At 39.7% G+C, this 144,179-nt stretch overlaps 2 protein-coding genes across 2 annotated transcripts; one reads left to right on the forward strand and one right to left on the reverse strand.

Annotated features, from left to right (window-relative positions):
* Window positions 1-40,206: 40,206 nt before the first annotated feature.
* On the reverse strand, window positions 40,207-102,512 carry LOC126481681 (lachesin-like). Its single transcript, XM_050105616.1, has 5 exons — window positions 102,393-102,512; window positions 99,545-99,686; window positions 91,260-91,358; window positions 43,816-44,001; window positions 40,207-40,269 (listed from the first exon to the last, which is right to left on the reverse strand). Exons 1-3 carry the CDS (start codon window positions 102,506-102,508, stop codon window positions 91,323-91,325), a joined length of 294 nt encoding a protein of 97 aa, XP_049961573.1. The 5' UTR covers window positions 102,509-102,512; the 3' UTR covers window positions 40,207-40,269; window positions 43,816-44,001; window positions 91,260-91,322.
* LOC126482237 (uncharacterized protein K02A2.6-like) lies at window positions 67,621-68,273 on the forward strand. Its single transcript, XM_050106215.1, has 2 exons — window positions 67,621-67,633; window positions 67,735-68,273. Exons 1-2 carry the CDS (start codon window positions 67,621-67,623, stop codon window positions 68,271-68,273), a joined length of 552 nt encoding a protein of 183 aa, XP_049962172.1.
* Window positions 102,513-144,179: the final 41,667 nt, after the last annotated feature.

Here is a 144,179-nt window from a genome sequence, read left to right on the forward strand (position 1 = left end):
CTTAAATTCAAAAAGTAAGGTCCCCCAGGAAAAAAATAAGAAAGTTTTGGAACACAGTAAAAGCAAGATAAGGAAAAGTTAATCAGGAAAAATAGTAAATATATGGAACAATCTGATAAAACACAGTCCCAAAATTGTAGATACTTCTATCTTTTTTCTGTCAGTAACAGATAATTAAAGCTTGAACAATTCTTCAGCTGATAGCCTACAGTTTGTAATAAATGCCTTCAAAAACAAGTTTGATACAATTCATCTTCATCTTCATCTTACATATCCAAAAGAAGTTCCCAGAGTTATAAACTTCCTTAAAGATAAATGTTCAGATGGTTCAGTAGAAAGATAATGATATGTTGTTCACCAAAACACTGTAATATACTGACTTATTCTGGCATTGAATCCTTTGAAAGTGGCACTTTCCCAGAGAGACTTTGACACAGTTGTCACTCTACTTCCAAAAAGAAGGCAAAATATCAGTAAAGAATTACCAACCTATTTCATAACTTATAACTTCCAAGCGATAAAACAAGGATCCCAACACACTTCCCTAGGGAAAGCCTGAAGTTACTTCTACTTCTGCCAATGATGGTCCATCTAAGATAACATGCTGTGTCTTCCTACAAATAAATCCTCAGTCCTGTAACAAATTTTGTTTGATACCCCATATAATTATTCTTTTGTTAATAACTGCTGTTATGGTACCAAGTAAAATGCTTTTTCAAAGTAAAAAAAAAGAAAAATACTGCAACACTCTGATGATCTTTTACAGAAAAGAATTATTTGACTTTTGCATTTCAATCAAGTCGTGGTAGGTGTCTGTGTAACTCTTGTTTGGGAGTCAAGCTGTGCAGAACAAACTTTGCACACATTTCTTTCATCTTCAAAACGTTCTTGAGAATGTCTTAATAATGGTTAGTGACATTACTCCATTGTGATTTGTGACACAACAACATACACACAATATAGTCACATGTCCACTCGTTAACACTGCCTGCTGACAACTGAGTGGTCGAAAGCATATCTGTTGTTTTCATCTGCTAGTTCAACCTGTCACTGTAGTTATTGTGCTGATATTACTTACATGCCAGGGATGAAATCATTCTCGCAGCTTTCTGGGCAACAACGTATATGTCTGGAGGTCCAGGTGGCAAGCAGTGACACACTATGAAACTGTTATTAATACAGGGTGTTCATAAATAAATTTCGGGGCTTTGACGCTTTATGCCTTGTGACAAATGGTGCTCACATTGAACATTTATAAGGCTCTTGGTAAAACTGTTTGAGTTGCTCTTTCATTTGACATATCATTTATAACTATAAGTTCAATGTAATAAATATTATAAAGTGTTAAAACCCCAACATTCATTTGTAAACACACTGTATATTCAAAGATAAATGGTGGCTCTTGTGGCTATGGAGACTTAATTTTTAAGCATAAGTGCAGGCCCTCTAGCAGATTTGTAATTTTTAGTGTGAGTATTCACAATGTAGTGGATGAAAGTACACATCTCAAAATTACATAACTGCACCAACGCTTTAATTATCTCACATCGTGCCCTAAAGTGATGAACATACTACCCAAGATACTTCCTATCCCTCTTAAAGTGGTGTTCCATTGCCCACGCACAACGTTCTAGTCTATCCCTATGCCACACTCACTCCCAACCCTTTGCCACAGGGATAGGTATAAAATCCCTGCAACAAACCAAGGTGAAAGATCAGCCCAATAACCCAGCACCTCCACTCCAGTCCTGTCACAGGCTTATCCTACCCCATCAGAGACCATATCACTGGTGAAAGCAGCCATCTCACATATCAACTTGGCTGCACCAACACTGCACAGTTTTTATGTTGGTACGAGAATAACCCAGCTGTCCACTATCATAATGAATACCCACTTCGAAACTGTTGCCACAAGCAATGTTGGCCACTGGGTCACACAACATGCAGCTGAGCACAACACACTCAACGTCAATGACTGTTTCACAGCCCCGGCCATTTGGATCCAGCCCTCCACAACCAGCTTCTCTGAACTAAGCAGATGGGAGTTAGCCTTTCAACAAATTTTTTGCTCCCATAATCTTCCTGGCCTCAACCACAGGTAATCCAATGTCCCCTCACCCTCCACACACCACCAGCTTTCCCTTCCTCCATCCTGTCACACCCTCCCAGTTCACTTCACCGTGTCACCTTCAGCATGTGCCACTACCGACTAGCTCCTAGAATCATGCATGATGTGCCTGGTCTATATACCTGCCATGCCTCCCTCCCACATTTCCAGCAAGCAAACCAGTTGCCTCCCTCTGAGTTGATAGCCACCCACCATCAACCTCTCTCCCTGCCTGCTGCTTTTCGCTCCCTTCACCCACCCAACCTGACACTACCCTCACTGCAACCAGTCTACCAGCTGAAATGCACCACTGGCACTGTGGAATGTTACTGCTGGTATTTGCCGCTGGAGTACTCATCCATGGTGTCAATTCTGTGAAAGTGAGAATGTGATCTGTCAGTTGTATGGTCATAAATGCCTTCACCTTTAAACCTTCCCTTTCCATACTTGCATCACTCCTTGAAGTTGTGGTTCTGTTATGCAGTGCCAGGCACTCTTATATTAAACTTCTTTATTGCCAGATGGAAAGTGCTGTGATAATGGAAGACTATGTTTGCTACCCATTAGCTACAAAATCACCTAGCCACTTCTTTTCAAAATTGTTCTGCATTTAACAGTTTCCAACATTTTCTACATGAAAATTAAATATTCACATTTAAGCCGTTAATAACCAAACTTGTCAACAGACAGATCATTAGTATCCCACAGTTAAGAAGTAATTAAGTAATTCCATACAATCTTCATTTGTTTTTTTTTCTGGAACAATAGCCATTGTTGTCCAGACCTCCTATTCTTGACATCCATAACACACATCAAGGTGTAAATGGTTCCTTTCCACCAGTAAAACACCTGCCCTCTGTTGGGCCTTGTGGCCCTAGTGTGCTCAGAATTGTGTTCCGTATCTGTGCATGAATAAAAAATGAACGTGCAGTAAGTGGTCTTTCCTCTGACAATAATACCATAAATTATGGTTTCTAAATGGCCATCTTTCATCGGAAGTGGGATGTGTTGCTACCTTGAATAGCAATATGTATCACCACATATTCCCCAACTAGGATGAAAGATGCCGTGTAGAATAATTTAAATAATTAATCACAATATTGTATAGCTTTGACTTCCCATAAATTACAATTAGTTTCACATCAAGAGTCTCTTGAGATAAAGTGTTATTCCCATTCTTCTCCCAACAAACGGTACACATTCAGATATTTTCAATTTAACACTTTTTCCATTTGTGATTCCTTGGTTCATCAGATAAAAGTGTTAATCTCTTTATATCAAAATATGATAATTATTATTTCATAATTAATGTTAATTCCTAATGAGATATTCCCTCCTTGGTATCTTTGTTCTTTCACAATATGTGACACTCTACTCGTCAGTGAACATTGTTTTAAACGGAATATTACCACAGATTAATGAACAACTTTCAAAGAAAATCCTTGAGACAGTTGATCACTTTGCTTCAAAATATGTTCCTAACTGCAAAAACCAATGTGGACCATTTTCCTGTTACATATCTATTGATTATGGGCACTCATATGTAACTGCTTTGTAGCGACATAGTTCCCTTAATTTGTTTGATACACAATGTTCCAACATTTTAGTTACGATAAGGAGTTACATTTTTGCATTATCATTTACTCTACTTCTTCTACCTTCAATTCTTAGATTTGCTTTCCTACATCATATACAGAAAAATGAAGATTCGAAAGGATGAACATTGACCAGGTAAATCCATATGCTTAAACTATTTTTGGAGAACACTGCTTTAAATTTCTTTACTCTTACGTTACAGTTTCCTACTTTCATAATCAATTTACTCTCATCTACTCTCATATGAGGGCTATCCACAAAGTACATTACGATTTGGAATTGAAAATAAAGTACTGGAATTTTTTTTATTATATACAGATGAAAGCCACACTTAAATACTACTTTTCTACATAGTTGCCATTTAAATTAAGGCACTTATCATAGCGATGGACGAGCTTGGAAATTCATTCGTCATAAAACTTGGCCACCTGCGCCTAATAGTTAGATCTTAACATTGCCATTACTAAAATTTTTCTTACCTCCTACCTAACTAAATCGCTGCATTTCTAGATTTTGGTTTCAACTCCTTAGGTAAGTTTGCTAAGGTTGTGTCAATTTGAGAAATTCTACTTACTGTAGTTTTAAGTGTTGTTTTATTATTAGATATGACTTTTATCCTATCAAGCTTATTTGCTTGAATTTTACTCTGTTTTGACTGTTGTCACATCATTTGACATTGTTGTTATATTGTGAGACAAATCGTCTATCCGATCGAGCTTATTTAAAACCTTACCTAACATTTTTGTAACCATGCCCCTAGTTACAGGTATACTAAAGTGTGAAGGGTGTACACTCAACAACACTCAATAATTTTGAATAAATGTTTTATCCCTTTGAAACCATTATATAGTACTGCTGATAAAATTAGTCTCAATCTCAAACACTACACACAAATGCTTACAGTCCACATTACAGCTCACCCAGTTTGTTATACAGGGAGAAAAGTATTTAAACCGACAAACTCTGGGAGGTTTTAGGGGACATCAAAACAAATATTTCTACCTAATGTCACTTTTTCCTATGAGGAGTATTTAAACCGATGGAGACCATATTACGCTCTTCAGTTGTTAGAGTCTGTATTACAATCTTCAGTTGTTAGAGGTCGTATTATGCTCTTTGGTTGTAAGCAACTGCTGTCCACCAGTGTAGTAGTGCATTGTTTCTGTTTACTAATGGAGCTGGAGTGAGTACACTGATATGGTTGGTGCATACTACGTATTGCACCACAATGAGCTGCACAGCGGGTTTATCAACAACAATATCCTAATCACTGTATCCTGCATCATACAACCTTCGCTGCTGTGTACCAACGTCTGCGTGAGACCAGGTCATTTTAGCAGATTACCTGGATTAGATTAGATTAGATTAGATTAGATTAATACTAGTTCCATGGATCATGAATACGATATTTCGTAATGATGTGGAACGAGTCGAATTTTCCAATACATGACATAATTAGGTTAATTTAACAACATACTTCAGTTAATATAACAACTTTATTTTTTGTGTTTTTTGTTTTTCTTTATTTTTTATTTTATTTTATTTTTATTTTTTTTAATATTTTTGTTTTTTTTTCTTTTTTTCTCAATTTGTATCTAAAAATTCCTCTATGGAGTAGAAGGAGTTGTCATTCAGAAATTCTTTTAATTTCTTCTTAAATACTTGTTGGTTATCTGTCAGACTTTTGATACTATTTGGTAAGTGACCAAAGACTTTAGTGCCAGTATAATTCACCCCTTTCTGTGCCAAAGTTAGATTTAATCTTGAATAGTGAAGATCGTCCTTTCTCCTAGTATTGTAGTTATGCACACTGCTATTACTTTTGAATTGGGTTTGGTTGTTAATAACAAATTTCATGAGAGAGTATATATACTGAGAAGCTACTGTGAATATCCCTAGATCCTTAAATAAATGTCTGCAGGATGATCTTGGATGGACTCCAGCTATTATTCTGATTACACGCTTTTGTGCAATAAATACTTTATTCCTCAGTGATGAATTACCCCAAAATATGATGCCATATGAAAGCAATGAGTGAAAATAGGCGTAGTAAGCTAATTTACTAAGATGTTTATCACCAAAATTTGCAATGACCCTTATTGCATAAGTAGCTGAACTCAAACGTTTCAGCAGATCATCAATGTGTTTCTTCCAATTTAATCTCTCATCAATGGACATACCTAAAAATTTGGAATATTCTACCTTAGCTATATGCTTCTGATTAAGGTCTATATTTATTAATGGCGTCATACCATTCACTGTACGGAACTGTATGTACTGTGTCTTATCAAAATTCAGTGAGAGTCCGTTTACAAGGAACCACTTAGTAATTTTCTGAAAGACAGTATTGACAATTTCATCAGTTAATTCTTGTTTCTCAGGTGTGATTACTATACTTGTATCATTGGCGAAGAGAACTAACTTTGCCTCTTCATGAATATAGAATGGCAAGTCATTAATATATAATAAGAACAACAAAGGACCCAAGACTGACCCTTGTGGAACCCCATTCTTGATAGTTCCCCAGTTTGAGGAATGTGCTGATCTTTGCATGTTACGAGAACTACTTATTTCAACAGGGACAGCATCACACAGTAAGAACACTGCAATTTGAGGACGCTGTCTTGCAGCGTGTGGAGTGGGATCCTTCAATGACGTGGAAAGCCCACATCAGGATCTTGTTAAAAGACTTAATCCTGCCACTTTTACTATTCGAATGGTATCTGAAGTGAGTGATCGTTTGACACAAAAATTTGTCTACTTTGCTTATTTTCATTTGCTTATGTCATATGGTATTATATTTTGGGGTAACTCTTCCCATTCTAAAAGGATAATTTTGGCTCAGAAATGGGCAATTTGGGCAATAAGTGGTGTAAGTTCAAGAACCTCTTGTTGACCCTTGTTCACGAGTCTGGGTATTTTGACATAGGCCTCTCAATATACCGGGTGATCAAAAAGTCAGTATAAATTTGAAAACTTAATAAACCACGGAATAATGTAGATGTTGTTGTTGTTGTTGTTGTCTTCACTCCTGAGACTGGTTTGATGCAGCTCTCCATGTTACTCTATCCTGTGCAAGCTTCTCCATCTTCCAGTACCTACTGCAGCCTACATCCTTCTGAATCTGCTTAGTGTACTCATCTCTTGATCTCACTCTACGATTTTTACCCTCCATGCTGCCTTCCAGTACTAAATTGGTGATCCCTTGATGCCTCAGAAAATGTCCTACCAACTGATCCCTTCTTCTAGTCAAGTTGTCCACAAACTCCTCCTCTCCACAATTCTATTCAGTACCTCCTCATTAGTTATGTGACCTACCCATCTAATCTTTAGCATTCTTCTGTAGCACCACATTTCGAAAGCTTCTATTCTCTTCTTGTCTAAACTATTTATCATCCACGTTTCACTTCCATACATGGCTACACTCCATACAAATAGTTTCAGAAACGACTTCCTAACACTTAAATCAATACTCGATGTTAACAAATTTCTCTTCTTCAGAAACACTTTCCTTGCCATTGCCAGTCTACATTTTATATCCTCTCTACTTCGACCATCATCAGTTATTTTGCTCCCCAAATGGCAAAGCTCCTTTACTACTTTAAGTGTCTTATTTCCTAATCTAATTCCCTCAGCATCACCCGACTTAATTCGACTACATTCCATTATTCTTGTTTTGCTTTTGTTGATGTTCATCTTATACCCTCCTTTGAAGACACTGTCCATTCCATTCAACTGCTCTTCCAAGTCATTTGCTGTTTCTGACAGAATTACAATGTCATCGGCAAACCTCAAAGTTTTTATTTCCTCTCCATGGATTTTAATACCCACTCCGAACTTTTCTTCTGTTTCCTTTACTGCTTGCTCAATATACAGATTCAATAGCATCAGGGAGAGGCTACAACCCTGTCTCATTCCCTTCCCAACCACTGCTTTCCTTTCATGACCCTCGACTCTTATGACTGTACAAATTGTAAATAGCCTTTCACTCCCTGTGTTTTACCTCTGCCACCTTCAGAATTTGAAAGAGAGTATTCCAGTCAACATTGTCAAAAGCTTTCTCTAAGTCCACAAATGCTAGAAATGTAGGTTTGCTTTTCCTTAATCTTTCTTCTAAGATAAGTCGTAGGGTCAGTATTGCCTCACGTGTTCCAACATTTCTACGGAATCCAAACTGATCTTCCTCGAGGTCAGCTTCTACCAGTTTTTCCATTCATCTGCAAGGAATTCGTGTTAGTATTTTGCAGCCGGGATTTATTAAGCTGATGGTTTGGTAATTTTCACATCTGTCAACACCTGCTTTCTTTGGGATTGGAATTATTATATTCTTCTTGAAGTCTGAGGGAATTTCGCCTGTCTCATACATCTTGCTCACCAGATGGTAGAGTTTTGTCAGGACTGGCTCTCCCAAGGCCATCAGTAGTTCTAACGGAATGTTGTCTACTCCCGGGGCCTTGTTTTGACTTAGATGTAGATAGAGAGGTAAAAATTGACACACATCCTTGGAATGACATGGGGTTTTATTAGAACAAAAAAAAAACACCCCATATTTCTAGATGCGTGAAAGATCTCTTGTGCGCGTCATTTGGTGATGATTGTGTGCTCAGCTGCCACTTTCGTCATGCTTGGCCTCCCAGGTCCCCAGACCTCAGTCCGTGTGATTATTGGATTTGGGGTTACCTGAAGTCGAAAGAGTATCGTGATCGAACGACATCTCTAGGGATGCAGAAAGACAACATCCGATGCCAATGCCTCACCATAACTCCGGACAACAGTGCTGTTCACAATATTATTCCTCGACTACAGCTATTGTTGAGGAATGATGGTGGACATATTGAGCATTTCCTGTGAAGAACATCACCTTTGTTTTGTCTTACTTTGTTATGCTAATTATTACTATTCTGATCAGATGAAGCACCATCTGTCGGACATTTTTTGAACATTTGCATTTTTTTGGTTCTAATAAAACCCCTTGTCATTCCAAGCATGTGTGTCAATTTGTACCTCTGTATCTACATTATTCCGTGAGTTATTCAGTTTTAAAATGTATACTGACTTTTTGATCACCCGGTGTATATTCCTTACTGTCATTTCTTGTCAACAGTATTAGATTATTCTCAAGAATAAGCAGGTTTCACTCAGTTAATACTCAGTAGAAATCAAACCTGCATTTGGATCGGACTTCCTAAACTCTTGCGCAGAAAGGTGTGCAGTATACTGGTGCAACCATTTTCAATAAGCAACCACTCAAATTCAAAAATCTTAGCAGTAATCCATGCGCTTTCAAATCAAAACTGAAGAGTTTCCTCATGGGTCACTCCTTCTATTCTGTCAAGGAGTTCCTCGAAAAATTAAGCTGATTCTTATTGTTTTGTTGATTGTGTTTAGTTCAACTTATGGATTGACTTTTTTGGGTCCATAAATATTTTATTTTTATCTATTATAATTTTTATGTTGTAATTTCATGTACTGACACATTCCATGACCTTGGAGATTTGCTCCTCAATTTGGTCCCACAGAATTTGACGTCTATGTATTAAAAAAAAAAAAAAAAAAAAAAAAAAAAAAAAAAAAAAAAAAAAAAAAAAAAAAAAAAAAATCTATAAAACATTCATATGTAAGCTCTTAATAACCAAAGTTGTTGACTAATAAAAGATTGTTGGTATCCCAAACTCAAGAAGTAAGTACGTAAACAAGTAATTCCATAGAATCTTGTTTCTGTGGCGCACATAGCACCCCAAAGTCACGATGTCAGGGCATAAATGCCTCCTTCCCACCAGTAACGCACTTGCCCTCTGTCATGTCTTGTGGCTGTACTGTGCTTATGTTTGCATTTCGTATCTGAATATAAATAAAAAATGTGTGTGTGTGTTTTCTGTGTGCAATTTACTCTAGCTCAGAAAGGATTATCCCAAAACCTAGCAAGTTTTCTTTCCTTTCCTTTCCTGTGTGCCTATCAACAACTCAATGCTTCTGCTTTTTGGTGAGTGATCTACTTTAACTCAAAGTATTTACTTTCATATTACATTAATAAATAATGAGGAAAATTAAAATGTAAAAGCAGTTTTGAAACAATTTATGTATACCACAGTCAAGAAATTACATTCCAAAATATTTAAAATGCAGTGAACTGGAATTAGTACGTTGGCATAGAATTATGTGACTAGTGAAATATATCATAAACGGAAGAAAGAACTAATAAAGAAAGGATGAAGGGGAAGGAGTATGAATAAGAGGAAGAGAAGAAATGTAAAATAAACTTTGTGTTTTTGAGGATATGAGAAAGTACACTGAAGGATTACAAAGATAAGGAAAGTCCAAAATGGTGACAATAATTGTGAAGATTCTTTAGTGTCAAGAGATATGCAAATTGTGTCCTAGGGATATGACACAAAAAGTGTAATGCAGCAAGTGAAACCTAAGTCTTGTCAGTCAGTTGGTGATAAGACAGAAAAAGAGGTACAACTGGCTAATAATATGAGAATTCTGAAACATCACATCACAAATAATTATAATAAACAAAGGTGACTTCCAGAAACAGAGAGATCAGCTAGAATGTTATTGGTTTAACTGGTTATACTTTGCATAATTAACTGAGTTTTAACTTGGAATGAAAAGCACTCTCATGGCCTTTAGGCTGTGCACTTAAACTGTAATGAATGTAATGACATGTGAAAATTTGTTCCAGACTGTAATCTGAGTCTAGTTGACCTTAAATTTGCTGAAATTGATAATTATATACGTTGAAATTACCGTCACATTTGTGTGAAGAGAAGATCTCCTGGCACTTCTTCAGATAAATCAAGAGTCCCAGAATAGCCACAACGAGTAGCGTAGTTCCAGCAACAATAAATGCTATTAGGGTCGTATCACGAAAAAACCGTTGACTTCCATAATTTGAATACACTATTAAGTCAGGAGCAATTGTAGCTGAAAATAAAATAGATATAGAGTCATTCTATTATAATTCTAAACCATATTATATGGTTAACAAAGAGTTGAGTTTTATAACACTGTGCAGGTCATTATTTGTATTAGATAAGATTAGAGGAACTCCTCATTCCATGGATCCATATTGTGGAGATCCTCATGTATTTGGTACATGTCATACATACTTACATCATGTGATATTAATAAAAAAAGTACAGGAATAATAATGATACACTTATACATACATCAGCTGAATCTGTTTTAGAAATTATTCAATGGAGTAGGAGGAGTTGGCCAAAAGGATGCCTTTCAGACTCCTCTTAAACTGAACTTTATTTGTAGCTATACTTTCTATAATTGCTGGCAAGTTGCTAAAAATGTGTGTCCCTGAAAAGTGGATCCTTCTTTGGACTATTGTTAAGTGCCTTCTCCTCCTATTGTTGATTTCAAAACTGAGTTGTTTGCTGGGAAAGGGATATTTTATTTACAACAAACTTCATTAAAATAATAAACATACTGAGAAGCAATAGTTGATATACATAGTGTCTTGAACAGGCTTCTGAAGGATGTTCACAAATTACTAATGTTAAGTGTAAAGCAGAAAGGTGAGATACAATATAGTGATGAGCTGGAAAAGTAATGGCCACCACAGAACTGTACACAGACACCTAATATTGTCTTCTTTTCTCAACACTGTACTTTTATGCACAACAGAAGAAGCAAAATTTACTCTTTGCATGGGCTTCCCTATAGTTCTGTCCATCAGTATTTTTCACCTGTGGTACGTTGTTTTATGGACAGCACTTCTGCTGCTAATAAAACAGTCATTTTTGTTCTAAATGTTGCACTTTGTTTGTAGCTCTTACATCTCATCTGTGTAGTATAAAATAAAACCATTTCCCTTTCTTCTTTTAAATTTTAAAGTGTAAATTTTAATTTACCTTTACACACAATATGATAATTATTGATGCTTTTCATTAAATTTTGTTTTTTTACTCATTCTAGATTAGTTTCTGTTGTACAGGATGGCCAGACAGTCTGGGAATATCTAGGATTTTTATGCAATTTTTTTTTCCCTCAATTCTTTCAAGCACTCACCCAGTGTATCTTCACAGAGACCTATGTACCGAGCCAGTCCATCTTTATGGACAGAAACAGTTCTTTCCGGTAAGGGTTGCTAGCTGTATGAACTAGCTACCCACACCACCATGTTAACCAACTGAAGGCATGAGAAAGGGGTCACATGGTTGATGCTCACCACAGGTTGAGGAGCAGAGCAAAGCTGCCTCTCTCTGTCTCTCTCTCTCTCTCTCTCTCTCTCTCTCTCTCTCTCTCTCTGTCTCTGGTAATCTAGCCTTCCAACAGAGTGAACAGTTCCCTACCCTACACCTCCAGCTCTGCAATCCACAACCAGCCACCAGCAGAACTTGAACTGATCCACCCTCTCTTCCTCTTCCTCGGCCTTCATTTCATGGTCACTTAGACTGGCAGTCACTCATTACTTCTGCCTCAAGGAGCCAAACTGCACCCCGAGTTCTGAGAATATAGCCACAGTTTACTTTATTAAACTGTTTTATTTAACTATATATCAAAACAAAGATGAGGTGACTTACCAAACGAAAGCGCTGGCAGGTCGATCGACACACAAACAAACACAAACATACACACAAAATTCGAGCTTTCGCAACAAACTGTTGCCTCATCAGGAAAGAGGGAAGGAGAGGGGAAGACGAAAGGAAGTGGGTTTCAGGGGAGAGGGTAAGGAGTCATTCCAATCCCGGGAGTGGAAAGACTTACCTTAGGGGGAAAAAAGGACAGGTATACACTCGCACTCACGCACATATCCATCCACACATACAGACACAAGCAGACATATTTCTGCTTGTGTCTGTATGTGTGGATGGATATGTGCATGAGTGCGAGTGTATACCCGTCCTTTTTTCCCCCTAAGGTAAGTCTTTCCGCTCCCGGGATTGGAATGACTCCTTACCCTCTCCCTTAAAACCCACTTCCTTTCGTCTTCCCCTCTCCTTCCCTCTTTCCTGATGAGGCAACAGTTTGTTGCGAAAGCTTGAATTTTGTGTGTATGTTTGTGTTTGTTTGTGTGTCTATCGACCTGCCAGCGCTTTCGTTCGGTAAGTCACCTCATCTTTGTTTTTATATATAATTTTTCCCACGTGGAATGTTTCCCTCTATTATATTGTTTTATTTAACTGTGTGACTTCTGATGCCCACCCACTCTGGATTTTTCTGTGCATGCTAACAGATTCTTTACTGTGGATTATGACAATTTAAGTTTATAATCACTGTGGAATTGAAAGGAAATGTATGAGCTGGAAGTTCTGTCACCTACAACCAACCAACATTAGGCCACCACTTGGATACTACAAACACACTGGTGTACCACTTAAGCTGTCATAAGGTCTGTGTAAGTCCCTGAAGTTGAGTTACCTTCTGATTTCATTATATCATTGCCAAGAAAAAGTAAGTGATGGTCATTTTCTAGGCTTCCATATGCACTGGACAGGGGTATCAGGCTCTGTCAATCCTAATATATCAACTAAATCACTTAAGTTTTCTTCTTGTGTTCATATTATGCACCTACACAGACATTTGAGAGAAGAGGTTTGTTACTAACAGCGATACTTCAGTAATATAAAAGTATTGCTGCCCTTGAGGAAAATATTGGCTAGAAACAAAGAAAAACAATGAAATTCCCCCTTAGCAGTAATCAACTGTTGTGTATTCTAAGATCAACTGAGGTCAGTAAAAGTGTTTTGTTCATAAAATGCTGCCAAGATAATGATTGACTGTTGCTTTGATTATACCGGACATGCTGTGGTTATTGCTTTAGTGCAGGTTGTTCCAATGCTGATCCCTGGGGAACAGGTGACCACACAGCTCACTTGCGGACAAGTGGTAGCAGTACAGGCTACTCGCCAGGCATTCCTACTGCACATATGATGACTTGGCCACCCTGACCACTGGTACCTGACCAGGGCAGTACAGTCATGTGGACTTGGCCCAGCTGCCTAGCTATGTGTCAGCTGCATGCCCATCCCTGCAGGACAGTAAGTCTCCCCTGACCTGGGGTTCTGGGTGACTTTTACGAACTCTACACCTTTTCCTAAACCTCGTCGGTCCTTTTCCTTCACCACTCTTCCCTCCCGTTCAACCCTTCTGCCAGAAGAAGGGGCCATTGGCTCTGAAAGTTTGCATACATAATGCCTTTTATATGTGTGTTCTCCTGACACCACTTGGTGAGTAGATTTTTTATCTATCTAATATATTATGTTTTCAAAAAATTATTGTTTTTGTTTTAGAGATATTTTCAGCCATAATGTTAATTCCACTGTGTTGTAGTTATTGCATCTAGGTAATCTACAATTACACTTAAGATTGTGCGATTTTCACTAATGACACTCATTTTGAAAAGAATCATCTATCTGGATCACAGTAACTGACAATTCAGGATGGTTAAACATGGGAAGAGCTAACTTTGTGAGTTTGACCTTTCCTGGGTATGTAACAGGGCTGCCACAGCAAAAGCGGTGTGATCTCTTATGGATACATTCACTTTCTCCTTGCTGATGTGCAGTACTTACTAAGTTCAACAGTATTGTAATTGCATTACTGCTTTTCCTCTGGTTTCAGAAAACTTGTTTTAGTAAATACACTATAATATAGAGTAATAAAGTGCAAAATAAATCCCCTGCTCCTGAGATTTCTGAGTGATATGGCAATGGATTACAGAAAAGGTGGTAAGACCTAGCAAATACTCAACTTGTTGCTGATATGGTAGCTGTCCCATATTCAACTTACATAGTTATTCTGAATCAGAATTAAAAGTTAACTCTCTCTCTCTCTCTCTCTCTCTCTCTCTCTCTCTGTGTGTGTGTGTGTGTGTGTGTGTGTGTGTGTGTGTGTGTGTGCGTGCGTGTGTGTGTGTGTGTGTGTGTGTGTGTGTGTGTGTGTGTGTGTGTGTTTGTGTGTGTACAGTCAGATTAGCAGGCAAATAATAACAATAAAATAAAATTCTACACAGAAAGTTAGAACAATAAAAAAAATGCATCAGTGTCTACTCATAGAAGAATAAACACAAAATTTACAGAAAATGAAAGGAAATATTCATGAATAAAAAATCTGTAATGATATTGAAATTTATGTGACTTAAATTTTTGTGACTTACCTCCTGTGTGTGTCAGAGTGACAAAATTATAGTTTGCAATAGTAGAGCCAGCACTGTTGCGAGCAGTGATGCGCAAAGCATACAAAGTTTCTGGTTCCAGATCCAATACCATGAATTCAGTTTGTTCTATTTTAATGTTATTTGACACAAGAGTCCACGAAAATCCTTTCTTCAGCTTGTAATCCACCACAACAGATGTTATTGGACATCCACCATCATTCCATGATGTTAAGTTCAGCAAAATGGAAGTAGAATTTACTTGTATTAAGTCAGTGTTTCTAGGTGAAACAGGAGCTGCATAAAAAAAAGAGGTTACTTTACTTCAACAAAAACTAATATACCATTAAGTTACAAGGGGTATGCATATCAAAACTTAAAACATTATAAGTAATTTGTCATTAATTTTATCTCTCAAAAACATTTACACACTGTCATATAGACTCACAGATTTGTTTATAAATAAACCAACAAGTTGGTAACTAAAATGTTGTTACACTGGGTACCTGAGTCTTACTGTTCCTCCTGAGATCTGCTTTCTAGGTGTGTGTGTGTGTGTGGTGGGGGGGGGAGGGGGGGGGCAGCACACACTGATATTCTGGAAACTAATAACATATCCCATGGTTTGAAATGAGCAAAAACCATAGCTATCTTAAAACCTGGTAGACCAAATAACAAATCACAAAGTTACCGATCCATTGCTTTACCTATAACAGCACATAAACTTTTGAGTAGAATACTGTATAACAGAATCAACCAAAAAATTTTCCAAAACCTGCCTGGGGAACAAGCATTGTTTAACCTGAAATTCAGCTACACCAGCATGATTCTCTCCTGTTAGCTTTCTTTGAAACAAGATTTCAAAACAAAAAACCTGAACTGGTTTAATGCCAAATACTTCCAGGGGATGCGGGATTCAGTATATTCATCAGTTGTATGTATGTGCCTGTGATCTCTGTGCTTTATAAATACTGTAAATTTAATAAACTTACAATTACACAAAAAGTAACGCAACCATTCACCTAGAGTGGATCGATACATGGAGCTAAGAAACACAAAACAGAAACTAGTATTTACAATAGCTTTCAAGCACAACATTTTTTCTACCATTTGTACACAAAGTCAGGGGCAGATAAAGAATTTTTTTCAGGGGGGAGGGGGGGGGGGCGGCACACAAGGATCAGAATGGTGAATATGTCCGATGGATATGCATTAGTGCCAGTCCATTGAAATGACCTTCTGGTCAACCTACTGCGAAGATATGTCTTTTAGCAGCAGAAAGTTGAGAGAGATCTCTCCACAGTGCTGCTTCTTACAGGAAATGCCACCTGCAAGCATTTACAGATGTGCCCCATCGATTAGTAATAGTGTCTAATTATTTATATATTGGACTAGCTTTGTTCAGATATCAGTAGTACTGTTATGATGAATAAGTATCAGAGAAGCACAGGTCATGATGTGCACTGTCCCCTCTGCTGCCGATCACACACAGTCAGGTGTTATCTGTTGAATATCTTTGTATGTATACGACATCACAGCTCTGACCACAAATGCATCAATTTTGCATGTTTGCTGAAAGTTTGTTCAGCCATTTAAAGACAATCTACTACATAAAGTAAAGAGTTTGACAGCAGCAACAGACTGTTTAATGATTATGTGGTACATAATTTGATGTCATACTAAAACACAATCGGAAAAATATCCAGAAAAAATGTTTTCAAAAGACTTACACTTATCTTTTATGGTTCATCCATGATCAACACTTTTGTCTTTTGGAATCCCTGCAGGAGGCACAATCAAAAGACAAAAATGGTTACTATGGGTGTGCTGCAAAAGATAAGCATATGCTTTTATCAACTTTTACGTAGATCTTTTTGAGATCTCCACTTTCCAATTTGACCTAGCATTGCAAACAAACTTTTTGTTGCTGCTTTGATTCCCTATTATCACTTCTGTCTCCTGATTCAATTTTTTTAAGTAGCCTATATTCCCGTCCAGGATTCAAGCTATCTCCATAACAAATTTTTATCAAATTCTGTTTGGTGGTTCAGCTGTGGAAATGTGATAGATAGACAAAATTACTTTCACATTTATAATATTAGTACATTACAGATTACTCACAGTGCCTTTCAGACAGAAATAAAGTGCTCTATGAAGTTTGAAATATGATGGTTCCAGATAAAAATGTTAAACAAGACACAAAATAGTATTTGTTAACGAGTGGACCTGGGTGAAATGTCAAGGCACATAGCACAACAGAGACTGTAAGAAGCCTGATGATGATGAAAAATAGAAATTTTAGCTTCAAATAAAGCTGGTGGCAGTGCTAAGTGGGAAAAGAATACACAGAGATCACTGAAAATATCTGAATTCAAAATTTTAACGTTTTTTGCAGTGTGATTCAAACCTACACAATGGCCCATTTACCAACTGTGCTGTCACAAAAGATAAACAAAGTTATGTTTTATCATACTTTTATCATAAATTCTGACAAAGAAGCAATGAAACTAAGGCTGAAATTTTTAAACTCACAATTATAAGCTACTTGTAAGTAAAAATTGTGATTATGCCAAGATTCACGCACTCTCTCCATGTGCCCCCCTCGCCCTGAATTCACCCTTGCATGCATTCACACAGACACCCAAATGCACATTCCTGTGGCCATGGCAAGACTAATTCTTGATACTCAGTTTCTGAAAGCAGTTTCCTGAGCTGATGGAGATGCAGAGGAATAGGAATTGTCACAAGGAGGGGTAGTGGGGAGCGAAAAAAGGGGGGTGGAACAGGGGGAAAAGAAAAGGAGAATTCCCACATTGGGTAGGTGGGGGATGGGGGGTTGGAGGGTGGACAAGTGTTTGCAGAATGCAGTGCATGATCTGGATGGAATAGGGTTGGTGTGAACAGGGGTGTAGGGAAAAGGCAAGGTGAGGCAGTGGGAACAGGTTAGAAGAGGTTTAGATCAGGGGATTGCGAGAGTGCAGGATGTGTTGGCGAGACAATTCCCATTTGCATAGTTCAGAGAAACTTGTGCTGGAAGTAAGTATCTAAATTGCTTGTGTGGTAAGGTAGCTGTTAAAGTCATTTGTGGTTTGCCACAGTTTGGCAGTGGCCATTCATATCAGAAGACAGCTGGTTACTTGTTATACCCACATAGAATGCTATACAGTAATTGAAACACAGCTGATATACAACGTGGCTGCTTTTGCATGTAGCCCTGCTTTTTATTGGATGGGAAAGGCCTGTGGCTCGACAGCAGTAGGAGGTGGTGGGTGGCTCTATTGGGCAGGTCTAGCAACTGGGATGACCACAAGAGAACAAACCATGGGGTTCAGGTTTGTGAATAGGATTGGAATAGGGATGGACAAGGATATTCTGTATGTTAGGTGCACAGAAGAACCCTATGTTGGGGACATAGGTAGGATACACCTCATGTCAGGGCATGATGAGAGGTAGTCGAAGACCTGGTTGAGGTTCCGGTAGAGCTTTTAAATGACCAGGGTTATACTGGGTGATCAGAGGAGAGCTCGTCAGTGGCTAGTTAACAGGCTTACTGGTATCAGAGGAGCTGCTGGCATGGGAGAATGGGAGACTTGTTTATGGGTGAGCTGGATAGGAAATTGTCTGGTACTAAAGACTCATCCAAGAGGCCCGGAACAAATTTCTCTGAACTATGCAGACCGGAAATGTCTCTCCAACACATCCTGTGCTCTCGCAATCCCCCTGCTCTAAACCTCTGCTAACCTGTTGCCACTGTCTCACTTTGCCTTTTCCGTGCTCCCTTCTGTCCACACCACTACTCCTCCGTCCAAATCCTGCACTACCTTCTCCCAACACAATTCAGGCATTCTTCTCTTCCTCTCCTTCTTTCCCCTTTTCAACCCCTCCCCTTTTCTTCAAGTTTGCCTCTCACTCCTTTCCTCCCGTCCGTTTCCTCCTCTCCCTCTTCCCACATTTCATTTTGTTGTACCCTCTGTACTTTTTTCAGGTTGTTGTGCTGCTATGAAGTCATCTGATATCTGACTGCTGCCGATGACTTTAAGCATACCAAGTCAGGTACCTGTGTGCCCTAGCAATGTTAAAATACACAGCTGAATCTCCTCACAATTCTTCCAGTAGCTGCTCCAGCTACATACTTAGAGGGTACATATGAATTTGCCATTGTGGTCACTCATTGCAGATTTTGATTTCACCACGCATGTTATCATCAGATTTAACATTATGTTCTTTTCTATTTCATGTCACCACAGTTGCATGGATACAAAGGTCTTCGAGATATCCGCAACTAGTGATGGTGAGTGTGGAATGTTTTATGAAGGTAGCAGTGATTAGTCTTCAATGGCAGCTTGAAGCAATAGTCCTCCGCCCTATACATCAGCTGGTATACCACACCAGTATGGTGTTTCTACAAGAGATGCTATCATCAATTATTCAGAATCTAAAGAATTAGAAAGTGATAGCAAAATGCTTCAGAAAAGTGTGAGTCTAAATAACACTTTTGATTGGAAAAAACTGATTTCCAGCCATTGAAACATGTGTTTGTGATTTGGCTACAGGACACAAACATCCACTGGTTAATACCTGTTGCAGTTTACAGAAGATAGAGCAAACTGATCTTATGTATACACCAGGGTGAATACTTCAGAAGGTGTGCATTCTTGACTATCTATGTGGGAAGATAATGCTCTTGAAGAAGTTCATTATTCTGCTGCTATTTGTTTTCTAATGGTACAAATTAACAAGGTGAAAGTAAGTGATTACTGGCCCTGAGATACACTTTTAAACTCATCAATTTTAAGTAACATTCTGTCCTGAGACCATTTTATTTATTTTTCACTTTAGTTATGACATTTTACAGTACATTTAATCCATATCAGAAGTTTGCACTGACGAAAGTCTCGTGTTGTGCAAAGACTGATTATCTTCTAAACAACACATCCAAACAAAATACATTTGGAATGAAAACATCCATGCTGCGTGACTATCAGACTGGGTTCACTTTGGCTTTCATGTATATAAAGGCACAATAACATAAATTAGATTTCACAGTTTACATGAAAGTTGCAGTGTAGTAGTAACATTTATGGGACCATGTTTGGGATAAGGACATACACTATATGTTAACAACTGGTATTCCAGACCAGAACTCTTCCTCTGGCTTCACAATCACAGAACGAATGCATGGAGCACTGTTTGTAAGAATAGGGACAACATGCCAAAACACAGAGGACACAAACAAGGAGAAACTAACAAGATCCTTGCTTTCAAGTGTCACGACAAAATAAATGTGAAGATGTTGCCCATATGCAACACAACAGAAGTAGTTGAAATGGGGAAGACTGACAGAAATACTGGCAAAAATCTCAAGACACCACAGTCTAATGAAAATTACAAAGCAATTGTAGGTGCAGTTGACTGTTGTGACATGTTGCTAAGCTCAGTGTCAGACTGGGAAATGTTTTAGGGAACTAACCCCAAATCCGGATTCATGCATTTTAAACACCCATGCTCCCCACAGGTTGGATACAGTGTGAAAAAAAGCTCTCACAGTGTTGAGCTATCTCTTGTTAGGGAAATTGTAGGAAAATATGCAACAGAATCTAGAAAAGCTGGCTGAGGAATGTGCTCCAAAGATGAGAATCCTCTATGATTTATTGAACCTTTTTCTGGATGTTATTGTGAGTAGGTACTCAAAAGAGCAGTATGTTAGTGTGCTTATGTGTGGTCTGTATAAAACAGAAAATGCACTGGGAAACCTGATACTAATGCAATGCAAAACTTGCAATGAACCATAACATGTTGTACCACGTTCCAAGACTTATCACAGAATGTATGATTGAATTAATTAATACTGAATTAAAAAACAGCCACAAATAATTAATAAAAGACAATATAATATAGATCTTTCTAACTTCGCTAATGCTGATTCCAGGCCAAGATCAAAATGAAGGATGGAAAGTACACTACTGGCCATTAAAATTGCTACACCATGAAGATGACGTGCTACAGACGTGAAATTTAACCGACAGGAAGAACATGCTGTGATATGCAAATTATTAGCTTTTCAGAGCATTCACGCCAGGCTGGCGCTGCTAGCAACACCTACAATGGTGTTGACATGAGGAAAGTTTCAAACCAATTTCTCATACACAAACAGAAGTTGGCCGGCGTTCCCTGGTGAAACGTTGTGATGCCTCATGTAAGGAGGAGAAATGAGTACCATCACGTTTCCGACTTTGATAAAGGTCGGATTGTAGCCTATAGCGATTGTGGTTTATTGTGACATTGCTGCTCGCGTTGGTCGAGATCCAATGACTGTTAGCAGAATATGGAATCGGTGGGTTCAGGAGGGTAATACGGAATGCTGTGCTGGATCCCAACAGCCTCATATCACTAGCAGTCGAGATGACAGGCATCTTATCCTCGTGGCTGTAACAGATCGTGCAGCCATGTCTCGATCCGTGAGTCAACAGATGGGGATGTTTGCAAGACAACAACCATCTGCACGAGCAGTTCAACGACGTCTGCAGCAGCGAGACTATCAGCTTGGTGACCATGGTTGCGGTTACCCTTGATGCTGCATCACAGACAGGAGCGCCTGTGATGGTGTACTCAATGATGAGCCTGGGTGCACTAATGGCAAAACGTCACTTTTTCGGATGGATCCAGGTTCTGTTTACAGCATCATGATGGTTGCATCCGTGTTTGGCGGCATCGTGGTGAACGCACATTGGAAGCGTGTAATCGTCATCGCCATACTGGCGTATCACCCGGTGTGATGGTATGGGGTGCCATTAGTTACATGTCTCGCTCACCTCTTGTTTGCATTGACAGCACTTTGAACAGTGCTCATTACATTTCAGATGTGTTGCGACCCGTGGCTCTACCTTTCATTTGATCCCTGCGAAACCCTACATTTCAGCAGGATAATGCACAACCGCATGTTGCAGGTCCTGTACGGGCCCTTCTGGACACAGAAAATGGTTGATTGCTGCCCTGGCCAGCACATTCTCCAGATCTCTCACCAACTGAAATTGTCTGGTCAATGGTGGCCGAGCAACTGGCTCGTCACAATACGCCAGTCACTACTCTTGATGAACTGTGGTATCATGTTGAAGCTGGATGGGCAGCTGTACATGTACACACCATCCAAACTCTGTTTGACTCAATGCCCAGGTGTATCAAGTCCATTATTATGGCCAGAGGTGGTTGTTCTTGGTACTGATTTATCACGATCTATGCGTCCAAATTTTGTGAAAATGTAATCACATGTTAATTCTAGAATAATTTGTCCAATGAATACCTGTTTATCATCTGTATTTCTTCTAGTTGTAGCAGTTTTAATGGCCAGTAGTGTAGTTACAATGAGTGTAAAAACTATTCACACAGTTCATATGAAGTAGTTAACTGGCAAAAGACTGGCTATGTGTTTCAGGTGTTACAATACCTATTCTGTGCATGATGTAAACACACAAGGTTAATTTTGAAAGTTAAACAAAAGCTATACATATTCATCACTTTACAATGTGTTTTTTTATTCCAAAATGTCAAGAGCAATTATATTCTAGTATCTTGATTTTTTTGCCATGAGAGTTGCCTAAGGATGTAAACAAAGACTGAAAATGGATACTGAGTTTTGTAAAAGTGTTTGGAGCAACTCTTCAAATGAAGAATTATGCCATCAAGAAAGAAATATGGTGTTTCAGATGATGCTACATGTCTTTTGTATAGCAATATTCTTCTTCTTCTTCGCAGATTTCTTGAAAAACATTGTAAAGTTTCCACCTTGGCTACATCTTACATGAATTTATTTTGCTGAAACTTGTACAATTAGGCAACTTTGGCCTTACGGGCCATTTTTAAGTGTTGCAGTTCCTAACATGCAATTATTATCTGATTATTTCACAACAGTCACAACAGTTCTGAAAGTGACAATATAATGAACAGGCATTAAACATAAAAACAGAATGTTTACTGAGAGCAGTTACAGCCATTCTTGAAACTATTGTCATGTAATAAGTCACAGTATGTGCTCACTTGTGTTGTTGTACACCAGCTACATTATGTAACTACATAGCACACATAAGACCAATAAAACAGAAATTATATATATTCACCTACTTAGAATACACTAAAATTATCCCACATAATGTAGACAATCACATTGTGTATCATAATTTTTGTTCATGAAAGTTGCCTAGGAGTTTAAAAAAGATTTAAAATACATATCACATATTGTAGAAATATTCAAATGCTTAAAGAATCAAAGTCTGAAGCATCTCTCCAGATGAATTAGGATGCTGGCATGAGACAGATTTGATTTTTCATCTGCAACAATATATGTTCCACGTATAAAGCAAACGGACTGCATACAAAACATCTGTTCATAAAAAATTACACAGATTCATCTCCATTAAGATTTGATAATATTATTTTGATGTAAGGGAAAGATTCTGTACTTGAAAACATTGATTTATTGCGTTGTAGTTTCCCTGAGGACAATTTATTTTATTTATTTATTCAAAACATGTCCGGGTGCATCAAAAGTGTCTTCCAGTGAGCACTTCATTTCCCTTGTACTCTTTTTGTGAATTAATTACTATTCAAACATGCACCAAGAGCAGAGACAAACTGGAGAGACTGGATGCAAGGATTGTACAGCGTGCAGCTGGCAAGATCAATTGAGATATTCAGAATAGTGCCAGGAGGCCTGTGCATGTGATTCAGCAGGCGGAAAGCCGTCCCCAGCAGAGAGTCCATACACAGGCTTACATGATAATGACACATCAAAGGGTACTGAATGAGGCAAACATATCTGTGGCAGTGAAATGGTTTATGAGCACTGCATGAGATTTGTATGTGGTTCTTAACCTCCTGTTCCACGTAACATGGAACAGTGGTTATTGAGGAATATTTAGTGCTGTCAACAGACACTTATAAAAAGTAAAACTGATGGCACGAAACTAGCTTTCAAAACTATTACTTCATTCCTCAGGAAGGAGAGATGTATGGGTTGGCGAAGGTTGCAAAGGAAGAGCATGTCACTCAGACACTTTTCAACCTGTACTGAGGATGAGGGTACAAGATAAACATTGTGTTCCTTGAAATTAAAGTTGTAAGTTGTGAGTATATTATATTTCTGTGTTTATTTCTACAATAGATGATCATGCAGATGAGGGCGGATACCATGGAAATAACTATGACAAGCTATACAATAATGTAAAGAACCTAACATTCTAGAAAATAAGAAAGTTTGGCACAAAGGTGCTGAAACGTGTGTTGGTTTATATGAAAAAGAACAGCTGTTTGCACAAGGGGCATATCTTCAAATGCAGTGAGGTCCAGTATCTCCACCTGCTACCACTACACTCCTCAAATAACATTTCTTTCTTTTCTGTTAACTATTATACATGTAATGCACATACTACGAGCATACGAAATCATTAAATTCTTATTTGTGTGGTATTTCACTAAACTTTATTATTCAATGTGTAGTTTTCTAACCACTACAAAATTGTTAAAGCTTTCATGGCCACTTGTTGAAAACTGCCTATTGGCTTCTATCTAGAGTTCTTTTTCTGACATTTTGCCAGCACGAGTGGCTGGCATTGTCATAGTTTCACCCTCCATTGCTGATGGTGGACTGGAGCCAAACTTACGGCCGCAGACTACATGATCCTGGTGTGCCAATGTCCAAGAGGTTCTCCACGGTCTTTTCTTGCATGGGTACGTATTTACTCGAATCTAAGCCGCAGTAGTTTGGTTCGTGTCGTAAGCATAGCAGTTAAGCTTTACCAGGTAGCCATTGCTATGCGTCAGGTGCTCCATTCGTATTTATACGGGTACCCTTCCTTTTTCACGTGCTTCGTCTGGTTTGAATTGTTTGCTTATTTTCCTTTGATCTGATAAGTATCGTTCCTTTTGTTATAGGTGTTTATGTCACACTAAGCTGAAAACGCATTACTGTACTGTGTCGTGCATTGTTTGTCGCATGACGATAATGAGTGTTTACGACCTGCCGCTGCTCCCGACACGGCTTGCTTTTGTACGCGCTACCGCTGCTTACAATTTTAAAAAAAATAAGAGAGGAATCGTCTCATTAGCGAAATTTTTCTCCATTTGAAAATCTTTGCAGGCGCCTGTTTAGTACATTACATTCTGCACAGAAATTAGAGTCAGCTTAGATTTAAAAATCTAGTCAATTGCCGTGCTTCATTTCTGACTGTTTCACTATTAGGCATAAGAATAATATGAATATAAACATGACATGATATGTATATTCTTCCGCGTTTGCTGTTGTCTCACTCAAGTTTTGTAGTTTATTAGGCAGACAGGAATTAAATGAGATAGCAGCAAACATGAAACAATACACGGCAAAATGTTTATATTCGTATTATTCTTATGGTGAAGAGAATACTGCATATGATTCACAATTCATAAAAGTTCCTATTAGCATATTAGCAACCATCTCTTCTCACAGGTAGGAAAAAATTCAGAACGTAGAGTTGGCCATATTGACAAACATCCCAAACAGTCTTGTCAGTCGGATTTTCATAGTACATTGAAATGCTGCTACATTCGAAGATTAACAATACGGAATTTGTATTTACTTCGTTGGATAATGTATGAAAATGCAGTGGTCAAAACTCAGGGCGGAGAAAAAAGCTCGTCTTCCACCCTTTTTTTTTAAAAATTTATTTACTGACGCAGAGGTTTTGGCGCCAGTATTTATCTTTGTGCCTACAAAGCATGCACCGAGCGAGGTGGCGCAGTGGTTAGACACTGGACTCGCATTCGGAAGGAGGACGGTTCAATCCCGCGTCCGGCCATCCTGATTTAGGTTTTCCATGTTTTCCCTAAATCACTCCAGGTAAATGCCGGGATGGTTCCTCAGAAAGGGCACGGCCGACTTCCTTCCCCATCCTTCCCTAATCAGATGAGACCGATGACCACGCTGTCTGGTCTCCTTCCCCAAAACCAACCAACCAACCAACAAAGCATGCCTGTGTAGCGCTACTTATATTCGACGGCAGAAGTTAGTTGTGGCGGCACCTACCAACATTTTGCAGAACTTCCACTTGCTTTGCACTCGATTCTAAGCCACAGGCGGTTTTTTGGATTACAAAAACCGGAAAAAAAGTGCGACTTAGATTCGAGTAAATACGGTAGTTGGAGAAATCAGCTGCAGCAGAGCAAGCACACTGCGAGACTGACCATGTAGTAAAATTTGACAACATGGAAGTACTGGCTGTACCGAAGAACTATCACACCCACTTGTTCACAGAAGCTATAGAAATACACAAACACAAGAATGGCTTCAACAAGAAAGAAAAAAGCTGCAAGGTAAACAGATCCTGGCTTCCCATGCTGCAGCAAATAACTGCTGCAGGTAGCAAGAGAACCACACCAGAAATGACCATGGAGAAGCCCTTGGACATTGGTGCATCAGGTACATACAGGCTGCTGTTGTGAGCTAGCTTCAGTCCACCACCAGCAATGGAGGGTGACACTTGGACAATGCCAGCAACTTGTTCTGGCGAAATGTCAAAAAAATCATTAGACAAATGTCAGCCGAAGAACCTGAGACAAGCCAAGAGGCACTTTTTCTAACCACTGATGACAACAACAGAATTAGTTTTTGAAGAAAAATTTTCTTTTATGAAATATTCTAAATTTATGCTCAACTAAAATTGTGTGCTCTTCAAAAATTGACCTTGCTAAGAACTAACTGTTTTAAGAGTGACATGTTAAATGAAAGCCCTCATTCTCTGCTTAGCAACGAACATTTTCCTCTTTCCAGAAACTGTAATTAAGGAGTGCTAGTATTCAAAATTATTGTATATTTCAATGTTCAAATCTTAAAATGTAATCTTGTCAAAATTTTGGGTCAAAGTTTTGTAGCTCTGATTTTTATGATTACAAATGTGTATAACTTTCCTAGAATAACATGTTAGCTTGTGAAACATTCAAATCAGAAAATTTAAGTTTCCAGAAAATTCTTGGTGGTCTCTGGAATTCCAAGAGCACATTAAAACTTCTCTCTCATAAAATAGTACCTATATCTTTCACCTTTTTTTTTAAATTACGGAGCTTATAATTAAAACAAAATTACTTCATTGTCTAATATGTGTATGTATTACCTACTTTTCCTGTCTTATTTATTATTAATGACAATGTAATTACTGTGCTTTTATGTTACACACAAATTCACAGTAAGCTGATGGTGAACATTCAGTCAGCACAGACATTTGTTATTACTATGTATGTGGCGAGCATTCAGTCACTACAAAACTATGTCATCCAGTTTGTTAGTCAGTTGGGCTTGAACACATGAAATGTTATTATCTGTGTTGCCACTTGTGAATTGTTGTTGACCACTAACACACTATGTGAGTTGCTGACCCCTGTTATAGCACCTGTCATAATGACTACTTAAAAAGCTGATACTCATGCAGAGTGCATACACGGGCAAGAAGGAAGGGTTCCTGGATTTTTCTCCAACATCCAAGTTAAAAATACACTTTACCCATGTTAAGTGACAAGGAACTTTCTGCTTAGAGCTGTAAACTGGTCAATCCTTCAAAGGGTAAAGGTTTTATGCACTGCTGTAGAACTTCCTGGCACTTTAGGAAACAAAACACAACAAAAAACAATGCATTTTGCAAAGATCTATGGTACACAGCACATTGAACACTGCTTGTTTTTGTATTATGAAAGTATAAATATGAATTCCACCAAATACAGCAAGGTAGCTTCTAAAGCACTGAAATTGACATTGCACCGCATGTTTCGCTTTTGTCAGCCAGTTGTAGCTCATGTAATGTGATCTCGCCAGACAATGATGGCAGATATTCAGAACATAGGACAAGTGATGCAGTCAGTCAATAGCAACACCAATGCTAAGTAATGTGAACACACAAACAGGGAAAATTAATGGTTTAAATTAATATAGATACAGTACAGCTTGAAAAAACCTACGCTTCCACATATGATATTGGACTTCAAAAAATTTTTGCTGTTTTTTCTGAGGGTGTGGTTCAGCAGGCTCCTAAGAGCACAGCTTAAATTGCAGTAGCTGAATATTTCTGACAAGCATGATTGTAAATTTCACTGCTGTGCTCAGAACATTTCAAGTGTTATCTGGCTGAATAAATATTGTGTCGAGAACTTTGGCTATTCCATAGAAAAGGCAGTTACACTAAAATTGCTAGAGAACCCAACTTGAACATTTCTTTTGTTTTGATGGATGATTATGCTTCCTGCCATTGTTATTGCATAATTTGTAATCTATGAATGAACTAAAATAAATACGAAAAATTAACCTTGAACCTTGGTCTTTTTTGGCGTGTGCTACCCTTTAAGACTCATCAAATGCAAATGTGCCAGTAAAATTCTAAATAACGACATAAGTGACTGGTCTTCTGGGCCTATGAAGTGGCTGAATTAAAGACAAACACATTGTGATTTAAGAAATTCATTGCACATTCTCACACATAATGTAATTCATCTTCTGTAAAAGGAAAGTTTCTTTGAAAGTATCACTATTCAAACCACCATTCACAATATTTTCCCACAACCTGTAAGGTAAGTAAACTGTTGTTATGTCACACTCATCAAAAGCAGTTTCTTGTTACAAAGGATTGCATAGTCTTTGTCCCAAAGCCTTTGAAACATGTTGCTGTCATCTCACACTTGGGTGTGCACTGTGTTTTGTTGTCTGTATGGTCAATTTTCTTTGCAATTGTAGTTTTATTTTGGTGTTATTCTCTTGTTTATGTTGTATTGTTGCAGTGTTATTTTGCAGTAGCAGGCTAAAGTAAAATTCTTTGTTAGGGTGTCACTTCTTACCAGTCAAAATTACATAACTTTAACTGAAAACTAAAACAATGAAAAATTCCCTCCTTTTTTCTCAGATTTCCCATTTCTCCTGGAGCGATACACCCTGTTATGTGTTTAACCCTTTCACAACCCTTGACTGCAAATGTGTATATTAAATTTTACTGTGCCTTAGCTGTAACAGAGGTATTTTTTGTCAATGGAAACCTAGGGTACACATTTGTAACTTTCTAACCTTTTCATCATGCACAAGAACTGCCAACTGTTGGGTGTCACTATGAAAATATCAGCAAATCAATGTTGGAGTGTGCACCAGCTATGAGCAGCAGAATACACAGATGTGATTGGTTCATTGTGTTCCACTATATAATGGAATATTGTTATTGTTAGTTTGTGTGGTAATTATTCAATGACCATTTTACTATTTATTGCAATAGAGAATATTTCATAATTAGTTGTTTTTAGACCATAAAACAAAGCAAAGTGTACAAAGAATGTTTTGAAAATGAGTACTTACTTTTGTATAAATCTTGCATCTAAAATTATTAAAAGATCATCTAAGAACATTACCACATACGGTAAAGGAAGATTTTCCTTCATCTAGAAAAAGTTCAGGTCTTAAACAGTTAAAGCAATAAACATAAATGAACTAGAAATTAAACATGTCAATGTTGTGATGAATCATAACTTACTGTTTAATTCATCCAATTATCATCAGAGGAAGATTCTTGAAAATTAACATCTATGAGACTGAAACAGACAACATCAAACATGTTAGTAACTTTACAATCTAAATCCCCCATAAACAAAAGCTAGGGTTGCAAGCCAGTGTAAAACAAGGCACCTGTAGTGGATGACACTTCTTAACAATTATTAAGTTCCTTACATGAATAAATCATTACAAAACAGCTCCACTCATATCCAACATAATGAGACAGGTGAAATACCTTCAGAAATCAAGAAGAATGCACAATTCCCTATGCCAAACAAGAGAGGTGTCAACAGGTATATTACTGAGCCTAACTCTAGGACTTTTTTAAGTGACTGTTTATATTCATTAACTCTTATTAAGCTTTTTTTCATAGCTACCTAACCTATGCTTTACCATGATGATGCAATTCCTCAGAGCAAAAAGTAATTGTATTACAAAAAATAGATGTAATGTGTCTCTCTAATAGTCAGAAATCAAGAAACTTGCAGGGGGAAACACACAAACACGCACACACACACACACACACACACACACACACACACACACACAGACAGAAAGAAAAACCTGCAGCAGTCATCACAGCAACAGTTTATATGCAACCATAATAAACATAATTGGCAATTGACTGACATCTCAGTTACATGACTTAGGAAGACTGAAATATACAGATACAGAGTATACAGATACAATTATTTAACATTCTAGTAATGCAAGCACATAGTTTGTCACTGAATGCCTTCCGAAGCAATACTATAAAGATAGCTTCTGCATAGGGACAGACCAGTGTTATTTTATGGCAAAAATCGGTGTTATTTTTGCAGTTGTTGGTATTATTTATCAGTGTTATTTTCTGGCAAGTTTTTTCTATTATCAGTTACCAATTTTTGTCATATTTAACCATTTTTCAATACTGTGTTGAAAATGGAACTATTCCTAAAACAGGGTTGATCAAACACAAGACAAACCTAGAGAAAAATTATTTTAACAAAAAATTTTGACACAAATAATTATTTAAAAACAAATACCAAAGGTAAAAATGAAAATAACAGTATGTTGCAGATATGTTATTGGTAATATGTTTTGCATTTCTTCATGTTGTTCTTGAGCTGTGGGGACCACAAAAGCCGGGGTCTCCTTGGCTCAAGAACGAGCTGAAGATGCGCTAGAAGCATGAAATGTGTCATCAATAAAATAACTGCAACAGAGACTATTATTTCAACTTTTAATATTTGTATACTGTTGTTGCACTTGGCCAGAATGTCGGGGAGTAATGCACATATTTTAAATACAGTGAAAAAAATTATTTATCAATGATGTATCCAGAAGATTAAAAAACTATACAGAACTCCCCCTTTTAGAGGTCCACAATCTATTTTTGACACTTGACAATTTTTCTCACCAACATAAATATTTATGTTAAATGGTTGAAATTTCTTATGGAATAGCAATAATGAAACTTAGAAGAAAATCTTTTAATGGGAAGAAAAATCTTTGCCTTTGCAGCGCTATTGTTAGTAAATTAAATGTCTTGGCTGCATCCCCAAGAGATTTTTCTGTATGAATATCACCAAGAAAGCTTGAAGGTTATTTTTTAAGTATTCCTAAGTAACAAAATATTTATAACATTTACAAAAACTTGGGTTAAAAGTAAGAAAAAATTTAACTTTTTTAATTTTTTTTTTTAATGTTCACTCGCATGTTGCTTGGAAACCAAGTTTATATTATGTTTCAGTACAAGTTTTAAGTTTTAAATTATATTTCCCATCAGTAACACAGTCTTTTAAAATAAAAATACTTTCTTTTAGTTTAGTCTACTATTATTATTTTTTACTAGTCTCTTACTATTATTATTGTTATTTTTTACACATAAATACAACTGGTAGTACTGATGTACTGCATTTTCTGCTGTTTTTACCAAGATCTGGACAAATGCGGTAGAAACAGATAAAGCAGAAATCCAACCTTAAACAAAAGAAGCATACTTCAGAGAAGTAAAGACTACTAAACATTTGAGAAAGTGAGATAACGCAAACTTTTTTAAGAAGAATAAGGCAACAAGCTAACAAAGATAGGGCTACAGTAGCACTAAAGGAAGTACACACTCTGTAGACAGTTTTTCGAATGACAGCATTGTGATTATTTCAATGTTGTCTTCAGACACATTGTGCATTCCTATCTGTCAATACTTTGTTATAGATTGAAAACAGCCTCTTGCTGTCATCATTGGAATATGGGAACCAAACAGATTTTAATGCTGCAGCAGCAAATTCCTGATTGTCAACTGCAGTTTCAACGATATTTGAAAACAATCATATCGGTATTAATTAAAATTTTCATAAGTTAATCATTTCACATAGAAAAATATGCACTCATCCTTGAATACCACAGTGCTATTGGTATTGTACACAATATTGTTTATTCACAGCGATTGGCAGTGAACATATGCAAAACAGTTGTCCTGTCAATGAAATGTCTCTGTAAACTTGACTAATGGCCGTGTTGTATAAAATATATACACATGTAATACAATTGAATTGTGTTTTCAGAAGTGTTCTGTGCTTGTACAGATTTTTAGGCTATCTGAATACTTTTCTTACATTCCAATTGTAGATGCAGGCAGTCGACTCCAAGTACATCAGTGCATGTCATAATTAAGAAAATCCTCCTTACTTGGCTTCACTTCATTTGAATAAAAAGTACTTAATACTGCTACCAGATTTTTTTTTCTTATTTCAAAACATGTATGATAAAAAACACTCATAGCCCGTAATCATCTGAACAGCACTTCTTAACGTAACTTCTACATACAAAAGAGTGAGAAACAAAATCATATACAAAAAAAATGAGTGCCGGTTTTTTCATGTGTCTCCACCTCACTGTGCATTCATAATTAACGTCTTTGCTAACACTTATGGTTGATCAGTGTTTCATTTTTTGTTTTTAATAAATTTTAACTTTGCAATATCCTGGGGGTCTCTCATCAAGTACATACACAACTGCCTCCACACTGTATGTTGACATGGTATGGAGATGTACAGTGTTTTTTTATTGTACATGTTTACATTTGCTGATAGGGATCAATGCCCTTTATTTGTCGGCTTCTCTTCTATTTAATGGAATGGGTATGTCAGCTTATCCTAAGTATGACAAAGTTCTATAAGAAATTAAAAGATTATATACATAATATGACAGTCCACTACATATTTGACTTTAGGATGCTGCCATGTTTTGCGCTTGTGCACTGGCAGATTTGGCAGCAAAGAACTAGTTGCCAATGATCAACCTGTCAGCTACTACCATCACTTGTGCAGGCACTTATTTTCTTAGTGTTGATTTCACATTGAGTGTCACACTCTCACCTGAGTGTCACATATTGAAAAATTGCCGTGGCATTTGTCTTCATTTTTGGTGCAGTGGGTGTGTGCTTATTGTTCAAATCTGACATTGTGGCAGAAGATCTCCATTTTTATGGTCCGGGCGTCATTATTACCCATCGTACTTGCATTTTCAACAGAGAGAACCCTGACTAATAGCATCCGTCGATGAGGTAAGTACTGGCTCGAACAACTACAGTTCACTTATTAATGTGTCAAGTGTTGTGATCCATGATACTTAGAAATTATTTTGTTGCACATGCATGTTCATGTCACCCCACCTGACCATCACCTGTTGAAAGACACATATAGCCATCCAAAAAAAAGAAGTATAAATTGCTTGCCTTTACGGTTCTTCTCCTCAAATGGAGTTAGGTTTCCAATGAAAATTCATACAAGTATTGAATTACGGCAATATACATAACATGACAGCTTATACCTATGGCTGACATTACATCCATCGTTTATACTATGAACATAAATTTCTTAACTTTTAAAATGTCATAAAATTTTCATTCACTGTTACTACAGTTTGTTTGTTACCTTCAACTTATCTTCATTCACTTCACATATACAAATTAATTACATAAAGATTATCATGATACAATACAAGCATATGATACGTTTATGCTTCGTTTTATAAATAGGCTTTTATCACTTATGGGCGGTCATTTCTTCCTTAGGTACAGGAGGAAGAAAAACATTGGAAATAGGACTAAAACATTACACATTGTTGGCCTAACTACACTTAGTGCCACCTCCTTCTGCTTGGAAGGGAAGAAAGGAAATACTCATCTACTGGTTCAAGGATTTATGAGGAAATGTTACTTGTACAGTCATGGACTAGTTGCCAAGGAACTTTTGTCTCATGGAAATAATGTATACTGACTAATCATTTATGTATTATCATGTTGTTTCTTCATGTGCTAGTGCTATTTACTTCAATTCATGTCTAGCTCAGTATGAAATATTCCCATCATAGACTTATCTTCCTCAAATACCTGGAAATGTCATTATTCAAGCTTTCACGTGGCATGATAAAAATTGACAGGCTTTTGTAAAATCTCATGCTGAGATGTTTATGTGTACTCTGCAGTGAATAAGTACTGATGATTGTCACGGAGATACACTGGGATGATGCATATTTCATTTTTCATTTGCTTTATGACCTTTGTATAAATATCCTTATAACTAAATTGTTTACTCGAGGTGCTGCCCGTTTCTTCATTTGGTATCTGCTACTCTCAACATAATTCTCTTCTTCTGTGCCATAACGATGCACTGGTCACTGAAAGAAAAAAACTTGAAACTAACTTAAAATTAATTGCATTATGTAGCTAGGTGGCCACTGTTACACTTGGTCATTGCATCTGTCGGCAGATATTTCCATACTTCGTTTCAATTCATAGACATTCCTTTACTGTTACCCATTATGATCATTTACTCTGCAACGAAAATTATTTGAAATTCCTTATGGGATTTTGTCGTTTGTCCTTAGCTTACATGTCTCATATAATTTTTTATGAAGCTTCCTTTTGCTTGTAAATATTTTGTATGTAGCTTAGTATTTAATTAAATCTCTGTGTACATATATCAATAGGTTCCTTAGTTCTTAGGCAGTAAATGTATTTGTGTAGTATTTCCGTTTACTTTGTATTTAAGTTAAGTACTTGCACATATTGCATTCCTATTTGGTTGCGCTTTCTGCCAGTCTGTTGTGCTTGTGCACAGGTCAATGCCTCCTCTCATTGCTGTTAATTTTATGCCTAAGTGTACAAATCAAAAGAATTACTTATGGCTATACACATTATTTTATCTTAATATACACTCCAGGAGGAAAATTACACTCTTGGTCGAAAGAAAAATTGCTACCTAGCTTCATCATTCTATAAGAGCTTTTATATCTTTGTGAGGGTGGAGACCCTTTTATCTCCCTGTTTACTCATTGACTAATCTGTACGTGCCAGGGTATGGTATTTCTGGAAATTACATATGGTCCTGAATAGAGAAATTGCCACTTCTTATTTTTGATTTAGGGTGTGTCTGTCAAGAGGACTCACTGCCCTTCAAAAAATTGTGTAACACATTTCAGTTTCTTATTATAAATATTCTTTCTATTCTTGGCCCTGTTTTCTAGTGTAACCATAGCTTGTTTGATTTTGTCTTGTAGCGTCATTTCTGTAAAGGTACCTTCGGTATGGGTGACTCCCACTCATTTGTTTGTTTTGTCTGGAACATCAATTAGTTAGGTGTGAAACCTGTTGAAGAATGTGGAAGGATATTGACAATTTGCACTAAAGGAATTACATATGCTACCCATCAGGTGTGTTTGTGAGGGGTGTATATCCTATTAAACTGGTTAAATTCTTGAAAGACTCGTTCTACTGGGCTTGCTTCTGGGTAAAAAAAGTTTACTAATACGTGCCTTATGTCCTGTGAGGTCATAAATTGTTTCCACCTTTGGTTTACCCACTCTTCTCAAATAGTTTCCCTCAATTCTTACTAGGATATTTGTGGCTGTTGCCTTTTCAATGCCATACATTTTGATATGTTTTGAGAAAATGTCATATAGTGCTACTGTGTATCTTACTCCTCCTTTACTTCTTGGCTATGGACCAGCTATGTCCAGGAGTAGTACATCTAGAGGATTTTTTGTGAGTATTGGGTGTAGCTCAGTACACTAGAACACATTGGACTGTTTTGATTTTCAACATATTTTCTTAATACCTGTAGGACTCACCTTCTCAAATTTGGAAAATAAAAAAATGCTGCAATTTTTCAGTACATCTGCCTACTCCAAATGACCCCACGCTCCATGTGTGCGCCTTATAAATTCGTCGATATAATCTTCGGGAATACACACACACCATTTATCAGATTTTTCATGTTTCCTATGAAACAAAACACCCTTGTACTCCTTATACCATTTACTTACCTTTCCACCTTCATTCTGCTTAAGATTTTTGCATGACTTTCCTCCATCTGTGATCTTGCTGTTGTATAATTTTCATTTGCTTATAAGACGTAGGGTAACCAGACGGTTGTGTTGTACCTTGCATTAATAATGTTCTGAGTTCTGCATCCTGCTCTGTTAATTCACCAAATTCCTCGAAACCTTGTGGTAACCTAGACAATGCATCTGCAATAACATTCTGACTTCCTTTAATATAAATTATCTTGAAATTGAATTCTTTTAATTATAGACACCATCTAACTAATCTATGGTGCAATAGTTTATATGTTAAAAGAAATGAAAGTGACTGATGGTCACAGTAAACTTTGGTATTCTTGCTCCACAAAAAAATATTCAAACTTTATAAATGCCCATATTACAGATAAGCTTTCCAATTCTCACACAGAGTAAGTTTTTTCCGATTTTGATAATGTGCAACTAGCAAAATTGATGACCTTGGGTACTTCCTTACCTCCTCCTTCTCTGGAACAAGCATGCCCCTAGCACCTGAGATGAGTCATCTGTGCAAAGACCAAAATCCTTGAACATATCAGAGTGGCTACAAACATTTGCATTGTTTAATGCCTGCTTAATGTTACTGAAGTTCTCTTGACACTTATCAACCCATAACCAAGGCCTATTTTTTTCGTAACAAGTTGAGCAATGCATCACTGTTCATCAGTTGCTGTGGTACGAATTTATGGAAGAGAGCGGGAAAAAAAATGCAAGTCCCAAAAAAGCTTTTAGTTGGTTTTTATTCCTTCGAGCTGGACAGTTGCATATAGTATCAATTTCTTTTGGGTCAGGTAATATACCTTGTTTGACACAACATGTCCTAAAAATTTGACTTGCTCCCTATCAAAACTAGACTTTTGTTAAATTGGCTGGAACTCCGTAATCTGCAAATCGTTGAAGCACCTGTTCAATGAGCCTGATATGTTCTAACAAAGTGGATGTGGCTTTAGCAGGTCGTTTACATGAACTGTAACTCCGGTTGGTAATTGGTCAGGCATTGTGGGTATTTTGACATTTAGCACTCTACAACTGACACTGGTACCTGTTTCATCTTGACTAATGATATCACTCAGATTTTCACTGATCTTCTCTCTCTCCTTCTTAGACATTCTGAGTCAACTTCTAATGTTGCTACTCTTCAAGTAAGCGCTTCTCCAGCTTGAGGTACACTTTCATAGTCTTTTTTTAGTTTATTAACTACAGTGGTTACCTTTTTTTACTGTCGAACACAGCTGCTTTTGTGTGGCTTCAATATTTATGTTTGTGTCTGTGATTTTCTTTATCTGTTGCTCTACTAGATCATGATGGTCGTTAAAATAATCTACCTTCTGTCTTAACTCTGTAATATTATCATTAATTTCAGAAAATACTTCATGCTTTACTTGTTTTTTATATCATTTAATTTTCTGCAATTTCAGTGAGAAAGTTTCTGGCTAAGTCATCAAACTTCTGTGAGACCGTGTCTTGCAAATCCTTAAATACTTGCTTTTCTTCTTGTTTCATTGTATTTAGATCTCGTGTAACGGCATTTTGTTGCTGTTTTACCATGTTCATATCTTATTTCATATGACTGAAATTTCTATTGATACTATCTAATTTTGTGCTTATGTTAGATAATAACTGCCATAGCAGTGCATCAGTTGTACTAATGTGGTTGCTATCAGCTGTACTTTCCAAATTAATGTTTGAGTTGTGACCAAGTGGTGTTTGTAAAGTGTTGTGAAAATTCATATTCGAATTGCTCTCCAGTGTTTTATTCATGAGCAGTATGTCGCTCTGGGAGATGCGTGATATTGTCTCCTCAGTTGCAAACAGTGTGTCGTCACAGTTATTCTGCTGTGGAGCATTGCTATCATTTGTCACACCTGCGACACTCATCTCTGACCTTACTTGATTTCACTTCTCTTGAATAATAAATACTTAATTCTGGTATAAAAATTTTTTCTTATTTCAAAACATGTACGATACAAAACTCTCAGAGCCCATAATCTTCTGAGTGCCACTTCTTAAGAGAGCTTCAACATACAAGAGAGTGAGAAACAAAATCATGTATAAAAAAAGAATGCTGTTTTTTTCATTTGAGTAGGCCTTACTGTGCATTCATACTTATGTTTGTTATGTGTTTTATTTTTTGTTTCTGTTAAATTTTAACTTTACAATATCATGGGTGTCCTTCATCATGAACCTACACAAGGCTAACAACACAAGCATGCACAATATTAACATGGCTTGTGTGCTATTACGAAGTACACCTTTTTCCTTGTTTGGATGATTTGAGAATGAGTTCTGATACATGAGAACGGTCTTCAATTAAACAAAAGTAACTGAATTTTGCAACTTTGGCTGTTTTCTGCACCAAACTGGTTGCTGTCCTGTTATTAATCCAGCTTGCTAGAAAACTAAGAAGATGAATTTTATAACTGCTTGTTTCCATTGCAGACATTAACGCTGTTCTGTAAGATACTTGCCTCACCAATCATTCAGAACTCTCATCACATATTCGGAAATAAACATACAAATATTTATTTCATTCTTTGATCTCTAATGAGACGGAAATGTTAACATCATTTATTGCAGAACATACTTGTGTTATGCTTTCCAATTTTTTCCTTCACTTTTACTGTAAAAAGTGGTAGAGTCATAAGTTCAACGATTGATGATGGAGTTGGAAGTTTTCGCACTCGCCTTCTTCCAAATACTTGCATTACATTCGTAACAAAAGAGCCAGACTGTGTTGACAACACTACGATGAAGAAAAATATATATTAGCATGCAGTGGGACACAAACCTACATCCATTCATATAGTAATCCATGAAACTATTTGATAAGTTATGGCTTACTCATTTGGCTACTGTCACAAGTCTCAATGATCAAATTTCTTCAAGCCGTTTATCATTACTTCATTATTAACTGCATTTAATGGGCAGGGTGATGTGTTAGTGATAGGTTTTAATTGCACCACTGCTTTTAAACAGCATACTACAGCACATACATTACAATAGAAGTAAATAATCGAATTTCACCCAATAGTTGTTTGTACATGCTCGTGAAAGTTTATAGTCTAAAGGCCACGAGTACCATGACAATTGCAAAAAGTAGTACAACAGCTGAACACAGAACATTTCAACATTAAATGTCACTGACATCATTAGATTTACAAATCTTCTTATGAGGACACAGAGAAATTTTGTTGAAAAATGCCAATTTTACATTACTTCATTAAAAACTGCCAAATTCGCATTACTTCTTTAAAAACTGCTGAATTCACATTGTTTCCTTAAAAACCACCAAATTCATCTTATTTGTCAAGTATTTTCCTTTCCGTAGTTATGCAAAAGTCATTCCACATTATAGCATAATTTAAAACACATGATACAAGTTATGTTTTCTATTAGAGCTGCTGTAAGCCCATTTCTTAATATTATCAATACATTTTCTTTCTGTTAATTTTATAGTGCTGTGCTATAAACCATAACTTTACTCTTAATGTGTGTGTTGTCTAGCACTGAACTGAGCCATGCAAATATGTTTCATGGTTATTGCATATGTTGCACACAGATCTTAAATTAATATGTTGTTGACATAGATAACTTATCAAGCAGATAAGCTTTGTACATTTGTGTATACATATAATGAAGGCTTCTTTTACTATGTGTAATCAATGTGAACATCAACAGAAGGTACAATGCTCAAAGATGGACAAATAAAAAAAAAATAGATCTTTGTACAATTAATCCTCAACCTGTTTACTATGAACAATTTGGAAGTTTATTCCATAATAACGCATCAGTGATGACTGAAGCTATCTGTTTATTTTCCATACAGTGTGTTAATAATTCAGTGAATAGGGATATAAGTTGCTAATAATACAACAGCAAGAAAATCATACAGATTGAGTCTACATAACTTTCTGTACAATATTCTACACAGCTAGAGGGAAACTGATTCTTAGTCATCTTGTACATGAAACACACATCTAAATATTTCTTCAATTGGTGAGGTGCGAATGTTTACACCACAATAAATGAAATTCTGGAGACAATGTGGGAAGGTTGTAAACTGTACAGCAAGTACACAGTGATTCTCAAGTCATGTAAACTTTAACTAAAATATCTTACATAATGGACAACCTCTGATTTGTGACTACAAGAGAGAAGCTATTCACTGATGATGTGCAGTGCTTCTCTCTGGACTTTGCAAATAAGCTACAAATGAAATAAAGTAATTCATCCTGCTGTTAACTATCTGACTAGATGGACGTGTATTGAATATTGTATGACACTGACGGGGAATTGATTTTTAAAAAAGTCAGCCATTTCATGTATTTTGGAAATTCTAAAAGTTTGTGAATGGAAAAAGTCAAAATAAGTTAAATACAAATGCTAATTACTGATGCATAAGAAGAGTATGGAAAATTACATAATTATTTAATTTGAAAAGGTTTTCCTGGGACTGGTAATTCTACCGAACTCCAATCTTGTGTTGTGTCATTGCATAGACAACTTCCGGACGTTCTGTTGCACAGCAAAAGAACAATTTCGCTGAGTTTCAGAGGGCAATTACTGGAAGGAAGTGCCATTTAATAAGTGCACTGATATATACACAGACATTACCTGAATACTTTGAACATAATCTTTGATGTTGCCAGAAAATTCCAGATAACATTAAACAAATAACTTCAATTAAATTCTAAAGAACAAATTAAACATAGCAATTTGTGTATAAGAAGTGTTGACTTCTTTGGACAGGACTTAGCAATACCTAATTGTGTGTGTGTGTGTGTGTGCGTAAATGTGTGTGTGTTTTCACCTACTACACCCCTGTGCCAGTTCAGTCAAGCAGACGTGTAATTTTAGCTGTAGAAAGTTGAATGTAGTTCAAACAATATGTGGGAAGGTTGTAAACTGTACAGCAAGTACACAGTGATTCTCAAGTCATGTAAACTTTAACTAAAATATCTTACATAATGGACAACCTCTGATTTGTGACTACAAGAGAGAAGCTATTCACTGATGATGTGCAGTGCTTCTCTCTGGACTTTGCAAATAAGCTACAAATGAAATAAAGTAATTCATCCTGCTGTTAACTATCTGACTAGATGGACGTGTATTGAATACTGTATGACACTGACGGGGAAGTGATATTCTACGTCTTATGTTAATTCATTTTAGGAATTTTTAATGTGTCAAATGTTAGATTAAGAGTGAATCTGTACTTGAGTGTCATTACTTGGTGGGATTAACAGTTCTAAACTTAATTTTTGATGTGTTATGGTTTAGAATTGGAGCAATGTTTAATATGCAGTATGAAAAGCAATTATGTTCCACCCATAACTGAACATTCAGAAGGAGAAGAGGCAACAGCATATACACAAGCGGACATGGATCTGCTTGCAGATATTTTGAATTAGTTAAAACTTGCAACAGATCAACAGAAGGAATTTTCTACAGAAGTAGAGTGTGTAACTACAACTGTAGCAATTGCCTGTTCAAAAAACCCAATTGTCTACAATAGTAGAATTTATATCTACAATTGCAGCAAATTTCTCAGCTGAACAAAATGAAATGTTTACAAAAGAAGAGAGTATGTCTACAAAGGTTTCTGAAATTCCAATTAAGCAGTCCAAGATCTCCAATGAGATACTTCAATTCTGACAAGCTCAGGAAAATTTTAATGAGGAGTCACAGGAAGTGACAAACAAAGTTAAAGATTTAAGAGCTCAGGAAGATGTTGAAACCCATGTTGACCAGATAACCGAGAATTAACATCATGTCTCCTGGTTAAGTAGAATTCATTGTAACTAAGTCTGAAGAACATCTAACCCGTTTTAATAGTAAATTAGAGGACTGGGCTCAAGTTAAGCAAAAACAAGTGCTGGGCTGATTCACCATGGATGAACTGCCCGCTTACGAGCTGTTCAACTGTCTCTGATGCAGAATTGTCTGCGATCTTGCGGGCACTGGAGCAGATGAGACATACTTCCTCTCCTAAATTTCTTGTCTGTTCCGATTCAATCAGTGCCCTTCACTCATTGCAACGTTTGTATCCAGCAGACAAAATGGTCCAGACCATCCAGGATGCCCTCCTCTGATAACAGCGGCTGGGGAAGGTTGTAGCTTTCTGCTGGGTTCCGGGGCATGTTGGCATTGCTGGGAATGAAAGGGCAGATCTCGCAGCCAAGGAGGCGTGTCTCGATCCACAACTATCTCAGTGTGCTATCCCCTTGCACGCACTCACCTCGCTGTTGAGCTCACGGGTCATGCGTCGGTGGGAGGGTGAGTGGCTGGAAGTGACTGACAATAAGCTCCCTATACTCAAGCCCACAATGCGTGTGTGGTTTACTTCCTTTCAGCCCCATCAATGGGATGAGGTTCTCCTCATTCGGCTTCGAATAGGCCACAGCCCTATAACACATGGCTTCCTGCTGCGGCGAGAGGACCCTCCAATTTGTGGTGCTTGCGGCGTCCAGGTCACTGTGCGAGACGTTTTATTGGATTGCGTTTTATTTTCTGACCAGCGGGCTGCGGCTGACTTGCCAGTGGACCTGCCATCTCTTTTAGGCAACACTCGGACTAATGTGGCTAAAGTTTTAAAGTTCTGTGCCATGTCAAATGTTTTTAAAAAGATTTTAGGGAGAGGATTTTAATTTGCTCACTGTGTGACAAGCTCGCCCATATTTTATGTAAGTGGCCAGCCAATCAAAATTTCCTGTGACATTCTTGTCGCTATGTTTCCCTTTTCCTTAGGTTTTACATTCTTATGTAACATTTTCCTTCTTTTCCTGCTTTCTTTGAATGTGTGCTTTAGTTTTATTAGGCCTGTCCACATTCGTTCCTTTTAATGTGTGTCAGGGCACTGATGACCTCGATTTTGAGCACCCATAAGCCCCAACATACACACATTCAACTTTGTTGCAGGCTACTTGTGCCAGCATTCCTGGGGAACACAAGTTCCACCTCAAGGATTGTATGCTATGAGCCCCTCTTGGGGTGTCCTTTACATCACTGTCCAATCCACCACTGACATTTCATCTCGATAAGTGACAACAGGGACACGCAAATTTCTGGGGTCAAGCCTAAGCACAGCTTCATGCGGCAAGAATGCTGTGGCTCTGACATGAGTCCACAGCCATGCCAAGTTGTAGGAACAGGGGAACTGCCTGCAGGTGGTGCCAGTGCCTGCACAGGCAGATTCCTCACTGAGCACTGTCATGCTACCCTGCACTTTCATGCAATATGGGCTCAACACAGCACTGGGAAGAAGACAAAGTGATTGTAAAACTTTGAAAATAAATGTCTGCTAATTGAATGCTGTTTCATTAGTGCACCAACACAGCACTTGGAATCCCCCCCCTACTGTACATTCGCTCAACTTCGACTATCCGACACTCACATGGGAGGCCACATCTGGCGGGCTCCTGCACAACTGTGCAGTTGTTGCTGGTGAGAATCCAGACGACACGGGCTCCAAAGCAATCACTGAAATCAAGCACATTGTGCTGCACTGTATGCTGAGCAGTTGGGTAACCCAGTTAAGCATCAAGTGCAACTAAGCTGTGTTTGACTCCAATGACTGCTTTACAGCCTGGGCCATCTATATTCTTCCTAGTAACACTAGCTTTTCAGAACTGCATGGGTGTTGACCTCTCCCTGAAACCTGCAGCACATCATCATGTCACTGGCACATTCTCGCACAACCTCACAGACAAGATTCCAGCGTCTTCTCACAATCTTAGCCTGTTACCCATCTCCCTTTCATCCCCATACCCCTTTTGCATCTCCGTCAATCATCCCAGCTAAGATCGCTTCTCACTTCAGTCAGGCCTCAGCATCCAGATACAACGTGGCCACAGCTGTGTGTGTGTGTGTGTGTGTGTGTGTGTGTGTGTGTGTGAGAGAGAGAGAGAGAGAGAGAGAGAGAGAGAGAGAGAGAGAGAGAGAGATAGAGAGAGAGGTGTGTGGGCGTATGGCTGTTTATGTGTTTCTGTAGTCCTCTGCTCAGTGTTTCCGCTACGTGGTGAGCAGCATTTTACCCTAATTCATATTTCTTTTGATTCACTATTTTCAAACTTATAGAATTTTAGTAATAATTTCTTGGTGGATTCTCACCTGAGCCTTGTGTGCGAGTTGTGACTGTTAATGTAGGTGTGCTCTGACCCAATTGATTGAAGGCCTGCATGTAAAAGTGGTACTTGGTGCCACACTGCAGATTGTTGAGAGTGTAACTTGAGTAGTTAGACAGAATCCTCACTTTCTCCCATTCACCGAATTCTCGCTTGAAATACAAGAAATAACCTGAAACATCAAAACTGTTTAGTTAAAATGATCTGCATTACACTCTTCAAGGTGAGTAGTTAACAATTTTATTTCAGAATTACTTCTAATTGTGGAAGATTAAACTGTAATAATTTACTGGCTTTTAGACTTTCAAGTATTTTCCACAGAAAGAAATCTATTTTTGTTAATCATGTGACTCTTTGAGACATGGTCTTTCATATGTTGCTCCATGTTGTATTAAGCAGAGTCATATTAGTTCAATAAGTTAAATTAACAGCAAATCATTACACCATTAAACACAAGAAATGGAAAGGAAAGAGATAGAAGACACAAACAGAAAACATATAAAGTCTTTTTTTCAGACGCTTGTGGAGCAAAATAAAATTTTATGGTACTACGAGTTTATCTGGTAACTAGTTTTAGTGTTATCTATTTGAAAGACTAAGTATAAAAGTGAAAGAATTCAGTGATCTTGGAAGCAAAATAATAAGTGACAGATGAAGCAAGGAGGACATAAGAAGTGGACTATCACAGGCAAAGATGGGATTTCTGATGGAATCTGTGTAATCAAAAGTCAGTTTTAGTTTAATTTTGTGTTATGCACTTTAAAAACTGGTTCTTACTGTGATTTAGCATCAATTTATTGACTACAAGTCATGACCTTATGCACTGAATCCCATTATCTGATACGATTCCAATGTTACACTTACCATCCTTCACTCTCAAGCTAGTGTCACAAGCAAACAGAAATTTTCTAGAATCATATTAGAAGGCATATTCATTGTAAAATTATAAATGTGAAAGTAACTCTCTCTCTTATACGTTCACGACTGACTGCTGAACCAGTTTTCATGAAATTTTTCATGCTGAAGAAGGTTACTTTAGAAAGTGAGTTATATAACACACTTATTGATTTGAAGAATATAACACAAAATATGGAACAATAATTACCCTTTGAAGAAGCTATTTACTCTTTGACGTTGATACGTTCTACATAATAGTATTCGACATGCTGAATACAAAGCTTGTACAATCCGCTATATGTTTAATCCATACTAATATCAGTAACAATGCTGTTGATTATAGCTGCTGAACGTCACACAACTCTTATAGCTTCTGAGATGCATACGATTCATATTAACAGCTCACAGTCATGTGGTTAGCACTGCAACTCTGGATTACGGGGTCTCGGGTTTGATTCCCAATGGGATCAGATTTTATTCCAGTTGTCACTGTGTGTGTGTGTGTGTGTGTGTGTGTGTGTGTGTGTGTGTTTGTGTGTGTGTGTGTTGCCCTCATCATCATTTTATCATTATCAACACACAAGTCTGCACTGTTCTGTCAAGTAAAAAAGACTTGTACCAAGTGGCTGAACATCCTGACTGGGGTCTCCTGACCAATAAAGCCATACCCGTGTTTCATTTAATTTTAGTGATATAGAAGTGCTGCCTTGGATAACAGCTAAAATACAATGCTTACACAATTCTCAATGTGTTTAATTCATACTCCGATACTAATACCAATATTATTAAATGTGAATGTAACTGTTATGTTTTCATGTCTCTACCACTGAACTGATTCCTATAAAATTTGCTATGGAGATAGCTTGAGCCCCAAGGAAGATCATAGGCTACTTTAGATAGACTAAGTTGAATGTTACTGACATTTTTAAATATGGTGTACATTAGTGGGGAGCAGACAATCTTGCTCGATTGTTGGCGAACTATGTTGTTAGCACACTCAAATTCAGAAAAAACAGAGTACCTTGAACAACTAGAGCTAGGGCTTTCATATCCACAGAACACACACCCCAGTATGTTCAGCAGAAATGAATAGCATTTGAACCACATTGGCCTGCAGTTCAAGGTCAATATTGATATTGGGGGGAGCAACACCACCTACCAGAAAAGTGAGCCTGGGGCTTTAGTTTGTACTATAAACAGAAAGTGAGTGTGATTTGAGCAGACACTTAGGATGCCTCGCGAGCTTGAAAGAGGAAGCATTAATGGCGAATGGAGAATGTGATGAATCCATTTGAGAAATTGCTGCTCGTGTGGGACGTTTCAGCAGTGCAACAGGTGTGTGCAGAATGGTTTATCGAAGTCCATGGAACATGAGAAAATGGGTCAAGTTGCAGCACCCAGACAACCCCACAAGAAGATCAACACCTCCTACAAATGGGATTGGGGACAGACCCATGTGCTCCTCAGTTCAGGCACAATGTAACACATCATACACTATCAGTGGTGACAGTGGGACGCTGTTTATTACGGCGTGAGTTACGTATGCGTTGTCCACTTCTCTGTCTGCCTTTGACAAATGTGCAGAAACATGCTAGATGGCAATGGTGTATGGAACAACATCACTGGGGACAGGAATGGCATCAGATAGTGTTGTTGGATGAATACAGGTTCTGTTAGTTTGAAAATGATGGCTGTATTTTTGTTCACCACAAATAGGGGGAATGGCATCACAGTACATGGACTTTTATGCATATCATATGAGAAAATGATTTTAATATGATATCACCATCCAAACAATGGGCTATTCATTTTAATGTTGATATATATGTTAAGGTGTACAATGAACGTCTGCAATTTCATATAGTTAAATTGAGCTAAGTTGAGAGTAGAGAAATATATTCATCTTAAAGGTACTTTTGAAAGTGATCCAAATGTAAATCTTATTAATATGGCAAGATGGCAACTCTACGCTCTTCATTTGTGAACAGTCCATGACACATGAAAGATTATACTCAAGATGCATTCACCTACATGCACATGTATGTTTGTCCCAATTTATTCATGACCTTCACATGTAACCCGGTCTGACAGGAAGTAGTCAATGAACTCTTACCAGAAGACACTGCTTTTGATAGACATGATATGATTGTAAGAGTTTTTAGGTTGAAAGTAAAGATGCTAACTTCATTTATAGCTAAGCAAAAAAGATATAGAGAAATGTTATATTTTATGTAATCCACTGGATGGCAAAAGTGCATGTTTTACTATGGTTACAAGACCAATTGAGACCCAATCAAACTGATAATATCATCAGTGCATAAATGCCTGGTTTAGCCACTGATAAGACACATTAATTCTGAGTGTGTTATAAAACATATCTGTAAATACATTAACAAAGACAGTGGTCAAGATATTTTCAACTTCAGAAACAAAGATGTCACAAATCGCGTAAGTGAAGTACACGTATAGCAGTCTGATCGTTACGTCAACAGGAACAAAGCTGTGTGGCTGCTTTTAGGCTTTCCACTGCACAGAAAGACAGTCCACCATAACACACCTCTGTGTTCTCTTAGGAAAGGGAAAAAGGGTGTATTTTAATCAAAATAATTTTTATGGTCGACTATCAAGCATGTCGAAAACAACACCCACTGAATTTTTTTTTTTCTTTTCGTGCAAGAAATGATTTCACAATAACTCTCCTATACATTGGTAAAACAAGATATTATACCCAGATTACATCAAGAGAAGAATGGAAACTTTGAGTTGAAGGAACCCCTGTTTACAACTGCCAGGGTATCAAACCTGGAGATGCTTTAGGTAAAGTCTGTAAGGTGCATGAAAGCAACATGGAATAGTTTTGCTTGAGAATAGTGCTACACCATGTACGAGGGTAACATGTTTCAAAGACCTTAAAAAACACAATGGTCAGGAATTATTAACATTCACACAGGTGTGTGAGACAAAAAGGTCACTAGAAAATGAATGTTATTGGGATCTACCCCTAGAGGAGGCTGTACATGCAGATGAACAGGCAAAGTGACACAGCTTTTTGTAATATTAATAGGAACCCATGGGCTTCCAAAACCACAACAAAAGTGGGGAAAAGAAAGAAAAGAAAGAAAGAAAGAAAGAGGAAAAGACACAACAGAAGATTTAGTGCAGAGACTTAACTCCTTACAATGATTTTATCTACAATTAAGCTCACATGAAGGTGGAAGACCACAAATAATGATAACTGGAAAAGATTTACCGGACTTTGGATCAGGTAGACCAACTACAACTGAGGATGTTAGTTGTAATTTATTACGACAAATGATATATGACACTATTTCACTGTAAAAATGGCTCAGCAAATATGTTTCCACAACTGAGGCCAGAACAGACATTAGTTTTCAAGAACATTATGCAACAAACTGACTAATGAAGCACATTCATTCGTTTTAGATGCTCAGGAAGCAACTGGTAAGACTTTTCTTTCAAATTTGCTCTTAGTCCAAATCTTGCATAGCTGCTGAGCTATTCAGTAATGGCTGAAGGTGCATTCAGTACTTATGCTGCTGCTGAAATTAGATCACAAAGAAACAACTACTTGTAACACCAATAAAAATAGTTATTATGGACAGATGTTGCAGCAGCTTATGCTGTTGGTCTGGGAAGAACGTACAATGTCCCACAAAAAAACCACTGAAACACTAAATCATACCATGCAAGATATTAGAAGCAACCAACCTATCTTAGGAGGGGTGGTCAATTTATTGGCTGGTGACTTTAGACAGAGTCTACCTGTAATAACTGAAGGCACACTATCAGATGAAGTAAATCCATGTTTAAAGGCATCAACCTTATGTCAGCACATTACAAAATTTAGTTTAACACCAAATATGCATGTACAACTGTACAATGACACAGACAATGTGTGGATGCTCTTTCGAAAATTGGTAAAGGTGGTATTGTTGCAAATATCAATGGCATGATTACATTAAATCGTGACTTCTATAATACTGTTCACAGTACAGAACAGTTGGTGAACAAAATTTATCCTGAACTGCAAGCAAATGATGTGTTGTGACTTGCCGATTTTTCAAAGAGCCCACGCACAGTTACGCTCGTCCTCTACACGCGGCGCTGTCTGCCAGCCGTGCAGCAGCAACACCACCTAAGCGGCCAGGCAGCGAGCGGCCGCTAGACTCGGACTCAGTTATGATTTGACTGTCAAAGTGACACACGTCTCACTCTGTTTACTTGATCTGTGACTTTCATGTATTCTGTCGTCCTTGAAATATATTTGAACAACTTGAAGTTATCACAATTGGTGATGAGGTAGTGAATTTTTCTTTTTCATCATTGTCCCACGTGTTTCCAAGGCTACTTCATAGCAACTATTGCAAGGTCTCATAGAACAGCAAACACTTCCCCACAAATGCGATTCGTGATTTCGTCACGGCACCAAATGCGGGGCATCTCTCGTTGTCGTCTCTACTCCCTTTTCCTCCTTACGACGAGACGACGGAAGACTGGTCTGACTGGTCTGACGAAAAACGTCTTCGACAACACTTCTAGGCATTTCATGTCGCGGATGACCAAACAAGTAAATCTCTGTTCTTTTTATGGATTTCACCTCAAATGTAACGGTTGTTGTCGCAATTGGCTCCTTTGAAAGATCCTGCGTCCTTCTCCTTTGCTGATATGTGCTCACTTCTGTCTGTTTATTTTCAAAAGCATACGCATGTGGAAGCCTCTCGTGTTGCCTTTTATCATTGTCAAAAACAACGGAATCAATCCCATCACGCTTGGGCTGCTGAACTTCACGGCCTCAGTAGAAAGTGGCAATTTGTTACTGAAGTTCACAAAGAATCCTACACCGATTTCATGGTGTGGGATGCTATTATCCAGTCGGTGCCCGACAAAGAAGTTAGGCAACGTGACCTCCAGTTGGCAAATCTTACTCTAGATGAAGTCCTATCCATCATTCAGTCTTTTGAAATTTCTCGCGCCGCTGGAGCACAAATAGAGGCATGGGGTGACGTCGGGGAAATACAACTTCTGTGCGATGTTGACGAAGCGTTTGGCATGTCCCCGCCGTCCGACGTGGCCGCAGTACACTCCCAAGTGCTGCCTTGGCCTAACTGTAAACAAACCTCTAAGAAACTGCAGCAAAACATACGGCAATTTCATTCATGTCTGTGGTGTTTTACGAAACATTCACAGAGAGGATTGTCCACAACGTTGGGCCGTGTGTCACAAATGCAAAAAGAAGGGGTCATGTGTCATCCGTTCGCAAATCCGGCTGCATACATGATGTTCATGAACTTGGCGCTGATTCTGATTCTGTGTTGTCTGTCAATTGTACTTCTTCCCTTTCAGGGAAGTTATTCCCCAGTGTCCAAATACTTGGTCGAGATCTTCGCATGCAGGTGGATACTGGGTCTGTTGCCACTATCATCAGTTCTCAGACGTATCTTCAGTTGGGTTCTCCAATCCTGTCACTTGTCACTAGGCAATTATGGACTTACAATAAACAGAAGATTTCTCTCTTGGGACAATTCGATGCTGAGGTATCTTACAAATCTGTCGTTCACACTGTTCCCATATTTGTGGTCGACCATAGTAACGCGGACAATCTTTTTGGTTTCGATGCCTTCCACGTTTTTGGGTTCTCCATAGATGACTCTGTCAATATCATCTCTGATGCTATTCCTTATGCTCAATTGGATTCCTTGTCGATGACATTTTCATCCCTTTTTTCTCATGGTTAGGCCGTGCAAACGACTTTGAAGCTCATATCTTGCTCAAACCCACTGCTCGGCCTAAGTTTTTTCGGGCTCGGCCCATTCCTATGGCCCTTCATGATCAGGTCAAAAAGGGGCTGGATCATCTCACTGCTTCAGGGTTCTTGCTTCCTGTCACTTCCAGTGAGTGGTCCTCTCCTGTCATTGTCGTTGCTAAGCCAAATGGTGCTATTCGTCTCTGTGGCAATTTCAAGTCCACTGTAAATGCTCAATGCCTTATCTTCACTTACCCTATGCCTCAACCTGAAGAATTGTTCACTAAACTTGCTGGAGGCCAGTATTTTTCTAAACTTGATATGTCAGAAGCTTATCAGCAATTTTCTCTTGATGCTGCTTCCTGGCAGTTTCTGGTCCTTAAGAAGCCTTTCGGCCTCTATCAGTACCAATGATTGCCATTCGGGGTTGCCAGGGCCCATGCTCTCTTTCAGCAAATTCTTGGAACAATTATTGCTCACTGTCCCTGTATATATAAATTACATGGACGACATTGTTGTCACTGGCTCCACCACTGAAGAACATCTTCAGAATCTCCGCACGCTTTTTGATATCTTACAGGCTGCCGGTCTTGAGTGTAATCTTCAGAAATCAAAATTTGTTCAGGCATCTATCACTTACTTGGGGTTTCAACTTCCTTGGGATGGTATTCGTCCACTTCAGCAAGCTGTTGCTGTGATCGATGCTCTTCCTCGCCCTACATCTGTTAAGGAACTGCAGGCCTACTTGGGGAAAATAGCTTACTATCACAAGTATGCAAGGGTGAGCAAAATGTAACAGTTGAGAAGAATGGGGGAAATAAATACAGTAAAAGAAGAATGGGTAGCTTTGAGGGATGAAGTAGTGAAGGCAGCAGAGAATCAAATCGGTAAAAAGACGAGGGCTAGTAGAAACCCTAGGGTAACAGAAGAAATATTGAATTTAATTGATGAAAGGAGAAAATATAAAAATGCAGTAAATGAAACAGGCAAAAAGGAATACAAACGTCTCAAAAGTGATATCTACAGGAAGTGCAAAATGGCTAAGCAGGGATGACTAGAGGACAAATGTACGGATGTAGAGGCTTATCTCACTAGCGGTAAGATAGATACTGCCTACAGGAAAATTAAGGAGATCTTTGGAGAAAGGAGAACCACTTGCATGACAAGAGCTTTGATGGAAACCCAGTTATAAGCAAATAAGGGAAAGCAGAATGGTGGAAGGAGTATATAGAGGGTCTATACAAGGGCGATGTACTTGACAACAATATTATGGAAATGGAAGAGGATGTAGTTGAAGATGAAATGGGAGATATGATATTGCGTGAAAGACCTGAGTTGAAACAAGGCCCCCAGAGTAGACAACATTCCATTAGAACTACTGATAGCCTTGGGAGAGCCAGGCCTAACAAAACTCTACCATCTGGTGAGCAACATGTATGAGATAGGCAAAATTCCCTCAGACTTCATGAAGAATATAGTAATTCCAATCCCAAAGAAAGCAGGTGTTGACAGATGTGAAAATTACCAAAGTATCAGTTTAATAAGTCACAGCTGCAAAATATTGATGCGAATTCTTTACAGCCAAATGGAAAAACTGGTAGAAGCTGACCTCGGTGATGATCAGTTTGGATTCCGTAGAAAGTTGGCATACGTGAGTCAATACTGACCCTACGACTTATCTTAGAAGAAAGATTAAGGAAAGGCAAACCTACTTTTCTAGCACTTGTAGACTTAGAGAAAGCTTTTGACAACGTTAACTGGAATGCTCTCTTTCAAATTCTGAAGGTGGCAGGGGGAAAATACAGAGAGCGAAAGGCTATTTACAATTTGTACAGAAAACAGATGGAAGCTATAAGAGTCGAGGGGTATGAAATGGAAGCATTGGTTGGGAAGGGAGTGAGCCCGGGTTGTAGCCTATCCCTGATGTTATTCAATCTGTATATTGAGCAAGCAATAACGGAAACAAAAGAGAAGTTAGGAGTAGGTATTAAAATCCATGGAGAAAAAATAAAAACTTTGAGGTTCACTGATGACATTGTAATTCTGTCAGAGACACTAAAGGACTTGGAAGAGCAGTTGAATGGAATGGACAGTGTCTTGAAAGGAGGGTATAAGATGAACATCAACAAAAGCAAAACAAGGATAATGGAATGTAGTCGAATTAAGTCGGGTGAAGCTGAGGGAATTAGATTAGGAAATGAGACTCTTAAAGTAGTGAAGGAGTTTTGCTATTTGGGGAGCAAAATAAATGATGATGGTCGAAATAGAGAGGATATAAAATGTAGACTGGCAATGGCAAGGAAAGCGTTTCTCTAGAAGAGAAATTTGTTAACATCGAGTATAGATTTAAATGTGAGGAAGTTGTTTCTGAAAGTATTTGTATGGAGTGTAGCCATGTATGGATGTGATACGTGGATGATAAATAGCCTAGACAAGAAGAAAATAGAAGCTTTCGAAATGTGGTGCTACAGAAGAATGCTGAAGATTAGATGGGTAGATTACATAACTAATGGGGAGGTATTGAATAGAATTGGGGAGAAAAGGAGCTTGTGGCACAACTTGACTAGAAGAAGGGAGTGGTTGGTAGGACATGTTCTGAGACATCAAGGGATCACCAGTTTAGTATTGGAGGCAGTGTGGAGGGTAAAAATCGTAGCGGGAGACCAAGAGATGAATACACTAAGGAGATTCAGAAGGATGTAGGCTGCAGTAGGTACTGGGAAATGATGAAGCTTGCACAGGATAGAGTAGCATAAAGAGCTGTATCAAACCAGTCTCAGGATTGAAGACCACAACAACAACAACAACATCACTGGTTTTTACCATCAGCTACTTCTGTGACTCAATCATTGTATTGCCTGTTGCATAAAAATGTGCCTTTTCACTGGTCTGTGTCATGCGATGTGGCTTTCCAGAAATTGGAGACTATGCTGAAACAGGCCCCTTGCTTGGCTACTTATTGACCTGGCCAACATCTTTTTCTTGCCACGGACGCCTCTCAATATGGGGTTGGTGCAGTTCTTGTGCACTGTTCTCACGGATGCCCAACAAAAGTATTCTCAAATTGAAAAAGAAGCTTTGGTCATTATCTATGCTCATCATAAGTTTGGTGTTTTCCTCTATGGATCCAAATTTCATCTTGTTACAGATCACAGACCACATGTGTCCTTGTTTTATCCATCAATGTCACTTCCTGACAAGGCTGCACACCACCTCCAGCGTTGGGCTCTTTTCTTGTCTCGTTTGAATTATGAGATTCATTTCTGGCTGACAGCTCAACATGTGAATGCTGATGCACTGTCTCACATTCCCATGGGTCCTGATCTGGCATTCGATAGGGACAAACTCTTGTGTTTCCAGCTGGATGTTGCTGAGCAGCGGGTTGTGGACGGGTTCCCCATCACCAGGGACCGGCTGGCGGCACTATGAGTTCTGATCCTACTCTCTCCCGGGTTTTACGCTGTACTCAGAAGGGTTGGCCAGATTGTCCATTCGCTAAGACTTCTGACCCGTTGCGGAACTATTACGCTTTGCATTACTGCCTCACGGCTAGGGATGGTGTTATCCTCCTTTCCACCGAAAATGCTTCACCATGTGTTGTGGTACCTGCATCTTTGCGTGCTTCGGTCTTACGCCACCTTCACCAAGGGCACTGGGGTGTCATTTGCACAAAATCTCTGGTGCGCCGTCATGTGTACTGGCCCGGCATCGACTCTGAAATCGCACATATGGTCCCTGCCTGCGGCCCTTGTGCATCGCAGGCCACCGCCCTGAAGTCATCTTTGTCACCGTGGCCTTCACCTGAGAATCCCTGGGAGTGTATTCGTGTTGACTATGGGGAATCTTTTTTAGGTACTTATTGGCTTCTCGTTATTGACACCTACTCTAACTTTCCTTTCATTGTCCGTTGCACGTCGCCTACCACCGCAGCAACCACCAATGCTCTAGCTCGCATTTTCTCATTGGAAGGCCTTCCCTCTACTCTTGTTACTGATAATGGTCCACAATTTGTCTCTTCCAATTTTGCGGATTTTTGTGCCCGTCATGGTGTCATGCATGTCATGGCCCCTCTGTTCCACCCACAGTCAAACGGTGAGGCTGAACGACTGGTCCGCACATTTAAGGCTCAGATGAGGAAACTCTTGACTTCTTCTGCGGCTGATGATGTGCTTCTCAAATTTCTGGCTTCTTACTGTTTCACCCCCATGGGCGACCACAGCCTAGCTGAGCTCTTGCATGGCTGACAGCTCCACACGCTACTTCATCTTCTGCGGCCTTCCATCTCACGGTCGCGGGTGTCTTTGCTTGGCCGGTTCACTGCCAGCGACCTTGTATGGGTACAGGGATATGGCAGGCTGCCCAAATGGAGCCCTGGCCGCACCTTACGGCAATGTGGCTGACGCCCGTATGAAATCCAGATGGACATGGGTGTTGTAGTGTGTCATTCGGACCAGCTTTGGCCTCGTGTGCCGGCAATGCCTGTTCAGGATGCTGCTACACCACCTTCCGCTCTACCTGACACTCAGGATTTGGAATCTCTCATTACTCACAATGCAGTCCTCTCACCATCATATCGGTGCCAGCACAAGAACTGACGCCACCAGGAGACATGCCCATGCAGGAACCAGATGGCCATCATCTGTTGGAGCAACTCTACTCGTCTCCTTCTCCTACGGACGCAGACACAACACCATGTCTCCTGTTATAACAACTGTACTTGCCGAAATGGGCAGATTGGTGCATGGGGCCCCAGCAGATTCGACCCCCATGTCTCCTGTCATCTTGACCCGTTATCATCGGGGACACTTCCATCCGTACGGGAAGCCTTCTCCTCAAGACTTTACGGCCAGTCATACAACACCTATGGATGTTAGCAATCTACAGGCCACCTCCATCAAGACCTGTGCAAAAACTTCAAAGGGAGAAAAGTGTTATGACTCATCGTTCTTTCAATGTGCTGCCGCGCAGTTACGCGCGTTCTCTACATGCGGTGCTGTCTGCCAGCCATGCAGTGGCAGCGCCACCTAAGCGGCCAGCCAGCGAGCGGCCGCTAGACTCGGACTCAGCTATGATTTGACTGTTAAAGTGTACACACGTCTTACTCTGTTTACTTGATCTGTGACTTTCATGTACTGTGTCGTCCTTGAAATATATTTGAACAGCTTGAAGTTATAACATGGGCGAAATAAAAAATGGTTGTGTGAAAGGGCAATTTTGGTGCCAGATAATGACTTTTTAGGGCAGGTAAATTAAATAATTATGTCACGAGTGGATGGAGATATTGGAGTAGCTCCTGTTAGTAACATTTTAAACACTGAACAAGTCATTTCTTATAGTGTTTCTCATCTCTTTGGAATTGTTAGGAATGTCTTCTTATAAACTGAGGTTAAGAGTTGATGTTCCAGTCCTCTTAATAAGAAACATTGGTGCAACTAGCTTGTGTAATAGTATGTGCTTCCAAATTACACATTTGGGCCAAAGAATGTTATTATTACTATAGTTATTCAGCTAAAGGAGAAAGTGTTCTGATTCCATTAAATCCAATTATATCAACAGATTTGCCTTTTCAATTTAAGACATTGAATTCACTCAAAACTTGTTTTTGGAATGAACATAAAGCTCACGTGCAAACATTCAAAACTACTGGTATGCACTTAGAAAAAATGTGTTTTTCCCACAAACAACTCTCTGTGTGGTGTGCTCACATGCATCAAACCCATAAAATCTGTTTATGTCCTTCCAAAAGAAAGCAAGGGCAAAAACATAGTTTATACAATTGTGTTAAGACCTTACGGTATATAACTGATCAGAACGAAAAAGAATATTAGTTTTTATTTTTAAATTAAGATTTGACATACAACAAAAAATAAATAAATAAAAACGCATTTATTATGCACTTATGTATGAGTCATTCTAATTACTGTGGAGAATGACCTTCTGCTGTCTGTCAAAGTATGAAAGGAACCAATCGTAACCTACTCCTTTTATTCCATAACTGTCCAACTTCTGCAGTAATAATTTGTAATCACATGCTTTAGTTAAATCAAAGAAGAATCCTTGTGTTCACATCTTTTTGTTCAATCTGTCCAGTGCCTCACAGAGAAATGACAATATTGCATTTTCAGTATTTAAGCCATATCTAAAATCAAACTTTACATTTGAAGCAAATTATATAAACTAAACAATCAATTACCTTTTCAATAACTTCAGGAACTACTGATTGCGCAGAAATACTTCTAAATTGTTTACATGATCTCTCTCTCCTTTACTATAAAGTGGTTTTGCTACTAAGTATTTTAATTGTTCAGGAAACAGACCCCTCCTAAACAAAAACAAAAAATGTGGCTAATTACTGGGAAAACATATGCAGCACATTGCATTAGTATTTTACACTGAAATTCATACTCTGGAAGCCACTATATGATGTATGGCAGAGGGAACCTTGTACCACTACTAGTCAGTCACCTTGTACCCTCCTACAGTCACTCAGTGATGACACCTTCCTGTACACCACAGCGTCATCAGCCACAGCTGCAGATTGCCACTCACCCTGCCCATCAGATCATTCATGTGTATACAGAATAAGAGTGGTTCTATCACACTTCGCTGAGGTACCCCTGATGATAACCTTCTCTCCGACGGACATTTGCCAGTGAGAACTACGTATGTCTTCAAGCATCTCAGATATCTGGGAACGTATTTCATATGCTCATACATTTGTTAGCAGTCTGTAGTGGGGCAGTGTGTCACAGAAATTTAGTAATATGGAATCTGTCCATTCTCTTCATCCATAGCTTGCAGGATATCATGTGAGAAAAGAGCAAACTGAGTTTCTTTCTAAACCTGTGCTGGGTTGTGAAAAGAAGCTGTTTCCCATCTCAAGGAAATTTATTAAATTTGAATGGAGTATATGTTCAAGAAATATGTAGCAAACCGATGTTAAGTACATTGGTCTGTAATATTGTGGTTCAGTTTGTTAACCCTTCTTATATAAAGGTGTCACTTGTGCTTTTTTCCATTTGCTTGGGACTTTGCATTGGGTGGGATATTAACAATAAATGCAAACTAAGTAAGAGACCATTGCTGCACAGTACTCTTTGTGAAACCAAACTGGGATTCCATCCAGACCTGGTGACTTCTTTCAGGGTGTATACGTGGACAAGGAAAAAAAATTCCTGGATTTTTCCCAGATTTCCCAGTTAAAAATACATTTTCTCCCAGGTGAAACTACACTTTTTCCGTGTTAAGAGTCAGTATACTCTTCTTCGGCACTATAAAACTCATCAAGCCTTTGAATATTTATGATTTTATACACCAACATAGAATTTCCCGGTACTTTAGAAAACGAAACTCAGGGGGGAAAAACACGTTTTGAAAGACCTTTTATGTGCAGCAACATGTACGAAGGTATAAATTTGAATTCCACCAAACACCACATCTCACTTTCCGAAGCACTGAAATCATGATTGCGATGCACTTTTGTAAGCCAGTCATAGCTCATGTCATGTAATCTCACCAGCTGATGACAGCATAAGTTCATTCTTAAGTAGCGTGAACACACAAATAAGGAAATTTAATGGTTTGGATTAATATACGTAGCATTCACATATAATCTTGGTCTCGAAGATTAATAAGCTGGAAGAGAAGTTAAGCTCCCACATATAATGTTGATCTTTTTTGCGTGTGCTACACTTTAAGATACATCACACAAATGTGCCAGTAAAATTTTTAATAATGACGTAAATGTCTGATCTTCTGTGCTCGAAATTCTTCTAAATGGTCATCTTCAAAGAGTTGATTTTTAAATGAGAGTCAAACGCTTTGTGATTTAAGAAATTTATCGTTCCATTCTTGCACATAGTTCATCTTGTGTAAAAGGAAATCTGATTTGAATGTAACGCTTTTCAAACCGCCATTCACAATAATTTCCTGCGACCTGTCAGAAATAGGTTCGTTTCCGCAGTTGCAAGAGAGCGCCAGATAACAGGTGTCACCGCACTTGCGCAGCTATGATTCGCATGTGTAAAACATTAAAAGATCTTTCATTATGTCATAAAAGAAACACGACAAAAGAGAATACCTCAAGAGCATCGGAATTTCATGAACCATACTAAAATGCATAATTCGTCTTAAAATGTTCATTCGTACATAAATTTTCTTGGAGTACCAGTAGGGTATCATCTCATGTATGGTTCCTTATTATGGCATAATGCCATAACACGCACTTTAAATGCAGCAAACTGTTGAAACTAGCCAATAGTGTGAAATTAAACACTTCGTTTCAAATACATTGAGTACATCAGCAGAAAAGATTAATAAAAGCCTAATCTCTTTAGCAAACCAATAAAAATAACTTCATTGTTCTGTAAGGTGATTAATACTTGACTGTCAGAAAGGTGGAAATAAAATCTCAAACTAATAACATATTTTAGCCCTCCGTAATTATGCGAATGTATTTTAATTCATTTGATAGCTACCAGCCACAATAATCCATTTTGTTATCATTTAACGTGAGAGCAATAAACAAAGAGGAAACAACAAAACCACTGAACGTAAACAGAGGTCATGTGGAGACGAACAACCTCCCCACCACAACTCAGACTGCTCTGTGCATCAGCCCCAGATTTACTATATTTCTGAACTGGGGCAATATTACGTAGTGGTGCCCAGCCACACTTCTGCAACCAGAAGCGGGAAAAGGTACTACCCATACTACGCGACTCAACTACGCATGTGCAAGAAGACAACCCCCCTCCCCCCCACCCACCCCAACTGCTCAAACAAATCTAATTTAAACAGTTGTCACGTCACACTCATCGGAGGCAATGCATAGTCTTCCTAAAGCCTTTGACACTTTGCTGTTGGCAGATGCTTGCATGAGCACTGTTTTGTTGTTGTATAAGGCACATTTCCTTATGCTCCTCCCGTGTGAACGATTTCTTAAATGCAAACTTCAAAGTTTGAGCTTTCCTTTCACTGCCTTCCATATCACATGAGACTGATCAATAAGTGACTGAAGAGAAACCCTCTGCCCACTTATTAATGTGACATAGTAGCTGACTTGTTTTTGGTTTTCTGCAAGACCTTTTGTTACAGTAACGATGGAGCTTATTGTATGTTACACACATTGACACTTTTACAGACACATGAATTTCTATGCATTTTTGCCTCTTACTATCTGCACATTCTTTTTTTAACTCTGCTTCTTCAGCATTTTCCATATTTAGTTATTAAACCATTTTGGGTCTTTTCTGGTCTTAATCCAATTACTTGGCACATACTTCTCCAGAGTCCATTAGGCAGTCCACTTAAACTTTGGCAATAGTTCTTCTTTGTTCATAATACTGGAACAAAATGATGTCTATTCATTGTCTAAGTGGGATGCTAACAGCTGCTTATTTATTCTTTCTAGCAAAAATACTCTTCTAATCTTCTTGGTGGATTTATTAACTTTAGTAACCATTGTTGCTATGACGACATCACGATCACTAATTCATATCTCTATACTGACACAGATGATAAGGCCTGTTTGTAACAACAAGGTCCACTTCCATTGACCATGGGCTGTCAAACCTGCTGCTCAAGACAACATTTGGTTTCAAAATATGTGTTGAAAAGTACCTTGCAAGACTGCCCATCCATACCACCTACAATGAATCTGTAGATGTCCCAAGATATACTTTGTAGATTTAGATTAAAGTCCCTTCCAAATATCAGTTGGTCTGGTATTTCCATGCTACTAAGTGTAAATATTCCTTAAATGATTCTAAAACTGGCATGGTGGGATCGAATGGCTGGTAAAATCTTCCAAGAAATTTAATTTCAGTTCACCTAACCCTGTTACACATGTCCAGATAAATTCACAGTCACACTCAATTATGACCTGGTAGATATCCCATCATATCCATGCGAGTCCTCACCTCCAGCAATTTCATTATTGACTCAACATCCCCTTTGTCAATATCACTGAGGTGGATTTCAGGCAGCTGTCCTGGAAAGCCATTTTCCAAGAGAGTTAAATGATTCCTTGTAGAATCTAAGATTTTATTTGATTTACCCACTCTTCATATTCATATTCATGCAACTGTTGCTCTTTTCTCGGAAGGCCTCTTTAATTTTCCTGCAGGTGGTATTTATTTTTCCCCTAGTAAAATAGGCTTCTAATTGCTTATATCTGCTCTCAAGCCATTCCTGCTTGGCCATATTGCACTTTGTGTCAGTCTCATTTCTTAGACATTTCTAAACCTTTTCGCCTGCTTCATTTTTATATTTTCTCCTTTCATCAGTTAAATTCAATATCGTCTGCATTGTACAAGGATTTCTATTTGCTTTGTACTTTTACCAATTTGATCCTCTGCTGCCTTCACTATTTTATCCCTGAAAACATCCCACCCATTCTCTACTGTATTCCTTTTTCCAGTTCAGGTCAACATCTGCGTACTGCTTCCTCTAAAACCCTCAGCAACCTCTGGTTCTTTCAATTTATCTAGTTCCCATCTCATTAATTTGCTACCTTTTTGCAATTTCTTCAGTTTTTATCTACAGTTCATGACCAATAAATTGTGGTCAAGTGTCCACATCTGCCCCTGGACATGTCTTATAATTTAATATCTATTTGTGAAATCTCTGTCTTATATAATCAATCTGAAACCTTCCAGTGTATCCATGTCCTGTCCATGTACACAACCTTCTTTTGTGATTTTTAAACCAAGTGTTAGCAATGATTAAATTACACTCTGCGCAAACTGTAGCAGGCGGCTTCCTTTCTCATACCTTTCCCCCCAGTCCATATTCACCAAGAAGATTTCTTTCTATATCTACAATTTGCAAACCACCGTGAAGTGGATCGTAGAGAGTACATCCCATTGTATCAGTTAGTAGGGTTTCTTCCTGCTCCAATCACATATAGAGTGCAGGAAGAATGATTGTCTGAATGCCTCTTTATGTGCATTAATTATTCTAATCTTATCCTCATGATCTCTATGTGAGCAATATATATGGGGTTGTAGTATATCCCTACAGTAACCATTTAAAGCAAGTTCTTGAAACTCTGTTAATAAAGTTTCTTGGGATAGTTTACATGTGTCTTCAAGGGTCTGCCAGTTCATTTCCTTCAGTATCTCTGTGACTCACTCCCATAGATTAAACAAAATTGTCACCAATCATTCTGCCCTTCTCTGCACATGTTCAGTGTCCCCCATTGCTCCTATCTGGTATGGATCCCACACACTTGAGAAATATTCTAGAATTGGTCACACGAGTCTTCCTTGTCCTATTATCGAATCCTATCCAGTCCCCCCTTATAATTAAATTTTCTTCTCCCTTAACTATCTGAATAATTTCTTTTATCTCATCATACATTTCTTCAGTCTCGTCATTATATGCAGCACTAGGTGGCATATAAACTTGTACTACTATGGTAGGTGTGAGCTTCATACCTGTTTTGGCCATGATAATGTGTTAAGTATACTACTCGTACATTACATCATTTGACTTTGTATTTAGAGTTCTACACTCATCTGATCAGAAGTCCTGCTTGTCCTGCCACCGAACTTCACTAATTCCCACTAGATATATCTTCAACATATCTGTTCCATTTTTAAATTTCCTAACCAACTTGGCCAATTAAGGGATCTAAAATTCCAAACTCCCATGCAATGCCACTTTTGTTTCTCCTGGTGATGGCATCCTCCTGAATAGTCTCCACCCGGATATCTGAATGGGGGACTATTTTACCTCCTACGATATTTTACCAAAGAGTGCCCCATCGTCATTTAACAATATAGTAGAGCTGCATGCCCTCAGAAAAAATTACAGCTCTAGTTTCCCCTTGCTTTCATCTGTTTGCAGTACCAGCACAGCAAAGCCATTTTTGTTGATGTTACAAGGCCAGATCAGTCAATCATCCAGACTGTTGCCCCTGTAACTACTGAAATGGCTACTGCCACTTTTCAAGATCCACATGTTTGTCTGGCCTCTGAACAGGTACCCCTCTATTGTGACTGCACCTATGGTGCAGCTATCTGCATCACTGAGGCATACAAGCCACCTCACCAATGACATGGTTTATGGTTCATGTAATATAGACAAATACTGATTAAAGGACAGCACCTGTTGTGGACATTGGGGGAATTGGCCATGGTCCGTAAACACTGGAAGTTGTATTGGCCATGATTGACAGGCTTCTAGAAGGCTGTCCTGGGCTGTAGTGTCACTGGAGCATCTACAATGAATGTTTTGAGAGCTGTGGAGCCTACAGCAATTTCTGGAATCACTGCGACTTCTATGCCTTCCAATTCACACATCCCACCTGGTTCACATTTACCTGACAGTGATTGGCAAACAGTGGAGTGGTTGCGAATCTCTGGGCAGGCACTGGCCACACAGCTGTGTCTAAAACAGGTCTAGGGTTTGTCCACTGCTGAAAGTACACCTGAGCCTACCCAGGATGCCTCTTCCATTGGAACAGTGGCTGATCTTCCTGAAAGGTCTGGACAAATCCAGAGGGTGAGACTGTTTGCCTGTGGAAGCTCCAATGTTAGGCAGCTGGTGGAGCTCCTCAGGGAAACAGAGTGGAAATTGGGAAAGAAATCTAGTGTGGAGGAGGGTCTGTCAGTAGCCACTGAGAGCACCCAGTTACAAATTGTGCCTAGTGTCAGTACGACAGATGCCTGCCCCCACAGTTCAGGGGCCATCCTCAGCTCCTATAACTGGCTAGCTAATTTTGTGAAAACAGCTAGCCTTGTTCATGGGTTGGAAGTAGAGACATGATTTGCTGCATCATTCCTGCAACTGATCATGGTCCTCTGGTTTGGAGTCGAGTAAAACACTTAAACTGGAGGCTAAGATGATTCTGTGGCTCTGGTGTTGGCACCTGACGCTTAACTTCCTGCTCCTAATTCCAACCATGCACTCCCATAGGATGCATAGCTGTTGTTATGGAGAACATGTCATGGGCAACAGCTGTAACGCAGACCAGTGTGTCTCCACAGCACATGCCAGCTCCTGCCAGCAGTGGTGCTTCAGGTGAGCCATGCTTCCACACACCAGTCAACACATGCCATTATATGCACTAGCTGATGTTAGAACTGAGAGCTCTTAAAGACACTTGCAGTCTTGTGTGTATCAGCATCAAGTGAGCACTAAGACGAACATGGGAAATGTTACTTGGTTCTCTCTCTAGCTCATGGACTGAATTGTCTGTGTTCAAGTGTTATATGTCTTGAACTGTCTATGGCTCATTATTTATATTTCTGTGTATGGTATAGTGTACTGGAACATACCAGGTTCACTGTGCCCTGCTCCTTAACTTCAGATGCTGGTTTAATTATTCGTCATGAAATCTTGATTGATGTATTTTACTGGCAATGACGAAAATAGGACAATGATTTACTGCTAATCAGCAGCTACCTACTGATTCAAGGTATTTGTAGTGCTACAATTTACAAGGTCTGACCAGCTAGAACGACTACTCACTTTGCAGACTCAGTTTGTGCAGCTGTTAACTTCTTAAAGACTGACTCGGTCCACCACGATGGACCCTCTGCTGCCTCCTTTCGTCCCATTTAATTCTGATTTGGAGGACAGGGACAAATGTATATCCAGGTTACACCAGCACTCCATGGCGTATGGAATTTGTGAGTCGCAATACCGCACCTGCCTCTTTATGTGGGCTGGTCCTGATACTTACAAATTAGCTTTGAAATTGTGCCCGCTTCAGATCCCTACTACATCTGGTTATGATGAATTGCTCCAGAACATTTCATGATTACTATGCACATTCATCACACATCAGCATGGTTCAAATGAGTCTGAGCACTATGGGACATAACTTCTGAGGTCATCAGTCCCCTAGAATTTAGAACTACTTAAACCTAACTAACCCAAGGACATCATACACAGCCATGCCCGAGGCAGGATTCAAACCTGTGACCATAGCGGTCACGCGGTTCCTGACTGTAGCACCTAGAACGGCTTGACCACCCCAGCCGGCCATCAGAATGGTGTGCTTTCAATTCTTCTGAGCTTCTGAGACCCCTGCGCAAATTTTTAGGCAGTGGTTCATGGAACTAGAAGGGTTATCACTGCAATGCAAATTTAAGTGTGTCCAGTCACAGTATCATGTTACATATGGATAAAATGAGTTGGTATTTGGTTGTTCAGCACTTTCCTGACCAGACGCTATGGAATCGGGTACTGGGCATCAGTAACACGTTTAATTAAACTTCATCATAGAGACTGCAAATTTCGGAATACTACAAGTGATTACTGGAACAAGCTCTACATCTACATCTATGTGGTTGCTCTGCAATTAACGCTTAAGTGCCTGGCAGAGGGTTCATTGAACCATTTTCATACTACTTCTCTACCATTCCACTCTCGAATGATGCGTGGGAAAAAGGAACAAATAAATCTTTGCGTTTGAGCTCTTATTTCTATTATTTTATTATGATGATCATTTCTCCCTATGTAGGTGGGTGTCAACAAAATATTTTTGCATTCGGAAGAGAAAGTTGGTGATTGAAATTTCGTAAATAGATCTCGCCGAAAAGAAAACCACCTTCATTGCAGTGACTGCCACCCCAACTCGCGTATCATATGAGTGACACTCTCACCCTATTGCACGATAACGTGAAATGAGCTGCCTTTCTTTGCACTTTTTCGATGTCCTCCGTCAATCCTACCTGGTAAGGATCCCATACCGTGCAGCAATTTTCCAGCAGAAGATGGACAATTGTAGTGTAAGCTGTCTCTTTAGTGGGTTTGTCACATCATCTAAGTGTTCTGCCGACAAAGCGCAGTCTTTGTTTCACCTTCCCCACAACATTATCTATGTGGTCTTTCCAATTTAAGTTGCTTCTAATTGTAATTCCTAGGTATTTAGTCGAATTGACAGCCCTTAGATTTGTGTGAATCATTGTATACCCAAGTCTGTGTGTTTGCAAGCTAAGAAGCATATATTGTTGTCTGAGGAAATTATAGATATTTATGTTTTCCTGGAGCAAGTGCTGGCAAATGACCCAATAAATTCGATTGCCAAGTGAACCAGGGTCACAATGGCAAGCTCAGCAATCACTCATGCAAAGCTCAGGTTACCTCATGCGATGCACAAAATGTGTAGCTTGTTCCAGCAGCCGTCGAATGACGGCATGTCACAAGGCTGTCAGTCCTGTCAATTCCATGCAGCCAAACCCATTACTGCAACAACAATCACAGAAAATCAGAAGAAATTGTTCATCATGCAAATTAACGACAAGGACATTGCCTTTCAGCTAAACATTGGAGCTGCAGCTAGCTCATAGACGCACAATTTTTGCAACCTAGGCAGGGTGATTTGGTTGAATATAACAATACAGTCATTCCCACAAAAGGATTCTGTACTGTTTCTTCTCCTTATAATTAGTTGCAGCAAGACCCACAAGTGACAGTGGTCAATCAATTTGCCTGTTTGTTACAGGTGTGGTGCACCTTGTGTCAACGGCCATTCCGAATGAAGACAGGTTTTCAAGCACACATCACGGTGAAAGGAAATGCTCAGTCTAAGTTCTGCAAAGCATGTAATGTGCCTTTCACTTTTCTGGACACTGTCAAAATTGTATTGATTATGAGCTTTAGGGTCATTGAAACAGTGACATAAAGTGAGTGGTCCCCCCTGCCCCCAGTGATTGGCTGCAAGAAAAATGATGACATTCGGTTGTGTGCAGACTCAAGTCACAATCAAGATGCAAGCTATTCTGGATATCTATCCGATACCAAAGTCCAAGGAATTAGCAGCCAGGCTGAGTAGGAGAAAATATTTTTTATCAATCGATCTGAAAGTTGAATACCTCCACTGGAGGTGGAAAATGAGATAAAGCAGAAGCTGGTGATTAACACATCATAGGTTTATACAGATATAATAGTTGCCTTCTGGAATTTCCCCTGCCCTAGCAAAATTTCAACAATATCTTGAATAAGTCAGCAAGAAGGCTCCCGATCTTGCAGAAACTTGGATGACAGTATTGTGTGTGGCAAGGACCAACAAAACCACATCACCAAACTTCAGAAACTGTTTCTGTTATTGCAGGACTTATGTTTTTGATCTAACTGCCTCAAGTGTCAGACTTTAACCATACACTGAATAATTGGGCCACATCATTGACATTTACAGCATGTGGGCACTCAACATGCATCTTTGAGCTATCACAGATCTACCAGTCCCAAAGAACTTACAATAACTTCAGGCTTTTTTGGGCAAAATCACTTATTATATGAGTTTATTCCTAATGCAGCGCAAATTGCTACACCTATTAACAAATTACAGAGACAAAGCAAAAGAACACAGCACACTAGACTGAAGGGAGTGCTTCTGCAACAATGTTGCTCAGTTCACTTTGATCCGACAAGTGCTAGCAACCTACACTTCCCAGTACAGCATTGGTGCCATCTAATCACACAAAGTTGACAGTCACAATAGGCTGATAACATTCATCCCTGAGATGTTGAACTGAGCCCAGATCAGATACAGTCAGGTGGATGAAAATGCCCAAGCCATCATGTGTGCAGTCCGTCATATTTCGAATATTTTAATGGCTGCAAGTTCACCCTCATTACAGACCATAAGCCATATTTCATTTTGTTTGGCCCTGACTGAATGATATCAGAAAGAATGGCACACAGATTGCAATGATTAGCCTTGATTTTAAATGAGTATAACTGTGACAACATGTATCACCCATCAACAAAGCATGCCAATGTAGATGCTCTCACATGGTTGTGAGTGGGATGTGATGATGAGTTTGACCACACTGAATACAAATGTCTTCAAATTGACGTCCATATCCATGGTCAGTTGGTTGATTTTCCACTGGATACTTCCCTGGCGGCTCAGGAGACATGTGCTGATGAGACACTTCTGCATGTCCATCACTATGTTTTCACAGAATGACCAGCCAGAAAAATCAATATTCCAGATGCCACTGCCGGAAGATACTTTGCTTTTCAGCATTCTTTATTGATTCAGAATTCTGCTGCACACCTCACAGGACAGGCCTTGCATACTCACCCCTGATTGGCTGCAACACCAAGTTTCAAAAGTCCTTCACTCATGCCATAGTGGGGTGGTACACACTAAGCTACAAGCTAGAAAACATGGGTCACAGATGTGCATGGACAGTCTGGCTAAAGCAATAACAATGAGCTGCAATGCTTATCAACAGACTCAGGCTATGCTGTAGCAGCAGTTGTTCCCATGGTCTGAGTCAGGTGCATCATGGCAGAGGATATATAATGATTATGCAAGACCCTTTCTACGTTCATGCTGGTTGGTACTTGTCAATGCATATACAGAATTCCCAATTGCTGTACCAATGCAGTTGACAACATCCTCTGCTACTGCCAGAATTGTAGCTCAAGTCTTGGCCGTTGAAGGACTGCCCACCACCGTCATATCAGACAATGGTCAACAATTTATGTTGAAGGAATTTTCATATTTTTACAATGGTCAACAATTTATGTTGAAGGAATTTTTAGATTTTTGCAACCACAACAGCATTTTTCATGTGTGTACCACACACTTCCATCCTCAGTCGAACAGCGAGGCAGAGCGATTCATTCACATGTTCAACCAGCGAAAGCTCAAGGTTAAGGAATGCCACACTAAAGAAGATGCTTTGTTGATTTTTCTAGGTTTCTACCATTACATTCCCATCAGACAGCATTCAGCAGCTGAATTACTGCACGGATGGAAACAATGGACATTGCTAATCTCTTGCACCATTTGTCTAGCAAAGAGCACCTGGTAACCAATATGAAGTTTACAGTTTCTCTCTCGAAAAGTGGGACCTTGGGGCTACAGTAGACATTTGATGTATGTCATATTAGGCCCTTCTAGCAGGATGCTGCGGCACCAGAGTCACATTCATAGGTCTTCCTTCTGCTCCAATACTGCTGCCAAATTGCCTTTGCCTATAGGATTATCTCAACAAGAACCACCTGCTGCAGCACTGTCAGACTTTGGGTCGGTAAACCTTAGGAGCTGGGACTACCACATAACCTAGGCAGCTGCCCACTTTACTCCCATTGCGGTAACAGTTGCCATCACCAACGCAGCTGCCACACCTGCAGCTTGGGGTCACGACTGCACGATGTCATGATGATGTCACCACCAGAGTCCTCCAGCATCGCAGCTTCAGTGACAGTCACATTTTGGAGGCATCATTGCACCTGATGTTTTTGGTATGACCATCTCCATCTCCACTAGCGGTGCACCTTCTGTCATTGCCATTGCTGTCACATGTGAGAACGAAGTTTTTCGCGGCGGCACTTATGTATAAAATATTCTCGGTATTCTTGCCGCGTCAGTTCTAGATAAAATCTCGAGCTTTCGACGATTACCTCCATCGTCATCGTCAGGAGCTAACTGTCTCTACTGCTGCTATGGTAGCCTCTATATAGCCCGAAGACGGCTTCTGATTGGTCGGATTCTGATTGGTCGGCGATTACGTGCTGCTGTCTCAGACGGTGTCACTGTGTGCGCCGGTGGCGCCACCGCTTCCGTTTAAACGTAAACCTTGGAAGGAACGTCTCTGCTGCTTCTCTGCATCAAGCGCTCGTTTCCACGCACAGCTCAGATGGTATCCGCTATCGCGGTTAAAGTTCTTTTGGCTCATTCTGATTTCAACAGCCTCCTTAATAACAGAATCCCAGTACGTGGAGGCATGGGACAGAATTTTAGTTTCATCGAACAATATTTTGTGTTTGTTCGTGAGGCTGTGCTCCGCAATTGCCGATTTCTCAAGCTCTCTATTTTTAATGTGGCGTTGGTGTTCTGCACAGCGGTCGGAAACGGTACGAATAGTCTGACCTACACCTTTTGAACACGTTGGTATATAGAGCCAAAACTGTTTCTGACGAGGACCACTTAAGGTTCGAGATTAATTACCTAAAGAATGTGTTCCGAAAGAACGGCTATAGTGCACGCGATATAAAGGCAGCGTTCTCCAAAAGAAGGAAACGTGATAATGCTGCAACCTCACAGGATGAAACACCGATTGCGGTTCTTCCTTTTTGTGGCGCAATTTCCAGCAAAATAGGAAGAGTCCTGCGTAGACGTGGTATTAGACCGATTTTTCGTCCTCCTAAGAAAATTAAGGAGATGATGCGCCCTGTTAAGGACAATCTCGACCTCTGGGTCCCTGGTGTTTATAATATACCCTGTGAGTGTGGAAGCAATTATATAGGTCAGACTATTCGTACCGTTTCCGACCGCTGTGCAGAACACCAACGCCACATTAAAAATAGAGAGCTTGAGAAATCGGCAATTGCGGAGCACAGCCTCACGAACAAACACAAAATATTGTTCGATGAAACTAAAATTCTGTCCCATGCCTCCACGTACTGGGATTCTGTTATTAAGGAGGCTGTTGAAATCAGAATGAGCCAAAAGAACTTTAACCGCGATAGCGGATACCATCTGAGCTGTGCGTGGAAACGAGCGCTTGATGCAGAGAAGCAGCAGAGACGTTCCTTCCAAGGTTTACGTTTAAACGGAAGCGGTGGCGCCACCGGCGCACACAGTGACACCGTCTGAGACAGCAGCACGTAATCGCCGACCAATCAGAATCCGACCAATCAGAAGCCGTCTTCGGGCTATATAGAGGCTACCATAGCAGCAGTAGAGACAGTCAGCTCCTGATGATGACGATGGAGGTAATCGTCGAAAGCTCGAGATTTTATCTAGAACTGACGCGGCAAGAATACCGAGAATATTTTATGCTGTCACATGTGTTATACACTCCTGATGTCTTCATGGGCTCCCCGCCCAAGGCTAGCACACTAGTTCAACACGAGCTGCCTGAGTCACTGCAGCCTGACAGTGCAGCTGCATCTCATGCCACTGCCACTGGCATCCCTGGATATGTCAGTTTTGGCAGCTTTCCCAGTGTACTGGGGTTTGACCTGTGCTGGATGATGACCCTCTTTCCTCCAAGTTGGCCTCATCATTCAAGCAACAGCAGCTTTCCAGCAGACAATCTATGCAACTAAGCTCTCTTCTCCACTCAGCTGCAGGGGTGGGATGTGGTGTCAGCTGCTGATGTATAATTTGCTGGCCCCTATTCTGGCTGCAGATTCACATAGCGTGCACAGCCCTTTTTGCTGGCCCCTATTCTGGCTGCAGATTCACATAGCATGCACAGCCCTTGCTGTGAATACAGCATGGGAAATGGCTGTAATGAAGAATAGTGAGCCTCCATGGCACACGCCAGCTCCCACAGGCAGTGGCATGATATCCGAGCCGTGCCTCCAGAAACCAGCCAACCACATGCCATCACATGTGCTAACCGACATTTGAACCAGGAGCTCTTCAAGACACCTGCATTCTTCTGTGTATCAGCATCAAGTGAACTGCTCCAGTGCTCTACACATCATCAAACACTAAGATGAACTGTGCAAACATTAATTGATGCTCTCTCTGGCTCACTGATTGGATTGTGTGTGTTCAAGTGTTATATGACCTGAACTGTTTATGGCTCAATATTGTTATTTATAATTCCATATGTGGTGTTGCATATTGAAATATATCTGGTTCACTGTGCCATTTCTTGACTGTAGATGATTCCTTGGGAAGTCTGGATTAATATCCTTTGTGACAATCTAGGGCACAGGCATAGGTCTGCCTAAACAGGCCAGCCATGCACTACATGCAGGAAGTGGCTACTAGTATAGTGGAGTACATATGGTGAGGACATGCGGTTTTTTTAGACTAGAGAAATATCTCCACAGGCTCCATAAGATGCGTTATGAGCTTGACAGTGTAGTAGTCTGCATAGCAGACTGCAACAAGAAAATGTTAATATAGTATTAGTTAACTGCAGGGATGTGGGAAGGCCCCAGTAAAAGCATTCCATCTTCAGGCCAAGTGACCCATCGGGACCATCCAACCGCTGTATCATCCTCAGCTGAGGATGCGGATAGGAGGGGCGTGTGGTCAGCACACCGCTCTCCCAGTCGTTATGATGGTTTTCCTTGACCGGAGCCGCTACTATTCGGTCGAGTAGCTCCCCAATTGGCATCACGAGGCTGAGTGCACACCGAAAAATGGCAGCAGCACATGACGGGCTAGATGGTCACTCATCCAAATGCCGGTCATGCCCGACAACACTTAACTTTGGTGATCTGACAGAAACCGGTATTTCCACTGCAGCAAGGCCGTTGCCAAGGTCCCAATAGTAGTTGTACTTGTATATGCAAACAACACCATTATAGTACTAGAGTCGCAAAGCTGACTGAAACTATATGTAAATAGTACTGAAACTCTAAACTCTAGCTGTGTTGTATATTGTTAAGATAGGTTGAATGTGAAATTGTTCTGAATGCCTTGTCCAACAATTACCTTGAGCAGCTAATCAGAGAATTAACTACAGCAAGTAACATCTTGGGCCTGCTGTGGCAAACAGACCCAAACTTTTTGACTCAGTGTCAAACAGGGAATCAGTGATGTAAGACCAATACAGCATCACTCAATACAGTTGTAAATACAAAAACACAGAAAGGCAAAAAGCTCTTTCTATTTTGCAAGAGCCATAAGAAAACGTTTTCAGATTACTGACAGGTCAACAAGAAGATCTAATCTCCAGCACTGACAAAGTTCAAGAGCACTATACATTATGCTTCAGACTGGCATGTGTCAAGCAAAGCTGTGAGGGACACAAATGATATGCTTTAAACTGGCATGTGTCTAGTAAAGTTGTGAAGGCCAGAAAAGACACACTGTGGTTTGACAACTATTTTAGAAAACTTATAATAATGCAAAGACAGCTTGACTCCAAATTTAAATGTAGCCAAAGCCACATAAACAAACAAAAATAAAATGGAGCTAAAATTGGCATCATGAGGCCCAGGCATGACACATTCAATGAATTTGCATGTAAAATTCTTTCTATCAACCTGATAGAAAATCCTAAAGAGTTTTGGTCTTATGTCAATTCAGTAAATAGATCGAAGCCATGTGTCCAGATATTCTGTGATCACAGAGCCTTTGAAATGGAAGACAATAAAGAAAAGGCCAAAATCTAAATGCCATTTAAAAAAAAAAAAAAAAAAAAAACTATTTCATTGCAGTTTCTCCCTTAAATCATCACAGAAATAATAAAATGACAGATACCAAACTGAGTGACTAAGGGATAAAAATGCAACTGAAGTCACTCAACAGATGAAAGGTCACTGGACCTGATGGAATACCAATTCAGTTCTCCATAGAATATGTGAAAGAAATTTCACCTCTTCTAGCAGTAGTGTAGGAATGCCAATTCTTGTCTGAGCTGCCAGAGGGGTTGGCAATGCGCATGCGAGGTGTGCTCACTTGTGTGTATGAATGCTTGTGCCTTTCTTTTACTGATAAAGACTGTGGTCGAAAAGTGATGTGTAACTGTCTTTTAGTTGTACCTGTCTACAACTTAAAGTGGCAAGTGTAATCTGTATAGTAAGTAGTAATCTATCTTTTCCCTAGATTGTTCATATTCCAACCTGGAGTTTCCCTTGTTTAATTCCACTTTGGGCAAACCCAATGCTTAGGTGCTACTTTTCCTTACATCTTCGTCTTGTTGCTCTCTGAAGAAATTCTTTTTCATTCACAGAGTTTGATTCTGATTGAATAGTGCTACAGCACTATATCTTATCTCTCTTACACTTTGACAGTTGAGAAATTAATCTCATGAAAATTATGAAAGCACTGTTTTGGCATTATGTCTGCTGAAAAGTCATTGAGTCAGATCTTGGATACTTGGGCCATTGCTGCATGGACTGCATTTCCAACCAGGCTGTGCCAGTGAAAGTTATCCACCCCTGACTCACACCTACTAAACTGTGAGAGAACATCATTTCATCCATGGGTACCTTGTTGAATCGCATGTTGCTTAAAATTATTTATCATATTTATGTTTTCCATGCCTAACATAGGATCGCTGCTGCAACCTCAGGGACAGCATTTCTGCCACTTTTCAAAGTTTTCACCATCAGAGGCCTTCCCAAACTTTTGGGTTGAGCACCATACATACACCAACGAATCACCACCATACTTTTTGTGATGGATAACTGTCTGCAATTTACCTCAGATATTCATCATATCTTTACAGAACAGGATGGGATCACCCAACTTTTCATGGCATTTTTACACCCCAAATCTAATTAGAGAGAGTGAGAACACGGAATGCACCTGTAAAACTTATAGTATCCACCTGGAACTATGCCTCTCCACATAACAAATATTCTGCTGTTACTGCTTCACTACTGAGCACAATAGCCACCACCTCTTTCATAATGGTAGGTCTGCATCTTACGATATCTTGTGGTCAACTGTGTGTTCAGATTCTTTTAATAACATTCATAACACAAAAAGGAAAAGTATTTCCCACCTGTTATGATCATAGTTTTTATTAAATGGTTTAACACACTTTGAGCCCTTCGTAACACAAGGTGGGCTGCTACCTCTCCTAGAGGATGCACATAAACGGTTCTCATGAATTTAATTCACCAGACTGTTTACAAGTCTAGCCTCACACAGCTTGGGCTGTTTACTTCGCAGCTTCACACAGTCTCCATGCGACCTTACCACACTGACTTCACCAATAGTCAGTGTGTCTGTCACAGCAGAGACCACTGTAGTCTAGGATCCACTTTACTGCACTGTGTTGTGTGTGCAAACAGCACCACAAGGATATCCTTATGGAACACCTATTTAGGTTGCCACTGGAGCATGTTGCGGGCAGTTCGGGCTTCACACCAACCACACCAGCAGCTCACCAAACACAGTCATCACCCTCACTGGAAGCACCTGTCACTGATGCTATGCCAGAGTATCATCCACCACTCCCTGGTGACATGTCACACCGCACATCGTCCCGCTGGCAGCCAGTGTCATCGAGCCACACCTCCGGCATGTGCCAACATCTGACATCTGAGAAGTACTGTTGTCCCATCAGCTGCTATTATCACTGTGCCAACACCTCTGCAAATTGCCGATGTGCAAGAGGTGCTGTCATCCTCAAGGACATATTCTTAGTTCCAGGTTGGCGGCTGCATCAACCACTCTCAACTCCTGGTTTGCTGCCTAGCACAACTTGTGGACTTCATATTGTAGGCACATTTCAGTCAATGTCTAAGAGAGACATTTCTGTTTGTATTTCAGTTGTGTGATATTCATCCAGAGACACTGTGTTTGAGTACTGTTCTTATGTCAAATGATTATTATTGTGAAATGTGTATCTCAGTCCTACCAGTCACACCATTTGGCTGAAGGGTACAGTAAAAATTTTATGCAGAAGGTTTTATGGTATTCTGTGACATTTCCTGAAGAAGGGCTCACCACAACTAAGATTTTACAGAGAACTATGCCTTTTGGACATGAACTTGACAGAAATGTTATATGGATGCTAAGTTTGCATAATGCTGTTCCAGCTGGTGTGTGTGTGTTCAAAAACTGCTGTTTCTGTCTTGGTTGGTTCCCACCTTCACCACAGCATCTCATGCTACTTCTTTTTCTAAGTCTTCTTTAAACTCATCTGGCCACCTCTTTCTTGGATGGTCTTTGTCCTGGCACATTCCTCTCCAAGTAGTAATGGGGATTTCAGGCTGCATCCATTTCACAGACCAAACCACTTCGGCCTCTCTGCACTTAGCCTTTCCTCCGTGGTCACTTCCACTTGCAGATCTCTTATTATGTGCTTGATTGTGATCTTGTCTCTTTTTGTCTTTTGTAGAGCATACCTAATGAATTTAATTTAACATGCCTCCAAGTGACTTACACATGTTTGGTTATGACACTCCTCAACAGACTTTAGATTGTAATGAGCAGAAAGATAACCTTGAACAAGGTCTGTTTTGTTCTTAGAGGAACTGCCTATCCCAGAGATGTCTTTGTGCTAGGGTGAAGAATTGGGATCCTTTGTTTAACATGTTAAGAACCTCAAGATTGGCTCTTCCATCGCTTGTCACAAAATTACAAGTACTGATATTCTTCACATTCTCTATATCTTCTCCTCTGCAAAAATAGGTTATATCGAGAGAATGTTCTACTTATTCACATTGCCACCATTTTCTTCCACTCCCACCCCTCCACATCACCATACAGTTAATCCAAATTCAACATGCTGTCCCACAGATCCAATTTTCTCTGTACCTTCATGTTGGTTTCATCCCAAATAGCAACATCATTTGCGAATACAAGATGATTTCTTTGATGTCCTTCACTATGGTATCCAGGAGTGTGACAATGAGTAATGGGGAGAATCTCTCTCTTTGCTCTAAAAAACTGTGACCTTCTATCTGTCACAGTTATTACACAGCACCTCAGTTTTTGCTTAGAGCCTATGGGGCACTTTATTTTTCTAAGCACTCCCAGCACACTGTCATATGTCTTCTGAAAATCAAGAACACTATTATCACATCCTTTCTTTTCTCCGAATATTTTTCCTTTACTGATCTGAGTGCAAACATAAAATCAGTTGCTCTTCTAGGAAACCAAAATACACATTGTTCTTCTTCAAATTCAGATCCAGGATACCTCTCATCATTTTTCCCAGGGAATTTACCAAGACCTTTAGACAGTGTGATAATAAAGTGATCCCTGCATATTTAGTACACTTAAGAAAAATTCCCTTGATCAAATTATAAAATCATGATACACAATTGCTTGCTCACCTTTGGGAGAGATCTGAGGGCAGATCCTCAACCTTGCAATGGAAGTGTTGTCTTAATACTGGGCCAGAGTGAGCTGCTCTTCCTTTTCGCCCTCCTAAATTCATCACTCTCTCCTCCATGAGAAAGGAGTTATTTGTTCCAAAATCTAGTACGGTGTATGTCTATCGACAGTACTGGTTATTGTTAGAGCAACAGCAGATGTACATTATCTGATCAAAAATATCAGAACACCTATTACTAGATGTTGATATGAGGCATGTCCACCCTTTGCCTTTAAGATGGCTTGAACTCTGCTGGGGACACTTTCAGTGAGATGTCTCAACATCTGCGGAGGAATCGTGCCCTATATTAGCTCCAGAGTAGATACCAGGGAAAGTAGTGATGATGTTAGACACTAGCATTTGGAGCCAAGTCAATGTTCTGACTCATCCCAAAGGTGTTCCAATTGGTTTAAGTTGAGGCATTGGGCAGGTTATTCCTTCCAGATATGAGGAGCATGTTTTGAAAACTTGATAAATGCAAAAAGGCAAATTTTTTGGAAAATGCATTTTTAAAACATCATACTGAAACATTAATTACGTAATTTGACATCTACAGAGCTTTTGCAGGCATAATTCCAACTGAGTGCTTGCCTTTTCCAAAATTTTCAATGTTTATTTCACAACAGATTCACAAAGTTCCCAATTTTTTTTCAGAAGTTGGTAAAAAATGTAAAGACGAAAGTTTTGCTATCATACACATTTGAATTGATTTTTTCCATTTCTTTTTTATCTGTTACATTTAATTAGAAAGCTACTTTGTTCTACATTTTGCATATAAATACATTATTGTACAACAATATAGTACTTTAGTATCCAACTCTTAAACACAAGTGCACAGTAGCAACAAACACTATTGAAATACAACACAATATATTGGCTACAACAATACTAAACTGACAATCTATATTTTACTTTTACCAGTGTCCTTATAAAACTCTTCTGTTCATTCTAGTATTTTAAAATTCCTCATACCATAAGTTTTATGGGACACTCTTTCTTTTCCTTTCTGAGCACATTCTTCCTTTCCAAGGTGGCAGCTATCATCACTTCCTGGCTGTATTTTTTTTATTTCTGTACATCAACCTCTCCAGGACTTCCATTTTAAGTGGCCGATACTGAATACAATACATCCGTATTAGACTTGCCACAGACCATCACTCACTGAGCAGTTACTTTGAAAGGTGTCTTAGATTGGACTGCTTTTGGTGCAATGGACTTGAGATCCTGTGCATGCCAATCTTTATTTTATTCTTCTGATGATGTCATATTGATCCAAAACTTTATAATATTCAATTGGTGAAAGACTATCTTCCTTTTTCTGGCAGTCTTTATCTACTCTACCATACACCCTGTAAGGATTATAACTGTAACCACAAATAGGGAATCAATGTACCAGCTCATTAAACTTTATGCTTTCTTCCATAAAGGTCATCAGTGTGCTCTTCAATACTGTAGTTTTATTTTGAGTCAGAAATAAACTAATTTCACTTAGACCATTTTGCGGCTGGAACACTTCCAGGTTTCTGAAAAAATCTAATAGGGCAGAGGCTATTCTGTTGCATCCTTTCGGTCCTTTTGTTTTAAGCCAAGTATAAAAAGCAATCCTTTTAATTTTTCTGTGGTCTGGAATAAAACATAATGCACACTTTGTGTAGCCAAACCTGCTCTGAACAGAATACTTCACCTACAGAGAGCTCTGGTACTGGCCAGTTCTGTTTTATATATAAAAAAGACATTTTAATCATATTTGGATTTTCCTCTGTTACTGCAAAAAGCTTTTTTTGCATAAAATTTGTGCAACATATGGTGTGTTCTTTAACTGGCTATTTTTCTCCAGATCTTGTTTCTTTTGAGAGTCTGCCTTTGAACATCCTTGATGTTGCTTTAAACATTGCTGCACAGACAGGTACTGTCTGGCCACCTTTTCTCCCTACACTGTACTTAAACAAAATAATATTCTCCCTGATAAAGCCAGCTCAAACTGAGAAATAATCTGGAGTTAATGTTGTTGTGTAAACCACTAATTTATTTCAATTGTTGGTTCTGGTGGCTAGTGCTTGGCTACAGTTCATGTTCTTCTTCTTAAACTTTTTTTTCCTTTTTTGCTGAAAAATCCTCTCACATTATCACTGACAATGCCATCCTGCATTGTTATTCTCCCTTCATGTCTCTAAGCAGGAAAGAAAATTTGTGTTCATTGACTTCTGCCTAACTGGCTGAGGGCAAATATCAAGTTTTGCAAGAACTTGTAGTTTACAACATCCAGTAACAACAGCAAATATCGGCTTCTAACAAAACTGTTTCAACAGGTCATGTGTGGCATGAAGCTTGATCTGTAACTGCAAAAATTTGAATGTTGAGCATTTATCAATTTTTCAAAAAATGCTCCTCACATGCTATTGTCCACAAATCACTGCCACACAGAATGACAAAGTGCATTGTCATACTGATATGAACAATTACTGTTTATAAACTGTTCATCTACTGCACACAGTATATAATGCTGTTAGAGTTTGGTCATGTCCTTCCACATTTAGTGTTTTCTTAAGTGCAATAGTGAGATCAAACCCTAACCACAAAACCATGCCCATACTGTAACACGATCCCCTTCATCAGAACTTCGCTGTTGGCACTATACATGATGGTGGGTAATGTTCTCGAAGCATTTGCCACACTTAACCCTTACATCAGATGCTACATGGTATACCACAGTTCCCACTCAAAATCACTCATTTCCAGTCATCCACGGCCCAGTGACATTGTTCTTTATGCCACCTCAAACGTCACTTAGCACTGAGTACAGAAATGTGCAGTTTACAGGGAGCTGCTTGACCGCTGTACCCCATTCTTTCTAACTCCCCATGCACAGTCATTGTGCCAATGAGACTATTCGTAACTAACTCAGAAGTGTTTGCTTTTGCTCATTTAATGTAATTTTTTACAACCACGTTCTGCATCTGACAGTCCCTGTTTGTCAGCATATGAAATCTACCTGGTCTTGGTTTAGCTGTGGTAGTTCCTTCACATTTTCACTTCACAATCACATAAACAACAGTTGAATTGGGAAGTTTTAGAAGAGTTCGAATGTCCAATTGATGTGTTACTCAGGTGACATTCAATGACTTGTCCACTTTCAAAATCACTGAGCTCTTCTGGACAACACATTCCGCTGTTACCGTTTCAATACCACCTTTTATACTGGTGGGTCTGATTCTCGTGATATCTATTTGTAAATTCTCCATTACATAAGTGCCTCCAGATTCTTTTGATGAGATTGTGTATATTCTTAACACATAAAAGAAAAAAAATTCTCTATTACATGAATAGAATTTAGTTTGATGTTGAAAACAATAGATTTACTGGTTCTGTTGTCAGTTGTACAACTGGTAACGGAACCAGTAAACTGATTATTTTCATCATCAAACTAAACTTTTTTTGTGCAATTGAGCAAGTAGGAACTGCCTTGTGCTGGTACAAGACTTAGTGGCAAGAAATTCATAATATTTATTATTAAAAGCAATGAAGGGAGGCATTTCTCTTTTATAGATTAGGATTTAATGTCTTACAGATGATGAGATCTTTCTGGATGGATCACATGCTTGGATTATAGAAATTAACTGTGTTCTTTTCAGTGGAACCATCCTGCCATCTGCCTCAATGATTTTTGGGAAGCTAGGAAAAATCTAAATTCGGATGGCTGGATAAAAATCTGAACTTCCCAATGCAAAAGCACTGTCTCATTACTGACCACTGCCATAGTCAATGCGTATGACTGGGACAAGTGGTGGGTTGAAGATATGCTGATAAACAAAGGGAGAGAACGCCTTCTCTGGACCTGTGGATACAATGGAGCGGCCAGCAGGGAGAACAGTGGGGTAGGGTTTGAAGAGTTTTTGGAGTAGTCCAGGATAGCAGACAGAGACAGTGGTCATGTGTGTCTGGGTCATGCTTGTATGAATGTATGTGTGTTTTCTACTTCAGAAGAATGCCTTTCGGCCAAAAGCTTAAATATATATCGGTCTTGTCATTGTGCCTGTCTGTAACTAAAAGTCTCATCTGAATGCTGAGTAGCAATCTATCCTTTTCACAATACTCTTGTTTTCCATCCTTGACTTTCCATTGGTTCACTGATAAATATATCATTTCTGCTTCATTAACAGCTTCTGCATGACTGCCATAAATTTCTTGGTCATTACACACAAGTGTGCTATAACCAAAATGTGGTTTATACAACATCTCAAAGAGCTGGACAAATAAAACTTGCTGTAATACAACTTGGGAATACCAGAATGACAACTGTCAATGCAAACATTACTATCCTACATAGCACATCATTTCCCTTCTTGGTATCACTTCTAACATCAGTGAAAACCAGACACTCCCACTCTTGTTTCGTTCATCTCTACCGCGATACATGATTTCTTTGCACATTACAACTCCTTTGATATAATTCAGTCTGTTGTATGACTCGGTAATCATCAGATATCTTCAATGAAGGTAGTGGATCAGTCCTGATAGTTTCTACAACTACCATCCCATTCTTAAGACCTAAGTTCAGTTCCATCAAAACCATGAAGTATCTTTAGTATGTACAAACATGATATCTTTCCCAAGCTTTCTAAACCCTTTCTCAGACTTGACATGTTGTACTGCTACAGGTTTTTGCCTTCTTAGATACTTCATCTTCAGGCTGACAGTTCATATGAATATGTTTAATCACTTTGGTTTTAGTGCTACCCAACAGCCTTTCCGAGCCGCTGGCATGGAGATTTCCTTGTAACTCATAACAGATATTTGGTTCACACAAGACTACATACATATATCTACATGATTACTCAGCAATTCATAATTAAGTGCCTAGCAGTGGGTTCAGCAAACCACCTTCATCATATTGTTTCTCTATTGCTCCACTCTCAAAGAGTGTGCATGAAAAACAAACATTTAAATCTTTCCGTGTAAGCTCTGATTTCTCTTATTTTATTCCGATGATCATTTCTCCCTATGTAGGTGGGCACCAACAAAATATTTTCATTGTCTCAGGAGAAAGTTGGTGACTAATATTTCATGAGAAGATACTGCCACAAAACAGCTTTGCTTTAACAACTGTCACCCCAGTTCCCTTATCACACCCATTGCACACTCTCCGCTAGTTTGCAATAGTACAAAGTAAGCTGCCCCAATGTCCTCCATCAATCCTATATGATGTGGATTCCACACAGCACAGCTATACTCCAGAAGAGGGTGGACAAGTGTAGGATATGCAGTCTCTTTAGTTGCCCTGCTGTATTTTCTGCGTGTTCTGCAAATAAAACACAGTCTTCAGTTTGCTTTCTCAAAACATTATTTATGTGATTGCTCTAGTTTAAGTTATTCGTAATTGTAATCTTTAAGTACTTAGTTGAAGTTACAGGCTTTAGATTTTTGTGATTTATTGTGTAAGCAAAATTTAGCAGGTTCGTTTTATTATTCATATGGATGACCTCACACTTATTGCCATTTTTTGCACCACAGAGATAACTTGTCTAAATAATTTTGCAACTGGTTTTGACCATATGATGACGTTACTAGATGGTATATGACAGCATTATCTGTAAAGACTCGGAGAGGGCTGCTCAGATTGTCACCTAAATCGTTTATGTAGAGCAGAAACAGCAGAGGGCCTATGACTCTTCCTTGGGGAATGCCATGTATTACTTCTGTTTTACAAGGTGACTTTCTGTCAGTTAACTACAAACTGTGACCTTTTTGACAGGAAATCACTAATATAGTCATGCAACTGAGTTAATAGTCCATATGCACACAATTTAGTTAGAAGTTCCTTGTGAGCAATGGTATCATAAACCTTCTGGAAATCCAAAAATATGGAATAAGATATGAATGCCTGTTGATAGCGCTCATTACTTCATGAGAATTAAGAGCTAGTATTGTTTCACAGGAACAATATTTCAAAATCCGTATTGGCTGTATGACAATACATCATTTTCTTCAAGGTAATTCATAGTGCTCAACACATTATATCTTCCAAAATCCTATTGCAAATCAAAGTGAGTGATATGGGTCTGTAATTCAGTGAATTGCTCATATTTATTTTTGTGGGATCGATAGCAATGATGTCATGTCAAGTTCATATGTTGGCACTATGACGACACCGATGACAGCGCCCTCTACTGCTGTGCTCTACGAGCAAGGCTGCAGATTCTGCCCATTTTGATCAAGAGCAGATGGCCGGGACACTTAGCTTCAGCTTGAGACTGTGCTCATTTGTACAAGTTATGTATGCCTCTGTATATATATTCAGGCTCCAGTAAACTAGTTTTACTTACGTGATGTAATGACGTATTTTTCCTGCACCTGTTCCTACCTACACGCCGCCTTCCAGGTGGGATACAAAAGTTGGCGACGAGGTTTTCCCTATCATTTCCTTTTTTGCTCGGTACTGCTTTCTTTTCGTGCTAGCCTTAGTATAAGACTTACATTTGTGTAAACCATGGCTTCGCCACAGGAACATGCTTCGCTGTCCGATCTTGTACATTTTCAGTCCCAGCAAATGACGCAGCTGCCATAAATGGACTGGTGACGCTAAAAACTGCAGCTACTTCGGCGCTGCCAACAGCGCCGCCACTTCGTGCCTTCAATCCTGACATTGAACACTGCCCAGAATACATTGCCCAGCTCAAGGCACACTTCACAGCATACAACATACCAGGTACAGAGCGGCTTGCCTTTTTCATTACCAATGCAGGTGTTGTGTTATACCATGTGCTCATCAAATTGTTTCCCACCACCCACCCAGACACTAAAACTTACGACTAAGTGATTGATGCTTTGAACACCCACTTCCGTGATAGTGTCAATGTGGTAGCTGCACACTACCAATTCTTTCCCCTCCGGCGTGGCCCTACTCAGTTGAATAAATCTTGGTTAGCAGACCTTCAGGGACTAACATCTGATTGTGACTTTAATTGCTCATGTGGACGCTCATATGTGGATATAATGATTAGAGACACTACTGCGTAATGTGGCGAATCACCGCATCTGTGAACAAATCCTCAAATTTAAAAACCCATCTTTGCAGGAAGTAGCAGACTTGCTAGACAGACAAGATACTTTAGACATGGCTACTTCTGCATTCGACGTGACCCCGGGTGTGTGTACTGTTAGTTCGGCACAATACGTGCCCTTGCGCCCAGCCCAGCCAGCCACACTACGCTGCTCGCGCGCAAATAAACACATTTCAAACCAGGCACCCACTAAGAAACTGAAATCATGCCCGGACTGCTTTCATGCCCACCCACGGGACAGTTGCACATCCCATCAAGCAAAGTGTTACTTTTGTAATAAGAAAGGAAATGCCCAAGCTGTATGCAGTAAGAGAGACAAGAATTACGAATTTGTCTCCCATTCGCGTGACTCGCATGGGCGTCACCGAAATGGCAACTGCCATGATCATGATTTGCATCAGTCTATGGACATTAATGCCATTTATTCAAAGCCTTCTGCTTCATATGCTTTGACAGTTCATTGTATGAACCAAGCTTTGCCAGACACTTTCTCTTGCATTCAGCGTGATGCTAGGAAACTTTTTGTGACTTTGAACATTTCTGGACATTCTGTTCACATGCATCTGGACACTGATGTGTCAGTTTCTTTACTGAACAAATCAACGTATGACTTGCTTGGTTCGCTCCTGCTTTGTAATTCGCATTCCACACTGACTGCATTTACTGGACAGGAAATCTCAGTGCTTGGCATGTGTAGTTTGCAAGCCACATATGTTGTGATGACCCGCACAGTATCTATCCATGTGCTCCGCTCTAGTGATGCTACGAACATTTTTAGCATGGACGCATTTAAATTTTTTGGCCTCACAATTCAGGACAATGTACTTTGCATCAATGCTAGTGACTATGCATCTTGGATTGTTCAAGTTTTGCCATGTTCCATTCGGTTGTGCTTTGGCTCCTGCTATTTTTCAGTCTTATTTGCAGCAGTTGTGTGCCACTGTCCCTGGTTGTTCCAATTATCTGGACGATATAGTTGTATCAGGTCAAACCCCTGACGAACATTTGTGCAATTTGCGTGCCTTATTTACTGTACTTTTGCAGGCAGGACTAAAGTGTAATAGAGACAAATGTAAATTTTTTCAAACTGAGATTCAGTATTTAGGACATATGATTAATGGACAGGATATCTACCCCTCACCGTCACATCTCAGTGCAATTAGAGAGTTGCCAGCACCCAGGAACTTGAAAGAACTTCAGTCTGTGTTGGACAAAATTACATATTATATTCGTTTTATACCAAATTCAGTGCAGATTTCAGCACCTTTGCATCACCTTCGGCATAAGAACATTCCCTTTGGTCTTCGGAATGTGACGCTGCTTTCCACAAGCTCAAATCTGCTATGTTGAGTGATTGCTGTTTGATTCCTTTCAATCCCTCCAAACCAGTTGTTTTGGCTGTCGATGCATCTTCTCTCGGCATCAGAGTGGTTCTCTCACACTGTATTAAATGCTGTCGATCGTCCGATCACTTTTGCGTCTGAGTTGCTCAATTCTGCCCAGCAAAACTATTCTCAAATCATGAAAGAAGCCTTAGCTATTGTCTATGGAGTGACGAAGTTTCACACTTTTTTGTACGGTCGCAAGATCTATTTGGTCACCGACCATAAGACTTTGTCATCGTTGTTTCACCCGTCAAAGCCAGTTCCGGCCTGTACTGCACAAAAATTGCAGCGATGGTCTTTGTTTTTGTCTAGCTACCATTACGAAATATTGTTTTAGCCTATGGCCCAGCATGGCAATGCTGGTGCTTTGTCTTGTCTGCTTATCAGTCCTGACGAAGTGTTTGATTCTTCCAAACTGTCCTGCATGTTTATTGATTCACAAGATAAGGAATTAGCGGATGGTTTTCCGGTGGATTTCGTTGCATTGCTGCTACGACAGCTGCTGATGCTTCTTTTCAGATTCTTTTGCAGTATATTCGTACTCAATTGCCTCCATCTGCTATGCAGATTCAGGATCCACTCGTTCGACTTTACTTTGCGCAACATCACAACTTGTCTGTACACCAAGTTGTTATCTTGTTACAAACTGAAAATGATCAGTCTCGTGTGGTTGTACCTTGTTCGTTGCAGTAGGAAATTCTCTGTTTACTGCACACTGGTCAGTGGGGTATAGTGCAGATGAAGCAATTAGCGCGTTGTTACTGCACTTAGGTCGGCATTGATAAAAATATTGAGAATTTGCTTGCAAACTGTCGCTCTTGCACGGAGCATCAATCTGCTCCCCACCTGCGCTTTTTTGTGTGGCCGACTCCTACTGCACCTTGGCAGCATGTTCATATTGATTTTGCGGGTCCTTTCTGGGATTCCCACTGGTTGATAGTTATCGATGTGTACAGGAACTTTCCTGTTGTTGTACCTATGTCTTCTACTGTCTGTCAGTACTATTCGGGCTTTGACGTCTATTTTTTGCTTTGAAGGCCTTCCTGAAGTTATTGTTAGTTAGTTAGTTAGGTTAGTGTTGTTTTAACGTCCCGTCGACAATGAGGTCATTAGAGACAGAGCGCAAGCTCATGTTAGGGAAGGACAGGGAAGGAAATCGGCCGTGCCCTTTCAAAGGAACCATCCCGGCATTTGCTGAAACGATTTAGGGAAATCACGGAAAACCTAAATCAGGATGGCTGGAGATGGGATTGAACCGTTGTCCTCCCGAATGCGAGTCCAGTGTGCTAACCACTGCGCCACCTCACTCGGTGAAGTTATTGTCTCCGACAATGGTCCCAATTCGTGTCCTCTGAGTTTGAAGCGTTCTGTGCTGCTAATGGCATTCACCATCTGACCTCAACCTCGTTGCACCGCCAGTCGAACAGCAAGGCTTAACACTTTGTGCGTACGTATAAATCACAGATGAGCAAGTTGCGCACCACGCACTCTTGTGAGTGTGTGCTCTGGACTTCCCTTGCTTCCTATTGCTCTCAGCCAGGCAGCACACATTCCACACCAGAATTGCTACATGGCCGTGCCCAGCATCGCTCCTGCAGCTATTGCACCCGCCCCCGCAAGCTCCCGCTGCTTTGCATTGTTCTGGCTTGGCGCCGCATGATTTGGTGTTGTTTCACATTTTCTCTGGAAGGCAGTGCTGGGAGCAGGGGTGCATTCTTCGCCAGCTTGGCTGCACCTTATTTCTCATTTCTTGTCCCTCCAGCACTGTCATACAACACTGGTACCAGATACATTTGTGCCATCCTCGGTTTTCTGCTGCTGGCTGCTTTCTGGCAGAATTGGAGGCTTCTCGGCTTCCGACGCCTCTGTCCATGACTCCGCCACTCACACCTCCGCACACGTGCCTGCCATCATTGCCGCCACCAGTCCGGTCACCTGCACCAGACTGGCGCCTCTTGCCACCATGACCCTACCTCTGAGAGCAGCGGCGGCTGCCGCCACTGTGTTGCTCTGCGGTGCCAGAAACAATGGACGCTGAGACTGCCGTCACGCCACTGCCGTCGTCCATAGACATCATTGCTCCACCTCCTCATTTGAGCATAACCAGTAGCGATGCGCGGCCTGGGCATGCTTTCCACATGGCGTTTTCCTCACCTCCTCACCCCCTTGCGAGCAATTCGGGGTTGTGGGTGGACAGCACACCCTGGCAGTTCTGCTGTCCACCCCCTCAGCTGCACTGCCCCAGGGTCCCCCACCCACCGTCGGAAGCCATACTCAATGATGGTGCATCATTTCAGGGGGGAGGGATGTGGTATCAACAGCAACGACGCCACGGCAAGTTCATAAGTTGGCACTACGATGAAACCGATGACAGTGCCCTCTACCTGGCGCTGTGCTCTATGAACACCGCCTTCCAGGTGGGATACAAAAACTTTCTTGAGTATTGGTGTGACTTGTGCAACTTTCCAATCCCTAGGTACAGATCTTTTGACGAGCACGAGGTTGTATTTGGTTGCTAAGTATGGCGCTATTGTCACAGTTTACTCTGAAAGGACAAGTGAACACGGTCGCAGCCTCACATACCTTAGTAAGCATAATACCGAGAAGATGTGACAGATATCCCTGAGGTGCCCTACTAATGACAATGTTTCAACTCAGTACCCATACAATCTGTTGTCACATAGTACATCTTGAAATTAAGACCATTATTTTAGAGGGTCAGTCCATCTTCATAATCTAGATTACAGAGCCAAGCTCTCTGCAATGTAGATGACTTGCTGATGCTGTCAATACGATAGGCAGAAAGGAAGGAAGGAAGGAATTCACCATTAGGGACATTGATTTGATTGTGCCCTCTATTGAGATATATTATGCTGGTTACCTGTTTTGTACATGATTTATCCGATTTATCACTGAGGGGCAAGACAATACTTTTCAGTTCTGAAATTTTCAATTAAACTCAGAACTTTAAATAAAGCTGAAGAATTCAGACTTAAAAAAGAAATTCAGAGCTAGTGGCCTCTCCCCAGTCTATCTGAAGATGATATACAGAGAAAGCAGCAACTGAAAGCGAGGCAGTGTTCCCCTTTTTAATTCTATTTGCAGTACTACACATTTTGCATCCTGTAGGTAGGTGCTTGTCAACAATTCTGACAATTTATTTGTTTTCTTAATTGAATTTTCCTTCAACACAATAAAAATTACTGATGTATGTTACTAACAATATTTTGTAAAGGCTGGATTGCTACTTGTTTTAAGGATGATACGTCGAGTTGCAGGTAGATATGACGGAAGGACTGTTACACATTCTTTCGGCAAAAAAAACCCACACATACTCACACAATTCATACAAACAAGCACACCTCATGCATACTTCTCTGACCAGAATGCAACTGTGTCACATCAAATGGAAACAGAAATTTAGATAGGAACAGAGAAGAAAGAGGAACAGCAGGGTTTGGGTGGGAGCAGAGAGGTCAGCTGCCTGGCAGAGCGTGCAGGTATTAGATGGTGGCAGGAAAAGGCTTCCTCATGCAACATCAGGGGGCTGTGGGAGAGGTAAGAGGGATAGGAGGAATGTAGAGCGGAGAAGCAGAGGTGCAGAGAAGGGGAAAAGTTCACTCGATTCACTGGCGGAGGGACACCATTCTTCCTTTTAGCGACACTGTGAGGTTCCTGGGCCTCACTTTTGATTCCAAGTTGTCGTGGTTGTCACACCTTAGAGACCTCAAGGTGTGGGCCCTGAAGGCACTGAATATTTTGAAGTGTCTGAACCATTGGTCCTGGGGACCAGATCGGGCGTGTCTGCTGCAGTTTTATAGGGCTTTCGTCCAGTCACGTCTTGACTATGGATGCACTGTGTATGGGTCAGTGCGGCCCTCATATCTGAAGATTCTTGACGCAGTACACCATGAGGGGATCAGGCTGGCCACTGGTACCTTCCGTACCAGTCCCATCCCCAGCTTGTGTGCTGAGGCAGGGGAACCGCCGCTCGCCATCCGGCGGAAACTCCTCATAGTGCGACGGGTGTGTCAATTCCTTGCCTGTCCTACCTCCCTGCGTACCCTACCGTTGCCTGACCGCCTATGGAACGTTTCTTTTCCAGTCATGCCAAATATTTGCTAGAGTCCCTTGGTGTGGAGCGTGTGGCACCCGAACTCCAGGGCTCTACCCGCCTGCCTCCCTGGTTGCTCCAGAGGCCCAGCGTCCTTTTAGACTTGTCAGAGTACTGGTGGAGCTGCATTCCTGCGTTTGTTTTTACCTCCTTATTTTACGATACTTTAAACCAGCATCCCGACCATGTACCAGTATTTACAGATGGCTCTAAACAGTGGGACTCTGTTGGTTGTGCTGTTGTTTTCCCTGATCGAGTCGTCAAGTTACGGCTTCCTGCGGCGTTTACCATCTTTGATGCTGAATTGTTTGCGATCTTGCGGGCACTGGAGCAGATGAGATGTGTTCCCAGTCTTAAGTTTCTCATCTGTTCTGACTCCCTGAGTGCCCTTCAGACCATGCACCACTTGTACCCAGTGGATACGGTCGTCCAGAACATCCACGATGCCCTGCTCCACTTCTAACAGCAAGAAGGTTTCTTTCTGCTGGGTGCTGGGGCAGGTGGGCATTAGGGGAAATAAACTGGCAGATGTGGCTGCCAAAGATGCATGTTCCCTCCCTCACGTTGTTCAATGTGCCGTCCCCCTCCATGCTGTTACCTCCTTTTTGTGTTTTCGTGTTATACGTCAATGGGAAGAGGAGAGGCTGGCAGTCAGTGAAAATAAGCTGCGTCTGGTCAAGGCCACCACACGGCCATGGTGTATGTCCTACCAGTCATGCAGGTGGGATGAGGTTCTCCTCACTTGCCTCCGCATCGGGCACAGTCCCTTAATGCATGGTTTTTTTACTCCGGCGGGAGGACCCACCAATCTGCAGTGCTTGTGGTGTCCAGATTACTGTCCACCACATTTTACTTGACTGTCTTTTATTCTCTGACCAGAGGGCGGTGGTTTCCTTGCCACCGGATTTGCCCTCTATTTTGCAAGATGACGCAATGACTGTGGTTAAGGTCTTACAGTTTTGTGTCCTGTCCAATTTGTTGCCTCGGATTTTAGGGAGAGGATTTTAATGTGCTGCTAGGTGACTGGCTCACCCAGGTTTTACGTAAGAGGTCTGCCAGTCACAATTATTTACTTGTTTCACTTCGATTTCTGTTCTCTTTTACTTGTGTTTCCTTTTCTTTTTGAGTGCATTTCTTCTCCTCTTGTTTTGCCTCTGTGTGTAAGGATTTGGAACCGCATCAGGTCTGTGTCTTTTAGCCGCTGTCCTTGTTCGCTGTCCATCTTCATCCCTTTTTCTATGCGTTTGGGCACTGATGACTATGCTGTTTAGCACCCGAAAACCTCAAACCATGCACACACACACACACACACACACACACACACACACACACACACACACACACACAGTAGTGCTGTCTTCTCTCCTCCCCAACCATACCCTGCCATCCCTCCACCCCACTCTTGTCTGCAGATTCCGTTTGATGAAACACAGTTGCATTCAGTTGGAGGTAGCAGTAATTAGTGCATAACGAGTGCTTGCTTGTGCATGAGTGCATGTGTGTATTTGTTTGTTTGTTTTCCCTATGAAGAAGACTTCGGCTGCAAACTCAAATATGTGACAGTCCTTTCGTCATACCTGTCTGCAACTCAGTGTGCCATCTTTACAGTAAGTTGCAATTTATCCTTTCCACAATACTGTTGATATTCCATCCTGGACATTCGACTGTTTGATGTATTTTATTGTATTACCTAAGCAGAACTGTAGCTAATGGCAGTGCGCAATGCTTCATACAAAAAGAGCTCTGATATTTGTTTTACTAAGCCACAATTTTTTGTTGTGTTAATTGGAATTGCTTATGGCTTTCCTCTGTACTGGAACCTTCAGGTAAGTGTGCAAGCAACTGGATGGTACATTTGAACTCCACAGCTGATTCTTGTTTATATTAATGAGAACCATTGCAGTAGTATTAATGTATATTTATTATCTCACGGCTTGTTTTGTTCAATGAACATCACCAGGTTGCTCACACTGCCAACAGTCTTCATAACAAATCCTCACAGAGTCAGGCCAATATCAAGAATCAAGAAGTCTAGCTATCTGCCGAGGGTAAATTCTGGAATGTGATGAGCACACAAACACTCCACTGACAATCTGACAGAGGCACAGTATGTAGTAAGTGCATGCAAAATAGTTTTCTGTTGGACAAATTATTCTTACTTCCCTTGCTTAACTACTGGTTGGCACCTCCTTCCCCCACACCCACATCCCCACCCATAACTAAATAAATCCTCTTTAAATAAAAGTTTCATAATAATCATGTCTTTCTACAATCTTGTTGTCATTAACTCCCAAATGGGTGGGCTCTTTACAATATAACAAATAGTAAGACACAATGCCTTTCACTGCCATTTCATGTCAGTTCATATTACAGGTCAAGTTTTGACAGATGTAGGTGTCTTAATGTTCCTATTGTGTTCAGCTTGTATAGATTTGAATGATTCTGAACTGATGTGGCTTACACACAATTTCAGCTACAGCAAGATACGTACCTTGGATAAGGTTCACATGTGCAGAAGGTGACTGCCACCGCAGTGTTATACTCGAAACAGTTGTCAATGAAACATGTAATGCCACTGGTGATGAAGGAACTGAAACAGAGATTATATGTTATCCTTCCATTGTTAATGCACAATAATACATAAAGTGCCTCGATTAGTTGTAGAGGTAAACTTTATATTATAAAATCTAAAATGAATGATGAAATACTTTTATTATGGACACCAATAAGGCTAAAGTACAAACCCTAAATAAACGTACAACGTCATGCAAGGGGAAAAATTTTGCACCATATGACTTTCAGATTCAATAATAAAAAAGAGAAAAGAAAAATAGATATAGACAAAGAAAGATAGTAATCAAATAACATATTATTCAAAATCCAACACCATGAAATAAATAAACAAATAGTGAAAAACAGCAATCTCATAAAGGATTTTATGATTGTTAGATAAAGAGAATATCCAATCTAATGTACAATTTTCAAGTTATTTATAATTAATGATAACAACAATTTCCTCACAAATTGCTGTCAGGTTATAATAAATTGTAATATTAAAAATGAGTGGAAGAAAGAGAGCACAGACTAAATTGATATGTCTTCTAAAAATGTACAGGACATAAATGCTGGGAAGTACTTACTTTAAAGAGGTGGAACATATAGTAATGCTGACAGACGCATACAAAAGTGCACACAATCTTCAACTTTTCGGATCTATTGTTTCTTCCTTTCAGAAGGAGATAGGAATAGGTTGGTGAAGGTGAAAAAGGAAGTGCAGTCACTCACGCCCACCTCTCATCCTCACAACAGATAGGATATAGTGTGTAATACTTTTTTGTGTATGTCATTTGATAGTATTATACCTTTCACCTGCAGTCGGCATGTGTTGAGTCAATTTTCCTTTTAATAGCTTTTCCTGACCAGTGACCTAGTAAACACAACCAAGGCAGCAGTGCACTCAAACATATCACCTAGGACAAATGGTTAACTAAAAAGTGCTATGCAAAGTCATATATAAACTGTTTGATTCATGTCTACAAACATGGATACAAACAATGTGTATGACTAGCATGGGATGGAGTATTTCCATCTCTCAGCAAAGGCATCTCTTTTCCTCATGAAAAACGCAACTGTCTTCCAACACCAACTGCATAATTTCCAATGTTGGAAGTGCTTGGGAATCAGTATCTGATGCCAAGTGCAGTAAGAGGACAAAAAAATACACATAGAAAATGTGTGCAGCCTACTATGAACAGGCTGGCACTGTAGTCTATGTGCAGTGCCAGACCAAAGTAGCTGGCTGTAACAATGTAGGTGTGCAGGTGTTTTCTGTTAGCTCCTTAGAAGGATTAACTATCAACCACTTGGTCAGCCTTATTTACATGATTGCCTCAGCTATACTCCTGTTTTTTGAATCTACATTTAAATATCACCATGAATGTTTTAAGTTAGGCCAAAATCATAGCAACTGAACTTTACATGTCTTCTCAAGTAATGGAAGGTGTTGCGACTCGCTGATCTTTTGAAGTGCCACCGCGCAGTTACGTGCATCCTCTACATGCGGCGCTGTCTACCAACCATGAAGTAGCAGCGCCACCTAAGCAGCCAGCCAGCCAGCGGCCGCTAGACTTGGACTCAGTTATGATTTGACTGATAAAGTGTACACACGTCTTACTCTGTTTACTTGATCTGTGATTTTCATGTATTGCATCATCCTTGAATTATATTTGTTCAACTTGATGTTATTACAATTGGCAACGAGGTAGTGATTTTTCTTTTCCATCATTGACCCACATGTTTCCATGGCGACTTTAGAGCAACTATTGCAAGGTCTCATAGAACAGCTAATGCTTCTCACAAATGCGATTCGTGATTTCGTCACGGCATCAAATGCGGTGTGTCTCTTGTTTTCGTCTCTACCTACTTTTGCTCATAACGATGAGATGGCGGAAGACTGATCTGAATAAGAAAAACGTCTTCGACAGCACTTCTTGGCATTTCATGTCACGGATGAACAAACATGTAAGTCTCTATTTGTTTCATGGATTTCACCTCAAATGTATCGGTTGTTGTCACAATTGGCTCCTTTGAAATATCCTGTGCCTTTGTCCTTTGCTGATATGTGCTCACTTCTGTCCGTCTATTTTCAAAAGCAAACGCATGTGGTAGCCTCTCGTGTTGCCTTTTATCGTTGTCAAAAACAACCAAATCAATCCTATCGCACTTGGGCTGCTGAACTTCACGGCCTCAGTAGAAATTGCTAATTTGTTACTGAAGTTCACAAAGAATCCTACGCCGATTCCATGGTACGGGATGCTATTATCTGATCGACGCCCGACAAAGAAGTTAGGCAACGTGCCCTTCAGTTGGCAAATCTGACTCTAGATGAAGTCCTATCCATCGCTCAGTCTTTTGAAATTTCTCACGCTGCTGGAGTGCAAATAGAGGCATGGGGCAACGTCGGGGAAATAAAACCTCTGTGGGATGTCGTCTCCGCTGGCCGCCGTGGCGGCAGTATGCTAACAAGCACAGCCTTGGCCTAACCGAATGCAAACCTCTAAGAAACTGCAGCAAAACCCAAAGCAACTTCCTTCATGTCCACTGTGTTTTACGAAACATTCACGAGAAGACTGTCCACAATGTTGGGCCGTGTGTCACAAATGCAAAAAAAAAAAAAAAGGGTCATGTGTCATCCGTTTGTAAATCCGGCTGCATACATGATGTTCATGAACATGACGCTGATTCTGATTCTGTATTGTCTGTCAATTGTACTTCTTCCCTTTCAGGGAAGTTATTCATCACTGTCTAAATACTTGGTCGAGATATTCGCATGCAGGTGGATGCTGGGTCTGTTGCCACTATCATCAATTCTCAGACGTATCTTCAGTTCGGTTCACCAATCCTGTCACCTGTGATTAGGCAATTACGGACTTACAAAAACAGAAGATTTCTCTCTTGGGACAATTTGATGCTGAGGTATCTTACAAATCGGTCATTCGCACTGTTACAATATTTGTGGTTGACCGTAGTAATGCGGACAATCTTTTTGGATTCGATGCCTTTCGCGTTTTTGGTTTCTCCACAGATGACTCTGTCAATATCGTCTCTGATGCTATTCCTTATGCTAAATTGGATCACTTGTCGACAACATTTTCGTCCATTTTTTCTCCTGGGTTAGGCCGTGCAACTGACTTTGAAGCTCATATCACGCTAAAACCCACTGCTCAGCCTAAGTTTTTTTGGGATTGGCCCATTCCTGTGGCCCTTCATGATCAGGTCAAACGAGAGCTGGATCATCTCACTGCTTCAGGGTCTTGCTTCCTGTCACTTACAGTGAGTGGTCCTCTCCTGTCGTTGCTAAGCCAAATGGTGATATTCATGTCTGTGGCGATTTCAAAGCCACTGTAAATGCTCAATGCCTTATCAACACTTACCCTATGCGTGGACCTGAAGAACTGTTCACTAAACCTGCTGGAGGCCAGTATTTTTCTAAACTTGACCTGTCAGAAGTTTATCATCAACTTCCTCTTGATGCTACTTCCTGGCAATTTATGGTCCTCGACATACCTTTCAGCCTCTATCAATACCAACGATTGCCATTCGGGGTTGCCAGGGGCCCTGCTCTCTTTCAGCGATTCTTGGAACAATTATTGCTCACTGTCCTTGGCTGTACAAATTACCAGGATGACATTGTTGTCACTGGCTCCACCACTGACGAACATCTTCAAAATGTCCACACAGTTTTACATGTCTTACAGACTGCTGGTCTTAAGTGTAATCTTCAGAAATCAAAATTTTTTCAGGCATCTATCACGTACTTGGGGTTTCAACTCTCTTGGGATGCTATTCGTCTGCTTCAGCAAACTTTCGCTGTGATCGATGCCCTTCCTCGCCCTACATCTGTTAAGGAACTGCAGGCCTACTTGGGGAAAATAGCATACTATCACAAGTTTCTACCGTCTGCTGCTTCGATGGCTCAGCCGTTGCATCGCCTGTTGCATAAAAACGTGCCTTTTTACTGGTCCACATAATGCGATGTGGCTTTCCAGAAATTGAAGACTATGCTGAAACAGGCCTCGTGCCTGGCTACTTATCCACCTGGCCAACATCTTGTTCTTGCCACGGATGCCTCTCAATATGGGGTCGGTGCAGTCCTTGCGCATCGTTTTTTTGATGGTACTGTACAACCCATTGCTTATGCCTCCAAAATGCTCACAGATGCCCAACAAAAGTATTCTCAAATTGAAAAAGAACCTGTGGCCATTATTTATGCTCATCATAAGTTTGGTGTTTTTCTCTATGGATCCAAATTTCATATTGTTATGGTTCACAAACCACTTGTTTCCTTGTTTCATCCATCAACGTCACTTCCCGACAAGGCTGCACACCGCCCCCAGCATTGGGCTCTTTACTTGTCTCGTTTCAATTATGAGATCCATTTCCGGCCAACGGCTCAACATGCAAATGCTGATGCACTGCCTCACCTTCCCACGGTTCCTGATCTGGCATTTGATAGGGACGAACTTTTGTGTTTCCAACTGGATGTTGCTGAGCAGTGGGTTGTGGACGGGTTCCCCATCACTGGGGACCAGCTGGCAGCTGCTACGGGTTTTTACCGTACCCTCTCCTGGGTTTTATGCTTTATTCAGAAGGGTTGGCCAGATTGTCCGTCTGCTAAGACTTCTGATCCGTTGCAGAGCTACTATGCTTTGTGGTACCACCTCACGGCTAGGGATGGTGTTATCCTCCTTTCCACCAAAAATGCTTCGCCATGTGTTGTGGTACCTGCATCTTTGCATACCTGGGCCTGCCTGCAGCCCTTGTGCATCACAGGCCGCTGCCCCGAAGTCACCTTTGGCACCGTGGCCTTCGCCTGAGAAGCCCTGGAGCGTATTCATGCTGACTTCGAGGGACCTTTTTTAGGTATTTACTGGCTTCTCCTTATTGATGCCTACTCTAACTTTCCTTTCATTGTCCGCTGCACGTTGCCTACCACCGTGGCAACCACCAATACTCTCGCTCGCATTTTCTCTTTGGAAGGCCTTCCCCCTACTCTTGTTACTGGTAATGGTCCACAATTTTCCTCTTCCGATTTTGTTGATTTTTGTGCCCGTCACGGCGTCATGCATGTCATGGCCCCTCTGATCCATCCACAGTCAAACGGTGGTTGTTCCTGTAATATGATGCCACGCAGGATTAGCCGAGCGGTCTAAGGCACTGCAGTCATGGACTGCGCGGCTGGTCCCGGCGAGGTTTGAGTCCTCCCTCGGGCATGTGTGTGTGTTTGTCCTTAGGATAATTTAGGTTAAGTAGTGTGTAAGCTTAGGGACTGATGACATTAGCAGTTAAGTCCTATAAGATTTCACACATATTTGAACATTTTTTTGTAATATTATTTCTTTCATACACCTTCTATATGTTACACCAGACTGATTATAAAAATCTGCAGTTTTCTTCCTATCCTACATGCTGCTTGTTGTGGTATCAGAAATGAGCCAATCTTAATAAAACAGTAAAGATGCCATAAGATAAAAATTAGCCAACAATTTTCTAGATTGTTTCAATCTTTGCCAGATTTTAATATAGTCTGTGTTTGGCTATCCTCCACAGTGTTGGTATCTTGATGAATTAGGCACAGTTTTCTGGTGATTTTAAACCAGATGTAAAGTTTTTCAGGGCGGACAGACACCCATGCATAGGCACTCTCTCTCTCTCTATGATTAATGAGGAATGTTTGGCTATATAATTTATCAAAATTTTGTGGAAATTCGCTGAACAGTGACAAAAAAAAGAGGCACTGTCGATGTGAGAACAGTGACACTACCATCCAGTGCAACAAATGTCACAGCAACTCCAGAGAGCAGGCATGCTTGACCAGAATCAGGGTCAGGCCCAGTGGTCTAGCGGTAAAGCACATCCCTAAAAACCAAAAGGTCACAGGATCGAATTTTTCTCAGACCATAGATTTTTTCACTCTTGTCTTTTTACGAAGCATTTACCTCTCCACAGTTGGACATTCATCAGAAGTGAAGTTGGCTTAGATTCCATGTTAAAATTTTTTGTCTCCTTTCTTGAAGCAGCATCAGTGCCAGGCTTGGTGGTCTAGCTGTAAGGCACGTGTCCAGTAACTGGAAGATCACGGAATCAAATCCTGGCTGGAACACGTACCTTTATCTTTATCAGCTCTCAATGGTGTGGAGATTCACTGGAAATGAAACATATTCCGCATTCCATGTTAAATTGTGGATCACCTTTTACTGGTTGGATAACTGGCAAAGGAGACGCAACTCACTGAAGCGACATCCAACTGAATGGCTTGCACCTGAACACTGAGCCATGTGAAATTATTATTACCAGGACTTATATAAATAGATTCTTCTTCTATACATATTTCAAATTAAATTTCCCCGCCGCCTTCTTCCACTTATATTTGAAGGCTGTTCTTAGGAACCACTGCATGGATTTTGATAAGGTCCTCACTAATAGACACACTGTTCCACAAGGAAGGTTTCTGTACATAATTTATAAATATTTGGTCGAACTGGTTGAGCTAAGATATGTCACAGTCCCCCACGTGTTTTTCTGTCTGTATGTAAAGGCTATTGTCAGGAATTGCTGCAAGGGTTTTGATACTCGCAGCTGAAGACACTTAGAGATCTGGGCCAGGCACATGTCTAGTGGGCAGGACATTTGTAAGTGGTCATTTGCCTGGGAATTTGATTAAAGCATTTTAAAATGCCCAAATTCTGGGCATTTATAAAAAAAGTACTTTTTAAAGTTTTTGCTGCTAGAATGTATAATTTATGAATTACAGTAAGGGATGGGATGATACACCTGATATTAACAGTTAGTAGATGTTTTCACTTGCTTTCCAACTTTCTGTACCAAAGAAAGGCACATGTTGCTGACAAATGTTTATGGTATATAATGCCCATTTTCTTTTTACCAGTTCTACTCTTCACTCTCTCTCTCTCTCTTGTATCTCACAGTCCACAACCCCCCCCCCCCCCCCACACACACACACTAAACAAATATTATTGAAGATTGATTATTGATGACACAATAATCGGCATTCAAAGGCTGGCATGCGTTGTTTGATGATAAATCATTCTTAAATGTTAAACTGTTTTCAGTGGAAAATAAATGTTTTATTGTCAGACATAGTGACATTTGAGACAGACTGTAGTTTTCCACTCTGCTCCTTTCTTTACCTACTTTTGTATGATTACACTACTGTGAAGATAAAATAAGAACACTAACACAAAAAATATTTAATAACTAAAAATAAAGTCACAAAATACCTTTTTGAACACAAAATATCAGCTTAATATAATTTTATGAGCACTGTTTATCAGTTAATCTTTAAAATGTATAAATGCCCGATAATTTATGAATTTTGGGTATTTCCCCAGGCATTTATCCTGGGCATTTTCCCCAACTTATAGACGCCCAGGAATTTCACATCACTACAAGCACTAAAGTCATTAAGTTCCAGGAGTTACGAATGTTATCTGTTCTGTATTTAATTGGTGTTCAGAGTGACATTTCATGGCAATGATGGAAGCCGTAAGCAGTGGCAGGAGGAGGCCAGGTGGTGATTGCCAGCTAATAGCTGGTGGTCATAGCCAGTGCTGACCATGAAGCAGCAGTAATGCCATCAGTGCATGGCTCACATGGTTAGCAGGTTGTAGTTGGGCAGTTCAGTGATGCCTTCAGGCACAGCAGTACACTGGCAAGTGCTGCGTGCTGCTCAAATTGGTTAAATTACACATAAGTGATGAGATTCAGTTACCTAAAATTGTTCTCTAATTTTTTATCATAGTTCTATGCAGTACCCATAAACAAAATAACTGCTACATCAGACAAATCGTCCATCCATAGATTCTTAGAGCTCCCCTTGCAAAGTCAGGTTGGGTTACTAGTACTGACTATTGCTGAGCTCATTTTGATAATCATTTTATCAACTACCAACAAAATAAAAATTTGACAATTCATCTACACAAAAAGCAACAAAGCTCTGAAAACTGTATAACTATAACAAAAGAGTACTTAACTTACCATACACAAGGATCTATTATACTTACTTCCTCTGTTTCTTTTGTCTGTTGAGCATGTAAGAAACAGAAAAGTAAGGACTGTAATGAATATCATAAATATATAAAAATTATGATTTATAATAATACTCTTCTGAGTTAAAACTTAAACCATTACTGTCAACTTAAATGTTTTTGTTGCTTAACAACAGATCAAAACATGATAGCTACCCTGAACTTTTACCGAGTATGTTATTTCATCCTTCCCAAACATGTTTTCGGCTGAGCATGTGTAGTTCCCAGAGTCCATTCTTTGTACTGAACTAACAAACAGTGAATACTCATCATTAATTTTTATGTGGGACTCCTCTGTTACAGCTTTCCCACTGGAAAAACAAAATTGTATAAAGAACAAAATACAATAAGAGTGAACATCATTTAGTTGGTAGTACATCAAAATTGTAAAATTTGAAAGATATGAGATATCTGTTTCAAATCAAATGAGATTTCTTAAAAGTCATGTTTGTAAGAACAAAAATTAAAAGAAAGATGTATAGGTTGTTGAATGATAAAACATTATTTATCAGATGTCAAATATCAAATAGTTACAGTGAAAAAATACATGTGAAGTCGCAGACAGGGGTAATGAAAAGACATTAGAGATTTAGATTTCGACAAAAGACTACTCCTTCACAAAAGAAAACACACACATGTTCACACAAGCAAGCACACCTCAAGGACACATGGCTAACATCTTCTGCAGCTTGGATTGGTCCAGTCCGAGCTGCCAAAGGTGGCGTTCACCTGTGCTTGAGGTGTGCTTGCTTATGTGAACATGTGTGTGTGTGTGTGTGTGTGTGTGTGTGTGTGTGTGTGTGTGTGTGTGTGTGTGTGTGTGTGTGGGTTTTCTTTCCTGAAGAAGGCTACACTAAATCTGTAACAGTATTTTCGTTGTGCCTGTCTGCAACTTGATTTGCACCTTTACCATGAGTAGCAGTCTATCCTTTTCATTCCATTGCTGACGTTCCAACCAGGAGTTTCCACTGTTTGATTTTACTGTGAAATATCATGACCAGTTATGTTTGGTTAGTAAAGGGATGATACTGTATATAATAATTATAATGTGATTAACAATCACTTGATGGATTGTGGTACAACTCTTGCTGCCAGTTAACATTACTTCCACTTCCCGTGATGGACTGTTGACAGTGGATGTGAAAAATTGAGGTGTTTACCATGGTTCTCATTCCCATTACAGTATATGTACGCTTGCGGCAGAGAAGTGCAATATATTTGTCAGCTTCTCTATTAATCCTGAGTCTTGGTAAGTATACTTTCTACTTATAGTTTTATTTTCAAAACTAATTATTTTCTGCTGCTGACACTTTCTTGCCTGCCTACATGCTTCTCTGTTGTTATGCTCAGCTGTCCTCTCCTTACATATTTCTCAAGTATGGTTATGTTGTTACTCACTCAAAACTTGTATTGCCTCAACCTAGGATACTAGAATGTCAAAAATCTGAGAAATATTTATGAAATTCACAGCAAAGCTGCAAGTTAACAACCAGAATACAGCTCACAGTTGGTGAGTTCTGAGAGTGCTGATGTTATTTCCACCTTCTCATAATTCTGAGATGTTCTCAAGTTACAGACATAAAACATCACTCATGCCCTCACGAGATGGTGCGGAACCATACAACATAGTGATGATAAAATGTGGTTTTTTAATCTAACAAGCTGAACATAACGTCTAAGTAAATTTCTTATCAGTTAATAAGGTCTCAGTTTACAGTTAATGCCCATTGGGATTCTACCTACTAAGTGCCTTGTTCTCTCACAAATTATGGTTTAACATTATAGGTAATTTCCCAGTACATAACATAAAGACAGCCAATGCCAGGCACCCTTTACTTTCTGCACACACATCTGTGTGATCCGCCATCTTGTTCGGTACATATCCACATGCCAAAGTCTGTTCCAATGTACCATCCATGGCTAACCAACTGCTTTCCACAAAGTGGGGTGGCCGGGGCTATTCCTCAGCTAAATAATGTAGCTTGACATGCAACTTCAGCTTTTTATGTTTGACCATGCCTTATTATGGCATGTCTTAGTTTATTTTATGCTTCTGTAGAAGACTAGATTACTCTAGCTGAAACCTGGGTAAAGACCAGTAATGTTTCAATTTTAGTTTGTGCACAGTTCAGTGACACGTTAGTCTGAAATGCCAAACAGTGCAGAGATTTTCTTGCACTTCTTTCCAAGGCCACACCTACCTCTTCTAATTTGTTTTTGGTTAAAACATTAGGTTCTCTACTCCTTTGATTGTGTAACACAGAGCCAGCCTCTTGAAATTTTGTCACTTAACTTAGGAACATGCATACTGGGAAATTTCCGTATGAATTCAAGCCGACATTCCGCATATGGTTCTGTTTTTGCGTAGTTCAACACAAGAAAGTTCATTGATCCCTTGTGGTATACCATACCAAATGGAAACTCGACATGAAAGTCAAAAACAAAACACCTAAACACTCGATAGCACAGTATAGAAGTCATGTGCATGGTGTTTTTGTCTGAGGCCCGGGCCGAGCCACATAGTGGCGGGGAAAGCACTGGATTAGGCAGAGCTGCAATAATAGCATCTAGCAACAATATCTGAAGTGATTAAACTGGCACACGCAGTGGCAACTGCTGGCAAATGCACTGCGTGATCCATGAACCCCTCCTGGATGTCTTTCATGAGACACCCTGTTTATCGACTTACAGGGTTACTAGATTAGAAATAAGTAGCTTCATGAATCAAAAAATACACTTTTTACTGCCAGGCTGAAAAATTTTTGCCTTTCTCTTGTATGGTAGGCATATTTTGACCCATTCCAAATCCCTGGGTATTTTTTCCTTCTTGGTGAGACATGAAACACTGTATGTCAGTGAATTAATTAACTAAAACTCAAATGTTTTTGGCATCTGAGATCCTTGTTTTCTAACAATCATAAAATACCACAGGTAAAATTTTATTTTAGAATATCTTGATGTTCTACTCAGGAAAACACTAATATGCCTTGATATCTGAGCTACAGAGTAAAACTTACTTCTTTGTCCATATTCTTTTTGGACTTGGCTGTCCGACAACAATGCAGTGCAACTGTAAATCTTCTTGCAGTGCTAGTGATATGGTTACCGAAGGAGGCCGCACGAGCAGGTACATGGCTCGCTGGCACTTGTACGACACGTCTAGAAGCTGCTCCCTCACCAACCAATGTGGATACTGTTACCCAAAATTCGTATCAATGATGCAGCTCCAGGAGAGATATTGTGTAATATGTTTGCTCCGCAGGAATGTCAAATTGATCCTTGTCCTGTACACAGAAATAAATAATTGTTGAAGATGGTAAACCAAACCTGTGGAAGCATAAGGTGTTTTGACAAAATGCGTTACAGATACCTTACCAAATGTAAATCAGTTCCATCATCCATAACAAGATGGCATAGGAGACAAAGTACAGAGAAAAAAGCATAAAATGTATAATGTTGAACAGTGCGACTTTCACCAAATCGTAACTGCACAATGGTTTCTTTATAAATTACATACATATTTTTTTAATTTGAAGAACTAATAGTTAAATTAAAATTTAACTGGTGTAACTTCTACCCATATTTTACATATGAACTATGGCACATCTGTCTGCTGTCTATTTAAGATAATAGTGTGGTTCACATAGTGATCTCCCTGCTCTTGACTTTCAAGACTTCATACTGGTAAATGTATAAATAAAAGTCACTTAATAATACTGAGGCTGAGAGAATGGTTACCAAAATAATAATAATTATTATTTATTAATAAAACCAACACATTCTACAGTTGATACTAAAAACCAACTACATAACTCTGCCCGAAAGAGGCCTCAAAGGCCCAACGGTACTGACTAGGGCCCTGTGATCCTCAGTTCACAGGCATCACAGGATGTGGATATGGGGGGACATGTGGTCAGCACATCACTCTCGCAGCCATAAGTAAGTTTTTAAATACCAAATAAGACATTACACGTTATTGATGATTATGATGTCTTACTCTGGTCTTGCAATTTCTAATTCTTCCACTGCAGTGTTTGGAGTGCCTTTATCTTCTTACAGCACAAATTTTATTTGTAACCTCCCAAACCAGCAGTCTGCTTTTTTCTTGATAAAGAAACTTCATAAAACATTTTTCTTCACACATTCCCAGTCTATGGCCCTGTTTTAATTTCTGTCAAGCTTACTTCACCTTTTCTCTTAAAGCTGTTGGCAATGAGATTGTCTTGCATTTGGACTTCCTTGTTCAGAATCTGTGAACAAATTTCTTTTTCACAGATGCTAAGAATTTTTTTGAAGATTAAAACCATGGTCCTTGCCATAGGCAAATATGTCTGTGAAGACCAACTTCTGTAACAAGCTATAAGGAACAAAGGTTTCTGACAATCTGTGTGTGTCTTTCTTTAGGCTTGCTTGGCTAGTGTTTCTTGATATCTTAGATCATTATTAGAACTGCTCTACACAGACCAATTGCTCAATACATTTTGTGCTACATTCATGGAGAGTAACTTAATATTACTAGTAAATGCTTTGCTCATCCCTGCTGTTTCACTGCATTACTTTCTATAGCAAATTTTACATTATGTAGAAGTTTATCATTGACCCCCTGCAAGAGATGGTATAAAAGTTTCAGCTTATGTGTACTACTGAGAAGGAGAAGAGAAACATTTTGTGACCAGTTCCCAAACATTTAAATGTAAGGGTTATTCGTAAAGTAACTTCAGTTTTTCATACAGCATGTATAACTATTGAGATAGTGACACAACTCTTGCGACAGAAAGTACCTTGAACCTTTACATTGTGAGCACCAGAGAATCAAGGTCACATCTTTGTTCCTGCCCAAGCCATGTGCTTTCAAAATGTGTGTTGCAATCACACAAGCCCCTTGAACTGTATGGTACATTCTGTAATACACACATGGAAAAAAGTCTCAAAACCAAGACATAATTAATGTAGCATAATGAAATTTTGGAAATACATTTGTCTAGGTAACATGTCATAAGATGGTGTGACTTACCAAACGAAAGTGCTGGCAGGTCGATAGACACACAAACAAACACAAACATACACACAAAATTCTAGCTTTCACAACCAACGGTTGCTTCGTCAGGAAAGAGTGAAGGAGAGGGAAAGACGAAAGGATGTGGGTTTTAAGGGAGAGGGTAAGGAGTCATTCCAATCCCGAGAATACCTTAGGGGGAAAAAAGGATGGGTATACACTCGCACACACACACACACACACACACACACATATCCACCCACACATTTTTTTACAGACACAAGCAGACATATTCAAAGACAAAGAGCTTGGACAGAGATGTCAGTCGAGGTGGAAGGTCAGGGGCCAAGATGTTGTTGAATGACAGGTGAGGTATGAGTGGCGGCAACTTGAAATTAGTGGAGATTGAGGCCTGGTGGGTAACTGGAAGAGAGGATATATTTAAGAGCAAGTTCCCATCTCCGGAGTTCGGATAGGTTGGTGTTAGTGGGAAGTATCCAGATAACCCGGACAGTGTAACACTGTGCCAAGATGTGCTGGCCGTGCACCAAGGCATGTTTAGCCACAGGGTGATCCTCATTACCAACAAACACTGTCTGCTTGTATCCATTCATGTCAATGGACAGTTTGTTGCTGGTCATTCCCACATAGAATGCGTCGCAGTGTAGGCAGGTCAGTTGGTAAATCACATGGGTGCTTTCACACGTGGCTCTGCCTTTGATCGTGTACGCCTTCCGGGTTACAGGACTGGAGTAGGTGGAGGTGGGAGGGTGCATGGGACAGGTTTTACACTGGGGGTGGTTACAAGGGTAGATTTTAGATATATTTTTCCCACGTGGAATGTTTCCCTCTATTATATTCATAACATGTCATAAGTTAATGTAAGCATGAGAAAAACCATTGAACATGTGGAATGTTGGTACACTAAGAGGTGTATTAGCCACAATGTTGAATGCAAGCATGCAAACGAGCCTGCATTGTGTTGTACAGGTGCCAGATGCCAGTTTGTTGGATGGAGTTCCATGCCTGTTGCACTTGGTCAGTCAACACAAGGATGGATAATGCTGGTTGTGGATGATGCTTCACTTCTTGTCCAATGACATCCTGTATATGATCAATAGCAGACAGATCTGGCGATTGAGAGGCCCAGACAACATGTCGACACATTGTAGATCATATTGGCTTACAACAGTGGTATGTGGGCAAGTGTTACCCTGTTGGAAAACACCCCCTGGAATACGGTTCATGAATGTCAGCCCAAATGGCTGAATCATCAGACTCCTGTACATATTAGTGGTCATGGTGCACGGGATAACCATGAGAGTGCTCCTGCTGTCACACAAAATCAGACCCCAGACTGTGATTCCACGTGTAGGTCCAGTGTGTTTAGGCTGTAGGCAGGTTGGTTGAAAGCTGTCACTTAGTCACCTCCTAACCAAGACACAGCCATCACTGGCACTGAGGCAAAACTGCCTTCTGTCAGAAAACACAACAAACTTCCATTCTGCCCTTCAATAATCTCTCGTTGTACACCATTGAAGTTGCAAACAGTGATGGTTTGTGGTCAGTGGAGTGCATACTACAGAGAGCCTGTTTCAGAGCTGTCCTTAAATTAACCAATTTGTAACAGTTCATGATGCCGCTGCGCTTCTGCACGTGCAGTAAGATGTGCCACAGCCATATACTGAAAATTACTGTCTTCTGTCTTGGTTGTACCACAAGGCCATCAGGAGCCTGGTCTTCTTGCAACCACACCTTCCCATAATAACCACTGCCAGCAATCATGTACAGCGGGTACGTTTCTGGCAAGTATTTCTGCAATATTGCCAAAGGAGCATCCAGCTTCTGATAGCCCTATTACACTAGATTGTTAAAACTAAGTGATCTGTTCATAACAATACCTTTGTAGTTTTAAAGGCATTCTTGACTAACATCAATTGACTACATCCAATCTCAAAGGTAACTAATGCTCATGAGCATTGCAACATGTATTTGAAGCATACCTGATCTGTGTCCTCATAGTGGTGCCACTAGTACCACTCTTATGCAACTGGAATGATATGTGGAAAAATGCCTACCCATGTTCGTTTGTCTTGCACATCTCCTTCTTGGTGAATGGATTTCTTTTTGTGTCAGCATAAGATCTCTTGTGGCAAAAAACTGTAAAATTAGTGACATCCATCACAATCTCCATGAAGTTTATGAAACAAAAGTGAAGGTGGTATACTACACCAGTGCCCTACGTTCCAAAATGAACAATGGCTGACCGAGTATTGTGAATGCAAATCCGATACATTTGATTAACAAAAGGTTTAGAGAAAACTGTAGATTCACCATGTCAGAGCTTTGTATTTGTTTTCCACAGATTAGCTGTACTCCTCTGTACAAAGGATTATCAAAGACTTGGGCTACCAGAATTTAATTCACAATGTGTGCCTAATTGTTTTCTGAAGTACAAAAGGCTCAGCAGCACTGTCCTTTGTGGTGTATTACAAAAGGGAAGGTGAAGCTTTTCTTGACCAGAATGTGACAGGAGATGCTATGTGAGTGCAGTACATGAATGTAGAAATGAAACTTCAATCAATGCAATGGGGCCATACTGGATCACTGAAAAAGCCACAAAGTGTTATCAAACATTTTCCTGCAGGAAACTCGTGGCAACTGTAATCTGGGACAGAATAGGATTTCTTGGAGAGAATTGCCACAATTAATACTGAAAGTTACTGCAACACATTAACAAACTTGAGAAGTGCCATTCAACAAATGTCGCAGTGCGTTGAGCTCTGGCTTCATTTTCCCACACGTCAACATCCGCCAGTACTTCGCACTGTGACTAAATTGTGAAAGTTCCAATGGGAAATATTGGATAATCTCCCTCTAAGCCCTAACTTGGCGTCTAGGGATTAAGATAATGCACATGAAGGAGTGGCTCAGTTTAAAGCACTCTGGCGATGACAAAGAGTTGAAAACTGGCATCGTGGGCTCGCTTCAGTCACAGGTGAAATCATACAACGAGTATTTCTCTGTAGCTGTAAACTGTGTGGAAAAATAAATTAAGAGTGTGTACTTTCACAGTATTGTAAAACACATTCTGTAACTTCATTCAGTCCCCCCCCTCCCCACAAATTAGCCCTTGTAACATGACAATGTATCAGAACTTAAGTAATCCATTACATAAAAATTTTGCCAATTTCTTCTTATATGCAAATTTAAATCTATGATGTAGTGTACAGGCTAACAGGAACAAACAGTGATCTGTGTAATGTGATCTGCTATTTATGGGACAGAAAGATAACACAATTAGACAACTAAACCTACATCCACATGGATACTCTGCAAATCACATCAAAGTGTCTGGCAGAGGGTTCATTGGACCATCTTCACAGTAATTCTCTATTACTCCTCTTGAAATGTGTACAAGAAAAAGAAACACCTATATCTTTTCGTGTGAGCTCTATTTCCATTATTTTATTATGATGATCATTTCTCTGACATAGGTGAGCATTAACAGAATATTTTTGCTTTCAGAGGAGAAAGTTGGCAACTGAAATTTCATCAGAAGATCTTGCTGCAATGAGAAACCCCTTTGTTTTAATGATGTCCACCTCAAATCCTGTATCACATCTGTGATGCCCTCTTCCCTATTACTTGATAATACAAAACATACTGCCATTCTTTGAACTTTCTCAGTGCACTCCATTAACCCTATATGGTAAAGATCCCACACCATGATGCCCTTCTTTGAACTTTCTCAACACACTCCATTTACCCTATATGGTAAAGATCCCACACCATGAAGCAGTACTCCCAAACAGGATGGACAAGCATAGTGTAGGTAAAACTACTACACTATGCATGTCCATCCTCTTTGGAACAAGCATAGTGTAGGTAGTTTTACCTAAACTATGGTTGTCCATCCTCTTTTGGAGTACTGAGGAGCCTTACCAGATCTGTTGCATCCTCTTGGTGTTCTGCCAATAAAAACACAGTCTTTGTTTCACCTTCCCCACATCACTTTCTACATGTTCTTTTCATTTTAAGTTGCTTGTAAATATAACTCCCAGGTATTTAGTTGAATTTAAGGCCTTTACATTTGAAACACTAAATTAAGTTTAATTTATTAGTATCACCCAGATAGAGGAATTAGCACTTTAAGCACGTTTCCTTCTTGAGTAACAGCATTTCTGCACGAAGAAAAAAAGCAGCATTAACATCTTACTGTGGGAATTTCTTTCTCTTAATTTGCAATGTATTTCCATGTTCACATACTGTGGTATTTGTGGACAGCATTTTAATCTGTGATATGAAACATGAAATTTTCTCCCTTTTTGGCATGGTACACACTTTGAAACCAGTTTGCTCAACACAAATAAATGAATAAACATTTCATACATATAAACTGAAGAAATAGTTTGTTAATGGAAGACTGTTAAAAGCTATCAGACAAAATCCTTCTTCAGACATAGAAAAGCACTCACATCTACATCTACATCTACATCCATACTCTGCAATCCATTATATGGTGCGTGGCAGAGAGTATTTCGTACCACAACTAGCATCTTCTCTCCCTGTTCCCTTCCCAAACAGAACAAGGGAAAAATGACTGCCTATATGACTCTGTAGGAGCCCTAATCTCTCTTATCTTATCTTTGTGGTCTTTCCGTGAAATATAAGTTGGCGACAGTAAAATTGTACTGCAGTCAGCCTCAAATGCTGGTTCTCTAAATTTCCTCAGTAGCGATTCATAAAAAGAATGCCTTGTTTCCTCCAGAGACTCCCACCCGAGTTCCTGAGGCATTTCCGTAACACTCATGTGATGATCGAACCTACCAGTAACAAATCTAGCAGCCTGCCTCTGAATTGCTTCTATGTCCTCTCTCAATCCAACCTGACAGCAATCCCAAATGCTCAAGCAGTACTCAAGAATAGGTCATATTAGTGTTTTATAAGCGGTCTCCTTTACAGATGAACCACGTCCTCCCAAAATTCTACCAATGAACTGAAGACGGCTATCCACCTTCCCCACAACTGCCATCACATGCTTTTCCCACTTCATATTGCTCACCAATGTTACGCCCAAATATTTAATCGACGTGACTGTGTCGAGAGCTACACTACTAATGGAGTATTCAAACATTATGGGGTTCTTTTTCCTATTCATCTGCATTAATTTACATTTATCTATATGTAGAGTTAGCTGCCATTCTTTACAGCAATTACAAATCCTGTCCAAGTCATCTTGTATCCTCCTACAGTCCCTCAACAACGACACCTTCCCATACACCACAGCATCATCAGCAAAAAGCCACACATTACTATCTACCCTATCCAAAAGGTCATTTCTGAATTTACTCGAACCTAAGCCAAACTTTTTTCTGGTTTTTGAAATCCAAAAAACTGCTTGCGGCTTAGAATTGAGTGCAAAGTAAGCAGATGTTCTGAAAAATTTTGGAAGGTGCCGCCACAACTAACTTCTGCCATCGAATATATGTAGCGCTACACAGGCATACTTTGGAGGCACAACGATGAATAATGGCGCCAAAAACTCTGCGTCAATAAATTAATTAAAAGAAAAGGTAGAAGAATGTGAACATTATGCCATGTATTCTTTCGTGTTTGCTGCTATCTCATTTAAATGCTGTCTGCCCAATAAACTACAAAACTAGAGTGAGACAACAGAAAACATGGAAGAAAATAAATATGATGTTTATATTAGCATTATTCTTATGCTGAATAGTGATACAGTCAAGAATGAAGCAAGGCAACTGACTAGATTTTAAAATCTAAGATGACTCTAATTTCTGTGCAGAACGTAATGTACTAAAGAGGTGTCTGCAAAGATTTTAAACAGAGGAAAATTTTCACTAAACTCTTGTTCAGAGCATCATACACAGTATATTATTTGGTTCTTGTTGATCATTATCAAAGAAAGCAGCAGTGTAAGTAACAACAAATGGCCGTCACTTGCCATTGTTTCACTTATGAGACAATTCCTCTCTCTCTCTCTCTCTCTCTCTCTCTCTCTCTCTCTCTCTCTCTCTCTCTCTCTCTCTCTCTCACGGTTATACGCACAAAAGCCAGCCATGCCGTGAGTGGCGACAGGTCGCAAATACTCATTACCATAATGCGACAAACAATGCATGACACAGTACAATAATGCAGAGTGACGTAAACACCTATAACAAAGAGAATGGCACTTATCAGATCAAAGTAAAATAAGCAATCGATTCAAACCAGACAAAGCACATGGAAAAGGAAGGGTACTCATACAAATATGGACGGAGTGCCTGACACAGCTCATATGATTTCATAATGGTTTGAAACACTGTGCTCTTACATTTAAACAACTCGACTGTGTCAAGCAGGATATTAATAATGTTGTACATGAACATAATGGTTTTTTTCTCATACTCATCCACATTAACCTACATTTTTCTGTACTTAGAACTAGCTGCCATTCATCAAAACAAACTAGAAAATTTGGCTAAGTCATCTTGTATCTGCCTACAGTTGCTCAAGTCTGACACCTTCCCATACACCACAGCATTATCAGCAAACAGCTTCAGATTGCTGCTCACCCTGCTCACCACATCGTTTATGTATGTAGAAGTTAATAGTGTCCCTATCTCACTTCTCTGGGCCATTCTTGATGATACTCTTGCCTCTGATGAAAACTCACCAGCAATAATACACTGGATTCTATTACTTAAGAAGTCTTCAAGCCCCACACATGCACTATGTCATCGAAAGTATCCAGACCCCCCTAAAAACTTATGTTTTTCATATTAGAGAGCATTGTGCTGCCACCCACTGCCAGGTATTCCATAGCAGTGACCTCAGTAGTCATTAGACATTGTGAGAGAGCAAAATGGGGCACTCCACGGAACTCACAGACTTCAAATGTGGTCAGGTGATAGGGTGTCACTTGAGTCATACATCTGTACACAAGATTTCCACACTCCTAAACATCCCTAGGTCCACCATTTCCAGTGTGATAGTTAAGGGGAAACATGAAGGGGCACATACAGCACAAAAGCGTACAGGCTGATTTCGTCTGTTGACTGACAGAGTCTACAGACAGTTGAAGAGGGTCATTATGTGTAATAGGCAGACATCTATCCAGACCATCAAACAGGAATTCCATACTGTATCTGGATCCTCTGTAAGTACTATGACAGTTAGGCGGAAGATGAGAAAACTTGAATTTCATGGTCGAGCGGCTGCTCATAAGCCACACATCATGCCGGTGATTGCCAAACAACACCTCGCTTGGTGAAAGGAGCATAAACATTGGATGATTGAACAGTGGAAAAACATTTTGTGAGTGATGAATTGTGGTACATGATGTGGCAATCCGATGGCAGGATGTGGGTATGGCGAATGCCCATTGGATTTCATCTGCCAGTGTGTGTAGTGCTAACAGTAAACCTCAGAGGCGGTGGTGTTATGGTGTGGTTGTATTTTTCAGGGAGGGGCCATGCACCCCCTGTTGTTTTTCATGGCACTATCACAGCACAGGCGTACATTGATGTTTTAAGCAGCTTCTTGCTTCCCACTGTTGAAAAGCAATTTGAGGATGGCAATTGCATCTTTCAAAATGATCAAGCACCTGTTCATAATGCATGACCTGTGATGGAGTGGTTACACAACAATAACATCCCTGTAATGGACTGACCTGCGCAGAGTCCTGACAAGAATTCTATAGAACACCTTTGGGATGTTTGGGAATGCAGACTAGCTGTCAGGCCTCACCGACCGACATCGATACCTCACCTCAGTGCAGCACTCTGTGAAGAATGGGATACTTTTGATTGCATAGTGTATCTGCAAACCTATTCAACATGTTTGGACCTTAGTTAACAACCTGCAGTGGGGCAATGTGTCAAATGCTTTGTGGAAATCTAGAAATATGCAATCTGCCTGTTACCCATTCATCCATAGTTTGCAGTATGTCATGAGATAAGGGCAAGTTTTTGTTTTGCATGAGTGATGCTTTCTAAAACCATGCTAATTCATGGACATAGGCTTTTCAGTTTCTAGGATATTCATTACATTCAAGCTCCGAACATGTTCTAGAATTTCGCAGCACACTGATATTAAGGATATTGATTTGTAACTGTGTTGATCTGTTCCTTTACCATTCTGATAAACAGGAGCAGGAGTCACCTGCATTTTTTTCGAGTCACTTACTTGGATCATTGCTAAGCTAAGTAAGGAACCAGTGCTGTAGAGTATTCTTTGCAAAACCAAATTGAGATTCCATCCGGAAGTTGTGACTTGTTTGTTATCAACTCTTTCAGATGCTTCTCTATGCCAGGGATGTTTATTGCAATTTTATCCATACATGACTGTGTGTGATGGTCAAATGATGGTACATTGGTATAGTTCTGCTGCATGAATGATTTCTTGAACACAAAATTTAAAACATCAGCTTTCATTTTGCTATGTTCTTGTGCCACACCAGACTGGTCAACAAGTGACTGAATGGAAGCCTTAGATCCACTTGGTGGCTTTACAGAGGACCATAATTTTCTCTGGTTCTCAGACAGATCTTCTGCTAAAGTCTGACTGGTAGTTGTCGTATACTTTGTGCAAAGGTATTTTCACAGACACACAAATCTCTACTAATCTATGCCTGTCATCATTTGCATGTTCTCTTTAGGACAGAGAGTGCAACAGCCTTTGCTTCCTCAGAATTTTCCAAATTTCATTGTTAAACCACTGTTATTGACAAATGTGGAAGATTTGTCCCATATATCCTCCCACTGCCACTTACCCCAGTCTTTACATGGGCATGACCACTGACAAGCTGTATGTCTGCACAAATGTCCACCATCTAACTGTAGGAAAGATACAGCTAAGCCACCCAGTTGACAAGCATGACATCCAATACAGTGTGCTCATGTGTGACAGCTCTACAGCCTCTGCCATCAGGATTATTCCCAGGAACAACAGCTTTTGTGAATTGTGTAGGTGAGAATCGCCCAACAATATCATTTCTTCCAGCAACTCCCCAGTGCTCAAATATCGCTAGTCAGTGCCCCCTGTCTCTGTCCCCTTCCCTGCCCTCTCTTGAGCCTCAAATACATCTTGTGTCTCCTGAGCACACCTTTGTAATCCCCCCCCCCCCCCCCTTCCTGCTCCTCTCGTCTCGCTTTCTCACTTCCGGCTCAGGCTTCCAGTGCTGCATCTAGCAGCCAACTATACTGTCCCCACCATGCCCCTGCACACTCACACAGGCAGCACTACAGCATCATCCTCCACCTGTAACCTTGCTCTCCCTCACACTCTTCTCATCACACCTCTTGTGTTCCCCCACTATTCACCCCAGCTGAGACTGCTTGGAACCACCGTTGGCCTTAGAGCCCATACACAACAGCAGCCTTGTATCAGTGTGTGAACTGTGCTTGTGTTCATGTATAAGGCGATCCTCAGTTCGTACAGGCGGCTGGCAGATTTGGTGAAGACTGCTGGCCTCACATGTGGGGTGCAAGCAGAGCTCTCTATTTGCAGCATCGTTTCCAGAGTGGATCGGTGTCCTTTGGTTCGGAGCCGAGTGGAGGGTGTCAACCAGAACCTTCGTCGACTTTGTGATGGTCTTGGCTGCAGATTTCTAGACTTGCGCTATTGGGTGGGGAATTGTAGGATGCCCCTAGATAGGTCAGGGGTGCACTACATAAAGGAAGTGGCTACTCGGGTAGCAGAGTACTTGTGGCATGCACATGGGGGTTTTTAGGCTAGGCAGTAGTGTGAGGTGTCCTGATGAACACTCACCAGTCAACGTGCAGGCACGGAAAATGAGGACGCGCTCAGTGTAAAGACACTTCAGCTATCAAGATACTAGCAGTAAATTTTCAGAGTATTCGGAATAAAGTTCCTGAATTTACTGCCCTCCAAGAAGTGTGTGGCGCTCAAATTATTCTCGGGACTGAGACCTGGCTGAAGTTCTGAAATATTTAGTGAGGGTTTGAACGTGTATCAGAAAGACAGATTAGACACCGTAGGAGGTGGTGTCTTCATTGCAGTTGACAAAAATATTGTGTCTACTGAGGTCGAAGTAGAGTGTGATTGTGAAGTAATCTGGACACGTTTAACAGGGGTAGGAGAAATAAAATTAATTGTTGGGTGTTATTACTGGCCACCAGGTTCCACTGTGACAGTTCTAGAATCATTCAAAGGGAGTCTAACTCTGTATCGCAGAAGTACCCGGATCATGCTATATTAGTCGGAGGCGACTTCAACCTACCTGGTATAGACTGGGATGTCTATGGATTCATTACAGGTGGTACAGACAAGCCATCATGTGAATTACTTTTGAACACATTATCCAAAAACTGTCTTGAGCATCTAAACCGACAGCCAACCCATAATGGAAGTATTTTAGATCTGGTAGCAATGTACAGACCAGACCTCATTGACGGTGTCAGTGTTGAGACAGGGATTAGTGATCATGATGTTGGCATTACGACTATGGTTACGAAAGTTAAAAAGGCGGTCAAGAAGGCTAGGGGAGTATTCTTACTAGAAAGAGCAGATAAGCAGTTGTTAGCATCCCACTTAGTAAATGAATCAACTTCATTTACTTCCGGTACAGTGGATGTGGAAGAATTATGGGCAAATTTTAAACACATTGTAAATCACGCATTGGAGAAGTATGTGCTGAAAAAGTGGGTTATGGATGGAAAAGACCCACCATGGTTTAACAGCGCAATTTGGAGAATGCTTAGGAAGCATAGACAGTTGCACTTGCGGTGCAAGAAAGACTAGGAAAATGAGGACAGTCAAAAGTTTGTAGAGATTCATGCTGCTGTAAAAAGAGCGATGCACGAAGCATACAACCACTACCACCGTCATACCTTAACAAAAGATCTTGCTGAAAACCCAAGGAAATTCTGGTCTTACGTAAAATCGATAAGCGGGTTGAAGGGTTTCATCCAGTCACTCACTGGTCAGTCTGGCCTTGCAACAGAAGACAGCAAAACGAAAGCTGATATTTTAAATTTAGCATTTGAGATATCTTTCATGCAGAAGGATCATACAAACATACCACCGTTTGAGTCTCGTACAGATTCCCATTTCGAGGACATAGTGATAGACATCCCTGGGGTTGTGAAGCAGCTGAATGTGTTGAAAATAAATAAATCGCCAGGTTCTGATGGGATTCCAATTCAGTTTTACAGGGAGTACTCTACTGCATTGGCTCCTTACTTAGCTTGCATTTATCGTGTTTCTCTTGTCCAACGTAATGTCCTGAGTGACTGGAAAAATGCGCAGGTGACGCCTGTATATAAGAAGGGTAGAAGGATGGATCCTCAAAATTACAGACCAATATCCTTAACATCGGTTTGTTGAAGGATTCTCAAACATATTCTCAGTTTGAATATAATGAATTTCCTTGAGACAGAGAAGTTGCTGTCCATGCATCAGAACGGTTTTAGAAAGCATCGCTCCTGTGAAATGCAACTCGCCCTTTTTTCACATGATATCTTGGGAACCATGGATGAAAGGTATCAGACGGATGCCATATTCTTTGACTTCCACAAAGCGTTTCACTCGGTGCCCCACTTCAGATGCCTAACTAAGGTACGAGCGTATGGAATTGGTTCCCAAATATGTGAGTGGCTCGAAAACTTCTTAAGTAGTAGAACCCAGTACATTGTTCTCAATGGTGAGTGATCATCGGATGCAACAAATTACAAATGTGCACACAATGTACACTCCTGGAAATGGAAAAAAGAACACATTGACACCGGTGTGTCAGACCCACCATACTTGCTCCGGACACTGCGAGAGGGCTGTACATGCAATGATCACACGCACGGCACAGCGGACACACCAGGAACCGTGCTGTTGGCCGTCCAATGGCGCTAGCTGTGCAGCATTTGTGCACCGCCGCCGTCAGTGTCAGCCAGTTTGCCGTGGCATACGGAGCTCCATCGCAGTCTTTAACACTGGTAGCATGCTGCGACAGCGTGGACGTGAACCGTATGTGCAGTTGACGGCCTTTGAGCGAGGGCATATGGAGGGCATGCGGGAGGCCGGGTGGACGTACCACCGAAATGCTCAACACGTGGGGCGTGAGGTCTCCACAGTACATCGATGTTGTCGCCAGTGGTCGGCGGAAGGTGCACGTGCCCGTCGACCTGGGACCGGACCGCAGCGACGCACGATTGCACGCCAAGACCGTAGGATCCTACGCAGGCGTGAATGGAGGGACGAATGGAGACGTGTCGTCTTCAGCGATGAGAGTCGCTTCTGCCTTGGTGCCAATGATGGTCGTATGCGTGTTTGGCGCCGTGCAGGTGAGCGCCACAATCAGGACTGCATACGACCGAGGCACACAGGGCCAACACCCGGCATCATGGTGTGGGGAGCGATCTCCTACACTGGCCGTACACCACTGGTGATCGTCGAGGGGACACTGAATAGTGCACGGTACATCCAAACCGTCATCGAACCCATCATTCTACCATTCCTAGACCGGCGAGGGAACTTGCTGTTACAACAGGACAATGCACGTCCGCATGTATCCCGTGCCACCCAACGTGCTCTAGAAGGTGTAAGTCAACTACCCTGGCCAGCAAGATCTCCGGATCTGTCCCCCATTGAGCATGTTTGGGACTGGATGAAGCGTCGTCTCACGCGGTCTGCATGTCCAGCACGAACGCTGGTCCAACTGAGGCGCCAGGTGGAAATTGCATGGCATGCCGTTCCACAGGACAACATCCAGCATCTCTACGATCGTCTCCATGGGAGGATAGCAGCCTGCATTGCTGCGAAAGGTGGATATACACTGTACTAGTGCCGACATTGTGCATGCTCTGTTGCCTGTGTCTATGTGCCTGTGGTTCTGTCAGTGTGATCATGTGATGTATCTGACCCCAGGAATGTGTCAATAAAGTTTCCCCTTCCTGGGACAATGAATTCACGGTGTTCTTATTTCAATTTCCAGGAGTATAGTACATGGTTTGGTATGCAAATGATTATAATTATAGTGCAGCTGCAGAAAGCAGGTAGGAGCAACATATGTATGTAAGGCAAGATGAAGATGATACAGCAGGATTTTCACTTGCGCATCAGCTGTTCATGAGAACAGCCTTTTCTGTCTTGTGTAGGAAGGAGGAATATCTAATAGGAGATGTCAGAAATTGCCAGCAATAAGACAATAGCATATGAAGAATGCAGTTTATAGGTCTTCAATACTGCTGCATGTGTTGAATGGAATCCCATGATCACTACATGAATAAGGAATGATGGGTTCCATGCTGTATCTTGGCAGCCCTGTATCACTAGCACCCTAGGGTACAGATGTACAGTACAGTTGGCCACATCTCATACCTAGGGTCATGAAATAAAAACCTTCATATGGAAAAAGAATAACAAAAATAATGAAGAGTGTACCTACCCCCATAAACCATGGACCTTGCCGTTGGTGGGGATACTTGCGTGCCTCAGCAATACAGATAGCCGTACTGTAGGTGCAACCACAACGTGGGGGGGGGGGGGGGGGGGGGGGTGTATCTGTTGAGAGGCCAGACAAACGTGTGGTTCCTGAAGAGGGGCAGCAGCCTTTCAGTAGTTGCAGGGGCAACAGTCTGGATGATTGACTGATCTGGCCTTGCAACACTAACCAAAATGGCCTTGCTGTGCTGGTACTGCGAACGGCTGAAAGCAAGGGGAAACTACAGCCGTAATTTTTCCCGAGGGCTTGCAGCTTTACTGTATGGTTAAATGATGATGGCATCCTCTTGGGTAAAATATTCCGGAGGTAAAATAGTCCCCCATTCGGATCTCCGGGTGGGGACTACTCAAGAGGACGTCATTATCAAGAGAAAGAAAACTAGCATTCTACAAATCGGAGCTTGGAATGTCAGATCCCTTAATTGGGCAGGTAGGTTAGAAAATTTAAAAAGGGAAATGGATAGATTAAAGTTAGATATAGTGGGAATTAGCAAAGTTTGGTGGCAGGAGGAACAAGACTTTTGGCCAGGTGAATACAGGGTTATAAATACGAAATCAAATAGGGGTAATGCAGGAGTAGGTTTAATAACGAATAAAAAAATTGGAGTGGGGGTAAGCTACTACCAACAGCATAGTGAACGCATTATTGTGGCCAAGATAGACACGAAGCCCATGCCTACTACAGTAGTACAAGTTTATATGCCAACTACCTCTGCAGATGATGAAGAAATTCATGAAATGTATGATGACATAAAAGAAATTATTCAACTAGTGAAGGGAGACGAAAATTTAATAGTCATGGGGGACTGGAATTCGTCAGTAGGAAAAGGGAGAGAAGGGAACATAGTAGGTGAATGCAGATTGAAGGAGAGAAATGAAAGAGGAAGACGTCTGGTAGAATTTTGCACAGAGCATAACTTAATCATAGCTAACACTTGGTTCAAGAATCATAAAAGAAGGTTGTATGTCTGGAAGAAGCCTGGAGATACTAGAAGGTATCAGATAGATTATATAATGGTGAGACAGAGATTTAGGAACCAGGTTTTAAATTGTAAGACATTTCCAGGGGCAGATGTGGACTCTGACCACAATCTATTGGTTATGAACTGTGGATTGAAACTGAAGAAACTGCAAAAAGGTGGGAATTTAAGGAGATGGGACCTGAATAAACTGACTAAACCAGAGGTTGTACAGAGTTTCAGGGAGAGCATAAGGGAATAATTGACAGGAATGGGGGAAAGAAACACAGTAGAAGAAAAATGGGTAGCTCTGAGGGATGAAGTAGTGAAGGCAGCAGAGAATCAAGTAGGTAAAAAGACGAGGGCTAGTAGAAATCCTTGGGTAATAGAAGAAATATTGAATTTAATTGATGAAAGGAGAAAATATAAAAATGCAGTAAATGAAGCAGGCAAAAGGGAATACAAACGTCTCAAAAATGAGATCGACCGATAGTGCAAAATGGCTAAGCAGGGATGGCTAGAGGACAAATGTAAGGATGTAGAGGCTTATCTCACTAGGGGTAAGATAGATACTGCCTACAGGAAAAGTAAAGAGACCTTTGGAGAAAAGGGAGCCACTTGTACGAATATCAAGAGCTCAGATGGAAACCCAGTTCTAAGCAGAGAAGGGAAGGCAGAATGGTGCAAGGAGTATATAGAGGGTCTATGCAAGGGCGATGTGCTTGAGGACAATATTATGGAAATGGAAGAGGATGTAGATGAAGATGAAATGGGAGATACGATACTGTATGACAAGTTTGACAGAGCACTGAAAGACCTGAGTTGAAACAAGGCCCCGGGACTAGACAACCTTCCATTGGCACTACTGACTGCCTTGGAAGAGCCAGTCCTGACAAAACTCTACCATCTGGTGAGCAATATGTATGAGACAGGGGAAATACCCTCAGACTTCAAGAAGAACATAATAATTCCAATCCCAAAGAAAGCAGACATTGACAGATGTAAAAATTACCGAACTATCAGTTTAATAAGTCACAGCTGCAAAATACTACCGCGAATTCTTTACAGACGAATGGAAAAACTGGTAGAAGCTGACCTCGGCGAACATCAGTTTGGATTCCGCAGAAATGTTGGAACACGTGAGGCAATACTGACCCTACGACTCATCTTAGAAAATAGTTGAAGTAAAGGCAAACCTACATTTCTAGCATTTGTAGACTTAGAGAAAGCTTTTGACAATGTTGACTGGAATACTCTCTTTCAAATTCTAAAGGTGGCAGGTGTAAAATACATGGAGCAAAAGGCTATTTACAATTTGTACACAAACCAGATGGGAGTTATAAGAGTCAAGGAGCATGAAAGGGAAGCAGTGGTTTGGAAGGGAGTGAGACAGGGTTGTAGCCTGTCCCTGATGTTATTAAATCTGTATATTGAGCAAGCAGTAAAGGAAACAAAAGAAAAATTTGGAGTAGGTATTAAAGTCCACGGAGAAGAAATAAAAACGTTGAGGTTCACCGATGACATTGTAATTCTGTCAGAGACAGCAAAGGACTTGGAAGAGCAGTTGAACGGAATGGACAGTGTCTTGAAAGATGGATATATGATGAACATCAAGAAAAGCAAAATGAGGATAATGGAATGTAGTCAAATTAAGTCGGGTGATGCTGAGGGAATTAGATTAGGAATTGAGACACTTAAAGTAGTAAATGAGTTTTGCTATTTGGGGAGCAAAATAACTGATGATGGTCGAAGTAGAGAGGATATAAAATGTAGACTGGCAATGGCAAAGAAAGTGTTTCTGAAGAAGAGAAATTTGTTAACATTGAGTATAGATTTAAGTGTCAGGAAGTCGTTTCCGAAAGTATTTGTATGGAGTGTAGCCATGTATGGAAGTGAAACGGGGATGATAAATAGTTTGGACAAGAAGAGAATAGAAGCTTTTGAAATGTGGTGCTACAGAAGAATGGTGAAGCTTAGATGGGTGGATCACGTAACTAATGAGGAGGTATTGAATGGAATTGGGGAGAAGAGGAGTTTGTGGCACAACTTGACAAGAAGAAGGGACCGGTTGGTAGGAAATGTTCTGAGGCATCAAGGGATCACAAATTTAGCATTGGAGGGCAGCGTGGAGGACAAAAATCGTCAAGGGAGACCAAGAGATGAATACTCTAAGCAGATTCAAAAGGATGTTGGTTGCAGTAAGTACTGGGACATGAAGAAGCTTGCACAGGATAGAGTTAGCATGGAGAGCTGCACCAAACCAGTCTCAGGACTGAAGACAGCAACAACAACAACCAATATGATCTACCACCAAGCCCATTTCCAAAGAGCTTAATACACACATCAAAAACGTTTTGCGTCACCTAGGATCCAAGAGTTTCGGAATCCGTACAGAAAATTGGAATAGAGATCAAGATAAACATAATTTTCACCCTCTTTATTGCTCATGAAAACCACACACTTCATGTTGTACCACCATACAGCGAGACCTTCAGAGGTGGTGTTCCAGATTGCCGAACACACCGGTACCTCTGATACCCAGCAGCACATTGTCTTGCACTGACGCATGCATGTATTTGTTGTGGCATACTATCCACAAGTTCCTCAAGGCACTGTTGGTCCAGACTGTCCCACTCCTCAATGGCAATTTGGCATAGATCCCTCAGAGTGCTTGGTGGGACACATCATCCATAAACAGCCCTATTCAATCTACCCCAGGCTTGTTCAATAGGGTTCAGGTCTGGAGAAAATGCTGCCCACCCTAGTTGAGCGATGTCGTTATCCTTAAGGAAGTCATTCATAAGATGTGCACGAAGGGTGTGTGAATTGTCATCCATGAAGCCAAATGTCTTGCCTAAATACTGTCGCTATGGTTGCACTATTAGCCAGAGGATGGCATTCACGTGTAGTACAGCCATTATGGCGCCTTCTACCACCACCAGTGGCATATGTAGACCCCACATAATGCCACCTCAAAACAGCAGGGAACCTCTACCTTGCTGCACTCGCTGGATAGTGTGTCTACGACATTCAACAAGGGAAGTGTCAAGGCATCTCGAAGTGAACCAAAGCGATGTTGTTCGGACATGGAGGAGATACAGAGTGATAGGAACTTTCGATGACATGCCTCGCTCAGGCCACCAAGGGCTACTTATAACTGCAATGGTTGGGCACTACCTATGGATTACGGCTCAGAGGAAACCTGACAGCAATGCCACCATATTGAATAATGTTTCTCGTGCACCCACAGGATGTCATGTTATGACTTAAATTGTTGCAATAGGCTATATGATGCGCAACTTCATTCCAAATATCCATCTTTGCAACCACAACACCATGCAGCACTGTACAGATGGGCTCAACAACAAGCCAAATGGACGGCTCAGCATTGGCATCATGTTCTCTTCACCAATGAGTGTCGCATATACCTTCTACCAGACAATCGTTGGGGGGCAACCCGGTCAGGCTGAATGCCTTAGACACACTGTCAAGTGAGGGCAGTAAGGTGGAGGTTCCCTGCTGTTTTGGGGTGGCATTATGTGGGACCGACGTATCCGGCCAGGGTTGCCTCCAAACACGTCTCTGACGATTGTCTGGTTGAAGAGACACTCTTTGGTGAAGAGAACATGATGCCAATCCTGAGCGGTCCGTTTGGAATGTTGCTGGGCCCTTCTGTACCATGCTGCACGGTGTCATGGTTGCAAAGATGGATCTCGCCATGGATGTTAGAAGTGAAGTTTCGCTACATACAGCCTATTGCGCACAGTTTGAGTCATAACACGATGACCTGTAGCTGCACCAAAAGCATTATTCAACATGCTGGCTTTGCTGTCAGGGTTTTTCTGAGCCATAATCTGTAGGTAGCGGTCATCCACTGCAGTAGTAGCCCTTAGGCGGCCTGAGCAAGGCATGTCATTGACAGTTCCTGTCTCTCTGTATCTCCTCCATGTCCGAACAACATCGCTTTGGTTCACTCAAAGATGGCTGGACACTTCCCTTGTTGAGAGCCCTTCCTGGCACAATGTGGACATGTAGCCACAGTACTGATCGTCTAGGCATGTTTGAACTACAGACAACACAAGTCATGTACCTCCTGCCTGGTGGAATGATTGGAACTGATCGGCTATAGGGCACCCTCCATCTAATAGGCACTGCTCATGGTGGGTTGTTTACATCCTTGAGAGGATTTAGTGACATCTATGAACAGTCAAAGGGACTGTGTCTGTGATACAATATCCGCAGTCAATGTCTACCTTCAGGAGTTCCGGGAACTGGGATGCTGCAAAACTTTTTTTGATGTGTATATACTGCCAATCCCCTGAATTTACATTCTAGAGACAGTTTGTTTTGTCAAAAAATATTGATTTGTTAAAAACAAATGGAGAAATCCACAGCCTTGACACAAGAACAGAAACAAACAAGCATCTGGTAGTGAAAAATATGGGCAGCCAACTACCCAACAAACTACCCCTACCAATTAAAAACAAAAGAATACCTTCAGGAAGAAAGTTAAGGATTTATTAATGAAGCATACTTTTTATTCTGTTGATGAGAACCTGAAGGCAAACATGCATAAACTATTTGATCTTGATCTCTCCCTCACAGTGCTCAACAGTAAAATTTCTATTTCTCACTGTTTCATAGAGTTATATAGAAATAATATGCTTCCATTCACATGTAACAAGATCTATTAAGATGTTACCAAGTATTTTCTATATTTTAGTATGATAAAATGGACATTGATCGTTTGGCACTCAAGCTATTCTAACCATTATTGTGTTTTTTACTAATCTAATTTGCCCGTTCGGTTATTGCTGATATAACTTATGATGTGCTGTTGTTTGCAAATATAATGTGTAAAAATGTACTAAACATTAGCCCCACATCTTTGTGATTATACAGTATAGGATGTCTAGGACTGATATAAACAAAAAATTTCTGCCATAAGAGCCTGCAATATCGGTTACTGCATGACAAAAAAGGTAGGAGAGCAACTCCAGCATACTTTTTGGGTACTGATGCTTCTCCACACAAATAGCATTCCATTCATGATCTACAGAATCCAATGATATGATTACAGGTGTCCTTGTGTAAACTAAACATGCTCCATTCTGTTGCCTTCCCTGCCAACAGTTTGGCAAATAACACACTGTATATTTATGAAGACAGTAACTGTTCTCGAAAGAACAGATACCACTGATGACTGTGCAGCTTCTCTAGAACAAATGATAATTAGTTGAAACCCTGAGCTGCCGGCCGCTATTGTTGATATACCTTGATGGGGACAGCTGAAAATGTGTGTCCCGACTGGGGCAACCCGACACGTTGCCTGAACTCTTACGAGAATTCTCACCTTAGTGTGCATGAGCTATGAGTGGATGGGTAAATACCTATTAGCTACATTACATACGTAGATTGTGAACAGTTGGGAATATGGGTCTCACGGGAAGTATGCAAGGAATTAAGTCCCTGCAGTTGCACTATTCGTCTGTGTCCTCGGTGGCTCAGATGGATAGAGCGTCTGCCATGTAAGCAGGAGATCCCAGGTTTGAGTCCCGGTTGGGGCACACATTTTCAGGTATATCATCGAGGTATATCAATAGCCCCTGTCAGCAGCTGAGGGTTTCAATTAATTATCATTTGCACTTTATATTTACTGAAATGTGTCTGTGTTTCTAGAATGTATACATGACAGAAGAACATGATTGTCTCCCTTGTACTGTTGTTGTGGTCTTCAGTCTGGAGACTGCTTTGATGCAGCTCTCCATGCTACTCTATCCTGTGCAAGTTTCTTCATCTCCAAGTAACTACTCCACCCTACAATTTTCTGAATCTGCTTAGTGTATTCATCTTGTCATCTCCCTCTATGAATTTTACCCTCCATGCTGCTCTCCAATACTAACTTGGTGACACTTTGATCCCTAAGAACATGTCCTACCAACATATCCCTTCTTCTAGTCAAGTTGTGCCACAAACTTCTCTTCTCCCCCATTCTGTTCAGTACCTCCTCATTAGTTATGTGATCTACCCATCTAATCTTTAGCATTCTTCTGTAGCACCACACCCCAAAAGCTTCTATTCTCTTCCTGTCTAAATTTTTACTGTCCATGATTCACATCCATACATGACAACACTCCACGCAAATACTTTTGGAAAAGACTTCCTGACACTTAAATCTATACTCAATGTTAACAAATTTCTCTTCTCCAGAAACGCTTTCCTTGTCATTGCCAGTCTACATTTTATATCCTCCCTACTTCGACCATTATCAGTTATTTTGCTCCCCAAATAGCAAAACTCATTTACTACTTTAAGTGTCTCATTTCCTAATCTAATTCCCTCAGCATCACCTGGTTTAATTAGACTACATTTCATTATCCTCGTTTTGCTTTTGTTCATTTTCATCTTATGTCTTCCTTTGAAAATGCTGTCCATTCCATTCAACTGCTCTTGCATGTCCTTTGCTGTCTCTGACAGAATTACAACGTCATTGGCAAACCTCAAAGTTTTTACTTCTTCTCCATGGACTCTAATTCCTACTCCAATTTTTTTCTTTTGTTTCCTTCACTGCTTGCTCAATATATAGATTGAGTAACATTGGAGATAGGCTACAAACCTATCTCACACCCTTCCACTCACTGCTTCCCTTTCATACCCCTCAACTCTTGTTTTCTGTACAAAATGAAAATAGCTTTTTGCTCACTAGATTTGACCCCTGCCACCTTAAGAATTTGAAAGAGAGTATTCCAGTATTCCAGTCAACAATGTCAAAAGCTTTCTCTAGGTCTACAAATGTTTGCCTTTCCTTAATGTATTTTATAAAATAAATCATAGGCTCAGTACTGCCTCACGTGTTCCAACACGTTTATGGAAACCAAACTGATCTTCCTGAAGGTCAACTTCTGCCAGTTTTTCCATTCATCTGTAAAGAATTCATGTCAGTATTTTGAAACTGTGACATACAAAACTGATAATTCGATAATTTACACACCTGTCATTGCCTGCTTTCTTTGAGATTGGAATTATTATATTTTTCTTGAAGTCTGAGGGTATTTCACCTGTTTCATACATCTTGTTCACCAGATGGTAGAGATTTCTCAGGGTTGGCCCTCCCAAGTTTATCAGTGGTTCTAATGGAATGTTGTCTACTCTCAGGGCCTTGTTTCAACTTAGGTCTTTCAATGCTCTGTCAAATTCTCCATGCAGTATTGTATCTCTGATTTCATCTTCCCCAATGTCCTCTTCCATTTCCATAATATTGCCCTCAAGAACATCGCCCTTGTACAGACCCTCTACATGCTCCTTCCACCTTTCTGCTTTCCCTTCTTTGCTTAGAACTGCTTTATCATCTGAGCTCTTGATATTCATAAAGTGGCTATCTTTTCTCCAAAGGTCTCTTTAATTTACCCGTAGGCAGTATCTATCTTTCCCCTGGTTATACATGCCTCTACATCCTTACATTTGTCCTCTAGCCATCTCTGCTTAGCCATTTTGCACTTCCTGTTGATCTGTTTTTGAGAAGTTTGTATTCCTTTTTGCCAGCTTACTGCATTTTTATATTTTCTCCTTTCATCAATTATTTCAATGTCTCCTCTGTTACCCAAGGGTTTCTTCTAGCCCTCGTCTTTTTACCTATTTGATCCCGTGCTGCCTTCACTATTTCATCTCTCAAAGCTACCCATCCTTCTTCTACTGTATTTCTTTCCCTTGTTTTTGTCAATCACTCCCTAATGCTCTCTCTGAAACTCTATACAACCTGCAGTTCTTTCAGTTTATCCACATCGCATCACCTTAAATTCCCACCTTTTTGCAGTTTATTCAGTTTTAGTCTACAGTTCGTAACCAATGAATTGTGGTCAGAGTCCACATCTGCCCCTGTAAATGACTTACAATTTAAAACCTGGCTGTCTTACCATTATATAATCTATCTGATACCTTCCAGTGCCTCCAGGCCTCTTCCATATATGCAGCCTTTCTTCATGGTTCTTAAGCCAAGTGTTAGCTGTGATTAAGTTATGCTGTGATTAAAATTCTACCATGCAGTTCCCTCTTTCATTCCTTATCCCCATTCTATATTCACCTTCTACTTTTCCTTCTCTTTCTTTTTCTACTAGCGAATTCCAGTCCTCCATGACTATTAAATTTTTGTCTCCTTCACTATCTAAATAATTTCTTTTATCTCGTCATACTTTTCTTCAATCTCTTCTTCATCTGTGGAGCTAGTTGGCAGGTGTGGTAGGTGTGGGCTTTGTGTCTACCTTGGCTTCAATAATGTGTTCATTATGCTGTTCATAGTAACTTATCCACATTCCTACTTTTTTTTTCATTGATAAGCGTACTCCTGCATTACCCCTAATTGATTTTGTATTTGTAACCCTATCTTTGCCTGACCAGAAGTCTTATTCCTCCTGCCACCAAACGTCACTAATTCCCAATATATCTAACTTCAAACCTACCCATTTCGCTTTCTAAATTTTCTAACCTACCTGCCTGATTAAGGGATCTTACACTCCGCACCCTGATCCGTAGAATGCCAGTTTTGTTTCTCCTCATAACGACGTCCTCCTGAATAATCTCTGCCTGGAGATCACAATGGGGGACTATTTTACCCATGGAATATTTTACCCAAGAGGACACAATCATAATTTAACCATACAGTAAAGCTGCACAGCCTCAAGAAGAATTATGGCTGTAGTTTTCCCATTACTTTCAGCTGTTTGCAGTACCATCACAGCAAAACTTTTTCTTAATGTTACAAGACCAGATCAGTCAATTATCCAGACTGTTGCTCCTGCAGCTACTGAAAAGGCTGCTGTCCCTCTTCATAAACTGCACTTTTCTCTGGCCTCTTAATAGATATTCCTCCATTGTGGTTGCACCTACAGTAGGGCTATCTGTAATGCTGAGACATGCAAGCTTTCCCACTAACAGCAAGGTCCATGTGGGTGGGGGGGGGGGCTTCCCTTTCACTATCAGACAATATTTGCTCTAACATTGAATGCAATAAATTGAGTTCTCAGGGTGTGTATGGAACAAGGAAAAAAAAATTTCCTGATTTTTCGCGGATTTCTTGTTTAAAAATACACTTTTTTTTTGTGGGTGAAGATGCACATTTTCCTTTGTGAAAATACACTGGTTCCTTGGTGCAAATACAATTATTCCTGCGTGAAACCATACTTTTTCCATGTTAAGTGGCAGTATACTTTCCCTCAGAACTGTAAAACTTACCAAATCCTTTGAATGGTATGGGTTTTCATACACTGGCATAGAACTTCCTGGCACTTAAGGAATTCCCAGCAACAAAACAATGCATTTTGGCATGTGATGTCAGCCAACAGCAACATCACTGTTAAGTAGGGTGAACCCAAAAACAGGAAAAGTTAATGGTTTGAATTAATATACATATAGTATAGCTACAACAAAACCTAAGCTTCTACATATAATATTCATCTTTTTTACCTGTCTTACTCTTTAAGATACATCAAACACAAATGACCAGTAAAATTTTAGATATAACATAAATGTCTGGTCTTCTTGGTCAGAAAGTTTTTAAGTGACTGGTTCTCAAATTGTCAACTTTAGAATGAGAGTAAAAAACTCTGTGCTTCAAGAAATTCATTGCACAACATAATTCATCTTCTGTAAATGGAGCTTCTCAAATCATCATTCACAATATTTTACCACGACCTGTTAGAAATAGATTCATTTAAACAGTTTCCAGTGAGTGTCGGAAAACAGGTGTTACTGAGCATATGCTGCTATGTTTTATGCTTGGCCAAATATCTGTTTAGAATTTCATATGTAGTGGGGCATCACACGACGATGAGTATAACTGTGGCATGTTGTGCAACAGGTTGTTCGGGGGGCATATACAGAGTTATTATAGTTGGGGAAATTGTTCTATCATATCCTGTCCAGATAAGGAATTTAATATTAGACTCGACAACTCAAAGTAGCCTAATATTTTGCTAGGTGGTGATTTGATCCTTTATTCATACTCTGCAGTACTGTTATGTTGCATTTCCAATCAAATTTAGACCCACACAGCACTGCTAAAAGCTAGTAAGGAAGAATTTTGCTGCAAAAATAAAAAAATAAAGAACCAGTTCCTTGTATACACTAGAACTAAGAACAATAAATTTTGTATGACATTTTCAAACTGTATAAAAAATTAACAAGGTTATTTGCGTATACTTGGCAGTTTACATTCTACTCCAGGAGTAAATGTAAAGCCCTGTGGGGAATCACAAAGATAAAACACAGTGCACTGCCAGATTATAATTTAACATAGAATGTTCTGTAAATTTAAGTTGTAAACAACACAAATTAAGAAATAACACCTTGCCTGGAAGACATATGAGATAAGTGTTGGAAACATGTGTTACCATTGAAAATCATTGTTTTTCATGGAAGGCATGTGTAAAAATTCTGCTAAAGCTGTCAATATATTTGAAACAAAACATTTTATTCAATACTACTGACGAAATTTGCCTGCTGATTCATCTCTAAAGACCATTAATGTATGGTTGTACACATATAATATTAAGAGAACTTACATTGTGTTAAAAGAAACAAGACATCAAAAATACTTCAAGAGCATCGGAATTTTGTAAACCATGCTAAGATTAATATTAGTCTTAAACTGAACATTCCTACATCCAAATTCACAATGAAGTAGGCCTCTACCTTATATTAAGCTTTCCAGTGTGGTTTTCAGTATGCTAATTTTCTTGGAGTACCAGTATTGTATTGTCTTATGTTTAGTTCTTTTTTACAGCATAATGCCATACATGCCTGAAGAGTAAACTGCGCATTTGAAATTCAGTGACCAATTAAAACTAGCCAACAGTGTGAAATGAAAGACTTCATTTCAAATAAATTTATTGCCTCTGTGGAAAACAATAATAAAAGCCAAATTTCTTTAGCAAACTGACAAAAATAACTTCACTGTTCTGCTCAGTAATTAATGCTTGATTACAAATAAAGTGGAAATAAAATAAAATCAGAAAACTGAAACTGATAAAATATTTTAGTCTTCCCTGAGCACTGATTGCAGAAGAGCTGGTACACAACATGGCTGCTTTCACAAGGGGACCGGCCTCTGATGGGTTAGGATAGCCTGTGACAGGACGGAAACAAGAAGAGCTGTGTTGGTGGACATCCACTCTGGGGTCTTGTATCTGGGACTTCCACAGGAATATGATCCCTGTGACAAGAAGTTGGAATTGGGAATAGCATATGGATGGACTAAGATGTTGTGGAGGTTGGGTGTGTGACAGAGCACCTCTTCAGAGGTGTCGGAAGGATCTTGGGTAGGATGTCCCTCATATTAGGACATGATGATGGGTACTGAAAGCCATGAAGGAGGGTGTGATTCAGTTCTTCCAGTCCAGTGTGGTATTGGGCGATGAGCTCTTTTGCAGCTTGTTCTTGGAGGTGTAGTGGAAGCATTTGGGGTGTGTGGGGATATAGCAAGGAAATCTGCTTTCAGACTAGAAACAGAAACTACAAGTATTAATTTGTTGACACCAGTCTGTAACAGCATTTACTGCACAGTATCTAATATTCATTCTGTGGCCATTATTTACCTCTAAATCTCAATTAGACACACAAACAAACACAAACATACACACAAAATTCAAGCTTTCGCAACAAACTGTTGCCTCATCAGGAAAGAGGGAAGGAGAGGGGAAGACGAAAGGAAGTGGGTTTTAAGGGAGAGGGTAAGGAGTCATTCCAATCCCGGGAGCGGAAAGATTTACCTTGGGGGGAAAAAAGGACAGGTATACACTCGCACACACGCACATATCCATCCACACATACAGACACAAGCAGACATATTTAAATATGTTGAATTTTGTGTGTATGTTTGTGTTTGTTTGTGTGTCTATCGACCTGCCAGCGCTTTCGTTCGGTAAGTCACCTCATCTTTGTTTTTTATATATATATATCATTTTGATCAAATTGTATGAGCAGTTGCCATGCCTTGGGTTAGCAAGAAATACAAGCCCACTAAAAAATAAAAAATAAAATACTTTGGCTATCACTATGTTTTTAATAATACTGTAACATTGAGGAGAATATACTCACCAGACTAAAACCATCAAATGATCGAACGTAAACCTTATATTTTCTTATTCTTCCATTCGGATGCAGTGGTGGCTTCCAAGAAATCAACACAGTCTTTGAATCCATTACAAGAGCTTTTATGTCAGCTGGTGCTCCTGGAACTATATTTGTATTACGAGTAAATTAGAAAAAGATAATCGACAACTGGTGCATCATTTCAAAACTTCCACCAGTGACAAGCAAAAGCAAAAGTATCCAAGGCAGACAGAGTAGACAGAGCAGAAACTACTTAAAATATGGTCTCAAAATGATTCATAAGTTATTAGCTGAATACACCATTCCAGGTAGATGGTTGCATAAATGTTTCTGTGACATACACTTGGAACCAAAATACAACCAAACATAGTATAGACACCTCTTCAACAATATTAACACAAACACTAGTCTTTGACATCAGAACAGCCTAAAAATTAAAGGAACATAAAACATGAACTGTAATTGGATATTAATACTTTTAGTACCTGTCTCAAATTCAGAAAATAGTTTGATATTCTGAGAGTAAAATCTCTAACAAGCTTCCAGCATATATGTAGGAGAAAATTAGAAACCTATGATCAAATGTAAATAAATTTGCTTAGTTTTCTACTCTACACATCAAGGTCTCTACAAACCATCATGGAGGCATCATTCAAGGATATGTGATTTGTCACAAAGTATGATTGTTGGAGATACAGCAATTATAATAGGCATGGCCATGGAACAGACCATTTTGAAACCTCCACCCGTGATACAAATTTATTCACAGTGATATAAAATCAAACAACATGAATTTACAATGTTTGCAATTTGAAATGCCAATCACTTGAAAATGACCTCATGTAGCTAGCCACCATTTTCCTTCAAACCCATTTCAAGTCTTTTACAGAAGTTAGACATTACATCTTGCAGGATTGGCAGTGGAATTGAATCAGCTTCCTCCTAAATTTGATCCTTTGGTTGCTGGATGTTGTGTGATTGGTCACACTAAAAGATGTGGGATCTGAAATGACCCCAAAGAAAAAAAAAAATCACATGCTGAAATGTCAGGGGATTGGAGGCCAGGAAATGTCCCCTCTCTTGGAGATGACATGACCAAGAAAAACGTTTTCTAGCACATTAATGGAATGCTGTAAGATATGGCATGTGGTGCCCTCTTGTTGGGAGGTGTGTTTTCAGTTGCAGGAAGATCAAAAAGCTTTTGCACTACAAAACAGATCAACCTGTGAAGATAACATTCTGTATTCACAGTTACAGAACTGCTGTAATAATCTTAAAAAAGTAAAGCCCTATTATTACAAACAATATGCCATACCACACTACCAGTGTCTGACTGAGAAGTGGTGTTTTATGAAGCATTTCAGGATTTTCACATGATCGGTACCTAAGTTTTGCTTGTTAACAAAGTCTGACGCGTAAAAAATAGCCTCATCGCTCATGATCAGATTGTTGCACAGGCCTCGGTTGCCATTGACAAGTTCCTGAAATTCTCAGAAACAGAAGTCATCCCCATTCAGGTTTTGCACTACCTGAAAGTTTTAAGTGTGGTACTGCAGTTCCTTGTGCAATTATTACCATTAACTGTGATCTGATATGTCAAGTTGCAGTGCATGTCTGCATGCAGAACACCTGGGACTTCGGATGAAGATTTCTTCAAGGGAAGATTTCTTCCACTATTGCAATATTATATTGTGTGCAGCCATGTTTTGTACTAGAGAACCATCTCACTTATTTGTCAAAGATCTGTTCTAACACTTTGAGAGCATGTGCCAGTAGGAATGGGGCATGATGTGCAAGACTGTAATGAGCATGAAATACAAGACTGCAGTCTGACTTCGGCAGCCAGAGGCAGCGGTCATGTGTGTGAGTTGTGTTTGTGTCATTATGTGCATGTATAAGCTGTTTAATTCAGAAGAATGCATTTTGGCTGGACACTTACTTGTTCAAAGTCTTTTTGTTGTGCCTGTCTGCAACTCAACATCTCCACTATTTGGTGAGTAGCAATCTTTCCTTTTCATAATAATGTTGTAAATATTTGACATTAAGCATGTAAGCAATAAGCAAGGGTTGATATTGCATGTAAGGTTGGTTGCAAGTCACAAAGTGCTCTCACTCTCAAATACTGGATGAATACAATATGGGCAGTATGTGCGTCATAAGTTATTCTACGTTCAAACACATACACCTATAACACTTTATACCTGTAATACTTTTACTTTTTGTAATAAATGTTTTCAAGGTGATTTTTCCTGGATTTACTGGTTAAAAATACATTTTTTTTCCAGTGAAAATACACCATACCCTACGTGAATATACATTTTTTCCATGTTAAGCGACGATATATTTTCCCTCAGAGCTGTAAAACTCATCAATCCATTGAAGGTATTATGCACCAGCATAGACCTTCTGGGAATTTTAGGAGATGAAACCCAACAAAAAAAGAATATGTTTCGGAAAGATCTTTAATTTGTGGCACCATGTACGTTGCATAGTTTGATATTATGAAAGTGTAAACATGAATTTCACCACAGACAGCATGGTAGCTTGTGAACTACTGAAATGAAGATTGCGAAGTGCTTTTGGCAGCCAATCATAGCTCATGTCAAATGTCAAATGCTCTCACCAGCCAATGATAGCAGATATTCAGAGCATAGGATATATGATGTAGTCAGCCAATAGCAACATCCCTGATAAGTAGTGCAAACACACAAATAGCAAAAATTAATAGTTTAGATTAATATACATACAGTATAGCCTCAACAAAAACTAAGCTTTAACAAATAATAATGGTTGTCAATTTTTTTTCCCCAAGTGTGCAGTTAGGCAGGATTGTAAGAGCACAGCTTAACCCTAGGATGCATATAGAGAGCCTCCGAGGCCCTTGTATGTTTCCATTTTTAAAAACTTCTTTAATTTTTTGTTTGTATTCAAACTGCTTTCCAGTACTCCTTCACTAACACTGTGACATTCCTCCTATCAAGTCTGAACGAGATACCTTTGTAAGTTTTTTGTATAATTCAATATGTTTACCCATACACTGTGAATGTATAAGCAGGGCTTCAGAAGCCCTCAACATTTATAAATGTTCTTTAACCTATATTGTCTTCAACATTTGTTTGGGAGCAGTTATTAATTAAACAATAACTGTAGTGGTATTTCCAGCAACAGGAGTGCCCACAGCAGCAGGAGCTGTAGTAGTAGAAATAGTATAAGTAAAAAATAATACACACTACTTTCACATATTGGCGATGTCGGTGTATTATTGATCTTTTTGCTATCAGATGTTTTATTGTTGCCTAGTATCGTTATCCTGTGTTGCTCTTGTCAGCCTCATTGTTACTGTAGTTTGTTTGTTGCTGCAAGGCCCATATTGTTATGAGTATTACTCGTTTAGTGCTGCACAAGCTGCTGTTCGAGAGACGTGCCTTTTGCTATGGCTTCGACACACAAAGCAAGAGAGTCAGTACGTGCAAATGCAGCTAATTTTGAAAGTGTTGTGGCTCAGTGGTTTGAAGTAGATGATTCTTGCGATGAAGGAAATATTTTTGAAGATGCAAGTAGTGAAGAATCAGCCAATGAACCTGCAGATATGAATATTGAGGGAGATGACAGTCCTTCCAATAATATAACTTCACCAGAGTCTGAAAATGAAGAACCACCACAAAAAGGTGTAGAGGACCACACATACATTAGTTGGAATGGAACAATTTGGAAATTAGATCCTCCTGCAACTTTTCGTACGCCTGTCCATAATATCGTAAAGAAGGCACCTGATCCAGCCCGTGGTTTGAAAACCTGTAAACCTAAGGATTCCTGTGACTATTTCATCTCAAAGGAAATACTAAAGGAAATCATAAACTACAGAAATATTGAAGGCAGAAGAGTGGCTGCTTTACGTGGTAAAACGTGCAAAAACGTTTTGCTTGCTGAAATGGAGGTTTTTTTTTGTCTTTTACTGCTTTCTGGTGTTGAGAACAGTTGGGATGTCCCTATTAGAGAATTATTCTTGGATGAAAAGGCAAATCCTTCATATAAGGCCACCATGTTAGTACATAGATTCGGGGATATAAGGGAGCATGATTAGATTTGATGACAGGCGTACCCGTGAAGCTCGATCTGCAGATGACAAACTTGAAGCTGTTCACTGTGTATGGGAACTATTTCTTGACAAGTGTAGAAATAGAATGATTCCCAATGATTCGCTCACAGTTGACGAACAGCTAGTCCCATTCCACGGAAGATGCAGCTTCACCCAGTATGTGCCCTCTAAACCAGCCAAGTATGGCATAAAAATATTTTGGTTATGTGATGCTACAGCTGTATAAGCTGTAGATGGAATTGTTTACACGGGAAAGAAGCCCCATGAACCTATTCAGAAAAATCTTGGATTGAATGTGGCGAAAGATCTTGCTAAAAGCATTGAAGGATCATCAAAAAATATTACTGTTGGCAACTTCTTTACTAGTGTGCATCTGGCAGAAGAGATGCTTCAGAAGCAAATTACAGTGGTGGGAACAATCAAACAAAATAAACCAGAAATTCCTAATGAGATGAAACCATCTGCCTCAAGAGTGATTCATTCCTCTTTGTTTGCATTTAGAGGTGACATTACAATGGTGAGTTATGTTCCCAAAAAGAAAAAGTCTGTAGTTCTCACTAGCACAGTGCATCATGACAGAAACATTGATGGAACTCATGCAAAATAGAACCAGATTTAATAAAGTTCTATAACTCTACGAAGGGTGGAGTAGATCAAATGGACCAGAAAATTCGTTATTACACTTGCAAGAGACAAACAAGAAGATGGCCATTTGCATTAAGGATGAATATGATGAATGTCGCAACAATGAAAAGTGAAATTTTATTTTCCGCACAACATCTGACATACCACTTGGAAGAAGTGATAAAAGGCGTTTGTTTCTAAGAGACTTAGTAGAGGAAATGGTAAGACCACTAATGGAACTTTGTATTTGGATCCCTAATCTTCCAAAGAAAATTGTTGATGCCATGCAGAGATGTGGAGTTCAAAAAGATGTCATATTGCCGAACTAACTACCTGTTTCAGGAAAAAGAAGAAGATGCAATTATTGTCCATATAATAATGCATGTCATAGCACTTTTCCTGTGTTTAAGTGTAAAACCAACATTTGCAAGGAACATAGTGACGTTATGTGTGCTTCTTGTTTGTCACATGTTGAAAACTAAGAAAAATGCAATTTTATGTGAACAATGAATAATAACTTTTTGTCAAAATATTGCCTATATACATAATATTGCGAATAATGAGTATGTTTTAACTGAACAAATTGGTTGTAATAAATGTTAGAAAATGTAAACTGCAACTTATAAGTGAATTAATAAAATGAATTGTATATGTTGTATGTAAATGGATGTAACTAATAAAAATTCACTCTTAGAGTTTTTTTAAAAAATTAATAAAATGTTAATCAGGCCCACCAGATCCTGTTACTGCATCTTAGGAATCTTTCAATATGACAATCAACAAATTTAATTCCAAAGAATTATTATATGAAAAGAGGAAAATTTTAAATTTGGGCAGGGCCTTGGAGGCCCTGAATATGCATTCATGTGTGTTTTCGGCACCATGCATCTTACGGTTAAATCACAGCACCTGAATATTTCTCAGAAACACAATTATAAATTTCACTGCTATGTGCTGAACATTTCGTGGATTACCTGGCTGAATATATGTTACATCAGGTACTGTGTCTTTCCCATAGATGAGCCATTTTTGAGTGAAATTGTTCTCTTGTTTTTGGAGGATAATTATACATTTTGCCATTGTTACTGCATAATTTGTAATATACAAAAGAACTAAAACAAGTATGAAAACTAAGATTGAAACTTAGTACTTTCTAGTGCAGGGTGTGTACATTGTCAAGGAAAAAAAATTCCTGGATTCCCCGGTAAAAAATGCACTTTTTCCATGTTAAGTGACAGTTTATTTTCCCTGCAAAACTTATCGATCGTTTGAATGGTTATGGGTTTATGCACGGGCGTTGAATTCCACGGCCGGAAAATATCTTTGATGTGCAGCAACAAGTATTTTCATATTACGAAAGTATACATTGGAATTCCACCAAACACCACATGTTTCTTTCCGAATCATTGAAATCGAGATTGCAATGCAGTTTTGTAAGCGAGTTATTGCTCACGTCATGTGATCTCACCAGCCGATGACAGCAGATATTCAGAGTATATGACACATGATGTAGGCAGCCAACAGCAATGTCACTGTTAAGTAGCACGAACACACAAACAGGGAAAGTTAATAGTTAAAATTAATATAGATAATGTTGCTTGTAATATTATTGGAATTTCCGTAGTATGAAAGCTGTGAGTACCCTTGGAAAGGCATTCACCTATCTTTACATTAAATGATCAACTTATGAGATGAGACCTATTCTTTGAAAGACATTTGTTTTGTATAATTTACGTAACTGTAAAGATGGACATCTAGCGCGGACACTAATACATTGATTGTGCAGTCAAAGAAACATTTTAACAGAAGCTGAACTGATGTTCCGCTTCGATCTAAATAAAAGATGACAGTAAAAAAAAAAACTTTGGCAGATCTTTAGATTTTAATGTACTTCTGCTTGTAATGTGAAAACATAGAAGAAGGTCAACTTTAAGCTAAAAAAATGAGTGGTCTTCCATCATGCAGACAACATTATTAATTAATAACATTCAAGTAATTTATGTTCGAAACTGTAAATCGGCAAGTTATTGTTATCGGAGGTGTTGAACAGTGCAAGAATTGTCTTTAATGAAGGAGAAAAGTAATGACTGTCATTTGTGACAAAAACGTGAACATAGGAGCTAGTACAGGACAGGCTGAAATCTGATCGCACCATACAGTTAGAAAAGTACTTATATTGATTATAAATAAGCCCTAATTTCCTAGTGAGAATTGTTTGAATATATTTAGTGTTTACCAGATTTCTTATTCTGTTCTTTTCCTTTATACTTTTTAACCTCCATGCCATATTATTTTTATAAATGTCAAACAGCCTTTACTACAGCAGAGAATACTCTGGCATCCTGGTCGTGTACAGAAGGCCGCCCCTTGCCTTCTATACAACTCATAGCTGCCCCATTTATTAATGATTTCATTTGCAAATGCAATTTTTTTTACTGTTCATTGTTAAAGGTCCCTTAGGTAATTACAAAATTCATACTGATTACGTAAAGAAATCCGGGTTGTACTTTTCCAAATAACAGAAGTCTTTGCGTAATCAAAAACTAGCCTCCTTCTGACAATGATCAGGAGCCGACCAGAGGACGGACGTCTTCGACCGCTTTCGTGTCTCCTGTGGCAAAGCTGTGCCATACTGGAAACATGACATTCCAGTATGAAACACAGATTTAAATTGATAGAACTGAAATATATTTAACCTAATATTTTTTTTTTTTTATCAAACTAGATGCTACAAGAAAAGAAAAACGTTCACATATAATATTAATAGGCTACAAAAGAAGCTAAGCTTTCGCATGAGCGTGTTACAGTCTAAGATACATCACACAAATGTGCCAGTAAAATTTTTAATAATGACATAAATGTCTGATCTTCCTGGTTCAAAATTCTTCTAAATGGCTCTTCATCATGGAGTTGATTTTTAAATGAGACTCAAACACTCTGTGCTTTAAGAAATTCATGACAGAAATGTCTGATCTTCCTGGTTCAAAATTCTTCTAAATGGCTCTTCATCATGGAGTTGATTTTTAAATGAGACTCAAACACTCTGAGCTTTAAGAAATTCATGGTACATTCCCGCACAAAGTTCAACTTATGTTAAATGATATTTACATTGAAAGTAACGCTTTTCAAACCACCATTTGCAATATTTTCCCGCGACCTGCTAGAAATAGGTTTGTTTCAGCAGTTGCCAGAGAGTACAGATAACAGGCGACACCGCACTTGCGTAGCTACTACGACATAGGAATCCCATATGTACGTATGTATAAAACATTAAAAGATCACACATTATGTCATAAAAGAAACAAGACATCAGAGAAAACTGCAAGAACATCGGAATTTCATGAACCACACTAAAATGTGCACCTTTAAAGTGCATACTTAAAGTGCGCATTCATATGTCCAGATTCCCAATGAAGTAGACCTCGACCTGATATTAAGTTTTTCAGTGTGGTTTTCAGGATGTAAATTTTCTTGGAGCACCAGTTCTGTATTATATCACGTTCGGTTCTTTATTATGGCATAATGCCATACGTGCTAGAAGATGAAAATGCTGCAAACAGTCGAAACTAGCCAGTACTGTGGAATTAAACATTTCGTTTGAAATACACTGACTGCCTCTGCCAAAAAGGTTAATAAAAGTCGAATTTCTGTAGCAAACAGACGAAAATAACTTCATTGTTCTGCAAGGCGATTAATGCTTGGCTGTCAGATAGATGGAAATAAAATAAAATCTGAAACTAATAACATATTTTAGACTTCCGTAATTAGTGAATGTGTTGTAATTCATTTGATAGTGCCTGGCCACAGATATCCATTTTGTTTTCATTTGATGTGAGAGTAAATGAAGGAGAAACAGCAAAATCACTAAATGTAAACATTTTCAAAAATTGTCAAAAATATGTTCATCTTGTAGTGCACATCTTCCTGAAAAGTCTGAAACATAAAACATATGTGTTCGAGGAAATGTAAGACTTGTTGTTTGGTCTTAAGTGTACCAAAGTGCAGTGCCACACCTCTTTAGACAGCATTCTTCTATTGCACGCCATTGTATTTCGTTCTGTGGAATTTAAACGTGTATATTTAGTAATGGATGCGATCAAACTATATTCAGGACAGTAGAAATTGAAATGTCCTGTGGTGCCTCTCCTGCTCCCATTCGACCGGTTTGACAGCCTGGCGTCTTTCTTAAAAAAAACACCTCATGATTAATAGCGGATGGGATTATTTGTAGTCAGAAGAACAAGAACTCTTCAGAAATGACTGCTGTTTTGTGTGACATAAAATTAAATATAGGATACATAAAACCAATAAAGACAAGAGACAAGCAATAAAGTACACATTCCTTCAATTCTTAGCTCCCAGCCTTTTTTCTCTCTAATCTTGCTACAGATTTACATGGCATGGTTTCCTTTCTGCGAAAGAATCTATTACCTCAGCAAAGTTCGTCAAACGTTTTGCTACATAATCGAAATGTCGTTATCTAATATTGAAAAATCTGTTAACACAAATATTACCCAAGACTGGTGTGGTTTCTCGATCTGATTATGTCTATTTTGTCACTGTCTGCTAGATAAAACAAAATAGGCCTTTCTAATATTGCAGCAATTTTGTAACACACACCAAATAAACAAGAACTGTTTTGGCACAAATGGCCATTTTTATAACAAGACAGAATATAATTCACAAAGTACCAATATCAAATGCCTGTTAGTCCTACTACAGGCAAAAAGCTTAATGTTAGGAAACAGTTTCACATTTCATTCACATGTACCAGTTTCTCAAGCATGAGATTGAAAAGTAGTATTACGAAATTGTTATATAAATTTGGAATCGTCTTATTCTTCCATAATTTGTATTATGTCCCCGTTTCTTCTCCTTCCTCATTCTAACAAACAATCTTGTCATCACCAATTGTGCAGCTATTCCTGTCATGGTCAAAATTTGTTCGCCGATTAACTTCACTAACCCTGCTAGACTCACAAGTTTAGTTAACCCATGATTATTCTTCGGTTAGGTGCTGTTATGTATTCGTACGACACGTTTTCTGCATTACTTCCAGAATAGAACTTACGCGGCTGCTACCCAGGGATTGTACAACTGGTCCTTAGTACTGTAGCGATCTGGCCAAAAATTTTCTGTCAATATTTCATTTTCTTGGATACACCGAGAAGACAATATGTAACTTTCTCACCTGTTATTCCTGTTAGTCATTTATTTCCACCCTGGTAATCTGAATCAAAGGATTTCATTAGTAATTATAACAATGCTGATCATTCGCAAACCCAATCAACCACATAATCAGATGGCAACTGGCATTCATCCATTTGGCTTTACTACCCTCGGCTCGTATAGCCCCGTCCCCTTTTGCCTGAGGAAAGTTTATTTCTAGATGCAACGAGGATGTGTTCAAAGATGTTCAAAAACCAACAGGGATGCATTTCAGAATCATATCAATAATCAATACACCAATGTGAAGTGGATACTAAGCGCTTTGTGAAACAAGCTTTTTCTCATCAAGAATGTGAATTTGGTTCCCCCTTTTCATGGTAGCATCTAGCTGCTTGCTGCGGCTGTTTGCACAGCCAACAACCACATTCCTGTTGCCAGAAGCGGGACAATCTACTGCTCAAACGTGACTCAACTGCGCATGTGCATGAGTCCGCTCATAACTGCTAAAACGAATCTCATGTAAACCATTGTGATTTCATGCTCATAGGAGGCAATTTGTTGTTATGAAGCATTTCATAGTCTTCCTAAATCCTTTGACACATTTTGCTGTTTGTACATGCTTGCATGAGCTCTGTGTGTCGTTGTTGTTGTATTCCTTTGCCATTTAAGTTATTTTCATTTTTCTCCCTGTGGTGTGTTACCCTTTATCTATCAAACACAAATGTGCCAGAAAAATTCTAAATAATGACATAAATGGATGGTCTTCTGGGCTCAAAATTTTTCTAACTGGCTGGACCATAAAGTGTTAAATTTTGAATGAGAGTCAAATGCTCAATGAGTTAAGAAACTGATAGCACATTCTCACAGAACATAATTCATCTTGAGTAAAAGGAAAATTAATTTGAAAGTAACACTTCTTAAACCACCATTCACAAAATTTCCCTATGGCCCATTAGAGATGCAAACAATTGTGACATCATGTTCATTGAAAAGATGACCTATAGTTCACAAGACCTTGTGCAAACATGACGTCATTTTGACACACATGTAGTTATCGAAAACTGCAGGGTCTGCCACTGACTTTCATTAACATTCAATGTGGGGTACTTGGAAAACACCATATTGCATTCTGTAATTCAGTATCATAATTTGTCTGTTATGAAAGTATGCTGTTTAAGGGCAATGGCACAATGATTATTTATAAAAACATATAATTCTTAGTATGATATGTTATACTTAAATCTCATATAATGATGTAACCTAATATAATGGCGTATCAGCTCTTAAAGCTTCCGAGTCATTCCAAGTCAAAACACACAATAATTCAAGGATTTGTAATGCGCTGTCTTGGATTTTCACAAAACTTCACACATTTGCTTATACTTATAACAGAGGAACTTCTATAAAATATTTTAGATCCCAGACAACAACTTTATTTTATATCACATTTTAAATGTAGTGATATTCTGATATCTTGGCTCTGCAGGAATGTCAATGCAAAATGATACTTAACTTCATGAATGTCCATAACTTTTCATGAATGTCGATAACTCAGGTGTTTATGAAGGTTTTGATTTGGAAATTTTTACACAAGTTAAGTAAGGTACACAGTTAACAGATATCCAGTTATTGGAGCATTAAAGTTACAAACAAAATTTTTAAAAAATATTAATATATGTCAACTTTTGACTTCAGTAAAATTGTGAGGATGTGGGAAAGTGCTTGTATCACATTTTTACAACCTGCTGGGAACCTGATTTTTGTCTTAAATGATCCCCTAGATTGTAAGTTTTCTAGTAAAATAAAAATTTTAATGGGTCTTCTGCTAACTGACACACACAGCTGAAATCAAAATAATTTTTGATGTGATGGAAAAGGGTCTTTTTAATAAAATTCTGCTACTCACCATCTCACTGCCTCACATGCAATGATATCAAATCACCATATTTAAGTATAACTCATTCTAGGCAGGCAAGTTAACTTTTTGTGAGAATTTCTTTTTCCTTTCATATGTGTTCAGCCAATCACCTGCTCACAGTCATAAAAAAGTGTTCTGAGATAGCAGTACATTGTCTGAAACCTTTATAGGCATGAAACAATGTAACAATTGCTGAAATTCACAGTTGAGAATAACTGGCATGAAACTATTAGTCTATTTGGCCTCAGTTGCTCTTTGTCATTTGATAACCTACACCTTAGTAAATGCTCTACAAAAAAATAGAAGTGCTGCAATCCAATATAAGCTTTCCACAAGACGAAGAAAGTGTTACTGCATGTGGATGTCACAGATACTATTGTTTGAAAGTTTTTGAAAGTCATCAAAGAACTTGTTGTAATCCCCTCAAAAAACACAAATTAAGTGCTAAAAGAATCTATGTAAAACAAGGTCAAAACCTGTGCACATTTGTGGGCAGAAAACTGACAATAGTGATATAAATGAAAGTGATGCAAATGACCCAGATGTGACAGTTCACAAATAAGTACTAAACAGTCAAGGTATTGAGGCTGCAAATAAAACTTCACATGATTTGAGGTGCTCTCCCTTAAAACATCGCTCCATTCTAAATCACAAAAAGACTTCATATGGGAAAAAGAAGCTAGAAAAAGTGAAGCATGTTTTGAAAAGAAAAGTGTGCCAGACATCAGATTGCAGTACTGAAGATTCTGACCACAGAGAAGAAATATTTGATGAAATTGCTAAGAGAGCCAAAGACTTTTATGCTATGATATTGTTAATGAAAGAAAAAGTGGCTAGTGTAGGAGTACCCAAAAAAATTCAAATTTTAACTTTCGGTCAATGCTCTTGGTCAAAAGAAAAGGTAAATCAGAATTCAATGTTAGCGAATATGTGGTTAGACGAGCAAGGAAACTGAAAACAGAAATTGGTATTTTATCAATTCCTAAACCAAAAAGGGGAAGTTATTGCTGATGAAGTGGTACAGATTGTCACTGATTTCTATCAAAATGATGAATCTACTCTAATGTTACCAGGAGTAAAAGATAAAGTTAGCATTGAGAAGAATGTGTATATGCAAACAAGACTCATCCTTTACAACTTAAAAGAACTGTACTCGTATTTTAAATGGCAGAATCCAAACATTACCATTGGTCTCTAAATTTTGTTCATTAAGACCGAAGTGGTGTATTTTAGCTGCTGTTGCCAGCACTCATTTAGTGTGTGTGTGTGTGTGTGTGTGTGTGTGTGTGTGTGTGTGTGTGTGTGTGAGAGAGAGAGAGAGAGAGAGAGAGAGAGAGATCCACCAAATTGTAAAACTGTTTTCGGATGTGGAACACTTTGAAGAAACATACAAAAACTTATAAAATTTCTTGTATGTGACTCTGGAAACTACGACTGCATGCTTAATCACTGTGATAATTGTCCTAGTGATGA

Source organism: Schistocerca serialis, chromosome 5, assembly GCF_023864345.2.
Source record: "Schistocerca serialis cubense isolate TAMUIC-IGC-003099 chromosome 5, iqSchSeri2.2, whole genome shotgun sequence".
Lineage (NCBI taxonomy): Eukaryota > Metazoa > Arthropoda > Insecta > Orthoptera > Acrididae > Schistocerca > Schistocerca serialis.

Excerpts from the sequence above, each read along its gene's own strand:
- LOC126481681 (XM_050105616.1), bottom strand. The coding sequence starts at position 102,508 with ATGTACCTGCTCGTGCGGCCTCCTTCGGTAACCATATCACTAGCACTG. Across the intron at positions 99,687-102,392 it reads AAAAGAATATGGACAAAGAA|TGGGAAAGCTGTAACAGAGG; the intron begins GTAAGTTTTACT and ends TTGTTTTTCCAG. Across the intron at positions 91,359-99,544 it reads AGGATGAAATAACATACTCG|TTCCTTCATCACCAGTGGCA; the intron begins GTAAAAGTTCAG and ends TCTCTGTTTCAG.